The sequence below is a fragment of the Gossypium hirsutum genome, chromosome D13 (assembly GCF_007990345.1).
Source record: "Gossypium hirsutum isolate 1008001.06 chromosome D13, Gossypium_hirsutum_v2.1, whole genome shotgun sequence".
Lineage (NCBI taxonomy): Eukaryota > Viridiplantae > Streptophyta > Magnoliopsida > Malvales > Malvaceae > Gossypium > Gossypium hirsutum.
Genome location: NC_053449.1, coordinates 8,689,722 through 8,805,314, shown reverse-complemented (window position 1 = coordinate 8,805,314; position 115,593 = coordinate 8,689,722). Strand labels below are relative to the sequence as shown.

Below are 115,593 nucleotides of genomic sequence, written 5' to 3'. Positions count from 1 at the left end.
TTCGTATAGTCCCTAATACGAGCCCTCGAGGCCCAAAATAGACATTAAAAATAGTTCGGGAATAAACCGAGTACTTAAGAAATTTTTCAAAAAACATGTAAAATTTTCAAAGGTACAAGGGACACACGCCCGTGTCTCTGGCTTTATGGACATTCGAAATGGGGCCACACGCTTGTGTCTTTGCCCATGTCCTAGCCCGTGTCTCAACTAGTGAACATATTGACTTGGGTCACACGGCCAGGCCACACGCCCGTGTACCAGGCCGTGTACCCTTCGAAATGGCCTTATACGCCCGTGTGTCAGGCTGTGTGCTAGGTCGTGTGAAAACTGGAGGGTATACTAACTTGTACTACACGGCCAAGCCACAAGCTCGTGTGCTAGGCCGTGTGAAGCTACTAACTTGTTTTCTATAAAAGTATCAGGGGACACACGGCCGTGTCACCTGGTCTTGTGTCACACATGGCTGAGACACACGCTCGTGTCTCTGCCCGTGTGGACAAAAATAGGTCATTTTCCAAGGCATATTTCTCACTCAACTTGGTACCAACCTAAACATAACCATTAGCATACAACCATGGCATAAATAGACATTCATAACCAACCAATATCAAGTTTATAATTGTTAAAACATCACATACAAGTATGGTACCAATAGACACTTCAAATAGCCAATTTAAAACTTGTCAATTATGCCTCCAAAGTATACCTAAATGGTCCAACACCTATATGCATCAATGTGCCTAAACATATCATGCATGCCACTTATCCATTTCAACCATTTGATACCCAAAATACCAATTCACAAATAAGGCATTCACATAGCAACCATACACCACATATACAAAGGCTATTTATACATATATACATCACAAAACATACCAAAATCAAGCCAAATCAAATGGCTAAATACATGACCAAAACATATAGGCTACCATTAGCCAAAATGACCTATACATGCCATTTAACCCAAAATATAAAATCAAAAGTACCAAAATAAAGTTTGATAGTGTGATGAGATCCTCGACGACTTCCAATCCGAACGAGCTTCCGAAACACTATTAAACGCGAAAAAATAAATAGAGTAAGCAATTAAGCTTAGTAAGTTCTTATAATAAAAAATTTAACTTACCATTTAACCACAATTTAGGTAAGTAAATCAAAGCATAACACAATTCAATTTGGCCAAAGCCTATCACATAATCATTAACCAAGTTAACCATGTATTCATATAAAAATCGAGAATCATGTATGAATTCAACAATTATTAAATTCCATGTACATGTACCATTTTTACCGTGTATCCATATAACATACATATATCATTTCTATGTAAATACCTGTAATAGTTCTATCGAAATTGTATGATCTCATAATAACCCTATGCCCGTTGAACCACTTAAAATATCGTTAGATACGCAGGTGGTACACACGAGGTGTACTGAACTGTAATCCGTCAATTCTTGTACATGTATGCTCATACGAGCGATAAATGGTAAGCTCCTCTGAGCTGAATAACGATAAGCTCATATGAACTGAGTATCGGTAAGCTCATAAGAGCTAGATTTGGTAACCTTAATGACATGTCATTTGTATTCTACGAATTCCTAAGGTTCAAACTGGGCTCGGTATTCTTCTTATGTCGTCGGTTGTGCGTTTGATAATTATACATAATAATTAAACCATTCACATACATATATTTAAATTAAATCATATAAATACGCAATTTAAATTACACGAACTTACCTCAAATTCGTACGAAGAAAAATAATCGTTTAATCGATAACTTTATCTTTCCCCCGATCTAATTTTGTACATTGATTTTCTTGATCTATATAATCAAATTTAACTCATTTAATCATTATTATTTTCAATTCAATCCAAAATTCATGTTATGGAAAAATTACCATTTTGCCCCTATACTTTTAACTTCTTTACAATTTAGTCCCTAGGCTCGTAAAATGAAATTCATGCAATTTAATCCACACCTAAGCCTAGCTGAATTATATATGTGCTTATAGGAACCCATAATTTTCACAAATTCACACATTTACCACATAATTTTCATGTTTCACAAATTAACCCCTAATTGACAATTTCAACAAAACTCACTTAACAAAAGTTGTTTATTTAACAACAAAGATTTATTTTCTTCTATTAAACTTCAAAAATCTAACATATTCATCAATGAAAAACTCAAAATATTCAATAATTTTACAAATCAGTCCTCTAGTTAGCTAGGTTAAGCTACAACAATTCCATAAACATAAAATCAACAAAAACAAACACCAAATTCACTTACATGCAAGGTCTTCTTCTAGCTGAATTTTTAAGCTCAAAAATCTCTATTTTCCTTGTGTTTTTCGGTGGAAAATATGAAGAAAATAGGTTGGTATTTTGTTTTATTTTATTTACTCATTTATTACCTATTTACCATTTTAACCTTCTTAACTTTAAAATTTTCATAATTGTCAAGTCATGCACATCCACTAACTTAATTAATGGTCTAATTATCATATAAGGACCTCCACTTTAATTTTCTATAGCTATTTAACACCTTTAACTAATAGAACACAACTTTCACACTTTACGCGATTTAGTCCTTTTTCACAAATTGAGCATACAAACGATAAAATTTCTTAACGAAATTTTTATACTATAATACTATCATGTTGTAGATATTAAAATAATATTAAAATAAGTTTTTTGACCTCGAATTTATGGTCTCAAGACCACTGTTCTAATTTCACTAAAAACGGGTTGTTACAAACCGTGTAAGCTATAGAGGTTAGCCAAGTAGGTTGTGTGGGCCACACGGGCTTGTGGACCCAAGTTCTAAAATTTTTCCCTAGGTCCATAAACATCGTTCAGATCGAATATAAGCCTTTTGTAGGGTCTGTATGTTTTAATCTAGGCTATAAAATGTGTTTCCTGTTAATATGTTAGCATAAAATTTAATATAAATACAAGTATTTGTAAATAATATATGGTGTGATACGATATGTATGATCTATGATATGATTTGTCTGATCTGTTACTCGTCAAGCATGTTTTGCATCGGTTATATGAGCATGTATGATATGTAAATTCCGACATCCGTTACTTTTGTATGTGCATTGGGGTGGGATATGTGATATGGAGGAAGCGTGGGCAATGTAATTACCTGCCGATTTTGGTGGCAGAGCCACAATGATATTTGTACATGGCGATTAATCACCTATTGATCTGGCAGCTAAGCTACAAATATTCTAAAAAGTGTCATACTGACACTAAGCGATATGTTGGTGATACGGGGTTGCGCGCGGACCAAGATCGAGTTGCCAAGTCACGAGAAACTCCTACGAAAACCCTAAACAATCAGATCTGAAACGAAACAGAAAATTAAAAGATTAGATTTTTGAATTTTCAGATCTGAAATAAAATCCCCAAATCAGCAAAGAATCAAATTGAGAATAGAAATAAGTGTTAGGGTTCTTGAAACCCTCAAGGAGATTGTGATTCTGAGCAATTGAACACCAAGATAGTTTTCCCCAAATTTCGACAATCTAATTTCATCCAAAAAGAGTATGGAAAAACCCTAGAAATTGGGGATTTTTGGGCTGATTCCTTAAGATAGAAAAAGGCTGAAAACACAATAAGAACAGAAAATAGATTAGATAATGATTCAGCACAAGTAGAAATAAAGAAAGAATTGACAGTAAGAAATTAAAAGATAAGTCCTAAGAAGCCTTGAAATCTCGAAAGATCTCACAACTCCCTTCAAACGGCTCTAATCTCCCCTCCAAAGAATATCAATGGCAAGAAGAAGGTTGAAGATGGCTCCCACAATCAAAAAGATTGTTAAAACAACTTCTAAAGAAAACTCAAGAGAGAAATCTTGGAGAAAACTCAAAGAAAATTCTGCTCTCAACAAATCTGAAATTTTAATAATAATGATAAGTGTTTAACAAGGTGGACAGCCATGCCTTTAAATAGGCCTTATAACTAGTCCTAATCTAATTAGAAAACTAAAATAAAAAAAAACTCCTAATTATTTTAATATGGAAATTCGGTCAAAGGTCATTTTATCTGGGACTCTTGGACTGAATATTGACATAAAAATTTAAACTAAGTAAATAAATAAATAAATAAAAATAAAAATAAAACTTTACAACTTGGGCCACTTTGACAATTTGGCCTGATTTTCAACTAAGTATGGATGGATTTCTTGATTGGGCTGGGAATTTGCTTATTGGGCCTCGCCTTCAAGAATTTGGGCTTTTGTGACTCGTATCATTCCCCCTTCCTCAAAAAGATTCGTCCTCGAATCTGAAAAATCAAATGAACTCGACTTTCCTCTATCGAACGGGACTAATGGCAATTGAGTCCACTGAAAAGAATAGCCATGAGATAGTAAATAGCAACGGAAACAAGCTTGTAGTCCAATCATAAGCATAACAGAACAGGTATAACGTATGTGAATGGACAGATTCAGATTACCATGCAAACAATCTAATTTACTCACCACTGCCTCGTCAAATATTTGAAACAAAGATGGACATGTTTTAAGGCATTCAGTCGTCTCACATTGTTCCCACAAACCATGAATAAATTGCGAGTAATAAATCAAATGGTAAACATAATCGTCACAAGTAGGTATTTGAAAAGATTCACATGGTTCACAGAGTTGCATAATCATACCATGCATTAATCGACGGTCTATAGATTCACTCACACATGCATTATCAAAAACAAGAATCTTTTTATCAACCATCAAAACAGATAGATCATCAATAAATAAAATAGGACAGTCAAGCACGTTTCGATCTAAGTGTTCATCAACACGATCTTTATCACTATCCGAGGAGTACAAAAGTGTTTCAAAGGTTTCAAGCATCTTACCTCGATAAGCAGAAGAATAAGGGTCGATTTTACCTTTTTCATTTAAAACAAACTTTCGCTCATCGGGGGCATAGTGTAGTCGAATCTCCGTTGTTGAGTTAACCTTTGTCAAATGGAACTCAAACTTCATGTACAACCACATAAACTGTTTAAGGCACGAATATAAATTGAAAACAAATTTGGAAAATTTCGTTACCTTATTCTCCAAAACAGATTTGGACAAATTCGAGGATTTTACACAAGGTAAATCAAGAGAATAACAAATCACGCTTCTTTTCGTAATGACTTTATCAACCACAATCGAAGAGTAACAATTAATCGGATCAAGATGAGGGGATCTTTTAAGAACTAAGTCACCAAAAGTTTTATCAATAATTTTCAAATCTGCACTGGACTCAGTTTCTAAAATTTCCTTACCTCGCTTACCTTCGAGATCATGTAGTGTGATTTCATCTTTGCTTAAGTTGATCGTATGAAAGTGTCTTTCATTTGAGAGGTATTGAAGTTGAAAGTTATCTTTCGATCTTTCGGGAACCTGAAAAGTAGCAACACAAGAAAAATTCATATCTTGGTTAGTGGAAACATTCCTCACTAGCCTTTCCTCGTCTTTTCTTTTGTTTCTTTTTCTAACTCATTTTCTCTTCTTTCTTCAACTTCTTTTTCAATTTTCTTTTCTGTTTCACATTCCTTTTCACTCTCAATCTCTTTTTGCTCTTTTTCATTCTCTTTTTCTTTTTCCTCACTTGTTTTAACAGAATTTCTCAGTTTGATTTGGTCCTCATGGACTTGTTCCGGAGTGAGCGGCACTAAGGTAAGTTTCTTTCCTTGATGCTTGAAAGAATACCTATTGGTACGACCATCGTGAGTGACTTTTCGATCCAGTTGCCATGGTTCTCCTAGCAACAAATGGCAGGCTTGAATAGGCATTACGTCGCACACAACTTCGTCTTGATACTTACCGATAGAAAAGGCAATGCGCACTTGTTGAGTGACCCTAAATTGGCCTTCGCTGCTAAGCCCTTGTAGTTGATAAGGTTGTGGATGCTTGGTAGTGGTTAAGCAAAGCTTTTCCACCATCGTCGTGCTGGCTATGTTCGAGCAACTTTCACCATCAATAATAACTCTACAAAGCTTACCTTGTACATGGCAGCGAGTATGAAAGAGATGTTCTCGTTGCTGCTCGCTCTTTGGTTTTGCCAAAGAGGGTTGTCCACGATCATGAAGATCATAATCAGTTCTAGGGACACGCCGAGGAGCGCGCCTATGAGCAGGAGGCTGGTTATCCACATCGTCTTTAATTTGATCTCGATATTGAGGCTCTTGATTCAACCGCACCTCATTGATAGTAGCAGTCAACGCTCGAAGTGCAGCAGCCTGTTCGTCCAACTGTTGTTGGAATTTTTTAAATATGTCACTAGTATTATCACCTGTAGACATTTTTTTTTAAAACCTGCAAAACACTCAACACTCAAAAATAAAAGTTATCAAACCTCACCGTTAATCACTCAAAAAGAAAAAGTCAAATTCTCAATGAGGTCGAATTCAATCTTGTGAGTTCTTTATCAGAGTTTATATCAACCAATTAGAGAGTGGATGAACCAAACTACCAAAGAATCCTAATTTGCACTAGGATGCCAAAAACTGACGAGACACCAATTGATTCGTGTTGCACCGAGGAAGAAGTTGTGCACACGTTTAAATCCTACTAACACAAGAAACAAGAAGGTGTTAGATAACGTAAAGGAAGAATAAAGGGAAACAAATGAAAACCTACAGCTAACAATCAATAAAAATTGCTGAAAACAGAAAACCCGAAAAACTGCGGAGTAACTTGACAACTTCGTTCGAGGTGTTCCCGATCTCCAAAAATCACGAAATTAAATCTGGAGTGTCCTTATATATTGAATTTTTGATCTGGAAATTTTGGGCACCAAATTCAACCCGCTGAATCTTTTTTTAAATTTTTATTGAATTTCGTCTTTTTTATTATTTTGACTTTTTTGACTGATTTTTTTGCGGGAATAATTTTTTTATATTCAATAACAGTGCCAAAAACATGTATGTAAAATTTCAGATCAATCGGACAACGTTTACCCACTCAAATGAATTTTTTTGAACAATTTTTCTGAGTAAAACTGCTGTTTGTGCTTTAAAAAATAGAGATCAGTTTAGAAATCAACCAAGAACACCCAAAACGCCCAAAATCTGATACCAAATGATACGGGGTTGCGTGCGGACCAAGATCGAGTTGCCAAGTCACGAGAAACTCCTACGAAAACCCTAAACAATCAGATCTGAAACGAAACAGAAAATTAAAAGATTGGATTTTTGAATTTTCAGATCTGAAATAAAATCCCCAAATCAGCAAAGAATCAAATTGAGAATAGAAATAAGTGTTAGGGTTCTTGAAACCCTCAAGGAGATTGTGATTCTGAGCAATTGAACACCAAGATAGTTTTCCCCAAATTTCGACAATCTAATTTCATCCAAAAAGAGTATGGAAAAACCCTAGAAATTGGGGATTTTTGGGCTGATTCCTTAAGATAGAAAAAGGCTGAAAACACAATAAGAACAGAAAATATATTAGATAATGATTCAGCACAAGTAGAAATAAAGAAAGAATTGACAGTAAGAAATTAAAAGATAAGTCCTAAGAAGCCTTGAAATCTCGAAAGATCTCACAACTCCCTTCAAACGGCTCTAATCTCCCCTCCAAAGAATATCAATGGCAAGAAGAAGGTTGAAGATGGCTCCCACAATCAAAAAGATTGTTAAAACAACTTCTAAAGAAAACTCAAGAGAGAAATCTTGGAGAAAACTCAAAGAAAATTCTGCTCTCAACAAATCTGAAATTTTAATAATAATGATAAGTGTTTAACAAGGTGGACAGCCATGCCTTTAAATAGGCCTTATAACTAGTCCTAATCTAATTAGAAAACTAAAATAAAAAAAAACTCCTAATTATTTTAATATGGAAATTCGGTCAAAGGTCATTTTATCTGGGACTCTTGGACTGAATATTGACATAAAAATTTAAACTAAGTAAATAAATAAATAAATAAAAATAAAAATAAAACTTTACAACTTGGGCCACTTTGACAATTTGGCCTGATTTTCAACTAAGTATGGATGGATTTCTTGATTGGGCTGGGAATTTGCTTATTGGGCCTCGCCTTCAAGAATTTGGGCTTTTGTGACTCGTATCAGTTGGGCTAGATGGGTATTTAATACCCTATATGGTGTGATGGGATGGTCAAAAATGATGTGCAGCGAATGGGGGTAGGAATGCAATTTTGCATCTGATCTGTTCTGATTCTATATTTGGATATGATATGTATATATAAATCTATTTGACTTCTGAAAGTATGTCTAAATATTATTTCTGATATCTTTGCTTATTTATGTTACACACTGAGCTTGTAAGCTCACTCTTGGTTTGTCTGTTACTTTTAGGTAATCCCCAGACTTAAGACGGGTCAGTGACTTGAGCTCGGTTAATCAATTTTTCGTTAATCGCGCCATTTTATTTTGGTCTAATCTGTTTTGGACTGTTTGCAAACTTTTGGGATTGTTGTTTGGGTTATATTTTCTGTTTTTATTTGTTTTAACGATATTGGTTGATTAAGATTAAAACTACAAAACGTTGAATTTTATTTTTTTCAATAACAAACTGCCTTTTTCAAAATTGGACTCTACTAAGATTTTTCTGCTGCTATGTAAGTGTTTTACAAGTAAATAATTGACAAATTTATCAAACTATTTAAGAAAGGTATTTTCTCCAAACAAACTTGAACTTTCCGTAACAAGAACTGGAAATGCTTTACAAGTCAAACGAATCTTGGATTTTTAAATAATATGCAGTAACATCTCTAGATTTGGTCATAACGTTTAGGTCGAATTTGGGGTGTTACAACATATATGTTGGGTTATTCAACTTTTAATGTTTATCACGTGCTTCTTATCATCATCTATTAATCCTTGATCGAGTTCATCATCATCTGAATTTAAATATGCATCATTAAGATTATGAATATCTCTTTCTTCCATGTACTCTTTGAAATATATGATTATCACAATTCCACATATGATTGAAGTTATAGAATATGTAACATTCTAGTACAATCCACCTTTTTTATGTCATACTAAGGTGATGTTATTAATATGATAAATATCTTTTTAGAACAAAAAATGTCTTCTCAACCACATTCCGAACCTTTGAATGTGTCAAACTAAATAAATCGCAAGTTGTCTACTATAAGGTGTAAGAAAACATTTTCTATTTGCATAATAAGTATCGACCTTATAATATTTAGGTTCACAATACAAATAGTCGGTAGCTTTAATTATAAAAACTTATATAAACTTAATTTAGATAAAAACTTATGTTATGTTATATCTCTTTTCATAATAAGTAAATTAAGACAAAATAATATAAAATTTGTAATATTTAACCTTTATAAAAAGAGGTTTTATAAATTGTCCAAAACTTGCATAACACTTCTTATAAATAATATTTTTGTTGTCATTACTTTTAAAAGTTATTTTTATAAATAAGTTATGATAAAAAAACTATAATTTTTTTTATGAATAAATATATTATTTTTATAATATATAGCATGGCCACATAAATAAGTTATATCTATAATTTTTTATAAACAAATATTTTATAAAATTTTTATAACATGTAAATTTATTTTTATAATAAACTTTTAGACATAATTTTAGAAATATTTTAGGGTTTAATTTTTTTTATAACTTTATAAAACACACAAATTATATTTATAATATAATTTTTAGGATTTGTAACATAAGAAATTTTTTGTCATAACCATCACAAGCACTCATACATGTCATGCTTATAATATAATTTTATAATTTGTATAAAAATATTTTTAAATTGGATTTGAGTGTAAATTATCTGTGTAATTACTCTAATTCTCACTCTAGGAATTGGGAAGTGTAATTGGTCTCCAATTACACTAAATTCGGTGAGACACATCAATTATAAACAATTACACCCAAATCCAATTATTAGATGGTTTTTCAAACACTATCAGTTAATAGGCCGAAACACTAATATTTCTATCAGATAATGAAAGATCCCAATGCAAAAAAAAAAAGGCATGTGGGTTCTTTGAAATAGGCCGAATCATTTTGATAATAATCAGTTCGATCTGTTTTACCGAGAATGTCTACGGTTCAAGTCCGTATAGCCCTATATTTTTGAATTTTCTATTTTATTAATTTTAAATATTCATTAAATTTATTAAATTAAGAAAAATGAAATGAAAATAATATTCTTAAAACTAAAGCGAACTAAAACAATAACGAACTATCTTTTTTTGTATACTTTTCCCGGTTCCGTTGCTACCGCAGGCTTTACGCAATCGATCGGATCATATAGGTATCCCTTCAACACAACATAGGTCGTCGAAAGGATCTCGGAGACTCACCAAAGCACGAAAGCCAGGATCTTTCAGAAAATGGATTCCTATTCGAAGAGTGCATAACCGCATGAATAAGCTCACACTAACCCGTCAATTTGGGATCCAATTCAGGATTTGTAAGGAATTGGAATGTAATAATATTGATTCATATAGAAGGAAAAGGTTCTCTATTGGTTCAAATGTTGTACCTATGGGATAGGGATAGAGAAAGAGGAAAAATCGAAGATTCCACATTGTGCTTTTGATTGAAAAATCAATTTGATTTATTTCGTACCCCTCGGTCAATGAGAAAATGGGTCAGATTCTATAGGACCAAACCTATGAGACTTAGGGAATGATGGAAGGGAATAAAATGAAATCAAAAGAAATAAAATAAAAAAGAGGAAAAATAATAAAAATAATGAATAAGTAAATAAAAATGAAGTAGAAGAACGTAGATTCCAAATGAACAAATTCAAACTTGAAAAGGATCTTAACTTAATTTAATGTAAAAACTTATGTTTTTCTTAAATAAATTTATTTTTTAAAGTAATAAAATTATTTCTAAATAAAGGAAATAAATTATTAAAATTAAATTTTATTTAAAGTTCAGTGACTAAAATGAGTGTAAAATAATATTACCTAATTCAAACTAACAACGAATGACCAAAAGTAAAATAATCGTTAACGACAATGCATAAAATATATTTTTTTTTTCAGCCAATTTTTTTTCATTTCATTTCGACTACCATTAATATTTTTTATTTTTTTCTCGGCGAATTTTATCTTGATTTTGTTTCATTTATCTATATTATTATTTAACTCATTGACTGAGTTGGTGTCACAAGACGGACGAGCACCGACTCAATCAGAGAAATTATGAAAAACATCCTTCCGTAATTAAAATAAGTTATATTATTAAAATGTATTTTAAATTTTTTAATTTTTTAAAAAATTAATAAAAATTTATACATGATGGAATTTGAACCCACTCTAAATACATTAATAAAAACTTAAATTTACCATTAAACCAAAACTTTATAATAAATTTTTATTTTAATATTATACATATGAAATTATTAATTAACTTTAATAATATATTTTATTATTTATTATTTATTATATATTATATATTAGTTTGTAGTTTGTATTTATTTTCATTTCTCAATACATTCCAAAAAAAAATACATATTCCGATATATCATCAAACGCGTTGTTGGCAAACACCGGCACAAGAAAAACTCTGACTCGTCAATTCTTCATAAGTTACCCATTCCATTCATGCAATGCTTTAGAAATATCAACACAATTTCCTTAATACTCCTTTATTTTTTATTAAAACATTTTGAAAATATTTTAGCATTTTTATTTGTATTTAAAAAAACGCCAATTTATTATTAAAGTTGAAAATTATTGGAAAAAATGTTTAGTATTATTGTCAAAAATGTTTTTTTTTAAAATTATCTTAGAGAAAATTTAATAGGAAATAAAAAAATATTTTTTTTCAAAAGTGAGAATGACTTGAGTTAAAATCTTAATTTTAAATTAATATTTGATTTAAAAAGCTATTTATTTAATTTTTTTCAAAAAGAAATAAATTTTAAAATTATAAATGAACTACTTTTATATGATTTTTATAATATGTATTTTATTTAATTTTATACAACTAATATAAAATGAAATTGTTTATGTAATATTTCGAGGAAGTGTTTTTTAATTTAAAATTTTAAATAAATAAATTTAAAATTCATAAGTAAAATCAAAATAAAAATAAAAAGAATACATAATTAATATATCAAATATTAACCTAAAAAATAAAATAAAAAATGGAGGGAGACATAAACCCACTCTCCACCTTATCCCGGATCGTGGAAAGTCTAACTAAATCCTTCAATTAATTTATTAATTAAGATTGGTAGGTAGCCTTCGAGAAGCCTCCACGGAAAATGGAAAATTGCAATTAACGTTTCTTTTATGGGTATTTTGAGGTTTTTTTTTTATATTAACTATTTTTTATCAAATTCAAAATAAATTAATTATAAAATTCTCCTCTAAGATTACCGTACATTATTTTTCCAAATAGAATAATATATATATTAAAAACATCGAAAGCAAAATTCATTTCTCTGGCTGTCCCGTTGAAACCATCTAAGACCTGAAAACATGTCGTTCGACGCCAGCGTCCACGGTGGCGGCGGCGACGCTAACACCGACGGCGCGACCAATAAGCCTTTCTTTTGCTACCAATGTAACCGTACCGTCACCGTAACAATCTACCCTTCCGCTGACCCTTCTTGTCCTCTATGCAACGAAGGGTTCCTCGAAGAATACGAAAACCCTAGCTTTGAAAACCCGAATCCGAACTCAAACCCGTTATCCGAACCCTTTTTGTCGGTATCGGATCCGTTCTCTTCCTTGCTCCCGCTCCTTTTCCCTTCCTCTTCTTCAACGACGAGTTCTTCACCGTCTCCTGCTTCAATTGACCTTCATAACCCTAACTCATTCGGGTCGACCCGGTCAGGCCGGGGTGACCCATTCGCTTTCGATCCATTTACCTTCATCCAAAACCATCTCAACGATCTCCGTTCAAGAGGAGCCCAAATCGAGTTCGTGATCCAGAATAATCCGTCCGAGCCGGGTTTTCGGCTTCCAGCGAACATTGGGGATTATTTCATCGGACCGGGCCTCGAACAACTGATCCAGCAACTGGCTGAGAACGATCCGAACCGGTATGGGACCCCACCGGCATCGAAATCGGCCATCGACGCGCTACCTTCGGTGAAGATAGCGAAGAATAACTTGAATTCGGAGTTCAACCAGTGCGCGGTTTGTATGGACGAGTTCGAGGAAGGGGCTGAAGCGAAGCAAATGCCCTGTAAGCATCTTTATCACAAGGACTGCATACTTCCGTGGCTGGAATTGCATAATTCCTGCCCTGTTTGTCGTCACGAGCTGCCTACCGATGATCCTGATTATGAGAGGAGGGTTCGTGGGGCGCAGGCTACTGGTGGAGATAATGACGGCGATAGTAGTGGCGGTGATAATGAGCAGAGGTCTGGGGATAATCGGACGGCGGAGAGGAGTTTTAGGATATCGCTGCCCTGGCCGTTTCGGGCTCGTGGGTCGGGTTCAGGATCAGGATCAGGTGATAATCCGCAGACCAGGCAAGAAGATTTGGATTGAAGACTGTAAGTTCTTTTTTATTTCTTTGCCTTCTTTAACAACTATATCTATCGTATATTCCCTTTTATATGTGTTGCCTTTCAATTAGGGTAACTAAGCTCGAGCAAGAACTTAGATTATTAGTATTTCATTTTATGCACTCATTAATACATAAAGCTTGGTAATTATCTCTATAATAGGAGTGCAGCTATGGAGTTTGAGATCAAGGCTCTTTTTAAATATTAACTGTATCTTAGCTGCTATTATGAAAACCATAAATTACAGTGACAACAGAAGGGTCTTTTTAACTTACTTTTCACTGCATGACAGTTACCACTTAAGGTCACTAATGGTTTTGCCAAGTTTGGTTGAGGGTGCATTTTTTGTGTTTGACACTTCTGTTAGTTTTTTAATTCTTTATATGGATACTTGCTCAATTGATTTTGGAGGTATTATAAGTGGTTTGTTTTCTGAACTTAAATGCTTGCAACTATGTAGTTAAGTGGTGTTAACTGTGAACGGCTTGGTGGTCAATCTTTCAGGCTTAAGGTGGTGGGAACTAATGTTACATAAAGATTGAATACTAAGCTGGAGGTTTCGGTAAAGTGAAATTCATAGGGGCATTGAAAGATGGGGTAGCTGAATCAAGACATGTTTTCTGAAATATTTTGAAGTACAGAAAATTGTAGGACCATGTGATTTTCTTATGGAATTCTTATTACTTATTTAGGCAACTGTTCAACATAAGACAAAAAGTTAACTCTAACCTAAATAAGTTGGGACATCCAATATATAACTAGAAATGTATGTAAATAAGTTGCAAGAGAAAAGGGGTGGTGGCTGAGTGTGAGAAATAAAAAACTTGAAAGGTATGTTATTTGTGTACATCCAATATATAATTTGTGACACTAAAATCATATTCTGTGGAAGAATCTCCGGGCAAGTTCTGATGGTCATGTAATGTCTAGGTTGTGTATGTGGTGTTGTTCAATATTTCAAACTTAAACTTGTTCCTTTAAAAGGCAGTTTGAATAAACTTGTGGTCCTAGTAGTCTAGGCTCTTAAGCGATTTATATTTTTCTTCTGTGCAAATCTGGCGAATTTTTGTGGACATCTTGATACTTGGAAGGGCAAGTAGCTTTGATTATTCACTTTTAGTTCTGCATGTGGCTTTTCTTGCATTAACATACTGGCCAACTCAATCTGAACATATCTTAAATCCTGTTGAAATATCGATAAATGAATCGATCTGGATGTAAAATACAAATATATGTGGTGGAGTTGACTTTTTTTTAATCCATGTTTGCTTGATAATTTTACCTCTCAGTGCATCAGTCATCCCTAAGTAGCTACTCTAACGTTGTAATGAGGTTGAATGTTATTGTTATTAAAATTTTAGGCTGCAATGGATCTCTTGTAGGTTTAGGATCATTCTATACCAACCAAGAAAGGTGAAAGGCCACATTTTTAAATTGATTAAAATGTTGAAATTTGTTTTCTGATAAAGAATTTATGCTGCAATCATTCCATAGTACTTGCTATGAATAGAACTGTCTCCTGCTACACTTGTTTTCTATGGTACTTGGTCAAAAAACTTGGGTATTTAGCGGATTCAGTCTATAGAAAGTAATTTTTTTCTGCTATTAAGACAAATGTTATTCATGAAGACCTTCATGCTTGGTGGAAAGGTGATATAGAAGTGTGGTTTTGTTATTTAAGCGTTGGAGTTGGAAATAAAATTGTACTTACAGAACCTATTGTTTCTTGATTCATCAAGTAAAATTGTGATATACACAAATCAGAGCTTCCCTCCTCCCCTATAGAACCTATGTTTGCATGGTGCAGTAGTACTTGCATTCAAATTTACTTTTATATGCATTTTCATGGTCAATTTGAATATACCCTAACTTGGATTTGATTTTTGGCAGCCTTGAAGTGCTGCAAAATATCAGGCATTTCTATCATGAGACATGGTAATAGATCGACCTCTTTGGATGTCTGGAAAGCGGGGTATGTTTTAAATTAAACATGGGGAACTAAGATTGGAGTGGTTACATTTTAAGAAAATATTAGTTTTTGCCATTTGCTGGTATTATATGTATATCTGAATTCGCTTTGTTTGTTGCATGTGGGATTCAATTAGACTTCCATACATTGTTTGTTGTATAGATTCTTTGGTCCTTTTGCTCAAATTTGCAAACTACTAGAGCGTGAAAATGAACAAAAGGTTCCAAAGTAATGTAGAAAGACAACATGCATGTAGCATATGTTTCAATGTAGAGAATAATAATTTTCAATCATTAAATATATATTTTAAAAAGTAATAATTTTATTTATATGTTTGAGATATAGAGATATTTGATTGATACAAAGTTTCAAGTAAAATTTTTTTTTAAATTATCAGTATCTCATTTTATTAATGTTTTTGTTCTATATACTATACCTACATGACACCCTGTCAATCTTGCTTGTGTGATAATATGCCAAATAGTTTTCTTAATCTAACGTGTAAAAGTAAAATAATTTTGCACATTTTTTGTAACCAAGTATTTGTTTGATGTAAAATGAAAATTTAATGTTGAAGGGATATATTTTTTATCAATATGATATATATCGGGTTTTCTTAGTTTATGTTTATAATATGTATATTTATATTGAGCATTTCCTATAATTTGATTAAACTTGGCCATTGTCGAAGCTTAAATATGAGCAAACTTCATATGCAATCCAAGTTTCAATACTTCCAATTGTATTTATGGGACGAAATAATTGTATTTTAAGATAAATTTATTGTATATTAGGTAAGATGGTCTTTTAGACTTTACTTAACTACTTTTGAAATTAAAAGTACTAAAAACTATTTCTTGGAAAATTGAAATTCTTAATTTGTATTACTATTATATCTTCAGTTTGATTTTTTATGTAACTAATGTATTTATTTTTGGTAAAAAAAATTTATAAAGACAATTTGAATCACTAAAATCAAAATTGATTATTACAAAGTTTAATTATATTTTGATGAATGTGAATGGAGAAATTCTAAGTAACTAGGATATATTATATAAATTTAGATAGAGTTCGTGTGAGTTAAATCAAAATAAATCCAAAAAGAATATATACATAATTTACTAAGACTTAATTTTGAAATATTAAAGTCTTCATGACCTTAACTTCAAAACAACTCATTGGTATTTGACTGATCAACGATGTAAATATTAGGTGGGTATTAAGTTAAATGATAAGGAATTGGATAATTTTTAAGTAAGATTTTTTTTTTTGTTTTGTTTATTTAGAGATTTAATTTAGCTCAATTTTAAATTTAATTGAGGTTGAATACGACTATTGAAACATTGAAGGGTCTCGGCCAATATGTATAATGTAAAGTGAATTATTTATGAAAAATTATTTTAAGGGTTTTTAACATATCATCTATAATTTCTACCAATTAAATATAAATATTTTATCTTTTTTTACTAACGATACATGTGATGTAAAAAAAGGATAATGTTATTTCTAATTAATAGGAATTATAAATGATGTGGTTAGGAAAGATCATAAAATAATTTCTCCTTTATGTTGATTAGAAAGACAGAATCTTTTTATACAGGCATCGACTCAATGGTGTTGGCCCATTGATAACTTAGTGAAAAATGGGCTGTCCAAGTTAAGCTCGTTAAACAACAAATTAAACCCTCAGTACTGGCGTCGTTCGTTGTGAGCTTGGCGGTGTAAGCGGTTTTTCTTTTTTTTTTTTCAGTTTCCGGTAAAACAAAAAAGTGCGGCACCCACGAAATAATGGAAACGGAGAAGACAAAAACCACCACTTGTAGTAGCAATCAAGTATCGGAGATGGAAGAAGACACCACAACATCAAAAGTGGATTCCCCCACCAATTCCCAGCAAACCAGTAGTTTTTTCTTCTCTTAGTCCTTTTATTCTCCTTTAATCTTCACTGGTTTCTCTACCATATATAATTGAAACTCCAGTATAGAATTTAGCCTTCTTGGTGAATCTCTCGTAGTTTGGTTGCGATTTGTTGGCTAATTATATATATTAGTGAAATTCTAGTATTTCGAAATATTGATTTTGGTTATCCCCCGTTTCCATGCTATTTTTCTCTTTGGCTTCAAGGATCTCGACTAAATTCGAATTCGAGCTATGCGGGAAGCTATTTCAGGGGCAAATTCTTCCAATGCTGTTTTCCCTTTACATGATTCAAACTAGAGACCTTGCCAAGCATTTGTCTTTTCCATGCTATCTTGAAACATGACAAGTTGGTATTATTTAACATTTAAGGGTACCAACCAACGTTTGTTGGATCCGAGTACTTGGTACCCTTAATCAAGAAGTCTCTAGTTCGAATCTTGTGAAAGGAGGAAACAATGCTGGTTGTGTTTTGTCTTTCGTTTAGGAGCTCAACCCAACTTGACTCTAGATTTAGTCAGGTTCAATAATTGCTCTTTTATAGGATATAGAGTAATTTAGTTTTCAATCTATCGTACAATGGCCTGTGAGGTATATTAGCCAACTATACATTCTAGGTAAAAACACCTCTCCAACCCTCTCAATTTCGATATTGGGTAAATTGGTTCCTCTCAAAAAAATCATTTAATGTCAATGTTTTTTGTCAATTTTAGATAATTTTGATTGGTATAGCAACAAATTTAGCCTTCAAAGTTTACATATCCTGTCTATTTTTATATATTTTTTGAAGCTAAAGTTTTATATATATTCTTTTTTAATTTTTATACTTTTTTTTCAGATAAAACTTTTTAGAATCTAGACCAAATTGACAGAATATGTAAATATTGAGGGCTTATTTGTTATTATACCAATCAAAGTTATATATAATTGATGAAAAACATTAATGTCGTGATTAATTTTCCTTGGTTGCTCACTTTCGAAATTACAAGTATTGGATTACTTCGATTTTTTGAGAGGGGCCAATTTGCTTAATATTAAAATTGAGAAGGGTAGGAGAGGTGTTTTTACCTAAATTCATTAATGTATTTGGTTTTGTAAGAAGTGGCAATAATATGAAGCAGCTATTCTTTCAGTTTTGTTATTGAAGAAAGAATAGATAAAATTTCTTTTATAGCATACATGATGAATTTGAGTTGTTGTGGAACTGTCCTTCATCTGCATATTAACGTCTGGTCCTTCCACAAAATCTAATTGGAATTGTTGATTGTGCTGTGTGCATTTTCAGTTTCTGACGATGATGAAATAGACTATTCAATCAAACCAGAATTCTATGACCCGAACCTTGATGACAAAGATGAATTATGGGTCCAAAGTAAGAGGAAAGGTCATGTTTCCGATGCCGTGCTAAGCTGTCCTGCTTGTTTTACCACCCTTTGCCTTGAGTGTCAACGGTACGTGCATTTAATCTCTCTGTTTTTGGCAATATGCAAGTCATTGGAAAACCAAGATACACATTGGATCAGACGTTAGTCTTTGAATATTGTCTAGGTACATCAAGCATATCGGTTTTCATGTCATTGTCATATCATTATGTGTCACTATTCCGTTATTGCAAGTTCTTTAAGTCTGAATCGAACATTTTCTTAACAATTGTGATTTGTGTATGATAGTATCGGGAAAAGAAATGGACGTATTATAAAGATGTCAAGTCAAATTGAAATTTGGCTTGTCTTGATGGTGTAATGTTATCTTACCGCACGGTCACTTGTACACTCACTCTCTGAGTGAAAAAATTATATATAAAATATAATGAAAATAAGATATTTCAAATAAAAAATGTAAAAGATGATGAAAAATGTTAAATAACTGAATATACCAAGAGTGAAAATAGAAGAGTGGATATATGAGGAAAATAATCTTATTTAAATGAAAAAGATAATTTGATAAGTATATGTTGTTTATTTTGTAGTTTGGTTTTTATGTACTTTTCTACTAAGTATAGCTAAGTCAAGTGACACCGAGCTCAAACAGGCGCTAAAGCTAACTTCCGGTAATATAACTTCTGGCAATAAGATACGACCTCAAGCTATTTCTTCCTTGCATCAAGTTATGGTTCTTTTTGGTTTGAGAGAATAATTGCTTTGCAGCTTTTATGTAGTTTTGTTTATGTAATGGTTACATGTAGCATAATATCCTTTTACTGTGATTTAGAGATTCTATTATTCTTCGTAGCATTATCGAGAAATCTGTGATGCGGTTGAAACTTGCATTTCTTCTTGCCATTAAGCTAAGCTTAATCGGGGTTTTGCAGGCATGAAAAATATGTGACACAATACAGGGCGATTTTTGTTGCGAACTGCAAGATTGAAGACGGAAAAGTCAGGCAAGAAAGGGTAAAACCAAAAAGAGGCAAGCGAAGAAGAGAAACTGTTGAGGGTGAAGCAGTTGCTGCTGCCGGTGGGAAAATATTCAAGTCGGTCCACTGTTCGGTCTGCACAACGGAGGTCGGTGTCATTGATGAAGATGAGGTATATCACTTTTTCAATGTTCTTCCAAGTGAGTCTTGAGTCTTAGACCTGCCATATTCTAAGTTGCTCAAGCTACCAAAATAGTTCGGTGATAGTTCAGTTTTCATGCTTCTTAGTAATGGAATTACCAAGTGATTGTCGCAGCCAATATATTATTAACTTTCCCTTTGGTATATATGGTTGTTGTCAACTCTGATCCGAAACCAATAGTTCAATCATTCTAGCTTTGATCTAATTCGATTTGATTATAAAAGTCAATAATTTGAACTTAAATTTTTCTGAATTAGGAATTACTTTTAACAGTAAACAATCTGAATATGTAACTAGAAATCACCAGAATTGATCTGAACATGTAATTTTTATTTGATCCAGCACCAATTTGGTATGATCATTAAAAAGGTAATCATCCAAAACTTTCCCGATGTGCTCAATTGATAGGTAAACCTTGTTTAGGTTTATTTTAATTAGTTGATGTAACCAACCTAACGAGGGTTACTTAGAAACAAAGTTAAGATCTGCATTCCAAAGTTGAGACAAATACTTGGATTAGTAATTGCTGCATGATTTAGTCTCCAAATCAATTTTGTGCCTTGTTTGATTTTTGGTAACAATATAAGTAATGAAAAGGTTAACTTCAAAAGTCTGTATAATATAATGACCTACCACATATTTTTACCGTCAATAAAGCCCCAATTAGCATTGAAATCAAAGCAATTCATCTCTGATTTGTGAACTGTAGTGTACCCAAAAATGGAAAGTCCAACCTTTTATACCAACAAAATCTAATTTATCTAGAGTTTTTTTTCTTAAATTTTGAACATTTCTTAATTTCTTCCTTGAGAAATTTTCATCAGTATACCATATGGTCATACCAATTTGATACGAATTTTAATTAAATAAACACCATTATAATCACACACGTCTGTATTTTTTTTAAATAAATAAATTATTCAAACACAATCCCAAATTTTTAAATTAGAACTCACTCATTTTACAACGTACACGTAACGCTTTCTAATAATAAATTATGGATAAATAAAAAGGAAAAAGGTTTGAGAATATATGGTCGTCCCAACACAACACCCACAGACTGGCAAATGATGATGGCCCATTGTTCATACAAGTCATCATGTGTCAAGTTTCCATTGGTGCTTTACAAATTTACATAAGCTCAGTATCTTGAGAACCAAGAAAAACATTTAGAGATTTTTTTATATAGGCTTCCTATTTTGTATATGTTTTTCTTATTTCAAAGAAATTATTATGTATATTTTGATAATATTTGATCTCTGATTTTACTTGTGAGTTTAAAATTTTCATATGATTTTATAATCATTTTTCGGAATTTAACAAAAAATTCAAATAAAATATGGTAAGTGAGGTTGTATAAAAAAGAGGCGGAGGCGGAGGCAATAGTCATTTTCATAAATAGCTCCAAAAACAGGTAGAGATGGGGTCCAGCTGTTTGACATGTTATTAATGATTTTGTGGCTTTAACTATTTCTCCTCTCGTGGAAATGATAGAATCACCCATGTGGGGCCTTTACTTTTGCTTCAACTTGTGCACTTATGACACTGAGTTGGGAACAAACTTCGTTCCTACTTCCCAACTCAACCTTTCTATATATATTTTTTTTTGCAATGTTTTAATTTATTTAATTTTAATATTTCTATAAATTTTATGATCCTTGAGTATTTTTTGTATTTTTTTCGGAAAGTGAAAAATTAAATCAAAAGCTACCCCATGTCTCTATTTTATTGATTTTTTATTTATATTTTAACGATTAATATCAATAAAACGGGAATCATTAACAAAAAAAAGTTTAATTTATTTTTTTTTTGTATATATTTAAATATGATTAATTTCATAGGCTCAATACATACTTTTATTTTACTAAATTTAGATTTATATAACTGTTACACATTTACACTTGAGTACCTTTCATGCCTCTTATGTATGAGCATCAAACACCGTTATAAATGAGGGCATCGTTGCAAGACCACCAAACTCAATGTCATTAATATTAACTCCCCAAAAAATATCACATCTTCTAAAAATATGATCATGAGCTGAAGGATCAAACCCCAATCCTCTCCAAGGAAAACAACAGAAGACCACATCCATTTTTACACTCTGATCAAATAATTTGTTGGCTCAAATAAATAATCACGCATTATCTACAATGTAAATTACCATTCTTAGAGAATCTTTGCACCATCTATAGTATAAATTGTCAACATGGTCACCCCTAATATCTTATATAACTTAATTGTTATAACAATAATTAACATTAAAAATTCTAAAAATATTTTGTTTAAGGGTTAGACTATTCGCTTAAGTTTAAATGTCCATTTGGTATTTGAGAGGATTTGGATAAAATATTAGATCCAAAAAATGAGATTAAAGAAAACTTATTTAAAATACAGACTAAACTCAATTGCCAATATTCAAAGTTGTTTATATTTAGAAATTTAATTAAATTTATACAATACTAGCAAAAAAAGTACATAATTACTAAATATTAAATAAAAATATTTTTAAAAACAAAAATAAAAAAATATTCATGAGACTAAATAGTCTAAGTAGTCATTTACAATTATGATTAACCTTGAACAGAACTTAGGTTTATATTATGAATTTAGCAAAATTTAGGTTGGGTTTAGATGGGTGGTGTACTTATCTACAGTTAGTGTAAAAACAACAATAGTAGTGAAATTAAATACTATAACGATATTGTAATGTGAGACAAAAAAAGTAAACTAAACACACCGCACTACACTCCACCACCTATCCAAACCTACCATTAATGTTAATATATATGTGAACGTGATTCCATCCCAACCAAGTTCTTACCCTTGCCAAGTTCTCATTATCTTGACTGCACCACTTTCTTACCCGCACCAAGTTCTTTCATGTCTAAATAACTCTTATACAAAGTGCAAATATGGTAAGAATTAATGATATTTAATGTACCATCGTTGTAAGTTTCATCCATAATTGGTGAATAGTATTATCGTCAAGCAAAGAAAAAAATCATTGAAAGACTTATAAATAATTATTAATAAACTTAATTAAATATAATTAAATATTATTTGTAATTGTTATATTTTCCGAGTTTATAATTTAAGTTTTAAAGAATATTTAGTCATAAATTTAAGGTTTTTATAGTTTATATTAAGTTTCATATTTGAGATTTAAGATTTATACTTAAATAAAATTATTAATATTGATTTATAGTACGCCGTCAATAATGAAATATCACATCTTATTTGTGCACTGATAATACTTAAAAGTATTTACCTTTAAAAAATAATAAACGTCAAAATTCATAGGTAACCAAATTTTTCCCAATACATTTAAGCCATTCACTTTTTCTAAAAATAAAAATAAAAAAAGCCGACAATATTAAGATAATTGAGATTTTAATAGAATGGGGGCCATTCAACTGACAAAAGTACAGCCATTTTAATAGAATGGGACCTATCATTGACATAAAAATAAAATAATAATCACAAAAGAATTTTCTTTGAATTAACCATTTTGACGAATTTTTTTAAAAAAAAAAAAAAGAAGAAGAAATAAGCTATTTCAATGGAGACATAAAAAGGAAAAAAACATTTGGAGGCATGAAACATTGTAGAATAATAATTAGTATGAATAAAATAAGTAGGTTAATATTTGGGGGCTTAGTGGGAAAATGAAGATGCTGATCAACTAATATAATGGGATCACTAAGGAATGTTCTATTCAAAATAATTAATAATAGATGTTATCCAATTATGATTACGTACACCAAATCTTTGGCTCCATTATCCGTTGTCCTTTCTCCTTATCATCATTTTAATAATACTAACAACGGTAGCAAGGGTTAAATCAACATTTAGCCCCTGATTTTTATGGGTTTTTTTTATCTGGGTCCTTAAACTTCTTTTTTATTATTATTGTTATTCTTAGATCTTGGCAGTTTTTTGTTTTTTTTCTGAATTCGTTCCCTAAAATTGGATCCATATTTGATTTTTTCTAATATATATATATTGTATTTTTTAGAATTTATATAAAAGTTTAAAAGTTCATGTGATGGTGTGGCACAATCTCGGAGTGTCGCGTCATCATATCTTAACGGAATCTAAATTCTGAGACCAATTCGAAAAAAATTTATCAAGTTTCAAAATTAACATAAAGAAAAGAAAATTCAAGGACCGAGTTAAAAGTTTTTATCAAGGTCAAATACTGACTTTTTTTTATCTCTAATAATAATATTGAAATGACAAGGTCAAAGTTTAAAATGTTGTGCGATTAAGTTTGAGCCTTATCCATATAAATCAACGATTGATTCTTATTATAACTATATTGATGGATTTATAAGTTTTTAACTCCCTAAATAATTTGTGTAATATGTTGGATACTAATATTTTTATTTTTCTTCAAAAAATCTCATTCGATTTTTTATTATTATCATAGAATAGTATGAGAGGAGAGGAGGGATAAGAGAATTTGAATCAATATCGTCTAAATGCCAAACAAAAGTTTTAACCACTGCTCTACTCAAGTATGAGTCAAAATTATAACGTCTTATGTTTAACACAATATCGAATATCTATAATACTTACGAAATTTTTAATTTGTTTGGTTTTAGGGGTGAAGGGGAAAAAAAGTTTTAATGGACCTAAATTGAATAATAAATTTTCAAAGGTCAAAAGATAATTTTACAAATATACTAATTTATAAATTCATAATTTTCAAAAGGATTTAAAAAATAATTTTGTCATTTAAGGGAACCCAAAACCACTACTCGTTTCTTTAGATTCACCTCACATCCGATTAGTTTCACAAGGTAAATCAAACACCAACGAAATAGAAAACATTTTCGTATGAATATTTAAAAGTAAGATTAATCATGTCACACCTTCAGTTGAGATTTTACGTTTTAATTAAAACTTCAAAGTATTAATATGATATCAATCAAATTATTTTATCAAGCTAACCAGAAGATTAGGCGTTAAATGATAATCAAATATGATGTTGAGTATATTCAAAATAAGTCAATTTGAAAGTACAAAATTATCTATCACAAGGATAACTTGAATCCGACTTGTTAAAAAAAACAACGTATTTTTTTTTATCTCGTTTGATATAAATTATCTATTTTAAAATTTAATTTACATACTTTAAATAAGTTGCACATCAAACACACAACGGCACAAGTAGGGGTACAAGAGCTTTGGCCTCTCTTGATTAAATGGTATATTTTCGGTTTTAGTCCCATTGTTTTATCTTAATTTTTACCTTTTAACCCCTAACAATTCTAAAATTCTATTTTGATTCCCAATACTAAATTTCTAACTTCGCTCTTGTAGAACAACGTAATTAATACCATACTAATCTGATCTAATTAAATTAGCCAATAAATGAGTGATTATTGTTGGTATAAAACAGTCAAAAACGACATCATTTACGCACATAACTAATTAGTGTTGAGCTTATTAGCTAAAGTTTAAATAGTTAATTGAAAAGTTGTTCTTTTTTTTTTTTGACTTTAGTTTAACTACTTTGTTTTTTTCTAAGTGCGGCCCACGTCAGGCCCATGTAATTTTATGAGGTAATCTAAGGAGTCTTTACTGCTAAAAAAATAGTGTAAAAGATAAAAGCAATATTCAATATTCAATTTTTGGATTTAGTATTTTTTTCCCTAATTTTGAAATTTGACAACTTTTTTAATCAAGTTTTTTACTTTGAATTCCGCCAAAATATGATGGTGTGACATTTTGATATTGTGACACGTTATCACTTGAAAAACATTAATACACTATAAAGAAATTATGAAAATAAAAAAAAAATCAAGTAATAACAAGGTAGTGTGACACAATCTCAAAGAACCACAGTATCATACATTAACGAAATTTAATTTTAGAGATCAATTTGAAAAAAAAGGAGTTGAATGAAAAATTTAGAGATCAAATGGTCGAGAAAAAAAATAATCCCAATTTCAACACAAAAATAACTTTAAAAAAGCCATTACATTTTAACCCAAATAAAAAAAAGGTAAAATTGTTTTTCTTAGTTTGGATTTTTAAATGCTTTCCCCCAACTTGAAATACATTATTAAAAAAGTTATTGGATTTTTTTCTTTGTGCACAATCTCATTATAGATTTTGATCATATCTGTATTTCTTCACATAATACTTAGAACTATACGTAATCCCTCTCCAACTCATAAATAGGAAAATAATGCGCTTTAACGCACTCGAACCCACGTTCTTTTACATTGACAACAATACATATACCATATTTTAATTATATTTTTTAATGTTATTAAAAAAAAAACTTGATGTACAAACGCAAATTCAGTCTGGTTTAACTTTCTGATTCATTGTTGATATATTTGGAAGATGTTAGGACTATATTTTATATTAAATAAAAACATGTAATTAAAATTCCAGTCAAAATATACATATCTAAGTACGAAGTAATAAATATAAAATTGTAATTTGAATATTATTATATGACTAAGTTGGTGTTTGGGATTAGTCATTTTCTGTATGATAAAAGCTTGTCTCAGCTACCAATCAAGAATTTTAGTAGGTAGGGATATGTTCTTTTTAATGCAACGCAGCCCCATTCAACCAACACCCAATGTTTTTATTTTCTAACTTCAACAATGCATACTATGAATAAAGCCAAAAATTAATATATAACTAAGGGTGAGTTTGGATGGGCGGTGCGTTTACCTGCGGTTAGTGTAAAAACAGCGGTAGCGGTGAGATTAGATACTGTAGCGTGAGACAAAAAGTAAACTAAACGTACCGCACCGCACCCAATCGCCCATCCAAACCCACCCTAAGAGAAAACATGTGAACTTGAAAAAGGAAAAAAAGGAATCTTACACAGTTCTTCAAGTTCCATAGAATTCTTCAATAGAATCATACTGTCATACCCAACATTTAATACCTAAATATTTTTAATACAATCAATCCTCTCCATAACATCTACATTTACGAGCTCGGAAAGGTTTTTTACTTTACTAGCAGTGTATAGAATAATAACTCATTTACTAAATAATAGAAACTTTATATTTTATTGTTATTCTTATTATATATATAAAATATAAAAAATTTGACTATTATAATAAAATGTTGTTAATAGGACGTGATTATGATGGTTATGATAAAAAGGACCCCTCAAAATCAGTTAAGATCTCAATCCCCCTTCGCTCTTCACATTTTTTTCTTCCAAGTGAGCAAGTTGAATTTTTTTTTTGAGTTGATTTTAGGTAAAACCTGCTTAGCATGCTTGATTTATTTGTTTGAAATTTCATTCTTTTAAATTTATGCCTATTTATATACTTTTTCTAATTATAATATGTTAATTTTTTTAGTAATTCATAACATATAGTTCAATTTAGCGTTTTTCTTTATAATAGCTTAATTTTATAATATTTGGTATAATTTTGTTAAAAATAATATATTGTAAAGCATTATTAAAATTTTCAAGATAAGTTATAATGTGATTGAAGAAGCCCTATAAAAATATTAAATAAAAAATAAGATGAGTTTAGTTGCATGTAAACTAATATGGAAAGAGTTCGGAGAGGTATAAGTCATAGTTCGGCATGTGAGGTTTGTGGGCACATCACTGAGGATGTGTTGCATGCTATTAGGAATTGTCCTGCTGTAAGAGATATTTGAAATCATTTAATTCCTACTAATAAAATTGTTAGTTTTTATCCAGGTAGTTTATAGGAATGGATCGTCTCAAACCTGCAGAACGAGCATGACTTGGGATTTGGAGAGTTCGGCTGGAAATGTTTTTTTGGGATCCTCATATGGCACATGTGGAAAAATCGCAATCTCTTTATTTTTCAGGGACATCTTGGAGTAATATCGATGCAATTAAGGTCTCTTATAGTTAGGCTAGGCAGTTTATGATGACAGCTAGGGGCCCAACGAAATCACCTTAAGCTTCAACATCGTGTTCCAATTTACATGGGAACTAAGTCTACTTGAATACTAACGGTTCCGTAAAACTTGAGGATGACTCTGCTTCAGCAGGAGGAATTGTGCGAGACCAAGTTGGGAATTGGATCTTTGGCTTTAATAGATTCTTGGGGAGCTACTCAGTATTCGAGGCTGAAATGTGGGACATCTTGAGTGACCAAGGTTATGTTGATGTACGATTCAGACGAATAGTTTAGAAGTCGCGTCTACCATTCAGGAGGGTTTCAAAAGAGGATCTAACTCTACTTTGATTAGGAGAACTCTGCAGCGGTTATCTCGATTTCATCATTTGGAGTATTTGTCATATCCCTAGAGAAGAAAATCAGAAAGCTAATAGACTAGTTAAATTGGATCATTTGGATGGTCAAGGTTTACAAGTTTTTGAAGTTTTCCCATTTAAGGAAATGGGTTACATGATGTAATTTGTTCTTTTTATTTTCTCTATCACACAAAAAAAAAAATTTCGCCTTACTCTATTGTCATCCCTACTCATATTTCCAATATATAGGTGTTGATGAGTAACCTTAAGATTGCAATTATAAATATAATGAAAGCAGGGGTAAAGCCAGAACAAATTTTTAGGGGGGCAAATGAAATTTTAATTTTTTATAGTCTATATCTTTATAATTTTTAAAGAATTAAATCAAAATTTTATAATTTTAATAGGGGCTAAAGTGTAATTTTACATTTACTAATTTAAACTTTTTTAAAAAATTTAAGAGCCTAAATAGGAATTTTATATTTTAGGAGGGTCGGGGCCCCTGCCAGCCCTCTGAATTCGCCTCTGAATGAAAGAATGATGAGACATACAAAAAAGAGCGGTAAACTTAGCATTAACTTTTATTTAAGTTGTCAACTTTTGATCTTATCAAATTATATCATTGAAATTCTATTATTAACAAAGTAGTTCACTTATGCTAACTTCGTTAACTAATTATTTATATGAAAATTTTGAGTTTTAGGATAATTTTTAAAGTTCTAAAATAAGTAAATACCGTTTTTTAAATTTGGTTTTGTTGCCATTAATAATAATAAATCCATTTTAATGCATATTTTTATTAAAACCATCAAATCAAATTTAATATTCATAAAACATATATTTAGAAAATCAATTTTAAAGAATGCCACCAAATTTTTATTTAAATAAATTCAGTATTAATTACTCCCTTAAATATATAGTAAACTTGCAAATTCTGTTTTATGTGATATTTAACCGGTGAATATTTCATTAAATTTTAAATACGAAATAAAATAATTTTAGAATTTTAATTTTAATTTTAAAATCTTTTAACACATATTTTTAATATAATTTATTTATATAGTACCCTATTAAATCTCACCAAATCAAACCTTTTAAAATAATAAAACTTTTATACCATTTTGAAGGAGTCAGTATACAAGTATCTGGGATTTATTTTACAAATATTATTTTCAAGACAGAAAGCACAAAGATTAAAGTATAAAACAATTTAATATTTTTATTTTATTTTTATAACAATATTTAAAAATACAAATTCATTAACTCATTCAAGTTTAACCTAATTAGAAATATATATATTTGCACATCAACATATTTATATATATACCTATGCAATTAATATATACTTGCATGTGTATATATAGATATTAAATTTTAGAATTAAGAATATAAATACTGTTGAATAATATTTTCTCGTGTTGTATTAAATGAAATATAGGGGGTATTTATACACATTCCTATTATTACTATTACAGCTCACAATAGGGCCCACTTATTTGTCTTGACCTTTGGGTCGAGTATACTGATATTCCCTGTCCCTAATGCTGACATTCTCTGAGCCTACTTTGGCTTATTGGACGCTTACTTGCAGAGCACGCGGTCCTTTCTAATCTTGGGATTGACTCTCCCAGCGAATCTCGCACTTGCCAGTCACGAGCAGGGGTCCTATTCGCAAACATGACTCACGACCTCATCCCAACGAGGTTTACGCAAGCCCCTTTCTTGCAACCTCATTCCTACGAACCTTACGCGAACTTCCTCTCGGGCTTCCCGCGTGAGCTATCTTTTCGATCATCTTGTATTTTCGTGAGGTCCTCAGCTGACTATGCCTGCAGACCAACATTCTTCTTCCAGGTCGGGTTCATCCAGGTCAGAGGTCCAGATCCTATCAGTCACTTGGACTATCGGTTCCCAAATCCTAACAAATATATATAATTTTTTTAAAAGATTAATAAATTCAAAGTGATACACATAAACTCATCTATATTAACATGCATCAATATTAAAATAAAATAGTTCGTTTATGGTTTAGTTTTCATGACGTACGAAGTTTAGATGAGAAGATGTTATTTTGATTAAAGGTTAAGCATGTCATCGATCTCATAAACAATTTTGTTTTTCTAATTTTTTTTCACTTTAATACTCGATAATTTAGTCACTGAAAAGGAATAAAACAACATTTAATCTTGAAACTTGATTGTTGTTCTTGATTTGATCACTAAACTTGGTTATTATTTAAGTGTGATGATGTGCTAGTAAGAGTTTATACCATATCATCACCGGAACTTTAAAATATATATTTATAAATTTTCTTAGTAAATTCATAAATTTGTGTTTTTTAGATTTTATATAATTTTTATAAAAATTTCAAGTGACGATGTTACATTTTGAGAGAGTGTCACATCCTCACAACTTAATATGGAATCTAAATTAAAAAACTAATGTCTCGTTTGATTTTCAATGCAATAATATCGAAGAATAAAATTTATTTATTACATATGTATTAAAATAGTTGGACCTACAATAAAGAATAGTTAGTACAATTCTAAACTTTAAATTAAAAATATAGTAAAAACTGTTATAAAAAATAAAACATTTTCAAAATAAATAAAAAATTATTTCTATTTGAAAAAAAAAGTGAAAGTAAGTAAATTTTAACAACTAAATTAATTTATCATTAGCTTATTATTAAAATTTAAAAAATACTTGAAGTTAAAAAATTAAAAGAAAGTTTAAATAGATAATTAAGTGAAATATATTTAATTTACTTTTATCTTAAATTATAATATTATAATATTATTTAATTTTATTATTACCGCTATTTTTATAATAACTACAAATAAACTTATCATCTGTCTAAATCCACGTAGATGTTAATTTAGCTATGGGTACGAGAAGATGAAAAGAAAGGAAGAGGTTAGAGGAATAGTTGAGAGGGAAATAATTGAAAAAAGCGTAATTTTAATGTGATTCAAAAGGGGACGTAGGAAGTGGGAACCACCACCCATGTGCCCTCCCTCCTGTCTCCACCAGCTGCTGCTGCTCAATGATTAGCATTCTGCTCCCTCCCCAATATCCATCCCTCTCCTCTCTGTATTTCCATTAATTTGTTTTTCTATTTTTTTTGCTTTTCTTTTCACATCAAACACCTACAATACACTGCAGCCAATCTTTTCAGCTTAACCCCCCCCCCAAAAAAAAAAGAAAAAGAAAAAAACTAAGTGAGAACATTTTCAGTGAGCCTAGTTGAAATTGTATACAGTTTTGGGGTTTTGTTTGGTGCCGCATGTCAAATTCAGAGGCTGCTGCTAAAAACGGAGCAACAATGGATACCCAGAGACAACAAGCGCCGGGGAACGGTGCCCTTGCCGTCAAGAAACCTCCCTCCAAAGACCGTCACAGTAAAGTAGACGGTCGTGGACGGAGGATAAGGATGCCCATCATTTGCGCCGCTCGTGTTTTCCAGTTGACTCGCGAGTTGGGTCATAAGTCCGACGGTCAGACCATCGAGTGGCTGTTACGCCAGGCCGAGCCTTCCATCATAGCCGCTACAGGTACGGGGACGACTCCAGCCAGCTTCTCCACAGTGTCAGTTTCCGTCCGCGGCGGAGCCAATTCCACTTCTTTGCCGTCAACGACTTCTTCGTCGTTGGATTATAAGCCTTTGTTGGGTTCCACCCCTTTTTTACTCGGAAAACGTGTCCGGCCCGACGACGATAACGCCGGGAAGGACGATTCCAGAGGGGCCACGGTGGGACCGGGCGTGGGGTCTATCGTGGGGCCCGCTGGAACGGACACGGGTGCGTTCTGGGCTGTTCCAGCTAGGCCTGACTTTGGTCAAATATGGAGCTTCGCGCCCCCGCCTCCTCCCGAGATGGTGGTACAAACAGCGGCTCAGCAACCAGCTGCAGCTGCGTTTTTCGTTCAGCAACAGCAAGCGATGGGTGAAGCGTCGGCGGCGAGGGTTGGCAATTATCTTCCCGGTCATCTGAATTTGTTAGCCTCCTTGTCGGGTGCTCCGGGAGGTTCGGGTCAAAGAGACGATGACCCTCGTTGAATTTGGGTGGACTGTTTTACCCTTGTTGTTGGGAGTATATATATTTATATGAATACATAGATTCTATAAATATTTGTGTATCAATGTTGTTTTCATGTGTGTGGATGTGGAAGATCATTTCTAGTTGGAATTTTAGGGTTAGGGGAGTTAGGGTTTTTGAGGAAACGATTTGTGAGTTTGGAGTCTGATGAATGGATTCAAATTAGGGTTTTTCCCTTAGCACTTCTATTTGATGATTAATTAGGGTTTTAGAGCTTTCACAGTTGTTTAGGAATTTGAGAGTTTATGTTGGAGAAGAAGAGGGCTCAAGAATTAGAGCTTTCATGAGCGATATATACTTGGGGATTTCTTTTGTCATTAATTAGGGTTTGCTTATTGCTCTTTGATTTTGAGCAAGTACTTGCTGATTTCTTGCTGCATTGAAGAATTAGAGGTTTCAAACCTGGATTTGGAGAATTCAGGCTTTTCCCTCATTGGCAAGTTCTTCCATTGTTCTTGTCATAGGAACGACGAACGAGCAAAGCGATTAATCTTACTTCTGGATTGTACTTGATTTACATATTATTGGGGTTTGATCGGTTAACCAAAATAGGGTGACTGGATGCTGAACGCCCGAGATTTGCTTGCTTGGCTACTTAGCTTGATGCCATGGATATATGGTCTCCCTAAATATTCTGGAATTCCTTCTATTGCTATGGTTGTTTGAGAACTATTAGTTTCTTTGCAGCTGTTGCTTAGCATCGAAAATTATGGTTCTTAAGTGCATAGCTCATGGTATGCTGTGGACGTGGGTTGATCTGGCCCTCTCTCTTCTGCTTTCAGTGTTTGTGTTTGATCGCATGGTCTCAAAGGAGACTGATGTGTGAAAGATTGCATTCCTTTCTGTAAGACCTTTATTTTGGAAAACTTTAGCTGTACTTTTAGCCATTTCTTAGATTTATCGGTGTGCAAATAATGTGTTCTTCATGTATTGTTTTGGGTGCCTGTTGTGTGAATAAAAAAACCCATATGTTCTTCTCAATTTTAGTTCCTTCTGCACATTATTATCCCATCATCTTCTCTTGTACGCATGACTTTTGTTTTGCTACTGATTATTTGTGCAAATTCAATGTCTGGGTCGTGTTTGATTTTTTATATGCTTTTACCTCTGGCTTGCTAACTCTTGTTCCTTCAATGGTGGATGTCTTCTTTTGATATCTCTAGTAACCAATAAACAGATCCCATATGCTGATTAATAGTTTGGTTTAGAGGTACAATAATCTGATCACTGTAGCTTCATCGACATATTCACTATGAGCTTTGTGAACATTAGACACTAGAATTAGCTTCTTTGATCTCGATGATAAGAGAGCTTATAACTTTAAAACTAGCTACGATTCTCAATTTAGTCCCCTTGGAAATTAGTTGCCACTAACTTGGATTTTAATGACTTTCTCATGCTATTTATTGCTACTATTTCTCAGACCTATGAACATGTATTTGCATATGCTTAAATGATACTTTCATGACTCTTCTTCTTAGCACTTGGAGAGGTCAGTAACGAGCACATGCAGCTGTCATCGCAGACCCTCCACCGGGAAAAAAGTTGCAGTTAATGCAAAGCTCAATGGTGATGATTCAAATTATACTGTTTCAGAAGGTGTTGCTTGGTAGGGAATTGAACTATTTGTGGATCTTTGAACTTTTACTTGCATATCAATTTTAATATGGATTGGTTCAGTCGGTTGAGTACATGGCAGTCCCCATTTGGCAAGTATTAGGACCCTCTATGAGGCTGGTGGCATGTCCTGACCCTAGAAAAATATACTACTAGGAATTAGCATGAACTGCTGCGACTAGTAAGCGTTTTCTTGGAAGCAATGACAGGCCAGCTGAGTTCAGTTCCTTGAAAACTTGGCCATCTCATGATTTGAAAATGGATTTGACTATCAAAAAATAGCTAGGGAAGATGGTGACTGCATTCTGTGTTTTCCAGGAAAAGAAATGGGGACATGAAGATTGATAGTATATTTTATTGAATTGGGGGGTAGAAAATATAAAAAAGTGAGGAAACAAACAAGTAGTGAAGGCAGCAATGAACAAAGCAAATATTAGTGAAGATATAATGAGTACAAAAATCATTCATCATTGTACCTTTGTTTGAATATTAAATTATTGCAGGCAGGTCCCAATAATTGATGATGGGGGGTCCCCCAATGAAATGGCTTGTTGAAATAAAAAGGAAATTGGGAATCGTCCTATGATGTCATTGAAGCATCTCAATCCCTATCCTAATTCAAAAATCTTAATAGCCATTTAGATTTCAGACTGGAAATTTGGTCCCAAACTGAAAAATGGGGCCACCATATCCTTTCATTCATGGGGTTGGGCCATAGTAGTTGAGACAAATCCTTGGCTATTGAAGCAGAGCACATGCAAGTGCAACAGCAATGCTTTTGCAAATCATGGGGGGGCCTCAATTTTAAGATTTTGGTGATTGCTCCAATTTTTTATATGTTTACTTTGCTCCTTTTAGGGGAGCATTTTACTCGTATATATATACACACGTATATAGGATATTGTTGGAATGGGTTGTTTTCTTTTGGTCTAAGATTGTTCCGAATTCGGCAATTAAGTTTGATCTCGATGAAATTCGGAAATAGTGATTATTCTTTACTCTTTAGTGGGTCTTCTCAGTTTAGGGCCCATGAAAAGTGAATAAATACTACTAAGGGGCATTTAATGCCTTTAACAATAATTAAGTACATGTTTTATGAAAAAGAATGAAAGAAGTTTGAAAGAGAAATTATCTTTAAATTTTATAGAAAAAAATAAATGCATAATATGTGGTTAGATATTACCAAAGGGTTCTTTTTTAAAAGCTAAAAAGGGGTTATTTTTAAGAAAGAAAAAATGGTTTTTTTTAAACAAAAGTAGAGGAGTATTTTTTCAATTAATTAAGGCAACTATATATTTATTTATTTTAGACCTAAAGTAGCCAAATAAGATTTGTTTTTTCACCATTCTTTAGAAATAAACACTTTCGATTAAAAAGTGAGACAATAATTTTGTAACTTCGGTTTATAGAATTACAAACAAGAGGGGTGAAAATCAGAATTTTACCTTATTTTCGTTTTAGAATAAATATAGCCCCCTAAAACAACAGCAAAGATATTACACGTATTTCCCTCTATATTTGGGCTTTGATTCTTTGCTCAGTTTTGAATCACCAGAGTGATGAACATCTGCTGGACTGAAAACAAAAGAGTGAAGATTGTTACCTTCTTCCAACCACTTGGAATGATTCTCCTTAAACTCCAAATGTTTCATCCAAGCTGCCAACGCGAGTTCCTCGGTGTAAGAGGACGTCTTTAACATGGTGAGTAAAACCCGACTGTATCGTGAGCTAAGTATCTGCTCTGAAGTGGCAACCAACTCGAAACATGGATGCTCGGGGAAATGTTCTTCGCACGAGTCTTCTTCTCTCAACACGGGATAAAAGAATACAAGCCTGCCACCAATTACAAGCATCCTAGCAGCAAGGTCAAGCAAGTCATGCACACACTCAGCTAAGCTGTAAGGCGCAGTTGAAGGTATATGGTCTGCCCTTTTGTCATCTGGAACAGTGTAAGGGCCGATAACCCCCTTGAGCAATTTCCGGCCTCCAGATTTCCGACCACCAGCTCGAACTCCATATGGAGGATCACAAATTATTGCATCAAACACCTATGTATAAAAGCAGAGCGAAAACATCATACAAGTAAATTTCAGAATATATGACAGTAAATGGACAGCAAAGATTGCCTTTTCCCTCACAAAATAAACCTTTCAACTTTGTCAATTAATTTAGATAAGCCCTTATACCTTTATTTACACCCAAATAAGGTATATATAGGGGCTTATTTGGGTACAAGAAAAGTATAAGGGGCTTATTTAGCAAAAGTAAACTAGTCCAAGGGCTCTTTTAGTAGTTTAGCCATTAATGAATGACTGATTATGATGACATAGCGAATTAAGCAAATGTACCAGCCACATACTGTGTTTTTGTATTTCATTCAAAACAATGCCTAGATGGAACAAATCAAATTCAAATACGAATAAAGAAGGCACTAACATATTCAAAAGCAAGCAATTTTTACAAGAAATTACCTCCTTTAATCCAGGACGCCAAGGAGGAAGGTTGTTATCCGCCCTCAACAAAGCAATTGGCATCGGCAATCCGTACTAAAAGGATGCAGGGCAAATGAGCATGTAATCTCATGCAGAACTATTTGCAGGTGGGTTTCAGGAAAAAGGTATTGCTAGTTATATTGCAGATTTACCTGTTTGAAGTTGCTCCAAACATTACAGTCAGGGCCGCGCCCATCACGCACCACTCGGATGTCAATATCAGCACCCTGGATGAATTCAAACAGTTGCTGTATGATTTCCAATAATAATAAAAAAGCATTGGGATGAAGAATTCAGACTAAAATAAGAAAATAAAACACCATTGTCATTGCTCCAAAGTGAGCTGCTGAAACCAGAATGCTCCCCGTGCCAACAAAGGGGTCATATACAAGTTTCCCAGGCGCAGCCTGCGCTTGATTGGCCATTAAGAAAGCCATTTCCGCATCCATTGCTGTTGGTCCAAGATAATTTCGGCTTTTCAACTGATACGTGGGGAGAAGCTTCCTATCTGCTCCACCAACTTCCCTACCGAAGAATATTCTCCTTTGTGCTACCGGTGGAAGTCCATTATTAGTTGCAGTGTCGTCAGTTTCCATGAGCCAGAAATTGTGATCGGGGTTCTTTAAATTAACTCGACCCTGCAAACATGTTGATTACAGTTACCATAGCAAATACGATCTATCTACCTCCAGACTCTTCATTTCAATATGCGTTCTTTACATATTCAGAGATATGGTAAAACTTAAAAGAAAACAAAGCATACATGTGCTAGACAGTAGACACATACCCATCCAACATTCACCATGAGTCAAGTAACATAAAATACAATTAAAGAAAAAGCACCAAAATATGAAAATATAACATCTTTGTTGCTCGGATTCTAATTCTTCTTGAAGTACCTGATATAGGATACAATCTCCAAGGATCCTCCAAATACATGCCTGTATCGGAACACTCATTCACGAGTCCGAGTAACATATTATAACATTTTATTTTTCCTTATTCTCTACATGCCCCAGCTATGGCTTTAATGTTCCAAAGGAAACCGGTCATTCAAAGCAAACTTCAGGATCAAGAAAATCATATTAAGAACCAAACCTTGAAAGGAATATATGAAAGCCCACGAATCCGTTCATTCTGCACCAGCAGGCTCATAACCTTCCCAAAACTATCCACGGTAATCTTAAATGTACTTTCAGACCCCAAATATGGCAACTTTCGTTCATCAGGGTAGCTTTTAACAGCCTCTTCAAGCTCCTCATAGCTACCTCCTTCTCCCCAAAGTTCATATATTCCCTTCACAAGTATACCTACAAAGGGATTCACAAAACTTCAAGAATGAAAAAAAAAGTTCAAACCATGATTTTGGTCCCTCTATTGTGCTCAAAATTGGAATTTAATCATATTATAATTCAATCCTTCTTTGTGTGTAAACCCAGGGTGTCCTCAAGTCATATTGAACTTAAGACTAATCCTCATCGACCCGAGAGTTAAAGTATTCCCAACAAGTGCGCTTCCAAGATTCAAACTTGTGTTCCCACCCTCAGATGAGATCACTACAACCTTAAATTACAGCCTGTGGTATAATCCATTATGTTACTTTTACAATATTAACTAACACCGCTAACCATTCCTCTACTTTTAGCATAATATACTTTTATATTGCTCTAACTATGATTTTATTCCAAATAACTAAATACCATTAACTATTCCAATTAAAATATAAACGAAATAAGGTTAAAGTATATGCGAAGTCCATCTATTATAAGGACTAGATCAAATTAGTCCCTTTACTATTAAATGGATCAATTTAATCCCTATACTATTAAAAAAAAATCAAATAAGACCAATTTGTAACAAGTTAACATTTACTATTTAAAAAATGACATAATTTTTTTCCTTATTTGCAGTTTAACTCCAAACAAAATATTCTGTTTGCAGAATCATAAAAAGCTTTCAAACTATAACTCCTCGAAATTTAGAATCCAGAATCATTGGATTCTTTTTAATAGTGCATGTACTAAATTGATCCACTTATAATTTGATCTGGTCTCTATAATAGAGGAACATTCCAGTAACATTCACCAATGAAATCATGTAAGTTATGCAAATAGATTTTCTTTTTCAGATGTGTTTTTATCATTTTATGGGGGGGGGGGAATCTAAATCAGCATTTTAATTGTGAGGATAATCGCTGTTAATTATTAGAATTATCAGACTATGCCAAACTAAAGTAAAAGACTAAATTCCAAGTTTAAGTATAGTAGAGGGACTAAAACCACAATTTGACTAAAAGTCATTTTTTAAAGTGAAAGAAAAAGGAAGTGGCGGCAGTACTTACTTCGATTGGCGACGTTCTCGGCCACGTCCTCGGAAGGCAAGTCGACGAAATAGAAAGGGGAGTCGGGGTGATGGTGTTGAGGTAGCCGCCATTGTAGAACCCGGTTACCAGGGCGCCGTTTGTCTTCGAAACCTCCGAAAAGGTCAGCCAGGGACTCGACTTCGGGTTTCCGGTAATCAAGCAGCCTGTGGTAAAACACACATAAATACCACATCGATTAATGTTGGGGAACAGTCTTTTCTTGCAAGCTTGAAGGAGAATACCACGAATGCCAGGCCAATAACGATCCAAATTCAAAAACCCCCATACCAAAAACCCTTCTCTTTTCAATGAAGGGTCATACGGTGCCGTTTTAGTCAAAGCTAAAGCATAGATGAGTGGGTTGGATCTAGAATTGATCATGGGTTGGGCCATGTAGATACAAAATTTTAGGCTTGTTTTTCAGGCCCAGCCTGGCCCATCCTTAAAATAATTTAAAATTTTGTTCAAGCCCGGTCTAAATTAAAAATGCTAAACCTAAGCCCGACTTGGCCCGTCTGTATTCAAAATTTTTAGATTTTTTTTATATAAGAACAAATTTTAAAAATACAATACATCTAATACACTTAAACATTAAAAATAAATGTTTCTCAATAATTGAAAATAAATTTAAAAAAAGTATTTAATATTTATGCTTAAATAATCCTAATATAGGTGCAACTTAACAAGCAAATAATTCTAAAATAGTAGCAAAATTAACAATAAAATAAGAGTTATACAATATCCAAATAATAACAACAGAATAGTAATAATATAACAGTGGAATGGTAGCAAAACAGCGGTGAAATGACAACAAAACAACAACAAAATAATTGATTCGGGTTGGGCTCGGGCTAAAAATCCTACCCAAGCCCTAACTCGTTTAGAAAATGGGCCTTATTTTTAGTCCAGGTCCATTTTTCAGGTCTTTATTTTTGTCCAAACTCTTTCACTTTTCGGGCAGGCCTTCAAGCTTGGGCTAATGACCCAACTCATGATCAGATCTAGTTGGATCAATTTGGATTTAATAATTTGAGTTTTTAAATTTACAATAAGATTATTTTGGATTTAGTCTGTTTCAAGTTCAAATTGTTTTAAGTTCAAGTATTTCAAGTTTGGTTATTTTCAAGATATTTTAAGTTATCAGTTATGATGATGGATTATTTTAGCTTTAGGTTATTTTAAATTTAGATTATTTTTAATTTAGATTATTTTTAAATTTGAATTGTTGCATTTTATACTAAATGGAGTTAAATAAGTGATGCTAACATTCATAAAAATCTACTAAATGGACACTTGAGAGAAAAGCAGAGAGAAATTTTGTACCAATCAAAATGCATTTAAGGGTTATTTTTAGAAAAGTGACCTTCTTAATAAAGTATGAAAACGACTCAACTTCAATATTAGGGTCCGTTTGTTTGGCAGTAAAATGTTTTCCGTAAAATGATTTCTGGGAAAATGTTTTACTTTTCTGTAAAATGATTTACTGGAAAATATTTTCTGGTGTTTGGATGAATCTGTGTAAAATATTTTCTGCTGTTTGGCAGATTTCCTGAAAATATTTTCCAAAAAAATTGTTTTTACACATATTAATAAATTTATAATTTAAATTGTTTTTACATATCAAATTGATTTAAAAGTTTACATACATGACAAATACGATAAATTTAACAACTAAATTGTTAAAATGTCATAAAAAAGTTAAGAAAGTGTTTAAAATTAATACACCAGTACAAATAGACTCTTCCCTCCTGTAATAATTTATATAAAAACTGAGTACCTACTAAACATGTAAATCCTCACCCCAATCTTCTACAGTAGCTTCCAAAAAGAATATCCAAAGCGAATGTTAAATTGTTTCCCTTAAAATGTTGGAGACCAAATGCAAAATGGTCAACAACTACAAAATAACTAAAGAAGAGAGAAAACAAACAACAAAGTGTATGCATAACTGGAATAGAAGAAAAGAAAGGTTTATATTGTTCAGTCTGCTTCTTGCATTAGGTAACAATATTCAAAATAAATCTACATTTAAGTCATAATTTCATACACAACGTGACAAATGTAAACGATTACCTATCCCTGTAACCTCAGTTTTTATACACAGATTATAGATGATAGGTTCATATTATTATACTTTATCGTCATGGAACAACCATCTCGTCTCCTTGGGAGACCTGCCATTGCGACAGTTCTTAACATATCGATCGTTATCAGCCGGCCTTTGCTGCATAATTAGAGAGTGAATTCAGTATTCCACCTTTGAACATATAAGGCCAGATCTTAGGGAGCAAAACAAACGGTCAAATTGCTAATAATTCCAACAAACCTTGGCAGTTGAGCTTGATAACATGGAGAGAATGCTGATGTAGATAGAACTTACAGTCATGGTTGGGGACCAGCTATCATACAGAATATCTGCAAAATAGGATCAATGCAAGATTTTGAATGTTGGGTAGCTAGATAATAGACCACATGCATATCACAAAAGGGAAGTGCAAAATGGATGCTAATGATCAAGCAGCCTTTCCTGTTGTTCTACATTAGACCCTTTACATGGACTCAGAGACAAGTTGCAAAAAAGAAAAAAAATCCAAGTGAAAGTAAAGCACAGTATGTGTGTGAATGTGGACTAATTTCTCTAAAAGATGATTGACATATGTAGTTATTTTGGTTCAATATGCAAGATTTCCTTATGTTCAAGGTTTTCTATTTGATTTTCAAATACTAAGAAGTAGAGGGTTTGGTACACTCTCTTTATTACTAGCAAAGGTACATCTAATGAATAAGTGAGAAAAAAATTAAATTAAAGAGAACTACAATCAAGTAGGCATTTCTTTTTTTGCACCTATTGCCTTACAAAAAAGATTGCCTAGGTGCACCCAAATGAGGTTCACTCAAAAAGGTCTAAGGCACTTTTGTTGTCTAGTGCCAAGGTGCAAGCACACCTAGGAACATGCCTAGACAACACTAACAAAACAATGCAAAATAGATTTCTTAATGGCCAGGAAGGTTGCAATTAATCAACACCTAAAGAAAGAACAGTTCACACCAGAGTGCCAAATTCAAAGTCTTCATGAAAATTTACCTAATCACCAACACCTTGAGGATCATGTAAAGCCCATAGACACGAAAGACAAACTTTTAAGACGGACCATATTTTACTTTCTTGTGTGATACATACAACATTCTAGATGGTCAAGACTCATTCATGGCTATGATAAGTAAACTGCTCAAAACAAGTACTTCGCTAAACAGTTAGTCGCATTAAATGCAAAAGATGACCAGCCTCTCTTAGACACCTTCCAGTGAATATTTTTCTCCTAATTAATATTTCCATTAGGTGACCAAGCAACCTCTCTTAGACGTCTTTCATAACTAGTAATATGCTAGAACAGAGCATCTCCAAGCATAGGACAGCAATAAAAAAACTCAAACTCTCTAGTAAGTCACCTCTGAAAGAAAAACATGGGGAGAAACTTATCCTATATCAGTCTAGCAATATAATATGCTAGACATTTCTAAGCAAACCTTAATATACTCTCAGGCTCACAGTTTGACTAGAAAAACGAATGATGGAAATGGCAACATAACACCATAAGTGAATAGTTCCAATATAAATAGATGGCTCAAGAACTACTATGAACAATGATATAAGATGCTATGTCGATTATGTAGTTAGTCTTACATCCAAGAAAAGTGCTAATCATATGCAATACCAATGGAACATTAAATGACCTCTCATTTATGCAGATGTCATTTATTGAAATTTATCATGACAATTTGAATTGTAATTTACAAATACCACATGACTAATGGAAACAATGTAACCATAAAGGAGAGTGGGTGGATTAACTTGCCATTCCATTAATTCTTTCTGGAGTCTATTATATGCGATCTTGCTCAAAGCCTACGAAAAGCATATACTCCAAACAAAAAGAGTAAAAAAAATCAAACAAATAGAGAAACAAAAAAGAAAATAAATCAAACAAATTGGCAGACGCAACCTCAATTAGGGAAAATAGATAACATAAAAATTCTTTTAGAAAAATATAGAAACCTTGCGTGAATGATCGGATGAGCTAGTCATGGCTTCTGCACGAGCGAACTAGAGAAAAATGAAAAAGAACGGTGCCATCTGCTGTAATTTATAGACTAGGCCCTAAATGTCAATTACTATTGCTCGAGAATTTTGGAGAAAAATGTTAGTAAATCGAAAGAGCCAGAAAATTGATGGCTATCCCCGAAAAAGGCATTGTAATACAGTAAATCGGTCGATCAACGTGGCATGGAGAGGATTGGGCGCTACACTGGATTGCAACTTACCTGGAGGAGAAGATGAAGAACGGAAGAAGGAAAAGGAATGAAGAAAGGAAGAAGGAGAGTAAGCCTTACCTGGATGAAGGAGGAACCGGAAAATGTCTTACAGAAATGAAATCCGTAAGATATTTTCCAAAATTAAGGGCTTCTTTTCCCGTGTTTTGTAATTGATTTTACCTGAGGAAAACATTTTCAGCCAAACAAACACTGGAAAAGGCTGAAAAGCTTTTCCGGAAAATGTTTTACTTCTAACAAACAGACCCTTAATTATGGGAATGGCCTGAAATCTACAATGGATATCGATGCTGCCACTTCCTAAGGCGGCACTACCCTAAAATTTCACCCAATTATCAGTCAATCATTCAGATATTGATTACATTCAAAAATGATTTTTTTGTGCCACCAATTTTCTAGACAGCACATGTATGTATTTTTTGAAATACCATTATTTTCACTGGTATTCCCGGAGTAGAAAGAAAAAAAATGTAATTCTGGTGATAGCTCCAAATGTGACGGCACTAGTGTCAATAATTTCTTTATTATTATTATTATTATTTGGGTGCTACCTCTTCATGTAAAGGCACCAATTTTTGTAAAAAATTATTTTATTGGTCCAAGTTCCAAATGTGGCGACACCAGTATTTTTTTTTATTTTTTCGGTGTAGCCTCTTTATGTGGAGTCACCAAAATTTGTAAAAAATAAATAAAATTCTTGGTTCCAGCTCCAAGTGTCACACCCCAAAAACCAGTTTAGAAGAATCAGGTTAATAAATCGAGGGTTTAAGTCAGATACCGAAATTAGTGTCGTAGATAATTAGTTGAAATATAAAAAATAACATAATTAGGTTTTTATTTTATTAATCAACTTAAAACGAAATTTAATTGCGAGGTCTAATTTGAAAACAACGTGTTTTAATTGAGTTAGGACCTAATTGGAAAAAAGGTAAAATGAATTAAGATATTAATAATTAGACTTGAGTAAAAGTATTAATTATTGTATATAAATTAAAATAGGAATGCATTAAAAACTATAAAGTTAAATAAGTTAATAAAAAATTGAGTAAATGTATAAGCTAATAAAGAATAGGTAAGTTGAGCCCAAAATAAATATACACTGTTAAGAAATAAAATCATGTAAGAAATGAGTTTTAGGCTTGGTGGTTAAGTGTTATTTCTCTATCTTAGAGATCTTAGTTTCAAGCTTCTTCTTTTTTATTATTTTTTATTTTCAACAAATTAGGATAAAAACCACACTAAAACAAATATTATTTGAGGTAACAACTAAAAGAGAAATAGGCTTAGGCCTAATAGTTAGTACACTAAGTTCCTTCCTAATTGACCCAAGTTTAAATCCCTTCTTTTTTTATTTCATAATTTTGCAAAAGACACTACAAACATTAAAATATGTAATTTTTAAGTGAAAAATTAAGCAAGAATGAGCATCAGGCTCAATGGTAAGGCGTTGGTACTCCTTGAAACTAGGGTTTGATGTCACCCCTAAGGTTACAAGCCCTAAGTGTAACACCCATTACCCATATCCAACACCGGAATAAGGTACGAGGCATTACCAAAACACATACACTTGTAAATGTATTAAACCGAGTTATAAAAATTCATCTAAATTAAAACTTTCAAAATAATTAACATGCTTCTATAACTTTTCACAATATATCCTCAAAATATTATAATCATAATAATTAGAGCCTACGAGACATGATACATACTCATGCAATTCAATGCTTCATTTCCATTTCATTCAATTCGCAATTTCTCATGCTCACAATTTAAATCATATCACTAGCAATTTCTATTTAATTCACGTACAATTCAATGACATTAAGTTCAACACTAATACGTATTTACCATTTATCTCAATGTTTATCAATTATACCATTCAATAACACATTTATGAAATTCTCAATTTTGCAATGAAAATATCACTTTGGCTTAATTAACAACATCATCCTATTATAAATACACAACCACTTATCCATTTGCTTTAATTCTTTTGGGCTCATTTGTCACTTAACATCCTTAATCAAATTAGGGAACGGTTACGGAAAATTAAGTACTTCACTTCCTCTTGGCCATAGTATAACTATGGTCTTAAATATGATCATTTATCACTTGTCCCTGATCAGATAAGTGTAGCTAGGCTACCACTTATCACTTTGTCACTTGATCAGATAAGTGTAGCTAAAGCTACCACTTATCACTTTGTCACTTGATCAGAAGTACTCAAATCCGGCGTTCCGCTCAATTTGATCATTTATTCAGTTTTCGCATTTTTATTTTATTCTCATTTCAACAATAAATATATATTTCATCATACATTATATAATTCATGAAATTAACATTTAATCATTAAATTTCAGCCATATGAACTTACTATTTCATTATCTTTCCACACTTGTTCCTATGCACATCACACAAGATATAAACATATCATTCAACCATAGTTGCAAGCTAGTGTATTTAAACATAACTCTTTTTGGAACTAACCACATGATAAATCATTCATGACATTATTTCATGCCAAATCATATACCGAATATACCATACACACATACTATGAAACTTCATTTTCACACATGAGCTTAAACCATGACCAATAATACAAAAATATAAGCATCATTCATATTTCATCGTTTATCAGTTATAGTCAAACATATGACCAATTATACACAAATCATTCATATATTTCCCAATTTTCCTCCACCTCCTCTCCATTCCTCATCCTTAATGTGTATAACACATTTAAACAACATTATTCGTACTTTCACTATTTTCTTGTATGTAAAATTCAAGCTGTCTGTCTAAGTTAGAGTCACTAAATTATTTTTCCCTGCAGCTACAGAACTCCAAATTAAGATTCGTAAATTTTCCCCGAAACTAGATTCACATATCTTTTTACCATAAAAATTTCAGAATTTTTGGTTTAGTCAAATAGTACAGTTTATTCTTTAAAGTTCCCCTATTTCGCTGTCTGACAGTTCTGACCTCTCTTCACTAAAAATTAATTATATCATTGTAAAGAATTCAGATGATGTTTCCATTTATTTATTTTGAAAATAGACTCATTAAGTATTCTAAGAATATAAACTATAACTCATAATTATTTTTGTAAAATTTTTAACAATTTTCCAAAGTCAGAACAGGGGATTCCGAACTCATTCTGACTCGGTCTAGCTAAACTTCAAATATCTCAAAATTTACAATTCCATTACTTACACCGTTTCTTCTATGAGAAACTAGACTCAACAAGCTTTAATTTAATATTTTATTCATCCTCTAATTCAATTCTCACAATTTTTGGTGATTTTTCAAAGTTAGACTACTGCTGCTGTCCAAAACTGCTTTAGTGTAAAATGTTGATTACCATTTTGCCCCAAATTTCACAGTTTATACAATTCGGTCCTTTCTCAATTAACCCCTCAATTAATATAATTTTCTAAATTAATACTTTACCTAGACATTATAAGTTGTTTCACAACTATTGAAATTCAGAATTTCCACATATAACTCTATCTTCAAACTCTTCTACTATTAGGTCCCAAACATTCACTTTCTATTCAATTCTTTCAATAAAATCAGCATATGAACAATTCAAAGCTCTAATTCCATGCTAAATCATCATATACTTCCAGCACATATTCATAGCAACTTTCAACTTCTTTCATAGAATCAAAAACTAATGAATTCAACAAGTGGGCCTAGTTGTAAAAGTCACAAAAACATAAAATTTTCAAGAAATAATCAAGAATTGAACTTACCTGCTGTAAAAATAGGAAGAGCCAGCTTAAGGAAACCCTTCTATGGTGTTTTTGCTAATGAGAATGCAGAAAAATAGAGAGAAATCTAGATAATTCCACATTGGTCCTAACTTTATTAAGTAAATTTTGTAATATTCCAATTTTGCCCTTAATTCTCCTTACTTTATTGCCATCCAGCCCAAATAGACCTTGGGTCTATTTGCCTTTTAAGCCCTCTTCCTTTTTATAATTTAAGCTATTTAATCATTTCCCATAATTTTGCATTTGTTACAATTTAGCCCTTTTTGTTAAATTAATTATCGGAACTTTAAAATTTCTTAACGAAACTTTAATACTAACTTTTTAACACTACATAAATATTTATAAAAATTTTTATGGCTCAATTTAAAATCCCTGAGGTCTCGATACCTCATTTTCGATTCTAATTATTTTAATATTTATTTCTAGTGTACTATTCACTATTTCAAAAATTTTCCTAACTTCACATTTAACTTATACTCACTAAATTAATAATATTTTCTACCCATTTTTTGAATTTAGTGATCTCGAATCACCGTTCCGACACCTCTGAAAATTCAGGCCATTACATTTTTCCTCGTCGGATTTGTGGTTCCAAAACCACTGTTCCGACTAGACCCAAAATCGGGCTGTTACACTAAGAATTGACTCAATTCTTTCCTAATTATAATTCATATCTTACTATTTCTCAAAATTCCAATAGAATTAGGATTCTACCATCTTCTTATCTTATTTTCCTAATTAAAATTTCGATTTCCCCCTTTTCAAATCCTAATAGAATTTGTCCTCCATCCTTTTATTTATTCTCTTTTTATTTTCTTTCTATTCTCTTTACACCATATTTTCATCTTTCTCACTATTGATTGTTTTGCTTTTCCAGATTAAAACATCTTTCATTCAATCATTCTTTCTATCAGATTTGTGATTGACGTCAATAGTATCTATATTCTTGCCAAGAATTGGTAAGTACATCTTGTTTCTGAGGTTTAGATCCCGAATTTTCGTAATATTACTATTTGACGCTAATCTTATGTTTGATTAATCAATCCTTTATGGTTCTTGCCAAAATATTTCAATGTTAACTCGTGTATAAATATAGTTTGAATGACCCGTTTTAGGTGCATTAGATCATATTTGAATAGTGAGAAACGTTGATTGGACTCCCAGAGATAGGTGTGTGCTATTTTACAAGTGAACCAGGGTAAAATCATGCCTAAGATAGGGCCACACGGTTTGCCTCACGGGCGTGTGGATTGCACAGACACTCACACGGCCATGTTCCCCTGAAACCTTAAGATAGTTTGAATCGCAAAGGCCTAAGACCCTCTACACGTCCTGCCACACAATCGGGTCTCCCTTGTACCTTAATTTTGTAAATTCTATATGGTCCCAGGCCACACGGTCGTGTAACCCCTCCAATGACTTAGACCTTTCCACATGGCCTGCTACATGGTCATATGCCCCCTATTTTTTAAATTTTACAGTTTTACCCAAAAATTTATGATTTTTTCAATTTAGTCCTTAAATGGTTCCCAAACTATTTTTAATGTTTTATTTTATTCAATTGAGTCCTTGATAATATAAGTAATACTAGAATCCATGATCTAATTGACTGAGTTAATGTTATATAGATATTTGCATGAATGGTGAATAATACCTGCATTTGTGATTGTACGTACAACATGCCTTATGTTACCGTTAAACCAAACACTTAATAAGCGTGACTTTTGGTATTGAGTTGATCTGTTATAAGCATATTATTTGTAACTATATTGAGCTGTTATAAGCATACTAATTGATATCGTATTGTTCTGTTAAAAGCATAATTAAATGCTACTGTATTGATTTGTTTGAGCTTGTCATATTGCATTGCATGGGATGAGACTATATCTACGAAAGAAGTATTAGCAGCTTGTCTGCACCGTTTAATGGATTATCCACACCGTACTAGCAACTTTTATTTGCACCGAATTAGTGGTTTACCTATACTGTATTAACTACTTCTATTTGCAAATGTGTTGTGCATCCACAACTTATTAATAGCTCGTCTGCAAAAATTGTTTTATAAAAAACAACCCAGTGGTTTATCCACATCGTACTACCAGTTCATCTGCAACGTTAGTGATCCATCCACACTGTGGTGTAAAGGTAAAGAAGTTTTGGGAACTCCTATTGTGGTGTCTAGTGGTGGGGTAGGAACCTTTGTACTATTCAATTGAAATTCCATTGCATCCATAAGTATTTACATGACTATTAACACTAAGATAAAATGTTGATGAAGTGATCTGATTTAACGATATTTTGTATTGCTATCCAATTGTGATTTATTTTTTGAGTTAATATTCTGTATGAATTGTATACTGTTTACACTAGTTTTCTTGTGACAGAATCACATTGTGCTTCATAACTCACTCCCTTTTTAATTTCCATTCTTACAGATAGCCCATCAGGTTAGGACGCGGACACGACATATAGAGGGCTTAAAATTGTTTTATTTATATGAATGTATTATGAGGCTTATTATTATAATTTATACTATTTCAGGAACTGTACTATTTTATTTATTTTGTGGCATGAGACTCATATTTAGGTTTTGGTTTTTAGTTAACATGCATGACTTTTAATTTTTTTTAAATGAAGAAATAATGATTATATTCAAGTATGCACTAAATATAGGTTTTATTAAAACTAAATTGAATATCACTTTTTCCACTGCTAAGCTATAAACAAATTTTGGGAAGAATAAATAAATTGAATAAGTTTTCAAAAATAGTCATCGTTACAAGAAAAATGTTAAAGTTAATCAGTTTTGATAACTCGCGAGTTTTTCCAAAAATAAACTAAGTTTTCTTCTAAAATAAATAATCGTCTAAAAATTATTTTTTTATAAAACCCCGATCGCTACTAGGCCATTTTAGTGGCTGATGTAATCCCCCGAATTCGGGTCTAACGTCTAGGTCGAGTTGGGGAGGTTACACCAAATTTGGTGGCTAAGGGTGAGTATTCAATCAAGTCTAGTCGAATCGAGTAAAAAATTCGAGTCGAGTTAACGAATCCTATTATTTATACTCAATGTTGCGTTTATATGGATCAATTATTTAACTAGTAGACGAATTACAAGATTATTTAACTACATAAACAATATAATGGTTTTCCGTTTTAACTTAATGAGTAAATATTTATCAAAATAACGTAGTTTGCCTTTTAACTTAATAGTTTTGACTTTTAACTTTAGAAAAGGTAAACATTTATCAAAACGACATAGTTTTACATTTTCTTATTTGGATTTTCGAGTTAAACCAAAAAATTTAATTTTTTATTCGAGTTGATCTGAATAAATTAATTAACTCAAATAACTCAAACTATTTAATTCAAAATTTAATTTTTTTATTGAGTTTTTCGAATCGAATCGGATTTTGCTCACCCCTAATGGTGGCACTAGTATTTTTGTTACTTTTTCGGTGCCGCCTCTTCATGTAGAGGCACCAAAATCTGTAAAAATAATTTATTTCTCTAGTGCCAACTCCAAATGTGGTGGCACTAATAATTTTTTTTGGAATTTTCAATGCCGCCTCTTCATGTAGAGGCACCAAAATCAGTAAAAAAAAATTTTCCCTGATGCCAACTCTAAATGTGGCGGCACCAACAATTTTTTTTTTGAAATTTTCGGTGCCGCCTCTTTATGTAGAGGCACCAAAATCAGTAAAAAAATTATTTCGCTGGTGCTAACTCTAAATGAGGTGACACTGATAATTTTTTTTTACTTTTTGGGTGTCGCCTCTTCATGTGGAAACACTAAAATCAATAAAAAATTTCTTAGTGTCAACTCCAAATGTAGCGGCACCAGGTAATTTTTTTTTAGGTGTCGCTTGTAAATGTGACGGCACCAAAATCAGTATGTTTATATAATCCCTCATCCCGGGCACAGTTCATTTATCTGTGTTTGTTTTTTCACATTTGTTGCTAGTTGTTGAAGAGAGGAGAGAAAAAAGACAGTCTTTTTTGTAGTTGGAGTATAAAACATAAAAATTGTATCGAAGATGAATAACCAAATTCTCATTTACGTTCATTTTGACGGAATCATTTTACAAAGCGCGGTTGGTTGTGTATTTGAATATCGCCAGAATGTTGGAATGAGGTTCAATAAAAATGTAGGGGTGCAAGAAATGAAAGAAAGGATTGGTGCCACAATAACTTGGATGTTGTGGGAGGAAAATGTCCAAACTATTCTACATATTTCCAATTTCTTTCAATCCGTTGAAATTTCAGCAATGGAGCTTGTAGACAAAGAAGACTTTGGCGCAATGGTGGGAATTTATTGCTCGAATGGGGATGACAACACTAAATCAGTTCAATTGTTTGTCGAGTTCGTCGACCTCGAGCTGGTGTTCAAGTACCCAATTGAGTGCAAAAAAAAACAGAGGCTTAATTGCTTTTTTTGAAAATGTTTGAGGGGTTTTTTATGCATTTTAAAAATTCAAGTACCCAATTGAGTGCAAAAAAAAATTTAATTACTTTTTTTGAAAAATTTTGAGGGCTTTTTACACCCTTAAGCCTTCCAAATATAATCATACTTATATAAAGCCATATATTAGAAAAGGAAATATATATTATAATAAAAAGAATAATGCATCATTTTTCGGGCAAATTACCAATAAAATCTCCTTTTATTTTCAAAATTACCGAAATGGGACAGGTCTTAAATTAATTACCAGAATGGGTCAATTTCCCTCAAAACGCGTTCACGTCAGCGCATTGTCAGGGGATAAAGAAGGAAAATGCTTCCTTAAGGAAGCACTTTGTCCAAGTGGATAGAAAATGCGTCATTGACGGCGCGCTTTGTGTCCACGTGGACAAAGCGCTTCCTTGAGGAAGGGTTTTCCCCATGTCTGCTGTAACCCCCCAACGGCTATTTTTTTTACCGTTGGTAACCCCCCAACGGTAAAAAAAAACTATAAAACCCCATTTTATTTTTTCAGACTTAAATCATTTCCATCTTCAATATTTCAATATTCTTTCAAATTTCTCTCAAATTCCTCTCAAAGCTCTAATTTTATTTTTTTTTGAATTTATTTTTTTAAATCAAAAAATTTGATCGTGTTAGCAATGGCCGGAGAATTAATTCGTCTTGATGATAAACACATATCCATCGAACAAATGAAAATGGTAAGTGTTAAATTTAATTTTTAAATATTATTTAAGATTTTTTTCATTTATGCAAATTTAAATAAGTTTCATTTCATTATTTCTTATAAAAGTCTGTAGATCGTATATTGCAATGCTATATCCGTAATATATCTAGTCCTCCATCACCGTTGATAGAGAATTACCTACGGGAAGCGGGTTTTTGACACATGGCAACGATAGGCCGGGGGTGCAAGTTGGACCCGAAACTTATTAGTACGTTGATAGAGAGGTGGAGACCCGAGACGCACACATTTCATCTTCCATGTGGAGAGTGTACTATCACTTTGGAATATGTGAATTTGCAATTGGGATTGCCGGTGGACGGGTACGCAATCACCGAGTCCGTTCAATCTGGTGATTGAAGAGCGGTATGCTAAGAGCTTTTGGGTGCTATACCGGATAGTCAGATCGAGATAGGCTAGTTACGAGACATATTCTCAAAGCTGGATGATGATTCTACCGAACTAGAAAGAATACAATATGCTCGGGTATACATGCTTGAGATAATTGGAGGTTATCTGATGCCGGACTTGTCACAAAACCTTGTACATCTGAGATGGCTGCTAAAACTCGTTGATTTTAGAGCAGCTGGTGAATTTAGTTGGGGGACTGCCGTGTTGGCAACATTGTACCGGGAGATGTACAGGGTGATGCGACCGAATAAAGTGAAAATCGGAGGTTGCCTATCACTACTGCAATCATGGGCACAGTTTCGCTTTCTATTTTTATGTCCTCGAGTGAACCACCCATATACATTCCCACTCATAACGAGGTAAATTTTATATTAGATTTTACAATTATTACGTAGATTTAAAATATAATCGTATGCTAAAAATTTATTTAATAAGGTGGAACCATTCGGCAAGTTATGTTGGATTACTTACCTCTCTTAAAGATATACGGCTTCTATTAGACCAACGGTCGGAAGCACAAGAAAGTATTGAATAAAATAGATATACATAATGAGATAGTCGATTCGTATTTAGTATTTATTATTATGTATATAACTAAATTTCTATCATGTTCATATAGTTTCAATGGACACCATACGAGGATCCGGCAATTCGGGCAGTAATTCTGGATGAATACTTGCAAAATCCAAACACTTGGCTTGTGAATGTCCCATTGGTCAACTTTGCGATCGTGGAGATACACTAATCAGACAGAGTATTACGACAATTTAGATTCCGACAACTAATTCTTGTGGCACCTGAGGTGTTGGATGATCATCACAGAATCGATTTACGGTAATTGCATGCAGATTGGTCGAGATTCTGGTCACACTATATCTAAATTTGGGAAGATCGGTATGATTATATACCTACTCGGGAACCGATCATCGTTCCAGAGTTAACGTGTGTGCCGAAATATATGTCATGGTTTAGGATCCATGGCAAGCCATATTTACTGTCGGAAGAGAAGATGCAGTGGCAATTGTGTGTCCAAAGGGAACGACGTGGCCCTTTAAATCAAAGAAGAAGGGACGACAACGTAGACCCATCAACAACGCCCATACAATCACCAGGCCCAGCAACAGCACCTACATAGTCACCGGGCCTAACACTTCAACCGATGACACCCACAGTACAACCTTTTTAGATTATGCCAGATGTGTATCCTAGACATTTTATTTGTCCTAAATCTTATATGTTTTATTTTTCTAATTCTATGGCAAGTTGGAATGCATGACCCGGTTCATCTCCATTTTTGATTACTCCGAGTGGACCACTGATCTATAGGCTGTCGTCGCACGAGGGATTACACGAGGGGTCGTCGGGAAGATCTTCTTTTTACCAATCCCCATCACCTTATGGGTTTCAAACACCTTCACCATTGGTGATGCAAACACCTCTGTAGTCAGTATTTTATCAAGATGGGTCATCCTACCAACACCGACAACCAAATCCCCTATCGGAAGAACCAGAATCCCCGCCGAAGTAACCACAACCCTCGCCAGAAGCTGGACAAAGGAAAAATTCAGTGCGTAACCGTCGACGACCTCCATGTGGCACTGAATTCGGTGAGTACGGACATTGATTTTTATTTTAATATATTTCTACAAACATTTTGAATATTTTTATATTATTTCATGTAATAAAATAAAAGGTTGTTTTGAATAAAGTAATTGTAATTTACTTTTATGTTTTTAATAAAATAGAAATTCTTTTAAATAAGGCAATATTTTGAATATTTTTATATTATTTCATTTAATAAAATATAAATAATACAACATAGTTTTTTACAACAACTATCAACTATTGCGATTTCGACATGATCTACTTGTATGGCCTGGGTTCCTACACCATCTACACAACTTCTATTGATTTGTAATTTCCCGGATATCCATATTGTTACGTATTCTAGTCGAGCAAGGTTGACCATTTGGTTTAGTTTGCGATGCAATTCTTTATCCGGTAATAGCTTAAAGGGAGCAAGCAATGCAGACGGCCACTTATGTTCATCTGGGACTGGTGAGAATACGTGTCTTTAGACGTATATGTATTCTAATTTGTACACTTCGTCGACATAGCTCATGGGATCTAGACGGAGATTCTAACAAGCTGCAATTACATGAGCGCATGGATAATGAAGTGCTTCAAACATCCCATAGTCGCAAGTCATATTTCTCAAGTGTACACGATATTGCCCGCCAGTAATACCTTGGTGTGGTCTGTCAAACTCCGTCACACGAAACTATAAGTTGTATCGATCGTGACACACTGTGTGTATGGTGTTTGCCCGCGCCATCGCCTTGTTAATTTCTTGCAATACCTTCTTACACCATACATGGCCTCCCTGTATTTGGCCTGCATAACTCGCTGCTCGCTTTGAAAATAACACCGTTAAATGAAAATATATCTCTCGCACAATCGATGTTATCGATAAATGGCGTGTTCTTTTTAGAACAGAATTTATGCATTCGGCCAGGTTTGAGGTCATATGACCATATCGTAGGCCGCTGTCATATGCTTGTGTCCACTATTTGAAAGGTATGTTACAGAGGTAGTCCGCGCCTTCGTCATTAACTGAACGCAAAATTGCCAACATATTATGAAAACGGTCCTTACTTATTTCATACCCTGCCAATATAAGTTCATAGAATATTACATATCACTATTTCATTTAGAATAAATTTAAAATGACAAATAAAATTATATTAATAAAGACTAAATACATATGTTGGTCACTTATCGTCGTTCACTTTTAAATGGATATTGCCTGTAGTAGTTGGAAACAACGTACCTTAGGTAATACCGATAGTGTGTGCACTGCCATAGGCTACCCAGTCGCTAAATTGCAACTAGTATTCCGGTGCCCCGATCCAAAATAACGCAGATATCAAGTTAAGGGCACACATGCCTCCTTAACCTAGATAGAAAGAAATCTCAGTCATCAGCTGACTCTCCCGGTGTTATTGCAAACTCAATTAGAAGATTTCTCCCACTGCTATCCTGTGCTACTACTAGCAATAACCGATGGGTATATCTACCAAACATAAATGTACCGTCAATTTGTACCAATGGCTTGTAGTATAAAAATGCATCTAGGCATTGCTGAAAGGTCTAGAACAGACGTTTGAACAATTGGCATCCACAAAGCAATCAGTCGTTGTAGTACGAATGCTTTATTTTAAGGTTTGTTATGCAACCTGGAACGTATCTCTCTAGCACTTGACACCGCTGCCATATTTCATTAGATGAAGCGTCCCACTTACTATGCATCTTCTCCAACGCCTTTTGCTTAACTATCCAAGCATTGATGTAAGAGGGCGTGTACCCCATTTGGCTACGAATATTGGCAGTTAAGACCAGCACTGAAGTCCTAGGATCTGCCTTCACCGTGGGTAGTATTAAGCTAGCTAACATAGCTGAATCCATCTTGGGATGATCTTGTGAAATACTTGTCAACGAAGTACGTTAAATAATGCAACATTACATAATAACAGTATTATTTAAAAAACCTAAATACTATACCTGTAGCACATGTATGTGGACCTTTGTACTTTTTTATCTCCTACAACCATGTCTTTTTCCTTAACGAGGCGTAGATTTTTCATGACCATGTACCGTCTTACACTGCACACTTTGCCTCAAACTTATCAGATTTAGATTTAACCACGTGGTAGTTAACGCCGTTATTGATGCTATGTTGTTCCAATGCACCAAGAAAACTATTCTTATTGAAAAACTCCTCACCAACTTCAATTTCACCCGAATTCAATAACGAACTTGTACGATCACGCATTCTGTGTAGTAGATATGGAAACTCTATCGCATAATCTGTAGATAGATCGACATTATGCATGTGGGCTGAAGGCGAGTATACCCTAAATCGTGGATATTCTTCTTTATCTGAACCCCCTTCAACATCTTCATGTTTAGTTGGAATAGGCTCCAATTCAGAAAACAATGCAACTTCTGCACCATCGGGGCAGGGCTCTCAAGGTGGATCCACATCGGACTCATATTCTAACTCGCCATCATCTGCAATGTACGAGGTCCCCTCACCGGTGGACGTCGTAGGGAATACATCATTCCTTCTTCTGAGCGTTTCATAACGTCTTCAATTGAATGTAGATTGTCAACCACTAGAAGTTGATGTCGTTCCCTAGTACGTATTTCTAGCACCAAACATCGACCCATCGAGGTGCATGTCCCATCCACTGACGGAGTGTTGTGCAGGGGTTATGTATTCCATACCGCTACCAATCAAGGGCAGTTCCGTGTTTTGTAACCCACTAACGGAGTGTCGGGCAGGGGTCGTGTATTCCTCTCAAATGGCAGTCGCAAATGCATCATTTAATGATGCAAATTGTACATATAACTCAATATAGGATGCTCCACTAGCGAGATGAGTCTGCACCATTGCCTCCAAGCTACGAGCACCTTTGATGTCGAACCAGTCATATGTCACCAGATCAACAGAAGCACAAAATCGATACCTAATAGACAAAACTTTTATTGGCATCGTTTCGAATATTGTACGTCTAATTGTTTTACGAAGTTCTGTCAAATCTATGTTCTAGTTAAAAAACAGTGGCACTGTACCGTTCTTGGTGTGACGAACCTCACCATCATAGTAAATAACAGCACTAATACGTTCACTCGTCTTCAATTTCTATCCTTCTTAGCCTCTCTAATTTTTTTTGCTGTAACTTATGCAACTTGAGAAAAAATTTTGGCTCATTTATAGCCTTAGGCCAAATAGGAACTACTGTAGCAAAAGAGCGTCCACGTGGGAGCTTCTTTCAGTACTTTTGCTGACATTGCATCCTGCTTAAAGCGTTTTTGACACTATTTACTCAGAAACATCTTCTCAAAATTATTTTTTCAGAAACTACTGTATCAAAAGAGCGTCCACGTGGGAGCTTCTTTCAGTACTTTTGCTGACATTGCATCCTGCTTAAAGCATTTTTGACACTATTTGCTCAGAAACGTCTTCTCAGAATTATTTTTTCAGAAACTATTGTAGCAAAAGAGCGTTCGCGTGGGAGCTTCTTTTAGTACTTTTGCTGACAATACATCCTGCTTAAAGCGTTTTTGGCACTATTTGCTCAGAAACGTCTTCTCAAATTTATTTTTTCAAGAACTACTATAGCAAAAGAGCGTCCACGTGGGAGCTTTTTTAAATTAACAAACCATTTAATTAAGTAACTCTAAACCCCAAACCCTAATTTATTTGATTTTTCCTTAAAACCTTAAACACTAAACTCTAATCTAATTTTTTTAAAATTTATAATTAATTTACTCAAGTAAACCCAAACCCAAATGTATTTGATTTTTTCCTTAAAAACCCTAAACACTAAACCCTCATCTAATTTTTTAAAAATTTACAATTAATTTACTCAAGTAACCCCAAACCCTAATTTATTTGATTTTTTCCTTAAAAACCCTAAACACCAAACCCTAATCTATTTTTTTAATTTATAATTAATTTACTCAAGTAACCCCAAACCTTAATTTATTTAATTTTTTTTTCTTAAAAACCCCAAACACTAAACCTTAATCTAATTTTTTAAAAAAATTTATAATTAATTTACTCAAATAATCCTAAACCCTAATTTATTTGATTTTTTTTCTTAAAAACTCTAAACACTAAACCCTAATCTAATTTTTTTAAAATTTATAATTAATTTACTCAAGTAACCCTAAACCTTATTTTATTTGATTTTTTTTCCTTAAATCCCTCAAATCTAAAAAATCAAAAACCCTAAAATTCTAACCCTAATTGTAAAAAACCCTAACCCTAAAAACGAGAAAAATGTTTCCTCAAGGAAGCGCTTTGTCCACGTGGACACAAAGCGCGCCCTCAAGGACACGTTTTCTGTCCACGTGGACAAAGCGCTTCCTTGAGGAAGCGTTTTCCTGCTTTATCTCCTGACAATGCGCTGATGTGGACGCGTTTTGGGGGAAATTGGCCCATTCCGGTAATTAATTTAGGACCTGGGCCATTTCGGTAATTTTGAAAATAAATAGGCTTTTATTGGTAATTTGCCCTCATCTTTTAATTATAGAATAATTACGATATAGCAATTAAATAAAAATAAAGTTAGTAATAACTATACCTTTAGATTTGGGGTTAGGGTTTAGAGTTCAAAGTTCTGAATTTGGGGTTCAGAGTAAAAAAATTACTAAAATTATATGTCAATAATATGAATTTTTTTTTTGAAATATCATTAAATAATTGGAAAGGAATCATGGATAATGTGGTAAGAAAGGTTCATACACACTATCAATATTCATTTGTGATAGATATTATATCAACCCATACAACACTATCAATATTCATTTGTGATAGATATTATATCAACCCATACAAATAGGTACAAACTTTTATAAAAGTTAATTGGTTGTAAATTAGTAAACATAAGTAGATTAATTTAACAGTAGTTATGCGTTTGGTAAGAGTATCATTTTTATGCATGTTTTAGTAAATGAATTAGTAATAAATTAATTTAATTGGTAATATTTAGTCACTCTCATGACTTATTTTTAGTTAAAAAAAGATTTTTTTTTGCTTATTTTGAAGATATCGTATTTTTTTATAAGAGTTATTAGTCATCTTTTTAATTTCAAGTTTAAATTTATAATAATTATTCTTTATTTTGTGTTTAACTAATGTAATACATATGTAATAATTAACATATTTTGCACCGATGTACAATGGATACATTCATTGGAAATGAGTGTATTTTTGAGGAGATTGAATTCAAACTCTCATACGTACAACATAATATTTTTGTCACTAGACCAAGAGATTACTGGCAAAAGATTGTATTTATTTGTATAAAGTATTTTTTATACAATTTTAATTATAATTTTTTATTATAATTTCAATACATATTTATTAAAATAATTATAATTAGTTAAATTAAAAAACTTATACTTGACTCCACTAAGTACATCTAAAGAAAATTTTGACTTATCATGTATCCGCAACTTACATGATATCTCAAAATTAATATGACTTAATTTATTATTTTATAATGACTTTATTTTTAATAAAATTACAGCCTTGTTACCTACATGAATATTAAAACTTTAGTGACTTAAAATGTAAATCACATTAAGAAGTTGGTTATGCGGTTTTTGAATTATTCAAATTCACAAATTTAACTAAAAGTTATAATTAGTTTATTATCCACAAATTATTAAAATATCATTATTTAAGTTTAAATTTAAATTAAATATTATTATCTATCAAATATTTAAATCAATTTTAACATATTTTCAATTATTTTTTAGATATCAAAATTCGTAAAATTTTAAATTCACATCCAATAAAATTATTTTTATGAACATTTTACAACTAATGCATTTAAATATTCGAATTTGAATTCACATTTGTTACCCAAAGAGTCAATTTGAATATTATAATAGATATCTGAATAGCTATTTGCAGCTGCTCTAAATATGGGTAAAATTTAAATCTGCAAAAGCGACAGATTGGTCAAAGCCATCGTATGGTTGAGTTCTTTGTCAAATAAATGTTTACGTTGGAAATTACAGCAAAGCCCTTATAGCTCAGTGGTAGAGCGCCAGTCTTGTAAACTGAAGGTCTGTAGTTCGATCCTGCATGGGGGCAGTTCCATTCTGCAAAATCCGGCCGGATTTGATATCAGAATGGCCATCGTATTGTTGAGTTCTTTGTCAGATATGTTCTTAGATTTACATAAAATTTAAGAAGGCATACAGCAAAGCCCCTATAGCTCAGTGGTAGAGCGTCAGTCTTGTAAACTGAAGGTCTGTAGTTCGATCCTGCATGGGGGCATTTCCATTTTTTTTTCAATTTTTTGGTTTAGTAATATTGCTAATTTATTGTCCAATCCAGCCCTTTAAGCGCTTAGAGCAAGAAAACCCACAGAGAAAGGCAAAAAAGAAATGGCTTGTCAGCTCCTGCTAACCGACTTCACTCTCCCTCTCAAAAGCCTCAAGCTTTCTCACTCGGTTAGTCTTCCTTTTTTTTTTTAATTTACATAATTACATGTTTATATTGTTTTTCAACTTCAATCTATTGTTATATATATATATATATATATCTGTATTTTCTCAATTCTTTCTGGAAGTAAAGTTACGACTTATGCCCTTTCTTCCTCACTTGTTTTGTGCACTGTTTACTGATGTATTTCAGGGTCGGCGGCTAAAAGGAAGGTCCATTGGCTCACAAAAAGCTTCCACAACTGTTGCTTACTATGGCCTAAAGACCCCTCCTTATAACCTTGTCAGTGACCCCCCCTCCCTTTTTTCCCCTTTCCCTCTTGTTTTAATGAGTATTTGCAGCTAATTTTTGGAGATTGTAAACTACTTGCAGGATGATTTAGAACCATATATGAGTAAGAGGGCATTGGAAGTGCATTGGGGTGTGCATCATCGTGATTTTGTGGACAACCTGAATAAACAGCTTGGGAAAAGTGATATACTGTACGGCTACACCATGGATGAACTTGTCAAAGCAACATACAACAATGGGAACCCCTTACCTGAGTTCAACAATGCAGCAGAGGTATGGAAATGCCAACTGTTCGTCTTTAAATTGTTTGTTTGTATTGGATATGTCATTCTTATTCAAATATTATTTGGTTGAATGAAAAAGCTTGGGTCTCTGCATCCATTGATGAGCAAATTGTAGGAACCATTGGCCCTAGGAGTTTATTCCTAGAGTGAGTTTATATAATTTTTCTGCTCGATATGTTACTAACATCCAATGTGTGTTAGAATCATTAACCATTATTTGTGTATCAAAGTTAAACTTTTAGGCTTTGTTTGGTACAATGGACACAAAATTGGAAAGATAGAAAATTGAAAGAGTAGAAAAAACAGAAAGATGGAAAATATAATTTTATTTCTTATGATGTGCTTAGAAGTAAAGTTGGAAAAATTGAAAGAAAAAAATAATTTTTTTTCTGTTTATTGCTTGGTAGGGTTGAAAAATGAGAGGAAAGAAAATAAAACAATTGAAAAATGCATAATTTTGAACCAACTTACATGTCTCTATCATTTTCTTTCCTCTTATCTTTCCAATTTGGAATGACTTATTTTTATGCATTAGATGGAAATGGTATCTCTCTCATTTTTCTTTCATACCAAGCACACTCAAAATTTATTTTCTTTTTCCTTTTTCATTCTCTTTCCATCCTTCCACTTTCTTGGTCAACCAAGCACACCCTTAATAATTTAGTGTTAAAAAGTAACTTTTTTGTCCATTGAAGTTAGAAAGATCTAATGTAGGATAAACACTTGAGCTTACAATTGCAGGTGTGGAACCATGACTTCTTTTGGGAGTCGATGCAACCTGGAGGTGGGGACAGGCCCAACCTTGGTTTACTTGAGCAGATTGAAAATGATTTTGGGTCATTCGCAAACTTTAGAGAGACGTTTGTGGAAGCAGCTCTTTCACTTTTTGGCTCTGGCTGGGTTTGGCTCGTTTGTAAGTCTTTTTCTCTAGTTAATTTTTGTTTGATTATTGATGGACTAGCTTTCTTTTCTGGTGTAAACTCGGGGGTATCCCAAGCCACATTGGACATGGGACGAATGCCTGTCAGGCCGGGAGTGACTAAAAGTCAAGCCTTCCTAAAAAGTGTGTTCCCGAAGGTTCAAACTTGTGTTCTCACCCCTACAGGGGAATGGCCTCTACCACCTCAATTGACAACTTCTTGTGTTGATGGACAATCTTTCATGACAGAAAAATATTGTTTCATCCTCTCACCGACCCTTTGCTAGGTGCCTAGGTCTCGTTTCCATAGCTTGCATTCTCCCTACATTAGCCCCTGTATATTTTTACCAGTAGGATGCCTATGTGTCAATATATCACTTAGTTTGCATGCTTTCCCTCATGATTATTATATTCTCCTTGCTTCTCTTGCATGATTTTCTTTCTCTTTTTTAAAGTTGGTATGGTTCAGCGTCAGTTATTGAACTCCCATGGGTTACATGAAATAGTAGCTTTAATGTTCGGTGAAAAGTGATAAATAATCCATTGGCCCAATTGCTTCTACTTGACAGTGATAGCATATAATTGGAACATGATATGTTTCTTAAGAGTTGGCTCTGCAAATAATTTCTTTCATTTTGATTGTTTCAGTGAAGAGGCAAGAAAAACGGCTTGCAGTAGTAAAAACGTCGAATTCAATCAATCCGATTGTGTGGGATGACATTGTATGTCAAGTGTCAACCCTACATATTCATATCTGTATTTATTTATGTCCCATAACTTAATTTAACCACAACTTCTTTGGTGCAGCCTATCCTTAATTTGGATATGTGGGAGGTAATCTCTTTGTTTCTCTTTCTCTGTCCGTTTTGTGGAGTCATATTATGGAGAGAGGGAGATTAACTGATTCTTTTTTTTTCACCATTGCAGCATGCTTATTATTTGGACTACAAGGTATGCTACTCGATCTACACCGTCTATTTTAGTCCAATGCAAGATATATTCTTGAAATTGCCATGTTGTCATTCTTCTACGCAGAACGACAAAGCGAGATACATAAGCACATTTATGAACCACCTTGTGTCTTGGAATGCTGCAACGATACGCATGGCACGAGCAGAGGCATTTGTGAATTTAGGCGAGCCTAAAATTCCCATCGCTTGAAAATAATCTCGTCTTGAAGCTTTAACCCCCTGACTAAAATGCAACCGGTAAGCTTCTCACTTTAACTAAGAGAGTTACAGTGGTCATAGGTTTTCTTGCTTGCGCTACATCACGAAGTTACTCGAACCGTGCAAATTAACCGCAGCCCACGTTTGCGCTAGGGGTTTCAAACCTGATATGAGCCCAATTGCAAGGTACGAGATACGAATGCGACATAAGAAAGTATGGGATTTTTGCTAGTTTTTAGGGTAGGGGGTCCTTTAAAGGCCCACATCAAAATCCTGGGTTAATGTTCTGCCATTGTACTAGATGTAAAGTAGGGATAGTCGGTTGGGATCCGGATTTAATCCACTTGATTTGTATAATTCTCTTTGAAATGTGGCATCTGACAAATTTGAGATTCGATATTTAGTTCATCTAGTATAAAATAAGATGCATCCACAAGCATGTTTCAATTTGATTCCTTGTGCAATCTAATAAACGTTTCACATGCTGTGTATATTTAAGGGTGACATGAAAAATTATGATCCACCATTCACCAACTTTTATTGGTACCATATGCCATATCATGATCACAGGAAAGAGCTGATTCCTTTGTTAGAAAAAAAGTGAAAACCTCACTGTCTTTGATTTTATTCAAAATAAATATATATCGGTGAAAGTACTTGTCAAGTCCTTCTATTATAAGGATCTAATTACATTAGTTCGAGTCAATCTACTGTTGAAATGAATCAAATAAGTTTAAATTTTAAAAGAAAATTATTTTTCATTTGCTGCTTAAACCTAAACAAAAGATTGAGATTCATTTGATCTGGTCGCAATGATAGCCACAAAAATAAATAAAAATCAAGCTATATTGATTCTGGTTTTTTTCCCCAGACGATTACAGTCTTGCCCTAAATCTATAATGTCCATTTCCCATTTTTTCAGAAAATTATTTAAGGTTAACTCCACTCAACATCTTCAAGCTATCATCTTAAACTTTTAAATGTTTTAATTTAGTCGCAAGATAACAGTATTATATCAATTATAATTTTTTTTTTGGTATAAAAAGAAGGATTAAACCATAACTTTAACTATACGTAGCCAAGTTACTCCAGAATAATCATCATATAGTGATTGTAGGACTTTATCAAACGATTGCATGAAAAAGTACTTACCCACCGGTCTTGAGATTGCCATTGATACTAACCCATCAACTACCTTGTTACTCTCTAAAGATACGAGTAACTTTAACAATTCAAGGAAGTTGTAACATGTTCTTAATAGTACGTGTTACAGCTGAGTAATGCCGATCAACTATATTTTGTTAGTTTAATTGTCGTTTGTCAATTTAGACATTAAATGTTAGTTTGGATATGATTTTAAAACATGTTTATTAAATTGTTAATGTATATAATATATCTACCACATCGAAAAACTTGGGTTTGATTTGTTAAAAAACAACCCTCAATAAAATTTAGGTGAGTTTTTTTTTTACATAGTAGACACAGACGTATTTACAGTCTAATGCAATTGTTTTAAATATGCCTTGTGTTGGATTTGAGCTGACATTTACCGTCCAAGCTAATGGTTAGGATGGTTCAAGTAGTTGATTGATACAATATTTTGATACTTTGAGGACTCAATTAAAATATTTTAAAGTTTGAAATAATTTTAGAATCTTGATCATAGTTTAAAGATGTATAGTGCAATTAATCCATACATGATAAAAATGCCCAACCATATCAAAATTTATAAATATAAACAGGGAAAGTTGAATCAATTTGGAACTAAGCTCAGCTGCCCCATTACTTGCAATTGATGGATGAGCTTTTATAACTTTTTGAAGGACATAAGCCAATAAAGAAGGGGGCAATGACCTTTACTAGAAACCTTTATTCTGAACCAACTTTTTTTAAGGCCAAAAACCAGTAGAGTGGGACCTTTCAATTCCCTTTTTTTTGCCATAAACCATGTACATGAATGATAGCTCCTATCTAATGTCTACATTATCCCATTTAGTTTTTAACTTGAAATTTCCATGGATGGAAGACAATTTGGCAAGTCTCTTTCCTTTATACCAAATGGAACACTTTAACTATGTAAACCAACAACACTCCCCTTTAAAACTTTAATAATTGAGGTTGTTTGTCTATCACCCTTTCTTTATCTTTTTTTTTAATATCTACTTTCTTTTTTACCAATGAAAATTGAGTGTGTATGTATATTATATCCATGGAAATATCTTCACAAGTTTTAGGATTTGTTTAAAAATTTCAAAAATTTTAGTTTGATTTGAGAAATTCCAAAAACTTTAAAGAGGGTTTAATAAAAGTTTTCAATTTTTTGAGGATTTAATTGAATTTTTAAAATTTTAGGAACTTAATAAAATTTTTGGGAATGTCTCATTATTGTTATAGGTTCTTTTCATATCAGTTATTTTTTTATAGAATGCCTATAACTATCTATAACCCCTTCCCAACCCTTAAATAGGAAGATAATGTATTTTAGTGCACTCAAACCCACGTCCTCTTACATTGACAACAATGTTGATGTCCATCAACTATTTAATATGTTTTTTAATATAACATTTATAAATACATCTCATTCTAATTAAATTTGTTTATCTTAAAAGTAAATGGATTCATATGATGATAAGTTCAAGAACAATGTTTTGTAATGGAAAGAGTTTGATTTGAAATTGGATATTGGATATTTGATTTTTTATTCTTATTGGATGAAATATTGTTTTCAAGCTTGAAGTGATTTCAAGATATAATTTAATTATTTTGATCTATTCAATTAAATTCAATTACTTGAATTAAATTTAAATGTTTTTAAATAAAAAATTTAATACATGTCATGGGTTGACAAGTGTTTTAAAATATTAAAAAAAAAATACATGATAATTTTTAAGATAGTTTATGAAATAAAAATAATACATTGTTAATGTATCAAATATTAATCTCAAATATATTTTCATTTAAGAAAATTTAAAACTTATATATAAAGGGTTAAAAAATAATTTAATAATATAATATACATAAAATATATATTAAAAATAATTTTTTTTACTAATCCCAAGAGTTGATCAAATCTAATATTAAGATGTTTGAATTTAATTTATTTAATAAATACTTAATTCAATAATTATCGAATCAAATCTAATATTTTTTCAAAAAATTTAAACTATGAATAGCTTGCAAATAAATGATCTCATTTAAGCACAAAATATCAGTGCAGTCCTGCATCATCTCTAACCGTCCGTCTCGAATTGGACGGTCTAAATTGAAATATGGGTAATTCCTTTGATTCCCTCCACGGTTTCTGTGCGAAATTTCTTGGTTCCAATCATTTTGTCACAAAACGTCTGTATTGACAAACTTGTCCCTGCATTTGAATCTACATATTTCTCGATAAATCGAGATTTAGTTTCCGAACTTGATAAATATTTTATTTTGATTTCTAAAATATTTTGAGTTCATATTAGTTTCGAAACTTTCAGTAAAAAATTATGATACATGTATTGGGTGTACTTAATATGTCTGAGCCTGCCCCACCGATGTGATAGAAATGATACTTTCGGATGGATGTAAAGCTAAGCAAATTGCTTCCGCTCCAAGAACAGAAGATTGTGTTGGTTGTAAGAGATGTGAATCCGCTTGTCCAACGGATTTCTTGAGCGTTCAAGTTTATTTATGGCATGAAACAACTCGAAGTATGAGTCTAGCTTATTGATACGGTCCAGAAAACCCTAGTTAAATACATTTTGAACAACAATTTTTAATTTGATATTTAAACTTGGATTTTATTAAAGTGTGATGATGTGATATTCTAAAATTATATTATGTTTTTACTTGAAAATTTATATTTTTAAAAAATAAAATTATAAACTTTTTTATTTTTTTAATTTATGTATTTTTTAAAAAAATTTAGGTGATGGCTTGATATTTTTAAAGAAATCTAAGTTTAGAGACTAAATTGTGAAAACTGTTAAGTTCCAAAATTAATATGAGCAAAAAATAAATTCAAGGACTAAATTAAAAATTTATCAAAATTAAGAATTTATCCTTTTTCAAAATGCATTTTTTTTGAATGAAAATTTGCATTTCTATCCATACCATAACGATAAATATATCATTTTTATTTCATTATCGATATGCATTAGTATGATTTTGTGTACCATTTTATTATATTTATAGATATTCTAAATTATTTTTCATATATATTTATATATTTAAATGTAACTTTAATATATGGACACTGGATTAGCTCTCATGGATGGTTTGTCTTAAGTTTTATTATTATTATTTTTGTTTTAATTTCCAGAAATTTAGCTTTTAATATTTATTATTATTCTAATTTCCTTTTATCATTTTGATTCCAATTTTAAATTATTTTTAAAAAAAATTTAATTGATATTGTCGTGATAGCTTATGAGAAAGTTCATAAGTTTAAAAAAAATTATCTACGTTCACAATAAAACACATATGGACTGTTACATGAATTGTCATGTTAGTATCATTAAAAATTTTAATAGTTCAATTAATTTTTTATTAAAAAAATAAATTAACTAAAATTTAAAGATTGAAAGTTAAAAGCAATAAAAAAATAAAAGTGATAAAATGCATAACTATTTTAAAATAAAAAAAAGTAAGCTCATTTAATGATAAAAAGTACATACAAAATCTAAAATTAATCATATAATATCACGTGGGTTAGATTTATTAGTAATTGCTTAATTAACAAATGAAACTAATTGTGTTAATGCATTTAGCTGCACTGATATACCGAAGAATAGTAAAAAGTATTAAATTGGACATTTTTTCTTGTACTACCATTGGATATCGCGTAAAAATTTAGGGGCAAATGTGACATTAAACTTTAAAATATCAAAAAGCCCCCGCCGTCAATATTTTGAAAATAGGTGGTAAATTAGTCTTTTCATTTGAAATTCATAAAACGTTAAAATCTTCATTTGAATACGGTCGGTATTCGGTAATTAAAAAACCTCCAAAATTCAAAAATTTCAGGGAAAAGTGAATTAAAAAAAAAAGAAAGAAAATTCCATATATATAAATTTTAAAATTGTATTTTCCCATTAATGCGTGAAGCTGCCGAAAAAAAAAAAAACAGAGGTAAGCGAAAAAGCTGCATCCTTCTCATGATATCCAATTTTCTATTTGATTTTTATTTTCTCAGCATTTTCTCGGAAACCAAACAGACCTTTTACACTGTCAATTCTACTTTATTTGAAAGAGTGTATACAGTGAACTTCCTTTTAAGGCTTTAATTTAAAACGATAAGACTTGGCTTTTGCCGGCATTTTGCTCTGCTTCTTGCTTAGTAATGTTAATTACTTGGAATCTCGAAGGTGTTCTAGGATTTTGAGATCGATCGAAGCTCTGAAGTGAATATTTTATTTTATTTTTATATATTTTATTGTTCGGTAAGTGAAGAAAATTCTGATATTTCTGCTTTTAATTTATTGCTATTTTCTTGCTTGCTTGGATCTGGTTAGTTTAGGCATATTGTTCCATGAGAAAATAGAGAAATGAAGGAAAAAGTTATTAATGCTGATAATTCTTTACAACTGCTTTGAAATAGTTATAGTCATTAAATAATTATTTCCTTATTTTATATGTTATTGATGTTTTTATATTTCTAAGCAACCTAGGTCCGTTTATGAAAAGGAGTAGTGAAACTACACGAAGCATGTTAATGGTGACTGAGGATTGAAGAGCACTAGGGTCTGTGTCTTAAACAATGGTCCCCGCCATTTGCATTGCTTGGATAAGTCTTCCAGTGGGGTCTTATATTAAAGCTAAATAGAACTTTTGGTGAACTGGAAAAAAGTTCACCTTTATGATCTCAAACCTTTATACTTAAAGCTCAAACCTCAGAGTTGTGAACCACTTAGGAGAAATGTCTCAGAAAACTGAGGTTCTTCCTTCCCACCGGTTTACTAAATCTTGGCCTGTTGATTTTAGGTTCATGGGTTCTCCGACTTGCGATCCCATTGGATATGCTGATGGAAATTTGGGGAACAATGGTGTAACCAACTTGAGTTCCCCTGCAAGGAATGGTGATTCAGGGGGCAGGGTTGTTGAGAGAGTTGAAAATGGTGTTGCTGACACTGAACAGGCAAATGAGGATTCACCATATAGCGGGAATGTTTTGTTGGTTGAAAATAGGCCTTCTGTGGGTGATGAGGACTTGGACTCTGCAGCAGCACCATTGCCTTCAGTATCAAAATCTAACATTGGACACAGATGGAGTGACATAACTTCGTACGGTACCAAAAAGGTAATTTATGGCTCTTGGTTTTATATTAGGTTAGCCCTTGTGGTTTTGATAGGATCTACTCTTTGCTATATTTATGCAAAATTTCATACTGACTGACTTAATCTTGCGGTTTCAGAAGGTTCAGTGTTGGTTTCAACATCCAAATGGGAATTGGGAGCTGGGGAGAGTAATATCAACTTCAGGAACGGAGTCTGTTATATCACTTCCTGATGGGAAAGTAAGCAAATATTAAGCAAGCTTGGAGAATAGGTTCTTACATTTAGTATATATGCATTTACTTGTATTCCAATTGTAGGTTTTAAAGGTGAACTCTGATAGTTTGATACCTGCAAATCCTGATATCCTTGACGGGGTGGATGATCTCATGCAACTTAGTTACTTAAATGAGCCATCGGTGTTGTTCAATCTCCAATATAGATACAAGCAAGATATGATATATGTAAGAGCTCAAACTTGTTTTATATAACTTTTTAACCTGCTACTAAAGGTAAGTGTTCCTCTAATGCTGTTATTCTGATGATCGTACTCAATCTAGACGAAAGCAGGACCAGTTTTGGTTGCCATCAATCCTTTTAAAAAAGTTCCTTTATATGGCAATGACTACATTGAAGCATACAAGAATAAATCCATTGAGAGCCCGCATGTCTATGCAATTGCTGATACAGCCATCCGGGAGATGACACGTGGTATTGTTGGTTTCTTAAAGTTGTTAGGTTGATTTTTATTTTTCTCAATTTTGTTATTATCAGGAATCTGTGGTTTTAGTATGGTTCTTTGTTTTTTGGCAGATGAAGTAAATCAATCTATCATCATAAGGTAGGTCTTCTTTGTCTTTTTTTTCCCTTCTCTGTTAATATATTTTACATGGATTTTCAACCAGTTTTATTTTATGCGCATCCTATACAGAGTCCTTCTTACTTATTATTTTGATAATAGAAAACTAGTAACACATTCTGCCGACGATTGTTGAATAAAAATATCAGAGTTTACCTATAAAAGCAACCAGTCTCTCCTTTGGCTATAAAGATGCTCTGTTATGTAGCTCTGCTTTCTTTGGTAATAAGGATCAAATACTTAAAAAGTAAATTGCTTGTCAGATGCTGAGACTGTAGGACATGTTGAAACATGCATGATTGCAAATACTTATATTGAGTTAGGATACAATTAAGATGAAAAAGAGGAGCACAGTTTTTTGAAGAATTACCTCTATCTTTGCCTCCTATTAAAGTTGGTGCTCTGATTTTTGATTTATTCCGTGTTTAGGATGTCTAAATTTGGACATGAATTAGTAAAGTATCTTTTGTACTGTTGCATTATTTTTCCTACTTCAGATTAGTTTAAGTTATCTCTGTATAGACTCTTTCTTGTCTGTGGATGTATAAATATTTTGTTCTCTGATTAGCATCCTTTTTGGTACCTTTGCTAGTTTTACACAGTTCGGCAAATTTGTGATGTGGAATGTAAAGCCTTAAATTTTATAAGAGTAAATTGAATTTTTAATAATTTGTATTAAAATATCTGATCATAATCATGGAGCACATTTCGGGGATTTATTATAGCTCTTGTTTGTTTTTTATCACATGTGCATATGCATGTAATGGTTGTGTTGCTATTTGCTGGTAGTGGTGAGAGTGGGGCAGGAAAAACTGAGACAGCAAAGATAGCAATGCAATATTTGGCAGTTCTTGGTGGTGGGAGCGGAATAGAGTATGAAATCTTGAAGACCAATCCTATCCTAGAAGCATTTGGTAATGCAAAAACATTGAGAAATGACAACTCAAGCCGTTTTGTAAGTTCCATGTTCTTTCATGGCTATCAAAGTGTACCTTGGTTTTAACTTAACCAATTTGCATAGCATTCAAATTTACTGAAATTTGATGGGATTTCAGCTACTAATAATTTGGGTTGATATTTTTCAGGGAAAGTTGATTGAAATCCATTTTAGTGAAACTGGAAAAATATCTGGAGCCAAGATTCAAACCTGTAAGTGCAGTTACTACTAGATCCCAAAATGATATTTATTTGAGCCTATTTATTTCTCCTTCCTGAAATGAGTAACTAACATCAAGTTTGAATTTGTTCTTCTTCACATGGCAGTTCTACTAGAGAAGGTAATTTTTACACAACCTTGTTCTTATGTGCTGTTGGATCTATTATTTTTCTGAAATATAAGTTGCTGAGTTAATCTATTATACGAACAGTCTAGAGTGGTCCAATGTGCAGAGGGAGAAAGGTCATACCACATATTTTATCAGCTTTGTGCTGGTGCTCCTCGTGCTCTCCGAGGTAAGTTTCTTGCTATCTTTTCTTTCTTTAGTCTAATGTACTTCCCCTTGGTAACAACTAGGGATTCAAGTTTGTTGCTAGATTGCGTATGGTTAGTTCATCTTTGAGCTTGTCTCATGGTACACTTTTTGATGTTCAGTAGCAAATTAGAGTTTTCCATTGTGAAGGCTTGAAAACATATGTGTTACATTTTTGACTCTCCTAATGTGATAGCAGAAAAGTATCCATGAGATAACTAGTTAGTTGTTGTCTTTCTTTTTATGCTGTTAGTTTTCTAGAATAATCTCTTTATTTGAGTAATCATTTTCTATCTTTTGCCTCATTAAATTATGTTCTTTGCCTTTGTTCATTCAATTTTGGCCTACAGAGAAGCTAAATTTGAAGGATGTGGACGAGTATAAATATTTGAAGCAGAGTAATTGCTATTCTATTACTGGGGTTAATGATGCTGAACATTTTCACATAGTTAAGGTACTTATTTATCATGAATATTATCTCTTTAATCTATTTATGTTTGTTATGATTCATACTTTAAACCTGAGAAAGTAATTGGCATATACTGTTTTGTGTATAATTTCAGGAAGCTTTGGATATTGTCCATGTTAGCAAAGAAGACCAAGAGAGTGTGTTTGCAATGCTTGCTGCAGTACTGTGGCTGGGAAATGTCTCATTCACCATTATTGATAATGAAAACCATGTAGAAGCTGTGCAAGATGAAAGTAAGAATTTCCGTAAACCACTTAGAAAAGACTCTTGCTACCTGGATTAGCTTCATGTTTTTAGATTCTATTAATGTTGTTATTATACCTCGTGACCCTTCATAGATGTTCAGAAGTTTATCCATATAGCCTTTCCCCTACCCTTCCCCGCCAATCTCCTCATCTTTCTGACAATTGACTTTAATTGGAGAGGGAAAAATGAAATAGAGGCACATGAGAAGCCAAACTAAAGACTATTAAATGGTTTTATTTGTCATTGATTAAGTTTAGTCTTTGCTTTGGTGTTATATTTAAGTTATTTAACTTTTCTTATTGCCAATTAATTTTAGGTTGGATGCTTAGAAAATGGTTGTAGAGTCTAATTTGTCTGTTAAACCTAGGGGTGTAATTGAGCCAAGTGAAGCTCAGGCTATAAGATGCTCAAGCTTGAGCTTGGCTTGAAGAAATTTGAGGCACAACTTGAGTACAATTGAGTTTAATTTCGGTATAAAAATTGAAAGCTCGATTCATGCTTGACTTCAAAACTCAATCATTTATGCTTGAGCTTGAGTTCGAGTTCAAATTGAGATTTTAAATTAAAAAGCTTAATAAGACTCATGAGCTACTCAAGTCAAGCATTAGGATACTTGATTTTGGCCTGTTTCAAGCTTGACTCTATCATGACCGAGCCAAGTTTGAATGTTTTTCGAGGTGAACCTGAGTACCTCCGGAAGATTGATGACTTGTTTAAACTCCAATTGCACTTGTTTGTTGTCTTAGTGATTTTATATCTTCTTTTGGATGGCAGTATTTTGTACCAGGGTCAAGGTATAATGTCCTGTGTACTAGATTTCTCCTTTTTATTTGTTTCCCTTGGTATTAGGTAGTTGACAGTTGTGTTTGCCTCTTATCTCTTTCCTTTTTAATGCTACTGGTATGCCTTCTTTCATTTCTTTTGTATTAAATGTCATGTTTTGGCTTATAAAATGGTCTTCATTATTTTATTCATATTGCTTTTGACTGAGCTTCATCTAATTTCTCCTTTTTATTTGTTTCCCTTGATATTAGGCAGTTGTGTTCGCTTCTTATCTCTTTCCTTTTTAATGCTGCTGATATGCCTTCTTTCATTTCCTTTGTATTAAATGTCAGATGTTTTGGCTTATAAAGTGGTCTTTTTATTCATATTGCTTTTGATTGAGCTTCGTCTAATATCTGAATACAACATTACTTTCCAGGTTTAATCAATGTTGCCAAGTTGATTGGATGTGACGCTGCAGACCTTAATCTGGCTTTATCAACTCGCAAAATGCGAGTTGGTAGTGATAATATTGTCCAAAAGCTAACACTATCACAGGTAAGAAACTAAGAATCCTTCTCTATAAAAATACTATACTGTAATTTGTCTAACAGGTCACAAAAAAAAAAGCATTTTATTTCACTTTATGGTAGAACATGTAAAGATGATTTCGTCCGATCAAGAATGTCTCCATTCTTAAATTTTCAATAGCATTTCTGTGACATCCTTCTTCTTCCTCATGGCCTGTTTATTGGCTGACTGGAAGAATGTTTGAATTGCTTTGATCCCAAATATTGTTCTCGTTCTACGCTACCTTATATCCACATCACTCTTCATTTTAAGGAAATCTCTGAACTGATGCCATATGGAAATTATATGGATATGACTGCTCTACTGTGTTTTGAAGAATCAAATTAGAGAACCAAATATGGCTGAACTTGCATGTATTACATCTTTCGGTTTGCAGTAGTGCTGCATATGCTTATCTAAATGAGCATGAAATTTATAATTGCAGGATTTACTCACTTTCTTTCATTCTACTGGCTGAGTTAAATAATCTTATTACTTTGTTTAGCTGTGTTTCATGCATGTCACTTTAGCTTCACAAAGTTTCTGAATCGCTTGCTTCTATTTCTTAAGTAGGTGTCAAAAGTTAAAGCTGTTTATTATTCCGGCCTTTGTTTGTGGAACTCTGGCTGATGACTGGCCTAGAATCTAACATTTTAAGTTGAAGCGATTTTATTTATATTCTTATATTGAACTTGCCGTGATTCATAATTAAGTTGTTCCTTCATTTTCAGGCGGTTGAGACAAGAGATGCCCTGGCAAAATCAATTTATGCTGGTTTGTTTGAGTGGCTGGTAGAGCAAATTAACAAATCACTTGCTGTTGGCAAGAGGCTAACAGGAAGATCTATCAGCATTCTTGATATTTATGGCTTTGAATCGTTTGATGTATGTTTTAATAATACTTTTATTCTCTCTCTGTCTCTATGGCTCCCTATACATCCAAATTGAAAATTTCTTTTGTTGTTCAATCAACAAATTTTTTTCCAGAGGAATAGTTTTGAGCAGTTCTGCATTAATTATGCAAATGAGAGATTGCAGCAGCATTTTAATCGCCATCTATTCAAGTTGGAACAGGAGGTAACTTTATTTTTTTTATCATATGATTGGATTAAGATTTTGTTGATTGATCAGAGTTTGTTATGGATTATAGTACCTGCATGAAACTTAATAGATTTCTTCTACCTTTTCGGTTCATTAAGTTTTGCACCGGCTAAAATGTGTAACGGAGGCTACAAATAATTACGAATTAGTATGAAGTAAAGACAGATATTACAGTTTTCTGTGCGCATTCATTGGCAGGGAAGAGTTAGTGTAGTAAACTAGGAGTGAATTGTTGAATCTTCAGTGATGATGATTGAAACTACTTTTTTGGATAATTGATGATGATTGAAGTATGCAGTCAACGTGAGGGCATGCATAAACTTCCTTCGTCGTGAACTAATGCAGAGAAGGATGCTGAAAAATCACCTCTTTAGAAAAACTCTTCAATAAATCTCTTTTTATTTATAAAAAGATAATAATAATTGCTTTGTTTTTTCTCTGACCAGTTAGTTTTATTTGGGAACTAACGTGATTTCATAAAAAAAAGACCTGTTAATTTTACAATGATTCTCGATCCTTTTTCCTTTTTAGGAATATATTCAAGATGGCATTGATTGGGCAAAAGTTGATTTTGATGACAACCAAGATTGTCTTCATCTTTTTGAAAAGGTAAGGAGTTCACTTTAATGATTCAACTTCACGGTATGCTTTTCTTGTACAGGCTTGGTTTAGGAAATAATGTGCTTTTGTAAAAATACCTTAGGCTAAGGTCTTGTGGAGGTTGCCTGCTTTGGAGCTAGTCTGATCTTGTTGTTCATCATAATGTCTGAAATATTGATGCTTGCATCTAGTACTGATAGCTTTTATCTTTTCAGCTTCAATTTATTAAACGAGCCTTTTCAAATCTTATGTTTTTAAGTTTTATGCAGAAACCTTTGGGATTGTTGTCTTTGTTAAATGAGGAGTCCACTTTTCCTAATGGCACGGACTACACTTTTGCCAACAAGCTCAAGCAACATCTGAATTCTAATCCTTGCTTTAAGGGAGAGCGAGAAAAGGCTTTCACTGTCTCCCATTTTGCAGGGGAGGTACTATTTTTTGTTGTCAGTTGCAGTATTCCTTTTTTGTGTTTCAAAGTGCTTGCTTGCGTCTCCTTGTTATTCGTTTGTTTAAAGTATTGGTGGAGGAAGAAAGATGCGTCACTTCTAGTTTTTACTAGATTTTCCTCCATGCATGTTGCTGGTAAATGATTTATAACATAGTGATTATCATAATTATAATAATTAAAATAATAAAATTGGTCAAATTTATTTTTACGCCTAATAAAAATAGATTAATTAATCTAATTTATTAGGAAATATTAATCATGGATATAATAGTTCATTTAAAAAAAATATTCAGGTTATAACTGTCATTATTTGCAATGCTGGAGTTGGTACATTTATATATGATAAAAAAATATGTTTACTGATAGATATTGATTTATTATTGCTACCTGACAAATATATAACAATTCATCTTGGTCCCAACCCAGGTCACATATGACACAACTGGATTTTTAGAGAAGAACAGAGACTTACTGCACCTGGATTCAATTCAACTACTGTCCTCGTGCTCATGCCACCTTCCTAAAGCATTTGCATCAAATATGCTTAACCAGTCTGAAAAGCCTGTAGTTGGTCCTTTACATAAGGCTGGTGGTGCAGATTCTCAGAAGTTAAGTGTTGCGACTAAATTTAAGGTGAAGTTCCTTACAAATTTCAAATCTTCCTTTCTTTCAGTATGAACAATCTTCATCATGTAATGTAATACACATGAATATGTGAAAGAAGTTTCTGTTGAATTACAGGCCTAAGTAATGTGCTAATGATTTGTATTTTCATTCTTGCTATTTAATTGAGGGTAGCGTATAGTTTTGTTTTGCTTATCCGTGTCTATAACAATCCATCAACATTTTATGAAATTTTGATGCTTTTGCAAAAGTTTTTGCTTCTTGCTATTGGGTATGAGGTTCATATACGTCTTAAGCTAAAATTGGCCATTGTTTATCTTATACTTGGAAGTGTCTTATTCTTCTTGTGTCAATTTTTAGGCTGCATGAAATGAAAACTTGATCAATTTGGGGTTGGTGGTCCATTGTCTTCGAAGTGATTCTTGCTTCTGTTTTGATTTGGTCTAGATTTAAATCGGTCTAATTATGCTCTCAGTCTCTATACTCTTTTTACTTTTGAAATTCATTCATCTACTTTTAATTCTATGGATTTAGTCGCTCTACTTGTCTAATTTAAAAATTAATGTCCAATTGACAAAATTGTCAATTGACCTCTGTTAAATTTGAAAATGTGTTATCAATTGAAATATAATTCCAAACATTTGAATATTAAATGGCGCATTCAAATTTAACAGAAATTCATTAACAATTTGATCAATTGAACTCCAATTTTCAGTTCATACAAGTAGAGGGACTAAATTGTTAGAATTAAAAGTAGAAGGCTTAAAGTTCAAAAGTTCTAGGAGTACAACGACCGAGTCCATAGTTAAACCCCTTTTATTGTGTTGCATTTAAAATCTTTTCAATTAACACACGAATCTCCTAATTCTCATTTTTCTCATTGCTTATTGGCTTATGTTCTTTTGCTTTTGCCTATGATGATTGTTTAATGTATGTGTGAGGTCCACTTGTTCTCAATGGAGGCAAGTCATGAATTGTTTTAAAAGTTTTTTCTCTAGGATTGAATCTTTTTCCCTTTTATGTTCCTTGAGAGAAACTATCTTGCATCCATGGACAGTAGGCATGACAATCCCACTGATTAGGGAGGCATACTGTTGATCATATTATTTTCAGTGAACTTACTGTAGTCCTAGATGAAATATTGATTTAGCTTTTTCACATTTTTGGCATATAAAAGAATTGAACCTCTTTGTGAATGTAAAGTCTATTGCTGTTTTAATGTTACAGTTAATGGTTAGTTTACCCTCTCTATTCCTCTTCTTATGTTACTTTCTATAACATAGGGTCAACTCTTCCAACTAATGCAACGTCTAGAGAGCACCACTCCACATTTCATACGTTGTATAAAGCCCAACAACTTTCAGTCTCCTGGATCATATGAGCAAGGACTTGTGTTGCAGCAATTGAGATGTTGTGGAGTCCTAGAGGTTGTTCGTATATCGCGGTCTGGCTATCCGACCAGAATGCCTCACCAGAAGTTTGCCAAAAGGTAAGAGGAAATCATTTTCTCTTTGTCAAAGGCAGAACCATTTAGCTTTTCTTTTTTACCCCATTTTTAGACGGTTTTGACTTTCGAGGGTTTATCTGATACTTTTCTACCTTTTGGTTTGGTGCTGGTTTGTTTTGTACCTTTCCTCAGGTATGGTTTTCTTCTACTGGAAAATGCTGCCTCGCAAGATTCACTTAGCGTTTCAGTTGCGATTCTTCATCAATTTAACATTTTGCCTGAGATGTATCAAGTTGGCTACACAAAATTGTTTTTCCGTACCGGACAGGTACAATAAAAGAAATTTGTCTGGAAAAATTGCTATCAATACTAGTTGGTATATCTCTTTGATGGTAAGAAAATTAAAAAGCTCTGCAATATTTTGATGAACTGACATAACATTATCCATGCAGATTGGGATTCTTGAGGATACACGAAATCGTACACTGCATGGCATTTTACGTGTTCAAAGCTGCTTTAGAGGACACCAAGCTCGCCGTCACTTTAAGGAGCTTCAAAGAGGCATTGCCACCATACAATCATGTATTCCTATTTTCTGTTTTTATCGCTTTAAATTAAGTTTATGCAAAATAAGGAACAGTCAAAAAACTTGATTTTCTTATTATCTCTTACTACAGTTGTCAGAGGAGATAAAACCAGGAAAGAATATGCTGTCTTACTGCAGAGACATAGAGCTGCTGTTATTATACAAAAGCAGATTAAAGGCATGAATGCTAAGAAAACATTCAAGAACATTAGAGATGCATCAATTGTGATACAATCAGGTATGCATTTAGGTTTTATTCTTCACTTGAGTTTAAGTATAAAATGCAAAGCAATATACTGTTTCTTTGAATTTTCTTCAAACTGGAGTTCAGAAGATCCAGAAATGGCCCAGGCTTCTGGATGCCATGGTCAGGTCAATTTGAGGATGGAAATGTTTTTATATTTTGACCACTAGTTTTGTTTATGTTAAAGATATGCAAACACGTCTAACCTGAAAGTTTTCAAGAGAGCATTTAATAAAACTGTTTTGTCTTTTATTAACTAAACAACTGAATTTAAATAGAGAAAAGAATCATAACCTATTTGGGAAAATAATTTTCTTATTCTAATAAACTACTAAAAGATAAGGAAAATAATTCCCTTATTCTAATAAATTACAAAAAGATAAAATAAAATATTCCTAGAATATCTCAAATAATTTATTCTAAGATTTATCTACCTAAATAAGATTTATCTACTTAAATAACTTTAAAATATATCTCAAAATATATGGGTTTCACATATTTCAACACCCTCCCTCAAGTTGGTGCATATATATCAATCATGCCTAACTTGCTTACAAGAAAATCAAAGCTTGTCTTAGAGAGCCATTTGGTGAGTATGTCAGCAATCTGTTGTTTTGAAGGAACAAACGGCATGCACACCTGGCCTTCTTCAATCTTCTCCTTGATAAAGTGTCTATCAATCTCAACATGTTTAGTTCTGTCATGCTGGGCTGGGTTGTGAGCAATACTAATGGCAGCTTTGCTATCACAGTACAACTTCATTGATGAAGTTATTGGTTTCCTCAGCTCTTGCATAATTCTTTTTAACCACATCATTTCACAAATTTCTTGAGCCATTGATCTAAACTCAGCCTCTGCACTACTTCTTGCTACAACATTTTGTTTTTTGCTTCGCCAAGTCACAAGGTTTCCCTATACAAATGTATGGTATCCTGATGTAGATCTTCTATATGTTATTGAGCCTGCCCAGTTTGCATCTGTATAAGCTTCAATTCCTTTTTGTTCGGATTTCTTGAAGAATAAGCCCTTTCCAGGTGAACTCTTCAAGTATCTCAGAATTCGAAATACTGCTTCTTCATGTTCCTCATGGGGGAGTGCATAAATTGACTTACTAAGCTCACTGCAAAAGCTATGTCTGGCCTTGTATGTGATAAGTAAATTAACTTACGGACTAATCTTTGGTACTGCCTTTTATCAACTAATCGACCTTTTTTATTTTCGAATTTTACATTTGGATCAATTGGTGTGTTAGTAGGGCGGCAACCACTCATCCTAGCCTCTTTTAAAAGATTAATCACATATTTTTTCTGAGAGACCACAAGACCCTTCTTTGATCGAGCAACTTCCATTCCAAGAAAGTATTTCAAAGGACTCAAGTCTTTGATCTCAAACTCCAATGCTAGATGCTCCTTGAGACGCCTTATTTCATCAACATCATCTCCTGTAAGAATGATATCATCGACATAAACTATAATAACTGCTATTCTACCTCTTTTTGAGTGTCGATAGAACATTGTGTGATCAGCTTGCCCTTGTGAGTAACCTTGTTTTTTAACAACTTGAGTGAACCGTTCAAACTAAGCTCGAGGAGACTGCTTTAGACCATACAAAGATTTCCTGAGCTTACATATTCGAGTTCCAAATTTTTTTTCAAAACCTGGAGGAGGATCCATGTAAACTTCTTCTTCAAGTTTCCCATTTAGGAAAGCATTCTTCACATCTAGCTGCTGTAAGGACCAATCAAGATTATTAGCAATTGATAAAAGAACTCTAACAGAATTTAATTTGGCTACTGGAGCAAATGTTTCAAGATAGTCTATCTCATATGTTTGAGTGTACCATTTAGCCACCAATCGGACTTTGTATCTATCTAAAGATCCATCCGATTTGAATTTGGTTGTGAACACCCATTTATAGCCCACAGGTTTTTTCCCTACAAGTAATTCCACTGTTTCCCATGTACCTGTTTTTTCAAGAGAGCGCATCTCTAAAATAGCCTCCTTCCACTCAGGAACTTGTAGCATCTTTCGTATTTTTGGGTATTTTCACAGTATCGAGACACGAAACAAACGTTGAGAATGTCGACGACAATGCTTTATAGGACACAAAGTTAGACATGAGATATTTGACAACATTTCTAACACCTTTTCTTTTAGCAATTGGAATATCTAAATCAAAAAATTTATTAGTTGGATTATGAGCTTTACCTGGACTTTTGACAAGATCTTGTGGATCGGATTCTTAGTGATGAATCTGGTGGATTCTACTTTCTTGATTTTGATTTCTTCTTGAGTAAACAATTAACTCATTTGTTTGTTCTTTATTCTTATGATCAGACTCTACACCTTCATACTCCTTTTCATTAACAACATTAACATTATTAATTTCTGTGTTAATCTAAATTCACCTTTCCCATTATTAGAATCCTTATGTTGTATATTCCTAGTGTTTTCTTGATCAATTATAGAATCTTCCTTACTATAATTCCCTCCTTGAACGTTAGAATCAAAGTAAGATTGCGTTTCAATAAATGTGACATCTATGGTAACAATAATCTTCCTATCAATTGGATCGTAACATTTGTAAACATTTTTATTAGAAGCATAGGCAACAAAAACACATTTTTTGCTTTAGGATCTAGTTTACCTTGGTTGTGAAGATGAACAAAAACACTACACCCAAAAACTCGGAGGGATAAATTTGTGATCAATTTAGAATTAGGAAAGTTATCTTTAAAGAAATTGAAAGGAGTTCTATAGTTTAGAGTTTTACTAGGCATTCTATTAATAAGCTATGTAATTGTTAATAAGGTTTCGCCCCAAAGATAATGTGGTACCTAACTAGTGAACATCAAGACTCTAGTTACTTCCAAAAGATGTATTTCGTGTCTATCTCATTGGTGGTTTTAAAAAACCTCGTGAATTAACTTGGGTTACAGGCGTGGTTCTGGCTGTGTTGATCGCATCTTTGGCGTAACAGGTTATTCGTTACCTCGGGACCAAATTGGTTATTGGGCAGTCAAAATCGTAACAGGCATTCCGGAAGCTATTTCGGTAATAGGATTGCCTTTGGTAGAGTTATTGGTCGTTTTTTTTTTCGGCAACCCCATTTTGTTGTGCTGTATTTGTACAAGAGCTTTGGTGGACTATACCATGTTTGGTTAAGAAAATACCTAATTGGTCACTAAAAAATTCCCCACCATTGTCACTACGAAGTACTTCTATTTTCACACCAAATTGTGTTTTCACCATAGCATAAAAAGACTGAAACACATTTTTAACTTTAGACTTATCTTTTAACAAAAACACCCAAAAAATGCGAGTATAATTATCAATAAATGTGACAAACCAATGTTTTCTTGAAAAAGTTGACTCTCGAAGGTCCTCAAACATCATTATGAATTAACGAAAAAGGTTTGGAAGCTTTATATTTTTGAGGTGAGAAGAATGATCAATGATGTTTAGCCAATTCACAAAATTCACAATGATATGAAGGACTTTTATTTTTAAGTAGATCAGGTAACAAATATCTTAAATAGTAAAAATTAGGATGTCCAAGCCTATAATGACAAATCATAACCTTATCAAAACTAGAAGCAAAATTTAAACATAAAGTAATTGTTGGTTGACTTAGATGGTCGTCGTCAAAAAAGTAAATTCTACTAGATTCTTTAGCATTGCCAATCATTCTCTCCGAGACTATGTCCTAAAATTTACACATAGAGGAGTTAAATATAACATGACAATTCGAAGACCGGGATAATTTACTGAACGATTTGAGATTACAAGCTAGATTTGGTACATGTAAAACATCATGTAAAACCAAGCAAGGCGAAATTTTAACAGTGCCTTTCTTGGCTATTGCCGAGAACGACCCATCTGTTACTTTGATTTTTTTGTTTCCTGCATAAGTTGTGTAAGTTGAAAAAAGAAAATTACTAATAGTCATGTGATCATTAGCTCCAGAATCAATGATCCACGTGTTTGTTTTACAAGGCCTGACACTGAAAAAATAGAAAAATCAGTACCTGATTGGGCAAAGGAGGAAGAAGGATTATTGGATGAGTTAGGAAGATAAGAATTCATCCGAAATTGTGGTGATTGAAAAAGCTTGTGTAGATGCTCTAGTTGTTTATTAGTGAATGGAGACCCTTCTAGAGAACTTTGGCCTTTATAATTTTTATTAGTTGTTTTAATAGTAAAACTTTCTTCCTCTGTTTGATTGCTGGATCTCTTATCTCCAACGAAGGCTGTTTTAACCATGATGCTACTAGAGATAACCTAACTCAGATGCCATGAAAGTTTTCAAGAGAGCATTTAATAAAACTGTTCTGTCTTTTATTAGCTAAACAACTGAATTTAAATAGAGAAAAGAATCATAACCTAATTGGGAAAATAATTCCCTTATTCTAATAAACTACTAAAAGATAAAATAAAATATTTCTAAAATATCTCAAATGATTTATTTTAAGATTTATCTACCAAAATAATTATAAAACATATCCCAAAATATCTGAGTTTCACATATTTCAACATAACCATGTATGAAATTAGAAAAGATATAGGAGTAATATACAATTAACAATTATACGTGCTCTATGCTGCAGCAATTCGTGGCTGGTCAGTCAGAAGATGCTCTGGAGATATTGGATTCAAGTCTGGGGTCCCTAAGGTACTATGTCCATCTTATTGTGTTTAACTCATAAATTTGAATTATGGTCATCTTTATGTAATCAGACTCTACACGTGGGATTGATTGAATTTTTAATTAAATTTGACTTTTTCTTAAAAGATATGTGTATTCATCCTTGTCTTATTTGCATTTGAGAGTTGAGAAACTTGCCACTCTGATACAGGCGGATGAACCAGACGAGGTGCTGGTCAAGTCATCATTTCTTGCTGAACTACAGCACCGAGTTCTTAAAGCCGAGGCTGCTCTGCGGGAGAAAGAAGAGGAGAATGATATCCTCCACCAGCGGCTCCTACAATATGAAAACCGTTGGTCCGAATACGAGCTAAAAATGAAGTCCATGGAAGAAGTGTGGCAGAAACAAATGAGGTCGCTACAATCCAGCCTCTCCATTGCAAAGAAGAGCCTAGCAGTTGACGAGTCGGAGAGGAGTTCAGATGCATCAATTAACACGAGTGATGATAGAGAGTATTGCTGGGACACGGGTAATAACCTTAAGGTCCCTGAGAGCAACGGCTTGAGACCAATGAGTACAGGTTTAAGCGTTATAAGCCGGTTGGCCGAGGAATTTGAGCAGAGGAGTCAAGTCTTTGGTGATGATGCAAAGTTCTTGGTGGAAGTAAAATCAGGTCAGGTTGATGCAAGCCTGAACCCGGACCATGAGCTTAGAAGGTTGAAGCAGATGTTCGAAACTTGGAAGAAGGATTATGCGACGAGATTACGAGAAACGAAAGTGGTATTGAATAAACTAGGAAGCGAAGACGGTGCACTTGACAAGGTGAAAAAGAAGTTCTGGGGCAGGAGGAACAGCACCAGGTATAATTAAGCTAACTTATAATTTGCTGTGTTGCTATTAGATGCATATTTCTATATTGGTAACCATGAATTATTGCATAGAGAAATTGTGAGAGTTTTGTTATTATAAACTGAGTTCAAAACTGAAGTGAAGACGCCAGTTTATTCTCATGCATACTGCATTCTCAAATTTTAATTATGTATATTGTTTTTTAAAAAGCCTATGTCCACAAAGTTCGAGCTTTGTATTATGATAAACCTCAGTTTAATTGCTTTTTGTTTGGAATGCTGGAATGCTTGTATTATTCTGTGTAAATAATACTTATAAATTCTTCGAGTTTGACTAAAAGCATTCTTGAATCGAGATTGAGCTTTGAGCAACAAGAGCTATCAAGTGAGCTGAATTTGAGTGTTTTAATACTCAATTCGAGCAGCTTAAGAGCCTAATGGAACATTTTATTTATAAATCATGTAAATGAGCTTAATGAAGTTAAACTTGAATATTGGATTTTATTTTGAGTCGTTTAAATAATTGTATTTGATCAAGCTTGAGCTTCTCTTTGCTTGAGCTCTATTCCGCTCGATTACAACGGTAGGTATTATTATTACTCTTTAGTTTTCAACTAAATTTATGTATGTCCGGGTCAATTTTTTGAACCGATGAGTTTCTGATATTTAGAAAATTCTGAATAAAAATATTAAGTTGAAAACGGATTTGAATTTGACATTGGTTCAACATTAAAAGTTGGAGTTTGGTTATGCTGATCTTAATTTTTTTTCCATGATAATGCTTAATGTATTTTTTATTATAGGTATTATGTAATTTACACTATATAAAGGATAAATATGTATGATATTGTAGTATGAGATTTAAAAAAAATGTTATTTTGTGATATAAAATTGGATAAAAGAGTGAAATATATTATTTAATAAACAATTTAATTTTATTCAACACCTAAATAATTTACATTCAAAATAATTTAAGTCAGAAGATATTAACACTGTTGATAAAGGTTAACGCTTTGGGTCATTGAATGTCTAAGTTCAAGTTATATTATGCATAATTGTTGAATTTAGTTTGGATTATTTTAGTTTTTAGTTTATTCTTTTTTAGTATTGGTTTGATTATGTATTATAGTTACTTGAATGTATATTTATGATTGTATTATATTTATACTTATAAATTCTAAAAAAGAGAAAAATAATGGAGAAATTAGGCAGAAATGCTATCTTTGAATGAAAAATAGGGTTTTAGGCTAATATTTGGAAAATTTAGAGATGTAGGTTGATTTTGGTGAGTTGGTATATAGGTGGTGAAAGCACTCCCTGCTGGATGTGTCTTTTGCTAATATAGCAAGTCTATAGGGGAAAAGCGCGCCTTGTTAGTGTGCCACGTTAGTAGCTATTAGGATTTCTAATTTTAGGTTTAATTAGAGCCGTTTGACAAAAAAAAATGGAAAAAAAATTATGACCGTTGGATCAAAATATAAAAAAAATTGAGAAAATTTTAATGGTTTTTATCTCGAGAATCCCTTGATAACTTTTTAGTTTGAATTTTTTTTAAATGTATTGTCTTTTCCATATTAGATGGCAGAGCCTTCATGTAAAATAGATGTTTGGAATCTTGGGTAGAGTTTTTCAAATTTTGTGTAGTCATGTCAGATATTTTCCAACATTTTGAAAAATATTTTATATTTGGCGATAGAGTTTTACTGTAAAATGAAGTTGATATGGAGAAAGATTTCAGAGTTAAATTTCGAGGATAAAACTTACATGCTGAAAAGAAGATTGTTGATGTTAAAAATATGAAATTATTTTATTCATTTACTCAAAAAAGTTCGTAATTGCTACAATATAAGTTGAAATAGAGCCCAACATATTAAATTAGTTCAAGTAAGTAAAAGAATACTTATGGTTGTTACCTTGTTTGAATTTAGTTAAGAAATTTGATATCTACAAATTTATGTGTTAGTAATTTATGTTGTGACAATATATAGGAATAATAATAAATATTTTTTTTGTATAATATTATCAAATTTATTTTTATTAAACTTGTGAAACACGTTTTTTTCGAAGACGAGTAAAAAAATTAGAGCCATTATTTATTACGATGATAAATTGTGTCATTGGCATCATGTTCGTTTTTGTATTTGTCCAATCTATAGATTTGGCTTTTAGCAGAAGCATCAAACTGAATGAGCTTTTATCAAGAATTAGAAGAAAGTCTTGGATTCAAGCTGGAGGAGAATCTCGAGCTTGAAATATAGATGCCTAACGTCAATAAACCCTGTAAGATATGCTACATTTAAGCTAAATGGCGAAGCAAATGTTGAGTTAATGCTTGATGAGAATTGCTCAACTGAGAATGTTGTAGTAGAGCTATATGCCCAGTTTGGCAAATATAGAGGAAGGTGGTCTGAGTTCGTGATTTTTCGTAATCCGGAGTAGCTGATTAAACTAGTTTTCATACTTAAGAAGCTTGAATACGAGTAATTTTAGCATGTTTTAGTTATGTTTTCCATCTTAGCTTTAAATTTAATGAAAAAAATGTATTTTGAGTTGTTTTATGGCCTTAGGGGCCGAATGAGGCCTAAGGGTGAACTAATGTACTAAGTGAGTGTGCAGGACATCATTCAAAGACAAAATAGCTCAAGGCTGGTCGCTGTGTTGCAACACGGGAAGTTCAATGTCGAAACGGAGGGATCAAAATACAAGAATTTTAAGACTGCCTTTGGTGTCGCGGCACAGCTATAGGATGTCGTGATACACCCCTAAAGCCAAACCTAAACCAGGTAGACTGCCTTCAGTGTCACAACACATGCACTAGAGTGTCGCAACATCATCCTTGTACGAGAATAAATATGAGACAGTCTGTACAATGGAAATTAACACGAAAACGTCAACTAACCTAGGGTTGAGGACGACGACCAAGCCTAACTCTATAAATAGGCTTAGTTAGCACTTGTTTAGGGACAACTTTTCAGACTCTAAGTTTCTCTATATAATTTTAGTTTCAGTTTTTCTTTTTTTAGGCTTTAGGTTTATTTTCAATTCTTTTCTGTTCGTGTCCTTTGGAGGACTTATTTTTGTAAACGTGATCAAATGTTTGAGGATTATTGCACTTCATCAATCAAATACAAACATGATTCTCTAAAGTCTACTTTTGATTTATTCTTTATGCATATATTTATTATCAAGTTTATTATGTTTATGGATTCTATAAGGAACTAATCCTCTTATGGGGGATTAGTGGGTGGAGGCGTGATTAACTAATTGTTATGTAGGGTTTTCTTAGAGGATTAATTGTTTGGGAGAGGAAGAACTTAAACCCTAGGCTTTACAACCATAGGAAGTCATTTAGGTGAGAATTAACCCAAAATTGGTATGGCTTATCCGTGAAAACCTTAGCTCGTAATTGGTCTGGACTGTAAGGTCGTGATATAAGTAGTTCTTGCCGACTCGTTAGTTTAGTGGAAGATCGAGAGATCCTACTAGGGTGACGACTAGTTGATTGAATATAAACCCGAAATAGGAATTAGTTATGACCATCGAAGCGAACTAATCACCCATGTCTAGATTTGATTAAGTTTTAGAAATTAGTTATCCAAAGTCCATTTTATTTATGCAGTTTTTTTATTTCTTTATTTATAAAAATATAAAAGTCATTTCTTTATGTTTTATCTTAATATAATTTATTTAAATTACTAATTAATTCTATTTGCGTTTAAGTTAAGTTTAATTTAGTACTTGTCGTTGTTGTAAAACTATATTACAACTTGACTCATATACTTGCAGACACCACCTCAATTCCATATATTTAGTTCTAGTATTTATACTCTGGCGTTAATATGTTCGGAGGCGGTCAGTTCGTCAACCATTGTTGTTAATATGTCCAATAACACGAAAGGTGGCCAGGAATAGGAAGCAGAAAGTCCAAAAACACAGTTGTGTGATGGTTTTACGATGTTGTAAAGCTCGTATCAGGGAATACTAGAATAATCAATGCGAATGTATACTTTGGTTGGAGCCTTTGATTGCAACTTTGGCATACCCTTAGGGTTGGTTGGTAACTTGAACGTGAAGATCTCGACATAACATTCTATGAGCACTTTTCATTCCAACATCAGCATGTCGATTTCTTATGCTTGAAACCCTTACACGGGTATGCCTTTAAGTTAAATGGAAAAAATTTTCGTAGGTAATTTTGGTTTTTACGTAGGGTTGCCAAGAAAGAATGATGTTCTCCCTACCACCTACACCGGTGAAGGGATATCCAATCTAGTATATGATTCAACAACTCAGGTTGATAATGAAGAGGAATGAAAAAGTGATGAAACCGATAATGATCCAATTCGAAAGTCCCACTCCAATGATTCGTAAATTGCATTATTTTCTGAATCAGAGGCTGCTCCTATTGAACTAGAGGGGAGTGATTCTAACAATGAAGTTTAAAATAATACTGGAGGAACCCAACCAGATTTTACACTATATGCACCTTTACCCCACATGCTTAATGTTGACATTGATGCTTAACACGGGTAGAATTTATAGAATCCCCTCATAGAAGATGGCCATGCAGGTTCTTCTACAAATTTCAATGATTTACAAGTTGGAATGAAGTTTTCCTCCAAAGATGCTGTTAATACTACATTAAAGCGATATAGCATAATGTATGGAGGTTAATTTTCAAGTTACAAAATCACGAGCAGAAAAATATGAGGTGAAATGCATAAAGTACGACAATAGATGTCCCTGGAAAATCAAAGCATTAGTGAGGAAGAAGACAAGATTGTGGACGATAAATAAATATGATACTTTACATACTTGTGTTGTGTTGGGTCGCCATGATGCCCCGTGGCGTAGTGAAAAAATTATTCTGGCGATCCAAACCAGGAATCCATGCACGAGGAACGAATCGAGAAGGAAAGGTTTGAGAATATACCTTTCAAAATCTAAAAAATATAGATGAACCACTGCTGGTTTAATCCCTTTCGTATGCTGTTGATCCAAAGCCGCAATAGGATCATCTCGGCCTCTATGTAGTCCACCCAGTTGTGAATGAACAAACAAAAACTCTCTTTGAACGTTTTAGAGAGTTTTTTTTTAAAATGCGGCTTCTAGACCTAGGTTTATTTTCCTTTTCGTGGTTAATATTGGTAACACTCTTTCACCTTAGGGTTTTTATGATTCCTATAACGCCTTGAATTATTTATCTTTATTTTTGTGAAATTTGTTAGAAATGAGTATTTGCTTCAATGGTTAAGAGTTCTGGAGGTGTGCTTGAGGTCTTGGGTTCAAGCCTCAGTTTTAGTAATTTTGCTATATTTGATCACAGCCTTATCCCTTTGGGGTGGGCTTATGTTATGTTTTTTGTGAACTCATGTCAGAATAAGCCTGTTGGTTCAAGATGTAATGTGTTAGCTTATCTTAGGGTCTTGTGTTTGAATCCCTGCGTGAGCGTGAGTGATAATTTTTGCTTCGGTTGTCTGATAGAGTTTGGGTGGAAGTGAAATTTTGAGGTAGTTAGATATGGTTAATGGGTGAGATTTAGTGGGATTGTGTAGTTAGTGGGTTAGTGGGTTAGTTGGAGTTAGAGGAATTTAGGGATTGTTTATTTTATTTTATTTTAATTTATTTTTCCCAAAATTCTTTTTCCCGTTTGAAGTCATTTTTATTTTTTTCTCTGTCTTCTTTGTTTCGTCTCTATTTTTCCTCTTTCTGTTTGGCCACTATTCTCGTTCCTCGTTGCGTTGGGTATTGTCGGTTTCTTCGTACAATTTTGTAGGTAAGGATTCGTTATGTTTTTTTTGAAGAAGTCTTAGTTAATATTTTAGCACTTGGTTTGACATTTAGATGTTTTGTGCATCATTTTGCTAGATAATACTCAGGATATTCGAAACTCCTCGGTCGTTTAGTAAAGCTTCGGGGCTGCCGTTTCGTAGGTAAGATTTTGAAACGATTAAGAATGCAGTGTGGTAGTGGAAACAATTTTGTTGCTTTGTAGTTGAGGGGTAATTCGATTGAAATCGAGGAATTAAGACTGATTTTGGGAGTTTTGATTGATGGATTGTAGGTTCTGGTCGTCTTGGGATTGCTGTAGCATAAAAAATGAACCAGGTGTGTAATGAAAACACGAGAAAATAAGGTTCAACGAAAGTCACAAAGTGGCTTGTCGATGCCACACGGGAGTGTGCTCGACCGAGTGGCTGGCCATGTGCGATACACGACTGTGTGATGGGCAAGTGTGTGGCCGTGTGCGTCAAACGTGCTAGGTCGATTTAGGTGTCTGGGCTGTGGGCCAGGCCATGTGGGCCCAAAATTTTAAAATTTTCCCTAGGGTCGCACGTGTCGTTTCGGTCAACTGTGGGCCTTCCGTAGGGTCGGTAAGGGCAAAACAAACCCTAATGCATGAGATCTATTATTCTGATAGACTGATCTGAGTTTAGAAAAACTAATATTTATGTCTAATTATGTTCTATAAGCATGTATGATATCTGTATGCGAGTATGCAGCTCATGTTAAATCTATTTATTTTGTATATTTGTATTCTGTATCTGTATATGTGGAGGGTTTTGTTTGTTGGAGGAAGTGTTCTATGAGGAATAATATGCTGTTATTTTGGCAGCACAACTGTAAATTATTCTGATAAGTGTCACATAGACACTATGTGGTGTGTAGGGTTGGGTGGGTGTTTTATACCTCACATGGTGTGTTGGGATGGTTGGAAGGTGTGTAGAGGTTGGGGGTAGGACTTTGCATATCTGTATGTTTCTGATAATCTGATTCTGATAAGGACTTATATCTACTTCTGTTCTGATATATTGAAATTTTGAATTTGATGCATGTATGTTTCCGTTGAGTTACACACTGAGTTTATGAAAACTCACATTTGTTGTCTGTTCTTTCAGGTAATCCTCAGACATAGGCAGGTCGGTGCGATGGAGTCTCAGCGGTGACCACTAGCTCTAAAACTATTTGATTAACGGTTTTTATTTAAAAATATGGATTATTTTTGAGATTTTTGTAATTTTGGGACTTTCTGGACTGTTTGTTTTAATTTTGGTTTTGGATGTGTTTTTGACTTTTATACTGCGATGTTTGAGAAAACCACGGTTTTACGCAAATAAAAATTTTTCTGAAAACACAAACTCGGTTTTCAACTTTAACAATATCAAACTTCTGCTGCAAAATAAGTATTCTGAAAGAGAAAATTAACAATGTTTTCCTTAATGGAAATAATAACATGTTTGATAAAATGTGGATTCTTTTTAGTAACAATTAAACGTGAGAAATCTAACACAATAGGATTGATTTCAAAACTCTTCTTCGTAACACTCCCAGGTTCTGCCATAATGTCTAGGCTAGGTTTGAGGTGCTACAATTCATTTTTATTTTAATATCCATATTAAAACCGGAATCACCCCTTTTTGGTGCCAGAAAATATATGAAAAATATCATAATGTAATATCCTTTCCAAAAAAGATATTAATTTCCATATATTTTATGTTTGATCGAAATTATTGTAACGCTTTATTTTAATAATTTCGGTAAATAATACATAATTAATATTTTCATACATTTATTTTAAATATGTTCTCTATTCTTGTACACCGAATTTGTACATATAATGTGGTTATTATTTAACTATAAAATTAAATTAATTCAATAATTAATATAATTCTCGTGACAGTTAAATTTAATACTAACTGTGTTTAGATTCTGTTCGTTTCAACCATAGGATGTGACCTTGTAGGCTCTTGTAATATTGGTAGTAATACTAGAACACTTTTAACATTATAAGTAATAAGTGACATCTAGTAATGCATCATCGCTACCCAAGTTACAAGAAGTCGTGGTTCGACATAACCTTTCTGTGATAAATTTTCATGTATTATATCCTTTTTTCCTTTATATCTCAATTGGAAACAAGTTAAGGAATAATCACACTTGCAAAGTCCAATCGCATGTTTCTTGATACCTGAAGTAGACTATAATAAACAAATAAATGTTATATCTCATATTAACTTATTTGAGCATGGTCATGCATTTCTAGCCTCACTTCATCAAGTGGCCTAAGATATTGCTCCCATTATGTAGGAGGGACAAATCCTATCTTGATCAATCATATCCCACTACATAGATTGTGGTATACCCAACATCAGTCTTTATAGTACAACCTGTTACAGTAGACGTTTGACTGTATCAAAATATACGACTCACTATGTTGGGCCAATGATGATCTCAAGTCTAATGATCATATACATAGTTATTACTATGAGTATTGTTGTGACTATTATATAATAATCCAAGAAGTAATACAATTATCGACAAAATTTATCTCTAAACTGAATGAGATAATCATTTGGTAAAATTTGTAATATTATTGATGAGAAGTATGCTTAAACCATAGATGAAGTTCTTTAATATGCAAATAATTAACTTTGCATCGTCAGACACAAAGTTTTCTAGTTGCACCATATAAATGTATGATTAATGTTACCATTGAGAAACCATTAACTTAATATTCATCTGATGCAGCTTAAGGTCAAAATATTCTACTAAAGCCATTATAACCCTTTCTCTAGTGGACCTTTTTAATGACATTCACTTTTGAGGTTGTTGAGTTTGTTCTTCTGGAATGATTACCTCATCTTGAATAGGGAGTTGTTCAACATTGTCTTATTGAGGCTCTGGATTCACTTCTTAATCAATGATAGGTATGAAAACCTAAACATTGTCAAAAGTGATAGTAGAAACTGAGTTAGAATTCAATTCATCCTTAAAAGTAATGTCTCTAACCTTATTTCTCCCTCCAAAAACAACATCCTAAAAGAATGTTGCAATTCTCATATAAAAAATATTTCTAATTGTGGGATTATAAAACTCATAGCCCTTAGATCGCTCAGAATTTCCTTGACCCTTATACTTTATAGACATCGAAGAAGTCAGAAGTGATGTCATTTCAACCTTATCATTTTTAGCAAAATGTTTCTCAATTTCGTCAAGGAAACTTTAGCCTGAGTAATCTTTTTAGACTCTTTGCCCCTAAAGGCTTTTGAAATGTTGTATTTCATGATCATTAGACTCATACAATTTGAATGATCCCACCTCTTAAAATCCCTTTTAACATAAGGGGTGTTTTCCACAGTGAGACGTGCGGATTGTTCTTCCCTTAGTGCAGTGTCTATGTTCATACAACCAAACACTATAAGTAAGTGCATTTTCCATTCGTTGAAATTAGTCCTATTAAGAATGGGCATAGAATTTATATTAGCAGATATTGTGGCAGTAGAAGATGAATTAGCTGAATATAGAAAAAAAATAAATAAAAATAAGCTCACATCAATATTCATAATTAAACAATAAATTTAGGATAATGGCTAATCCCATCTCAAGATACCAAACACAACATTAATATCAAGTCTTTGGACAATAATATTAAGAGTAAGCGGTACTCTTGTTGTAGCAATCAAACATTGAAAATAAATTATATCAAACAATAATTTAATCTTTGGACTAACATATTGCTCATATAAAGTGATTTATAATTGTCACACATTTATCACCACAAATTTCGTTGAAATTCTACCAAATATTAACTTACCTGTGAGTCAATTAATAAACACATGAATCACAAAAACATATAATCATCTTGATATTTTAAATAAACAAATCTATGTAAAAGAGGTCACTTTGGTGGCATTTTGTTTCAACTAATCTATTTAAAATATTAGACATCCTTAATTAAAACCTAAAGCCAAAATCTAAATTTATTTGTTTCAAAATATTTCTTTTAATTTCATCTTTCAATCAAAATATATGTATATATATTTATCCCAAAACAACATACAATGATGTTGGCAAATATAATAATAGCTGAATAAATCATAAACCATAAACAACCTCATATAAGACTTCGAATTTAAACCAAAATAATTTGAATAAAGCTAAACCTCATCTCAAGATATCGGACACTCCATTAATAATTTATCTTTAGACAAAATATTAACTTGTTAAGTGATATATTGGTGTAATTATAAAATATTTACAATAAGAACATGTCAAATCATAAATATTCCTTTGGACCAATTTATGGCGTACATGTAAAACGAATAATTATCACATGTTTATTACCATAGTTGCACATGTAATATTATTAACCTTCAATTGAGCCGATCAATATTAACATAACTTAAGTTACATGCACACAACCTTTTATATTTTAAAACAAAATAATTTATACAAAAAAAAATTACTTTGGTGACTTATTGCTTCAATTAAGTTATTTTAAAAAATATATATAAACATACCAATATTCAAATTTAAAATTTACCCAATAGTCAAATGTCAAAACTATTTTTTATTGCTTTATAAACTCCGAAATAACCCAAAATAAGGTTGTCTTAATAATGATAAAAAACCGAAAATTTTATTCTTTGACTGGTTTTTTGTTGTTGTTTCAAAATCACATATATCAAAACCAAATAGAAATAATGTAGTGGTTCAAAGCTAAATAATTAACAAGCACATGTATACATAATTTTGGCATGGACAAAAACCCCAAAGCAATTCAGGCATATACATGTATCTATAATCAAATAGAGAAACTTACCTTGAATTTACCATATAAATCTAAAGTTGTATTTATGATTAAACAAATACTCATATGAATACTTGAAAAATATTTTCAAGCCAATAAATCTCAAAAACAAAATCATAACAGTTAACATATCCCATAATTCATACAATAAACCATATCATCATAATTTAACCAAATATTTGGAACTATAAGATGCCAAACCCTAAGATTATAGAACCTAACTTAAAACCAAATTATTTAAACACATATTATGATTAACATCAAAATCTAATTTCATCATAATTAAATCAAAAAAATCGTAAATCCAAATTCAAAATATATGCTTAAACTGAATAGTATGAAAAGAATAAGCATATAATATATTCTATCAACCATATATTGAATTCAAGAATTAATGATTATAAAAATTGAATTAAAAACTATTATAACGAAACCTTAAAATTGAATCGATAAAAAAGTTAAAACTAACAAATAGTACCATCAACCTTTAAGGATTCAACATATGTACTGAATTCATTGATAAGCAATTTCTGTTACCAACCATATATCATCATGTAAACTATACATTGAATTTGTTCAACCATATAAAAAAGGGAAAATTAAAATCCAAATATTACTGCCTTATCGGCAACTCGATTAAACATGAATATAAAATCCTAAACATAGTTACTAAAGTGTCTCCGAAACAATATATATATATATATATATATATATAACTAACTGTAAAACTGTAAAACAAGTGATTAGCGATTAGCAATCCATCTATTGATATAATCAAATATATATCCTAAACAGTTTCTAATGAAACCCAAACCTACACAGCTTTTTAAATATTTATTAAAACTGTATAAACAACATAAAATCCTCAATTTTTTAATTCTCAATTAAAACTGTAAATCTTTCCAGTTATACGAAAACTTTATTTAAAGAATCAAAATCCAAAAATTTATCAAGAATCTCAAAGCTTCAATATAATATATAATTAAAATATCAAATTCATAAAATTAAAAAAGAAAAACAAATCAATCTAAAATTAATAAAGAATCAATTCATTCTCAATAATTCAACATGACAAAGCTCGGATGTTACTTGTTAGAATTTTAAATAATATCTAATATAAAATTAGAATTGTAAATAAGGATCTATTATGTCAAATTATCAAGAATAAATAAATAACAGAACTAGATGCGAAAGCGTACTTGAATCTATAGATTCCTTAAAATTTTCTGGACTTGGGGTTTTGATCTTCCAAATTAGCACACAAGAAATTTAGAGAACATTTGCTCTCTATTTCCTAATGATGGGATATTAGAAAAGATATCTTGTGTATAATTTGGGGACTATAACCCTAATATTTATAACCTTGGCATATTAGTTCTAATTCCTAATTAACCCATCATTAACTAGAATTTGATTAGAACTCAATTACTAGAGTATCTACACATATTTGACCAATACTTTATTTAATAATTAAAGCTCAATAAAATTCTAACCAAATTAGATCATTTTTAATTTGAGCTAACCTATCATGATAATAAATAATAACATGTATAATTACCTTTATTATATATGTGGTGTCCATATTTTCCAACATCGAAAACATTTTGAAATGAGAAAAGATCCTAACAGGCATCATGGTTTGCCCTTTTTTCTCATGTGTTGTGAGTGTAAAGGAAGTGGATTTGAAGCTTTCTGATGTCTGGTACTGCTTTAATACTAAGATATGAAAGAAAAGAAAGAAAAGATAAAGAGATTTGGGGAAACATATGAGTCAGCGCAACGACCAAACAAATTGCATGGTGAAAAAGATATGGTAATGCAGTCAAATATGTCAGCCATGTGCGATCAACTGTCATATCCACTTATCAACTTTCTTTTCTCAGACAGGTTATAGGGAGCTCAACTAAGTATGTCTCTCCAATGTTATTGGGGAGTTCTTTCATGTTTTATTTCAATCTAAAGGAGCAAATCTGGGTGTTACATATCATTTTACAATAAAAAGAGCTTTTGTTTTTTAACAAAAAGAAATGCAATTTGGGAATAGAGAAAGGGAACAAATGCTAAGATTCGAATTCTGGTGATTGCATGAATAAACCCAAGATTTACTTTGGAATTTAATGCTAATAGTAGTTCATTTTTTTGCCTTTTCCCCTTCCATCAAACTTAAGAAACTTCTAAATATGACCAAGAGTGTCCATTTATGTGCAGAAGAAACCTAGTTTGAAAAGGCAATGAATATATCATAATTGGTCAAAGAAACTGGTAATGTGCTTATTTTGTTAGCAGTCTTGTTTTATCTTTGAATTTGTAATCTGAGGTGGAAATGAATGGGTAGGCCATGCAGATTAAATATTTGCCTCAACTTGCTTTCCAATGCCCCTCAAAAATAGTCATTAATAATAAAGCTTTTGCTTAACATACAAGATATAAACCATAGGATGGCTTTGTTACTTTTTAAGTATGTTGCAAAAACAACAGCCAGATGGACCATTCCCCCACATGGCATGATGGCAACCTTCATTGAATTCAACAGAGTTTTGCTGTTACCTTGTCTTTCCAACAAAAAAGAAAATGCAGTTTGGGGATAGAGAAAGGGAATGCAAATATTAAGATTCGAGTTCCCTACTTGCTAAGACTAAACTCAATAGCTTCTTACTGTTTGAGCTTTGATTCGATTACAGCTGCGGGTATTACTATCACACCTTGTTTTTAACTTGACATTGGTTCAACATTCAAAGTTAGGAGCTCAGTACTGCACATAATGTTTTCCTAAGTAATATCTTTTTTGGGGATTTAATATAATATCATATTAGCTCTTCATTGCATTATTGAAATTGGTAAGCAAAAAGGCAACATTGAAATTCAAAAAACCCTACTTTTGGATTCAAGATTTTAAGAACAGTTGATTTGCGAAGACAAGGGCTTGAAAGGAAATGAAGTATCCCATGCATAGTTGAAGCTCAAGTTACTGGAAGAAGCCACAGGTTGGCCGCCGTTTATCAAGCATTCGGCACCAGTTTTCGCCATCAACGAAGAATCGACGGCCTTCACCGTCTGAAACCCGTCGCAACTGAGCTTCAAATCAGACTGAGTGCAGGTACAATCGTTTTTTACTGTGGCTTTCCACTCTGGCTTGTTTTCCACTGTTTTCCCGGTTTGTGTTTGGATGATTTTCACATCAGCCAACGTGCATTGACAATATCCTTCAAAATGAAAAGCAAAACTTTTGAAATTATGTATTTATATATATATATATATCCATTTTACTTATATACAAAAATAAAATTACAACTCTACTTAGCTGAGAGGTAAGTAATTTGAAGATTTTTAAGTATATTTTTAGATTAAATATTGAAAAAAATAAAAAAAAATAATGTTGGAAAAGTTTCACTAAATTTAATAAAAAAATTTAACAATCAAATTATATTTAATTTAAATTTAAATTACTACGAACTCAAAATTTATTCAAACTTAAAATTACTCAAACTAACCCAATTAGGTTAGGTCTAAATATAAATGCATGTGACATAATATATTATATGGCATGGTAGTTACCTTGGCCAATGAGAGCAAGAAAGAGAACAACAAAGAAGAAAGTGAGAGTGGTAGCCATTGCAACTGTTATACTATTTGCTCTGTTTATGTTGACTGCCTTTGTGTTTTTATATGGTGAAGGTGGTAGACAATAGCCAATTATATTTAGGAAAAATGGATTCTTTCTTTATATGGCTGATAATTTTAGTGTCATTCCCATAATTTATTGATTAGTTTCCACTTTCGCTTTATTCAAAAGTTTTTATGGAATAAATTATCCTAATAATCACTCTAAAATTATTTCATTCCTATTTTAGTTATTCTAAATTTCTTTTATCAAATATAACACTATCACTAACTCTTGTTTTACTCATTGTTATGTTAAAACCCAATTGGAAAGTTAACTTGGATGTCACATATTTTGGAAAGTTGATTAGGATGCCACATATTATTATCTGTTCTGCCAATTGCGTATATAATTAAAGATTTCAAAAATTAATTATAAACCCTATTATCATTCTTAACCTTAAAATTAACCTCTAAATCCCAAAATCAATAAATCCTAAACCCCTATTACCATCTTACCTCAAAATCAAACCCTAAATTTCCTTTATCATCACATTCGTAAATACCCAAACAAAAAATGCAGCAGCAATCATTCCAATACCCCACATTATTCATTCTTTCTTCCATTCCCTCTCAGTTTCTTTGATTTTCCTTAACAAACCTAACTATTTGGTTGGGTATTGATGAAATGCGATGATAGAAAAAGTTTAGGATTCAATGATTTTGGGGTTTATGGGGTTGATTTAGGGTTTAAGAATAGTAATGAGATGTAGGGTTCAATGATTTTGAGATTTATGAGTTAAATTTTGACGTTTGGGATGATAACAAAGTTTATAATTAATTTTTGAAATGTTTAATTATATACACAATTAGAAGAACAATCAAAACGTGGCATTCTAGTTAGCTTTTAACGGAACAATGACCAAAATAGAAATACTTACTAATGACAATATTATATTTGATAAAAAAAGTTTAAAGTGACCAAAATAGAAATAAAGTAATTTTAGAATAACTATTTGGATAGTTTACCCATTATTATATTAAATTAGGCAATACTTTGAAAAGAGAAAAATATTGGTGATTAAAAATGGTTAAAAGATCATACTTATTTTTATGGCAAGTAACATAACATATTTTTAATGTACTAAACTAATGAAATTTTGGATACGTTTTAAGCAAATATAGAAATTGAGCAGATTTTTAGTTAAAGTTTGAATTTTTGGAAGCGAGATGTATTTTCAATTAAAAACTTTAACATCCAATCTGGCAAATCCACATCGAAAAAAATATCAAAAATAAATTTCCTTTAATTTTACATCTTTGAGTATTGATCTCCAATCTCATTATATATGTATACTATACTATGTATGAATTTTGTCCCATTATTCTTCTCTTATGTGGCACGTGGAAAGTAACTAGTAATTCATCATCATAAAGTAGTCTTTTAGAAATAATTGCTTGTTGAAGGTACTTGAAACCTTTCTGGTAATTCAAGAACCCCATAAAGCAGAACTCAAAATCATCCACCGTCACAATTTCCATGTACTTTTGTGATGTTTTCTCCATGTTTTCACTTTCATTCAGTCCCTTTATTTTCTCAAGTGGAGTTGGAACCTGCACCAAAATCGATATACAACAACATGAGAATTGAAGGGTGCAAAGTTATGCTGTCTGAGAGGGGGAAAACAGATGAAATATATGCTAACCTTGTAATGGACTCTGACCAATTCTCCATTAGGAGAAGCGATTTTGGTTGCTCTGTCACTGCAAAAGGCAACCTTTGAGACGAGATGAAAAGTAAACCAGCTATGGGACCTGCTGTTGAAGATAAATAGCATTGGCATGCCTTCAACAGCTTCTCCCCTTCTCTAACACTAAACAATTGTTTGAAAATCTTCTCCACCTCCTCTTACTTGAACAATTTTTGCCCCCAAACTCAACTTCCCCTTCACAGTTTCAAAAAGTTACTTCAGTTTTCACATACGTACATACATGCATATATATATGATAAGACTTTTAGAGTGGTTGATTTCATACCATGTTCTCGGACTCCATGTGCGAAACATCAGCTTTCTTCCCAAGCTTATTCATCCTTTTAATTACGAAGTTTCCTTTGCCTGAAATTCCCAAAACTTACATTAGTACTAAATAATCTTCACTATTCTAAATATGTTAGACCCTCCAGCACATGATGGAACCCGATACTGGCCGGCGGAATCTGGTAAGTATCTTCTCGGCGTTCGCTCGACTTGGTACATTGTTGATTTCATTGAACTCCAATGACTTGTTTAAGTATCTGGCTCTTCAATTTTTTCTTCTGTTTAACGAAATAGAAATATGATCAAGGAGGTTTCTTTTTTTGTAGTATCTGTGATGATTGATGAACGAATCTTTGGAATTGGGAAACGGTATTTAAAGGGATATAGATATGGTGGCTGAATCAAACTTTTAGTTTGCATGAGTCACCTATTGCTCATCAAAAAAGACTAAAAAGAAGAGCATATAGATGTAAAAGATGATGACATGATTGTGTTTCTTTAAGATTGCATGAATAACATACATAATAAAAACCTGATTAGTTGAGACAACCTTTTGGAATGAGAAAAGATCCTAACAGACATCATGGCTTACCCTTTTTTTTCTCATGTTGTGAGTGCAAGAGAATGTGGATTTGAAGCTTTCTGAGGTGGCATTGTAGCTTTTTGATGTTTGCTATTGCTTTAATACTAAGATACAGATTTGGGGAAACAAATGAGCCACCTCAATGACCCAACAAATTGCGTGGTGAAAAGATATGATAATATGCAGTGAGCCATGTGACATCAACTTTCATATCCACTTATCATCTTTCCTTTTTAACTGATTATAGAGAACTCAACTAGTAGGTCTCTCCAATATTGTTGGGGGATTCTTTCAAGTTTTTTTTTTTCAATCTTAAGGAGTAAAATTTGGTGTTACACATAATTTTACAATGTCAATAAAAGGGGGGTTTTTTTTTAAACAAAAGAAATGCAGTTTGGAGGTAGAGAAAGGGAATGCAAATGCTAAGATTGGAGTTCCAACTTTGTTGAATACCTTTTAAGATTGGCGGCATGTACAAATCGGACTAAACCCAATGTTCACTCTGGAGTTTAATGCTAACAGTAATTCTGGAATTTAATTTTAAACAACTAAAATCTTCTTTTTAACCATTTGATCATTTAAAAATCAAGGATTGCACTGATGATCATTTTTTTTGCCTTTTTGTTCTCCTTCAACCAGTCAAAGGATCATAAAGAACTGATAAGCAAACTTAAGAAACTTCTAATTATGACAAGGAGAAACCTCCTTTTAAAAGGCAATGAAATAGAGCTTAATTGGTTTTTACCTATATATATATAGTTTAATTGGTCAAAGAAAAGAGGCAACCTAACCAAGCAACTTTTAATGTGCTTATTTTTTTAGCACTCTGGTTTATCTTTCAATTTGTAATCTGAGGTGGAAATGAATGGGCAATAGGCCATGCAGATTAAAGATTTGCCTCCCCCCCCCCCCACACACAGAAAATCAGTCATTAAATTATGGATGATAAAGCTTTTGCTTAACATAAAAGAAAACAGAATAAATTAAGATGACATTGTTACGTTTAATGTTTGCTATAAAAACAACTGCCACATCATGGTCACATCAGTACCATTCGCCACATGACATGATGGCTTTAAGTGTCCAACGTTTCAATGAATTCAACCAAGTTTAAGATGACACATTTGTTCTTTTTAGTCATTTTCAGAACCCTAAAAGTTCACTACAGAACTTCAATTTCCCACAAATATAGATGCGAAAATCTTTGGTAAAAAAAGCTTACATATTTTTGGGAAGAATGCAAAAATACTTTAGCACTTCATTCTTGGGTTGCATTAACTATATTAGTCAGACTTAGGCACGAGAGAGGATACGAATATATTATAAGTTTTCCGTGTTATTATCATGATCTTGACCACCTGTCTGGCTACCTACTAACTGAAAAACCAAATGATCTGGAGTGTTCTTAGATATGCTGCTCATAATAGCAAAATAACTTTTTATACTTTAAAATTATGAGCATTGACTATTCTAATTCTAACGGAGAATGGATTTAATGTGCCAAATGCTGCCTGCCCATAAATTTTCCATATTTAACATTGTTGGTTTGTATATCAATGAATTTATGAGAAATTAATAAAGGTTTCAAGATATACAATGCAATTTTCTTTAAGTTTTTATTCGCCCTCATCTATTTTATGGTGTACAAAAGAGTTACTAGTAAATAAAACTCAATGATACAATGAAGCTCAATGTTTGTCTATGTTTTGCACCGACGGAAACAATCCACTGAGCACTGAATTGGAGAATAGCAAGGATATCAAATTCTATAAAGAAATTTCAAAGTAATTCTTTATAGAAGAATCTAGGAAGATAAAAGATGATGGAAGAATAGAAATGAACTTTTAATGTGTTTTTCTAGTGTATCAGACAAATGAAATTTGACTCTTATTTATAGGAGTTCTCATGTCTCTTCATAAAAACACATAATAAATAATAAAGTGTAAAAATAGAATGACTATAATAGCAAGAAAATAGAGAAAAATAGAACACACAGATTTTACATGGAAACCCTTTTGGGAAAAAAAACCACGGACAGATGAGAAGAAAATTCACTATGTCGAATTCGAATGATTACAAGGAGTACAGATTGCGTCTATTTATAGGTTTAAAAACTTTATTTTAATCAACATCTAATAAAAGTAATGCAATAAGGTTGAAACACCTTATTCAAATCAATATAAAGCAGAGGAAGTAAACTTCTATACGGATTCTTCTTGTGCAGCCTGTACCGTACCTTTATTTCAATAAGAATTTGTGTCACAACTCTAACATAAAGTGATATAATTTTCGAATTTAAAAAAAACATAAATCATGATGATGAAATATGATAGCTCTTGGTTAATTAGCAAGTGATATAACTTTTGGTCACTTATAACTTTTCATTTGTAACTATTACGTCTATTTATTTCACATCTTTAATCAGTCTTTGCACTTTCCCTTTCCATTCTAACACTTTCGTTCTTTGTTGTGTTGTTTCTCGTGTTTTTATTTTATTTTCCTTTGTTTTGTTTCCTTTCTTTTGTAGGTACTCGCTCTTCTCTCTTTGTCTCTCACGCTTTGTTATGACCGAAGAAGTTACACGTCAAGTCCTCCCCTTCGTCCTGTCATTGGTCATGCTGCTCCTCTAATCGAATGTCTAGCTCCAATCGCCTAGGAAGTTTTTCCCATTGCCATATGGACCCTAGATCAAATCACCAAGTCCTTCAACACTGTGTTGAATACAGTGAAGATCTTCATGGAAGAGTCTGACAATAAAGTTTTTGTTGCAAAATGATTATCTATGCGCTGACAAACCCACATCACAAGACTGCGAGTTCACCAAATGTGTGAGCTCTACAAAACTGTGAGCTTACAAAAATAGTGAGCTCACCATACCTGCAAGCTCCTAACTCTTCAAGTTTCCAACTTGTATTGAAAAAATAATGATTTTTTGATTAGACGTTTTGGATGTTGATTAGACTGACATCAGTCAATGAAGAAGCAAGTTGTATGAAGATTAAGCCAAGTTATAATTACTTTATTATTATTTTTAGCTTATCTAAGCTTATTTGTTATTATAAAACATATATTAGTTTTTAATTTAATGAAACAGTTGATCAAGAAGTTGATCTTTTTCCTATTTTTTCTTTGATCTTTTACTTTTGTTTCAATAATTTATTTGTAAAAAATTCAACAATTGGTATCTAGAGCCATTTATCTATGAGGGTTTGTTTCCATAAAAATGTATTAGCAAGCTTTACACAACCACCACCCCTTATTTTTACAGGTGAAAACTACCATATTTAGGTAGTAAAAATGAAAACATATCATCAAGTTTTTGATCTTTGGGAGGTTGTAAATGCTGAATAGAACCACCAGTGTTGAGACCAAATCCTAAACTGGCTCAAATGAAACAAAACAGGGAAGAATGTGCCAAAAAAACACAATGCAATGTCCTGCCTACAAAATAGTGTTTCAGATGTGATCTTTACAAGAATCATGACATGTGATACTCTCAAACAAGCTTGGGATAAGCTCAAGGAGGAGTTCTAGGGTTTACAGAAGACAATGCAGCAACAGATGATAAATCTTAAACGAGATTTTGAAAACCTCAAGATGAAGGAAGTTGAGACTGTGAAGTAATATTCAGAACAAATCATGGCAGTGGTGAACCAGATAAGTCTGTTAGGGGACCAATTCGCAGATAATCGGGTAGTTGAGAAGGTGATTACCACACTTCCTTAGAGATACGAATCAAAGATATCCTCATTGGAAGACTCAAGGGATATATCAACCATCTCGCTCTTAGAACTAATCAATATTTTGTATGTTCTAGAACAAAGAAAGGAAAGTAGAGAAGAAAGGCATGTTGAAGGAGCTTTTTAAGCCATAAATAAAGAAGTGTGAGCTCCTCAAGTTAGAAAGAAAAAGAAGAGTTGTTTAGATAAGAAAGAAAAGTAAAAAAAAATAGTGGCAAGAAAAAATATCCACCATGTTAACATTGCAAGAAGTTGGGTCATCTTGAGAAATTCTATTGGTTCAGACCTAATGCCCAATGCAAAAATCGCAAGCAGTTTGGCCATGAAGAAAATGTGTGCAAGAATAAGGGAAATGCACAACAACAAAACACTCAGGCACAAACTGTAGAAGCAAGTCAAGATAGTTGATGTTTACAGCCTCATGCAAAAACCAGTTCGTTGAACCTTACGAACTCATATGTGAAGCCAAGTTCACGGCACCATGTGAACCCTCTAACAAAGAAAGAAAAAATTGGTTGGTTGACAATGATTGTACAAGTCATATAATTACAGATGTGAGCATCTTCAAAAGCATTGACAAAAGGTTCTACTCCAAGGTGAAAGTTTAAATGACCAGTACATTGAAGTAGTAGGAAAATTAGATGTTTTGGTTAAAAATCCATCAGACACTAAACTTGCCACAGATGTTCTTTTAGTTCTTAACATAGATCAAAATCTGCTGAGTGTAAGTTAATTGCTTGAGAAAAAATATTTAGTGGTATTCAAAGACAACAAATGTTTAATCCTTGATCCAAATGGATACGAGCTCATTTCAACAAAATGGTTGATAGAAGCTTTGCTGTCAACTGGAACTTAGCAACTTCAGTAGCATATACCAACTCGCTAGATGAAACCAAGTTATGGCTTTGAAGGATGGGACATGTTGACTACAAATCTTTAAGTCATCGTTCAAGAATAACCTGGTTGAAAACCTATCAAACATGGCTGATCATGAAGATGTGTATTGAAGTGTGCTAGCTTGGAAAATAGGTGAGGTGTCCATTTCCTATGAATACAGCATGGCGAGCCATTGAAAAATTACACTTGGTACATATTGACATTTGCGGACCCATGAAAACAAGTTTTCCAAATGGAAATATGTGCTTTGTGTTGTTTATTGATGACAATATAAGGTTCTATTGGGTGTAATTCATAAAGAACAAATTCGAGGTGGTTGAAACTTTCTTCAAATTTAAAGCCATGGTTGAGAACCAAAGTGACCGTAAGCTCAAAATGGTAAGATTAGACAATGGGGCAGAATACACCTTAGAGAAGTTTGAAAAATTCCACGAAAAGTGTGGTGTTCATCATCAATTGAGTAATATGTACACTCCACAACAGAATGGAGTAAGTGAAAGAAAAAATAGAACTATAATAAACATGGCTCGCTGCTTGTTGTTTGAAAGTAAGCTACTAAATGAATTTTGGGTAGAAGTAGTAAACATTGCTGTTTACTTGCTAAACAGACTACCTACTAAAGTTGTTGAAGTGAAAACACCATTTGAGGCCTAGTATGGTTTTAAACATTCTATTTAACACTTAAGAGTATTTGGTTGCACTTGTTTTGTTCATGTTTTAGAAGAGAAAAGAACCAAGCTAGATAATAGATCTCAACCAAGGATATTCGTTGGATATTCCAGTGTTAAAAAAGGATATAGAATCTATAATTATTTCACCAAGAAAGTGATCATAAGTAGAGATGTGAAGTTTGATGAAAGAAAAATCTAGAATTAGACTGCAATTGAGGAGGAGATGTGTAAACAGATGGATCCAAAAATTGATCTGTGAGCCACTAGGGACCAAACTAAAAATGATACAGTCGATGAAAAACCAGTACAAGAAATCAGGACCATCACTGAAATCTATCAACAGTGTAATCTGGCGAAGTTGGAACCATCCACTTTTGAAGAAGCAGCTCAAGAAGCTAAATGGCGAACATCCATGAAAATGAAATCACCATGATCAACAAAAATAAGGCATAAAAGTTGGCAGATAGATCGGTTTGCTAGAAAGTGATTGGTGTTAAATGGGTATTCAGAACCAAAATGAACCCTGACAAATCAATCAATGGATATAAGGTGAGGTTGGTTGTAAAGGGGTTTAGCCAGTAATATAGAGTAAACTTCACTAAAACCTTTGTCCCTGTTGCAAGGTTAGACACCATAAGGCTGCTAATAACTCTTGTAGCTCAAAATGGTTGGAGGATACATCAAATGGATGTAAAGTCAACATTCTTGAATGGCTTTCTAAAGGAAGAGATTTATGTCGAACAACTACAAGGGTCCACAGTACTTGGGTGCAAGGCCAAAGTGTATAAATTGCACAAAGCACTGTATGGTTTGAACAAACATTATACGTGAAGAAAAATGGTAACAAAATACTCTTCATTATTTCATTATATGTTGATGATTTACTTATGATTGGTAGCAACAATGAACCAGTGATTGTATTCAAGAACCAGATGCAAGAAAGCTTGAAATGTCAAACTTAGGTGAAATGACATACTTCCTCGGTCTGGAGGTTAAACAAGCTCGCGATGCAATCTTCATAAACTAGAAGGGGTTTATAATAAAAAATTTGTGAAGATGTAGTATAGAGAATTGTAAACCTGCGAGCACCTTTATTGCTCAAGGTGAGAAGCTCACTAGTAATGAAGATGTGGAGAAGGTTGATGAAACAAGCTACAAAAGCTTAGTGGGATGTCTACTCTTCTTGACTGCATCCAAACTTGACATAATGTTTGTTGTAAGTCTATTGTCAAGGTACATGCATTGCTACAATGTGAACTACTACAAAGCAACAAAAAGGGTTCTACGATACATAAGAGGAACTCTAGATCATGGAGTATAGTTTATGAGGACTAAAATGGTCAAGTACTTGGTTATTCAAATAGTGATTGAGTTGGGTCTACTGAAGACATGAAGAGTACCTCAGGTTACTTATTTACTCTAGAATCGAGCGTGTTTTGTTGGAGCTCGAAGAAGCAAGAAACAGTGGCACAGTCATCTACTGAAGCTGAGCATGTTGTAACCGCAACAACTGTGAATCAAGCTATCTAGTTAAGGAAACTGTTGAATGATTTGAATGTAAAATAAGGAGAAACAAAATAGATAAAATGTGATGATCAATTTGCTGTTGCAATTGCAAAAAATCCAATGTTCCATAAAAGAACAAAACACTTTAAAATCAAGTATCACTTTGTTAGAGAAGTGGAGCAAACCAAGGAAGTAACCTTGGTTCATTGTAGTTCACAAGAACAATTGGCCGACATTATAACAAAACTTATTGGGAAGATGAGGTTTGAAAAGCTGAGTTATGATACTGGGGTTCACAACGTAGAGGTCAAGGAAGACTGTTGTGAAATGACCATCCATGCGCTGGCAAATGCACATCACAAAACCGCGAGTTCACCAAACGTGTAAGCTCTACAAAACTGTAAGCTCACAGAAACAATGACCTCACCAAGACTGTGAACTCACCAAGCATAAAAGCTCACCATACCTGCGAGCTCCTTACTCTACAAGTTTCCAACTTGCCAACTTACACTGAAAAATTATTTTTTTATTAGACGTTTTGGTTGCTGATTATACTAAAATCAGCTAATGAGGAAGCAAGTTGTATGAAGATTAAGCCAAGTTGTAATTATTTTATTATTATTAGCTTATTTAAGCTTTTTTGTTAGTGTAAAACATATATTAGTTTTTAGTTTAATGAAATAGTTGATCAAGAAGTTGATCTTTCTCCTATTTTTCTTTGATCTTTTTTTTCTATTTCAATAATTTCTTCATAAAGAATCCAACATTTTTCACCTACCTTATCCAAAAGGGTAAGTTCAGTTGATGGTGGCAAACCCAGGGTAGTTGTACTTGCAAGCAAAAGTTCAAGTTCTGTGCCTGGTTGAAATTGCAGGAAGGTGTTGAGTTTTTGAATGAGACCCATCGTCTGTGAAGGATTGAAAGAAGGGCTTTCCTCAGCCTGTTAGATTTCCAGCTAAATGAGCTAGCCATTAGAGAGGAGGAGACTCTAGCCAAGTTTGAAGAAGACCTAATGGAGCTACGCCTCAAGATCACTTTGCCGTAAGAGGAAGGTATGTGAGAGCTGAGAGCTCTCAAACCTAACTACTCACTAGCTTCAGAATTTGTGCCTCTCGATAAGCTTAAGCTAGGTGAGGAATGTTATAAGTTGTATGAAGAAGATTGTCAAAGGTAGAATATAGCAATGACTGATTTCTACGATTAGTTACTCTCTAATATTAGGGCAACGTACGGCAATCATGTTATGTTATTGGATAAATCAAATTTTTTTCAAGATCGAATGAGGAGAGAATAGATTAGAGTCTAGGGTGTGGAAAATGTGTTGAAGTTGGAAAATATTGATGATCGAAGGTAGTTGACCAACTTTCGTTCCTACTTGGCTACAACAAGAGGTATGGTAACTCTTGAAGTTAATCAGGTCGAAAGGTAAGAAAGCTAAGTACATCAGTTAATTATGTTATAGACTGAAAGGAATTAATTAGGTTAATTGTTAGCTAATTAGTCAAAAACCCTAGACACAGGTTAATCATGAGCATGGAAGTGGTTCACCCTTCTACTTGTTTAATTTATTTTTTATTTTGGTATTTCTTTTCTGTTATTTTATTCTACAATCCAATTATTTTAATTTTTCCATACTATGAATTTGACGCAAGTAATATTTAGACTTATTTAGGGTGTAGTTTGTATTATCAATTTAATTTAGCCAAATCTTCTTTGGGTACGATCCTCGAAATACTTTCAAATTGTTTTGTTGTAAACAAAAAAAACTACATTACAATTTGACCTGTACATTTGTAGATACCACGTTTAATTTTAAATTTTTACTTTGCGATTTTAAACCTCTGACGCATGCACATCAAGGCGTAGACAAATTGTTGGCGTCGTTGTCGGGAATGTTTCGACATTAGATCAAATTGTTAGTAATATTGCATACTAGTAGGATAAGTAAGAAAGATGACCACTATAGATATGGTATTATATTTCTTTTATTCATTTTCAAATTTTGTTATTAAAGACTAATTAAATAAAGCTTTATTCGAATGCAGGATGACAACGCTCTTTGGACATACGCTCTTCGACTCGAGTTGGCTCATACCTAGCATTACAATACCTATCATTAGTAATCCCAAATTTGAGATTAACACGACTTTGTTGACATGGGTCTCAACAAACCTTCAATTTGATAACAGTAAAGTATTGGATCCAATGACATTTCTTCGACGATTCAAATTTCTATGTAACATGGTCACGTATGATGGAGTTTTAAATAAAGTGATTAAGCTATTGTTAATCCCCTTTGCACTCGAAGGTAAAGCTAAGGCGTGGGTAAAAGCCTTACCACCAGAGATTATCACAACTAGGGACAAATTTGTGCAATTGTTCTTGTGTAAAACCATATCGATGACTGAGATCCTCCATACCTACGAGGAACTATTTAATTTCAAGCAAGATTTAAAAAATGTTTTGGGTCAAGCATGGGACATGTTTAAAATGATTCTTCAAAAATTAATTGGGGTTGGTATTGGTATGGCAATACAATTGCAACATTTTTATAATTGCTTGGACCATGATAGTAAATGGCAGCTCGATGTTATTACAGTGGGTAGCATTTGGACCAAAATGACCCATGAAATGGTAGTTCTTCTGGAAAATGTGAGCGGGAATGACAGTATTCAGGTAAGAAATAGAAAACCAGAAACAACGAACGAGGCAGTGGTAATTAAAGAAGAAAACCAAATAGGCACCCAAGAAGAATCAATTGAAAGAACAGGGGGTATTAGAAAAGAGATGGAATGGAATCCACCTAAGATTGTTCAGACAAAGAAAGAGAAAAATTTGGTGATAGTGAGGGTAACACATCAGACGAGGAATATGCGATGAAAGACGAGCTTGCTGAGGAACCTCGTGGTAGATGATCTAGGAAATATTTGTCGATTAGACTGGTGGAACATTGTAAGGAACTATTGGGTCCATTGGACGATTCACCTGATAAGATGGTTCCATCAATAGTCAAACATCCCACTTTGGAGCTGAAACCACTTCATGCAAACTTGAAATATGATTTTTGGGCAAGCACAACATATTACTTGTAATTACCGCAGCTCATCTGCCCACAGAACGAGAAAGGGCATTATTGGACTTTTTTTTAAAAGGAAATTGGATGGACGGTCGCTGACATTAAGGGAAGAAGTCTAATATTATGCCAACATAAGTTACGATTAGAGGAAGGAAAGAAACCAATAGTCGATGCACAAAGGCGTCTTAATTCGGAAATGAAGGAGGTTGTGAAAAAAGAGTTATTAAAATGGTTGGATGTTGGTATAGTTTACACAATATCTAATAGCGAATGGGTTAGTCTGACACAATGTGTTTTGAAAAAAGGGCGGTTTAGTTGTAGTGGAAAACGAAAAAAATGAGTTAATTCTAGCTCGGACAGTGATAGGATGGTGGGTATGTATTGATTACAGGAAACTTAACGATGCAACCATAAAATATTATTTCTCGCTTCATTTTATTGATTAGATGTTAGATAGACTGATTGGGAAAGAGTACTACTCCTTCCTTGATAGATACTTGAGATATCACCAAATTCTAATACATTCGAATAACCAGGAAAAAAACAACTTTCACATGTCCATTTGGGACATATAGGGGTGAGCAAAATCCGATTCTATTCGAAAAAAGATAAAAAATTCAAATTTTGACTTAAATAGTTCGAGTTATTTAAGTTAATCAAGTTATCTGGATCAACTCGAATAAAAAATTAAGTTTTTCGGTTTAACTCGAATATGAATTACACAATTTGAGTTATCCAAAAATTCGTATAAGAAAAGGCAAAACTATGTTGTTTTGATAAGTGTTTACCTTTTCTAAAGTTAATAGTCAAAACTATTAAGTTAAAAGCAAAACCACGTCGTTTTGATAAATGTTTACTCATTAAGTTAAAAGGCAAAACCATTATATTGTTTATGTAGTTAAATAATCTTATGCTTTGTCTACTAGTTAAATAATCAGTCCATGTAAACTTAACGTTGAGTATAAATAATAGGATTCATTAACTCGACTCGACTTGAGTCGAAATATTTTGACTCGATTCAGAAAAAATTTAAATTTTTTGACTCGAAATTTTTTGACTCAACTCGATTCGATCGAATACTCAACCCTAGGGCCATATGCTTTCAAGAGTGTTTGGAATTTTGCGACATAATGTGTCAGTAATGTTTTGACTAAGGTTTTTAGAAAATTAAATCAATTTTTGAAAAAGTGTTTTGGAAACCTCTAATTTTATAAAAAGGACTGATTTGTAGTAGGGTTAAAATTGTGAACATTTATGCTACAGTTTTACCAATTTTTAAAAATTGAACCTAAAACAATCCCCCGCCTACATATTCACGTTATTTTTTCTCTTCTTTGCTAGTTGTTGTCGTCCCCTTTGCTCTCCCAACTATTTCAATCAATTTTCTTTGTTAAATCTCCATCCAATTGATTTCCATCATCATCTAAGTCTTTGATGTCCATAAATCTTCAAGAAAATACCCCAAAGTTTCATTAATTTCATAATCCTCTTCATTTGTGGGTTTCTCGAGTTTGCATAAAAAGCTTGTTATTTCTTCCATCCAAGGTCACTATTCACTTTCTTATAAGTTTTTAATGTTATTAGGCCTTTGAAACTAAATTTTTAATCGTTAAATCACATATTTTGAGAAAAAGCCAAAAATAGAGTCGTTAATGGTGAATTTCAGATTTTCTAGTAAAAATGTGATTTCAAAGTACTAATAAATAGGTTTTGACATGATTAAAAGGTTTCTAAACTTGTTTTGAAGTTTCGTTAAATAATTTTTGAGTTTTAAATAAGTTTTGAAAAATAACCATAAAACACGTCGAAAAAGTTGATATCATGAATTGAGTTGTTCTGTGTACTTTAAAGGTTGGGAAATAGTCGTAGGCAAATTATAAGATGAATGGAATTGGTTTTAGACAAAAAGAATGAGTGTGGATCGAGATATTCGAATTCAAAGTTTGCTATGTTTAAGGTTTCGGTTATATAGGAACATAACTTAGGCTTATGTTTTTGATTGCTTGTGGTGAGTTCTTAGCTGATTTTTGAATGTATTATTGTGTTGTAGTTCCGAATTCGCTAGTACCATCTATAAGCTAGGAAAGGCTAGTTTGAGCTTTCGACATTTCGGCGAAAGCGTAGTGGTGAGTGTTTAAATTAACTACTTGTGGACACGATTCAATGTGTTATTTGGAAATTTAGTGGTAGCCTAAACCCCTACTCTAAATTCTGTGTGTAAGCTTTATTGTACTCATGTTTATCTTGTGAGATATGTGCTTGTGTTATTGTGAAATTGTGAACTGGAGCGAGATGTTATATATGTGTTATATGTTCATGATTACTGTTGTGAAAGAGTATATGTGTAGGCATGTCATACATGCTAAGTGACAGTGATAATATTGTGCAAATGATACAAATGTGCAGTGAAAGTAATTGGAAATCGATAAGTAATGTGTGTTTAAATATGGATATTTTGGCCTTGTGATACTTGAGACCATTGGATGTAGTTGGCATGCCATAGGATTTGGAGTACTCACTTATATGTATATGTGATTTGGGCATTGAGGCCCTAGGACATGTTTGGTGTGTTTGAGAGTGTTAGCTTAATGCTTCACTTACGGGACATGTTGGACTCTATGAGTCTATGTAGTGTGTTGGAGATCCGTGTCTCCGATGAGTGGTGATAGTGTCCACTTTTACGTTTCAAAAGTCAAGTGCCAAATAATCTCCAATTATCTTAAAATATGAATATGTGTGTATTATGATATGTGTTTATATGATATGTGACTATTATGGAAATTTCTGTAAATATGTTTGTATGTATTGCGATGTATATATGATACTGTATACAGTGACTTAACCAATAAACTATTAAACATGTACGTGTAAATGTAATATGTCGAGAAGGTTGCGATTATTCTAATTATGCCACATGTGTTCTACTTATGCTTGATGACATGTTTGCACGATAGTTGTTCTAGGCATTCACTGAGCTTGTTAAGCTCACCCACTCCTTTTAAAACCATAGCAGATTAGTATCGTCTTGGTGTGAGCGGTGTGGTTTCGAGGGGTGATTCTAAGCAAGTCCATTTTAGTTATCTCATAGGTTTTATTGCTCTAGTTTTGTTTTGGAAATAAGGAAATGTGGTAGACTATATGCTAGTTTTTGCTATGATTTTTAAGTTGTTTACATGGTAATTTTTCTTTGGACTTATGGACTTTCAGTTTGAAATATTGGTTTCTTCCTCGGTTATGATTATGATGTTTTGGACTGTTAATTTAGAAATTCCAGTGACCATTTGATGAAGTGAATGATACATGATGATTAGACATTAGTTGATATAAGTTATATGCTTGTAATTATAGTATTTTTTTTATGTCTGAAGCAGATGTATTGATATTCGGGTTTTAATATCGACACCTCCATGTCTTATGAAACTGCAAGAAGTCAGTAACGTAATTTGGTATCGATACCTTATCACGAGTATTGATACTCGGGGTAAAATAATTAATACTTTTTAGAAGGCATTGATAAATTTTTGAGACTTTAGATTTTAGACGAGAAATAGAATGCTGATTTGGTACCGATTTTCCAAGCGGTATTGATACCACTTGAGCGAAATATCAATACCCAAATTCTAGTATCGATACGTACATAGTCATTTTTGAGATTTTTCTAAATGGACCTTATATATGTTAAAATATTGTTATAATACTATATGATGTACGTTTTGCATGTAACAATGATAACTTAAGAGTAAGATTGACTTAAAGCCTATACGAGTACTAAAATGGAAGACATTTATTTGAGAATGTACTTGTAATTGTTATGTATGACATGAGATGGTGGTGTGATATCCTGATATTTAGGCTCGGCGGCTGGGACAAGTATAGGGTGTTACAAAGATAACATCATTTGGGTTGTGTAATCCCCCAACTAATTTTATGAGATGCATGACATTGATCTTTGCTGATATGATAAAAGACGAGCTAGATGTTTTCATGGATGATTTCTTAGTATACGAGGATTCATTCATGGAATGTTTGAGCAACCTAGAAAGAGTTTTCGAAAGATGCGAAGGTACAAATCTAGTCATTGATTGGGAGAAGTGCAATTTTATGGTGAATAAGGAAACTGGGCATCAAATCTCAAAAAAGGGTTGGAAGCAGACAAATCCAAGATTGAAGTCATTGAGAAATTTCCACTTCCAACGATAATTCATGGAGTCCAAAATTTTCTAGGTCACACCAGATTTTACAAACGGTTCATCAAAGACTTCTTTTAGATTGCAAAGCCATTAACTCAACTCTTATAGAAGGACATACCATTCGCATTTGAAAAAGAATGCTCAAACATTTGTGATATTAAAGCAAAAAATTAATCTCAGCTCTAATTATAGTCAGCTCGAACTAGACAAAACCCTTTGGAATCATGTGTGAAGCTAATGACTATGCTATCGGGGTAGTATTGGGGCAAAAAAGGGATAGAATATTTCATGTCATTCACTATGCTAGTAAAACATTGAATCCAACCCAATGCAATTACACTACCATTGAAAAAGAGATGTTGACACTTGTCTTTGTAGGTGAAAAATTTCA

General features: G+C 32.8%; 7 protein-coding genes, 2 non-coding genes and 1 pseudogene across 14 annotated transcripts; 7 read left to right on the top strand and 3 right to left on the bottom strand.

Moving 5' to 3' along the window:
- The first annotated feature begins 12,218 nt into the window (after positions 1 to 12,218).
- LOC107920031 (E3 ubiquitin-protein ligase RING1-like) lies at positions 12,219 to 15,802 on the top strand. Of its 2 annotated transcripts, none has more exons than XM_016849525.2 (2): positions 12,219 to 13,492; positions 15,395 to 15,802. In XM_016849525.2, the coding sequence occupies exon 1, from the start codon at positions 12,468 to 12,470 to the stop codon at positions 13,485 to 13,487; it is 1,020 nt and encodes a 339-aa protein (XP_016705014.1). In that variant the 5' UTR covers positions 12,219 to 12,467; the 3' UTR covers positions 13,488 to 13,492; positions 15,395 to 15,802. The 2 variants fall into 2 exon arrangements, with proteins under 2 accessions (XP_016705014.1, XP_040966128.1); XM_041110194.1 differs by lacking the exon at positions 15,395 to 15,802 and adding an exon at positions 14,009 to 15,380 and having other exon boundaries at positions 12,274 to 13,492.
- Positions 15,803 to 17,076: 1,274 nt separating this feature from the next.
- LOC107920032 (E2F-associated phosphoprotein) lies at positions 17,077 to 20,153 on the top strand. The gene is made up of 3 exons (XM_016849526.2): positions 17,077 to 17,373; positions 18,676 to 18,841; positions 19,702 to 20,153. Exons 1-3 carry the CDS (start codon positions 17,262 to 17,264, stop codon positions 19,955 to 19,957), a joined length of 534 nt encoding a protein of 177 aa, XP_016705015.1. The 5' UTR covers positions 17,077 to 17,261; the 3' UTR covers positions 19,958 to 20,153.
- Positions 20,154 to 31,104: 10,951 nt separating this feature from the next.
- LOC107919962 (transcription factor TCP21) lies at positions 31,105 to 33,250 on the top strand. The gene has a single exon (XM_016849415.2). The coding sequence runs from the start codon at positions 31,459 to 31,461 to the stop codon at positions 32,227 to 32,229; it is 771 nt and encodes a 256-aa protein (XP_016704904.2). The 5' UTR covers positions 31,105 to 31,458; the 3' UTR covers positions 32,230 to 33,250.
- Positions 33,251 to 35,255: 2,005 nt separating this feature from the next.
- Positions 35,256 to 39,048, bottom strand: LOC107919961 (tRNA (guanine(10)-N2)-methyltransferase homolog). The gene is made up of 6 exons (XM_016849414.2): positions 38,720 to 39,048; positions 37,477 to 37,688; positions 36,699 to 37,016; positions 36,531 to 36,605; positions 36,358 to 36,432; positions 35,256 to 35,934 (listed from the first exon to the last, which is right to left on the bottom strand). Exons 1-6 carry the CDS (start codon positions 38,931 to 38,933, stop codon positions 35,383 to 35,385), a joined length of 1,446 nt encoding a protein of 481 aa, XP_016704903.2. The 5' UTR covers positions 38,934 to 39,048; the 3' UTR covers positions 35,256 to 35,382.
- Positions 39,049 to 60,048: 21,000 nt separating this feature from the next.
- Positions 60,049 to 60,120, top strand: TRNAT-UGU (transfer RNA threonine (anticodon UGU)). The gene has a single exon. It is a non-coding gene; the product is annotated as a tRNA-Thr (tRNA).
- LOC107919880 (superoxide dismutase [Fe] 3, chloroplastic) lies at positions 60,115 to 63,589 on the top strand. Of its 3 annotated transcripts, none has more exons than XM_016849294.2 (10): positions 60,115 to 60,278; positions 60,367 to 60,482; positions 60,667 to 60,756; positions 60,847 to 61,038; positions 61,791 to 61,962; positions 62,617 to 62,690; positions 62,776 to 62,802; positions 62,896 to 62,919; positions 63,004 to 63,176; positions 63,291 to 63,589. In XM_016849294.2, exons 2-9 carry the CDS (start codon positions 60,417 to 60,419, stop codon positions 63,127 to 63,129), a joined length of 771 nt encoding a protein of 256 aa, XP_016704783.1. In that variant the 5' UTR covers positions 60,115 to 60,278; positions 60,367 to 60,416; the 3' UTR covers positions 63,130 to 63,176; positions 63,291 to 63,589. The 3 variants fall into 3 exon arrangements, with proteins under 3 accessions (XP_016704783.1, XP_016704782.1, XP_016704781.1); XM_016849293.2 differs by having other exon boundaries at positions 63,275 to 63,589; XM_016849292.2 differs by having other exon boundaries at positions 63,004 to 63,589.
- TRNAT-UGU (transfer RNA threonine (anticodon UGU)) lies at positions 60,235 to 60,306 on the top strand. Its single transcript has one exon. It is a non-coding gene; the product is annotated as a tRNA-Thr (tRNA).
- Positions 63,590 to 68,271: 4,682 nt separating the features above from the next.
- Positions 68,272 to 84,551, top strand: LOC107919879 (myosin-1). 3 transcript variants are annotated; one of them, XM_041110193.1, is made up of 24 exons: positions 68,272 to 68,560; positions 69,102 to 69,417; positions 69,533 to 69,634; positions 69,713 to 69,856; positions 69,953 to 70,103; positions 70,206 to 70,233; positions 71,041 to 71,206; positions 71,337 to 71,400; positions 71,515 to 71,528; positions 71,619 to 71,703; positions 72,071 to 72,174; positions 72,284 to 72,422; positions 73,637 to 73,755; positions 74,499 to 74,651; positions 74,754 to 74,843; positions 75,399 to 75,476; positions 75,737 to 75,895; positions 76,342 to 76,548; positions 77,823 to 78,028; positions 78,179 to 78,314; positions 78,439 to 78,568; positions 78,664 to 78,810; positions 83,423 to 83,487; positions 83,672 to 84,551. In XM_041110193.1, exons 2-24 carry the CDS (start codon positions 69,106 to 69,108, stop codon positions 84,329 to 84,331), a joined length of 3,459 nt encoding a protein of 1,152 aa, XP_040966127.1. In that variant the 5' UTR covers positions 68,272 to 68,560; positions 69,102 to 69,105; the 3' UTR covers positions 84,332 to 84,551. The 3 variants fall into 3 exon arrangements, with proteins under 3 accessions (XP_040966127.1, XP_016704777.2, XP_016704778.2); XM_016849288.2 differs by lacking the exon at positions 68,272 to 68,560 and having other exon boundaries at positions 68,794 to 69,417; XM_016849289.2 differs by lacking the exon at positions 68,272 to 68,560 and having other exon boundaries at positions 69,000 to 69,417; positions 69,536 to 69,634.
- Positions 84,552 to 97,524: 12,973 nt separating this feature from the next.
- LOC107919711 (TPD1 protein homolog 1) lies at positions 97,525 to 98,556 on the bottom strand. The gene is made up of 2 exons (XM_016849101.2): positions 98,456 to 98,556; positions 97,525 to 98,103 (listed from the first exon to the last, which is right to left on the bottom strand). The coding sequence occupies exons 1-2, from the start codon at positions 98,511 to 98,513 to the stop codon at positions 97,793 to 97,795; spliced, it is 369 nt and encodes a 122-aa protein (XP_016704590.1). The 5' UTR covers positions 98,514 to 98,556; the 3' UTR covers positions 97,525 to 97,792.
- Positions 98,557 to 99,777: 1,221 nt separating this feature from the next.
- On the bottom strand, positions 99,778 to 100,959 carry LOC107919417 (putative GEM-like protein 8; annotated as a pseudogene).
- Between the last annotated feature and the right edge of the window lie 14,634 nt (positions 100,960 to 115,593).

Bases quoted from the DNA above. Each gene is read 5' to 3' on its own strand.
- LOC107919879 (XM_016849288.2), top strand. From the start codon at position 69,037: ATGTCTCAGAAAACTGAGGTTCTTCCTTCCCACCGGTTTACTAAATCT. The intron at 70,104-70,205 runs GTATTGTTGGTT...GTTTTTTGGCAG, and splicing joins CATCCGGGAGATGACACGTG to ATGAAGTAAATCAATCTATC. The intron at 71,704-72,070 runs GTAAGTTTCTTG...TTTGGCCTACAG, and splicing joins TGCTCCTCGTGCTCTCCGAG to AGAAGCTAAATTTGAAGGAT.
- LOC107920032 (XM_016849526.2), top strand. From the start codon at position 17,262: ATGGAAACGGAGAAGACAAAAACCACCACTTGTAGTAGCAATCAAGTA. The intron at 17,374-18,675 runs GTAGTTTTTTCT...GTGCATTTTCAG, and splicing joins CACCAATTCCCAGCAAACCA to TTTCTGACGATGATGAAATA. The intron at 18,842-19,701 runs GTACGTGCATTT...GGGGTTTTGCAG, and splicing joins CTTTGCCTTGAGTGTCAACG to GCATGAAAAATATGTGACAC.
- LOC107920031 (XM_016849525.2), top strand. From the start codon at position 12,468: ATGTCGTTCGACGCCAGCGTCCACGGTGGCGGCGGCGACGCTAACACC.
- LOC107919880 (XM_016849294.2), top strand. From the start codon at position 60,417: ATGGCTTGTCAGCTCCTGCTAACCGACTTCACTCTCCCTCTCAAAAGC. The intron at 60,483-60,666 runs GTTAGTCTTCCT...GATGTATTTCAG, and splicing joins GCCTCAAGCTTTCTCACTCG to GGTCGGCGGCTAAAAGGAAG. The intron at 62,920-63,003 runs GTATGCTACTCG...TCTTCTACGCAG, and splicing joins CTTATTATTTGGACTACAAG to AACGACAAAGCGAGATACAT.
- LOC107919961 (XM_016849414.2), bottom strand. From the start codon at position 38,933: ATGTGGTATTTATGTGTGTTTTACCACAGGCTGCTTGATTACCGGAAA. The intron at 36,433-36,530 runs GTAAATCTGCAA...GCATCCTTTTAG, and splicing joins TTTGGAGCAACTTCAAACAG to TACGGATTGCCGATGCCAAT. The intron at 35,935-36,357 runs GTAATTTCTTGT...TTTTATACATAG, and splicing joins GGCGTCCTGGATTAAAGGAG to GTGTTTGATGCAATAATTTG.
- LOC107919711 (XM_016849101.2), bottom strand. From the start codon at position 98,513: ATGGCTACCACTCTCACTTTCTTCTTTGTTGTTCTCTTTCTTGCTCTC. The intron at 98,104-98,455 runs GTAACTACCATG...TTCATTTTGAAG, and splicing joins TCTTGCTCTCATTGGCCAAG to GATATTGTCAATGCACGTTG.
- LOC107919962 (XM_016849415.2), top strand. From the start codon at position 31,459: ATGTCAAATTCAGAGGCTGCTGCTAAAAACGGAGCAACAATGGATACC.